The sequence below is a fragment of the Numenius arquata genome, chromosome 5 (assembly GCF_964106895.1).
Source record: "Numenius arquata chromosome 5, bNumArq3.hap1.1, whole genome shotgun sequence".
Classification (NCBI taxonomy): Eukaryota; Metazoa; Chordata; class Aves; order Charadriiformes; family Scolopacidae; genus Numenius; species Numenius arquata.
In genome coordinates, this window is record NC_133580.1 from 22,016,869 (window position 1) to 22,122,229 (window position 105,361).

General features: G+C 58.3%; 2 protein-coding genes across 9 annotated transcripts; both read left to right on the forward strand.

Moving 5' to 3' along the window:
• Positions 1 to 4,542: 4,542 nt before the first annotated feature.
• On the forward strand, positions 4,543 to 12,515 carry GDPD2 (glycerophosphodiester phosphodiesterase domain containing 2). The gene is made up of 15 exons (XM_074147895.1): positions 4,543 to 4,650; positions 5,766 to 5,869; positions 5,943 to 6,036; positions 6,234 to 6,293; positions 6,664 to 6,762; positions 7,150 to 7,243; positions 7,692 to 7,837; positions 8,352 to 8,434; positions 8,978 to 9,128; positions 9,657 to 9,872; positions 10,689 to 10,840; positions 11,216 to 11,363; positions 11,599 to 11,681; positions 12,137 to 12,165; positions 12,463 to 12,515. Exons 1-15 carry the CDS (start codon positions 4,543 to 4,545, stop codon positions 12,513 to 12,515), a joined length of 1,620 nt encoding a protein of 539 aa, XP_074003996.1.
• A 1,278-nt stretch (positions 12,516 to 13,793) lies between these two features.
• DLG3 (discs large MAGUK scaffold protein 3) lies at positions 13,794 to 93,717 on the forward strand. 8 transcript variants are annotated; one of them, XM_074147755.1, is made up of 24 exons: positions 13,794 to 13,809; positions 15,863 to 15,994; positions 23,146 to 23,294; positions 24,949 to 25,104; positions 54,338 to 54,391; positions 62,820 to 62,870; positions 65,889 to 66,013; positions 66,458 to 66,627; positions 67,009 to 67,145; positions 67,448 to 67,592; positions 67,745 to 67,904; positions 72,452 to 72,608; positions 73,024 to 73,126; positions 78,553 to 78,667; positions 83,124 to 83,300; positions 83,982 to 84,057; positions 84,655 to 84,754; positions 87,680 to 87,721; positions 88,359 to 88,409; positions 89,345 to 89,446; positions 89,632 to 89,804; positions 90,697 to 90,806; positions 91,772 to 91,863; positions 93,611 to 93,717. In XM_074147755.1, the coding sequence occupies exons 1-24, from the start codon at positions 13,794 to 13,796 to the stop codon at positions 93,715 to 93,717; spliced, it is 2,700 nt and encodes an 899-aa protein (XP_074003856.1). The 8 variants fall into 8 exon arrangements, with proteins under 8 accessions (XP_074003856.1, XP_074003857.1, XP_074003858.1 ...); XM_074147756.1 differs by lacking the exons at positions 13,794 to 13,809; positions 15,863 to 15,994; positions 23,146 to 23,294; positions 24,949 to 25,104; positions 84,655 to 84,754 and adding exons at positions 39,688 to 40,014; positions 86,482 to 86,527; XM_074147757.1 differs by lacking the exons at positions 13,794 to 13,809; positions 15,863 to 15,994; positions 23,146 to 23,294; ... (1 more) ...; positions 84,655 to 84,754; positions 87,680 to 87,721 and adding exons at positions 39,688 to 40,014; positions 86,482 to 86,527.
• Positions 93,718 to 105,361: the final 11,644 nt, after the last annotated feature.

The following is a 105,361-nucleotide window of genomic DNA, read 5'->3' on the forward strand; positions in this document are numbered from 1 at the left end:
GGAGCAGAGCGGCCCCGCCGCCGCTCCCCTTCTTTGCAGCGGCCCGTGTGCGGGCGCCGGCGGGCAGGGCCGGGAGCCGGCGGCGAGGCGGGAGGGGCAGCGGCGCCACAGAGTGCGGGGCGGCAGCGCCCTCTGCGGGGCAGGGGCGGCCGCCGCAGGCCCCGCTCCCTCCGCAGCGGCGGGGCCGTCACAGTTCGGCCTGGGAGAGGACAGGGGACGCCCGCCCGGGGGGGGTCGGACGGCGGCCGGTAGCCGGGGGGATCCCCGCCGGTCCCGCTGCTGCGCCTGGCCGTGGCCGAGGGGCTCCTCTCCTGTCAGCTGTGCCTCGCGCCCCAGAAACCCACAGCGCTGGGGTCTGCAGGAGCTCCGCTGCAGCCTCCCCTCCTCCAGGATCTCCTCTGTCTCTATTCACGCTCGGTTTTCCCTTCTCAGCTGCTTCTAGACTTCGGTGGTCCTTCACCCCTCCCCGCTGCTCACTTCTCCATCCCCCCATAATCCGCAGCCCTGTCCCGGGCAAAACGGACTCTTTGTGTCCTGGGGGTCTCGGTGGGCAGACCCCTGCCTGCGGGTTCACTCTGCCCCATGGCACCGCGGTGGGTCTGTGCCGGAGGTGAGCATCCCTGGGAGCTGCTCGCGGCTGGCCAAACGTGGGGCGCAGAGCTGCCTGCTCGTCCCGGGGCCCTCCTGGCCATTGCAATGCTTTCAGCTTACTGCTTGGGGTGCGGGGCGATGGGTGTCTCTACACAATCCCTTCTGCAGTGCTCCAGACCCTCCGCTGGTCAGGCCTCGCAGATGGGCCTGATCAGCACATTTTACGGAGTCATTCAATGATTTGTGCCAAGGCCATTAATAACAGTGTGGAATAGCATCAGCTGCAAGGTTGAGCGCTGAGGCTTCTGCCTAGTCTGGCAGTCACTGCAGGATGCCATCAGCTTTCTCAGGTCCTTTGCAAGTGGCAGGAGATCAGAGGTCCCCTGAAATACCTGGCAATGATGGAGCCAGTTGCTGATAGGGAAAGGTCTGGGCGATCATCCTGCACACTGGCTCACCAGGGGCTGGGCCTCTGCCGAGACCTGGAGCGGAGGGAGAGGGCTAGGGAGAAGGAGGGCATCGCCCCATCCATCTGCAGGTGGCATCAGGGCCCTGCCTCGGAGCCTCCTTTCATCTGCTGCTTTAGCAAAGTTCGGATGTGTTGGCTCTGAAGCATTTCTCTTGGCTCGAGACACGAAACCACTTTTGCCTCTGTGCTCCCACCTTCAAAGCATGTCCCAGCGAGTGTCAGCTGGGCCAGCTGCGGTGGCCCTGGATGTGTCTGTCCCAGGCTTCCTCTGCAAGGAAGGGAAAAGCTGCCCTTTGACAGAGGGGCTCCCAGAGCCCCTTGCTTGAAGGCCCGGTGATGCATGAAGCTCTGCCTCCATCTGCCTCCCCTGATCCCAGAGCTCTCCCCGGAGCCTTAATCCGCCTGGAGCGTGGGCTGCCTGCAAACTCCTCTTCTGCGGCGCGTGACGCCCCCCTGGGCCCCTTCTCCGCTTTCCCAGCGGCCACGGAGCAGAGGCTGCGCCAGGGTCGGCGGGGCACAAAGCCACTGGCGGGGCCCCCCCTGACCCCGTCCCTCCCTGCTGCGGGCAGCCCGCCTCTGCCAGCCTGTGCAGACCTGCAGGCGGCATTGGCAGCCCTGCCGGGCCACAAACACACCCAGGAGGGTGTGAGCAGGCAGCAGAGCAGGGATCAGCTGCACAGGGACGCCCAGCTGAGAGCCCAGCCCCAGCACTCACCTGGCCTGCCGGCGTCCCAGCTGCGGGAACTGACATCTGCAGGGAGCAGGTATTTTGTCCGCTTGGCTCGCTGCCCCGAGGTGGCAGCCCGTGCCATAGGGAAGCTGTCCGCTGCTGCCACGGGAGCTGTGGGAGAGCTGGTAGAGCGTCACGGGGGGTGATCGTCCTGGCCGTGTCTGCAGCTGAGGTGGGAAAGGAAAGGGACTGCCCGTGCTGTGCCCGTGCTCCGGAGAGAGGAGACGGGGAGCCCAGGGCTGACTGCGTGGGGCAGGTGTGGGACATGAGGCTGGGAGCAGGGGGTCTGAGCCAGACTGTGCTACTCTTGCTGTCTTGGGGTCACCCTGTTTCCCACGCTGATCCAGGATCTCTGTTCTCCCTCCTGTGAGGTCAGGGGACAGCGGGGCTGGATGTCACCTCCAGCTGACCTGCTTGGTGGCATGCAGCCTGGACTGGCTCACCTCCATGAGGGCGAGGGGCTCTTGCCCTGCCTGTGGCCACCTGGTTGTCCTGTGCCAGCACCCCTGGGGCACAAAGGTCTCTGCGGGACTGTGAGTGCACGCTGCTGTGTCAGTGACTGTAGCAACGGGTTTGTCACACCTTCAAGCTCCCTGTGCCTCCCACATTAGGGCTGGGGGTGTGCTGTGGGGGTTGTTTGGTGGGAGCTGAAGGAGGGCTCCTTCCAGCCCTGATGGACCTTCAGCCCCCACCTTGGAGCTGGAGCAGAAGCTGAGCAGGGTCTGCTGTGTGCCCAGTCCAGCTCTGTTTGGGACTGGTGCCCTGTGCAGGTGTGTTGCACAATAACTACTGGTGCTGCTGCTGCAGTCCTGCTCTGAGCTGGGGAACAGGGTGACATTTTCCCTCCAAACCCTCTAGATAGCACCACTGGCATGGATTTGTGGCTAGTCCCGTGCCGCTGCTCTGCCAAGCTCCAGTCCTGGCAGCTGCAGCCTCTCAGAGCAGCTGGGTGCTGAAGTTTGCCTTATGCCCGCAACCTCTCCTACTGTACTTTGCACGCTGCGTGGGAGCCAGGCAGGGTTTCCCTCAGCAGCTGCTGGTACCGGTACTCTGCCCATGTGAGCGGGGACAGGGCGAGTCCTTGGGGATGCTGGCTGAGCCCTCTGCTCCCTGGTGGAAGTGGTGTCTCTGCTTCTGGTGACAGTAGGGGTATGAGCCTGCAGCCAGAGCCCCTGGGCATCAGGAAGGGAAACTGTCTGGTCCCATGGCTTCCCATTCTTGTGTTAGGGCTGGCTCCTTCAGTGCCATCACTGAGCAGATCACAGCTGCTGATCTCATCCCTAGAAGACAGAGGGGGCAGCAGATGTGGGCACCGCTGTGCTGCTTAGCATCCCCTGTGTCTTGGCTGTCTGAACCTGCTGATGGCAGCCCCCAGCCTGCAAAAGCCAGCTGGGCAGGTTAGGGGTCCCGCTCTTGGGTTGGTACCTGGCTGTTTGTGCCCCGGTGGCCACTGTGTGGGTCCTGGAGGACACGCTGCACACTACCCCTGAAGACCAATATACTGGTGGGATTTAAGAGCGAGGTGCCATGCTGGGCTGTGCCATGTCACAGGGGAACACCAGGCTGACCTTGGCAGTAGCCAGGGCGTGACAGAGCCGCTCTGGTGTGGCTGGCTGGAACTGGGAGGGCCTGGGCTAGCTCTGTTCCCCCTCTCCAGGGCCCAGGTTAGGATGGAATGCGGTCCTGCTAGGCACACCCTTGCCCCCAACATTGGAGAGGATGTGGCTTGGAGGATGTGGTCGGCTGGCTCCTGTGCCTGGTGCAGTGGTCACAGTGAAATGAGTCTGGTTTAATCTGCGGGGTGATAGCGTTGGGTGGGGTGCCTGGCCTGTTGGGGAGGTTGGGATGAGGAGAAGGAGCAGCTCGGCAGCAGGGCAAGCAGTAATAAACATGGGGGGAGTTTCTCAGGGTGGATAAAGGGATGCCTTGTTTGGGGCTCCCTGCTTCCTCCAGCCGAGCACCAGGAATCTGGGGACCGCAGTAAAGGGTCCTGGCCCTCTCCCCTTCCCAGTGCCTGGGGGCGAGACCCAGTGGTAGCCCTGCACCCAGCCTGGGTGCCTGCGACTGTGGCAGTGGGTTTCCCCCCGAACTGCCGTTCTCCCCCCCTGCCCCCATAGTGCTTGGACCAACAGCCATCCAGCGCCCGTTCAACTGCAGCTCCTCCAGCCCCCTGGGTACCCGTTGCTGTGTGAGCTGAGCTGGAGGGCTGCCAGGATGGTGCCGCCTTTGTGGGGACCTGGGCTGAGGGAGGAGGACAGGGACTTCCCAGGCTGTTGCATGTACCCCCAGCTGCGCAGTGGGAACCCTGGGCTGCAGCATGGTCCTTGCAGCTGGGCTGCTCCCAGGGAGCCTGGGTGCAAGGTTGAGTCAAGCTGGCTGGTGACGCTGACATCCCCTGGAGCCTGCACGATGCTCCTGGCTCCCAGGAGCACCAAACCCTGGGCTGGGGAGCAGGCCCTGCTCCCAGCCAACTCCAGGCTTGCTCCAGCTTGTTGCAGTCCCAGGGGAGCCTGCAGAACAGGTTGGGCAGCACCCTGTGCTCCCGCTTTCCCTGGCACCACACCTTGCCTGGGGACATGGCCAGCAGGCCCGCTATGTCCCAGGGCTCTGGGGTAGCTGCTTGCCAGGTACCTGGACCCAGGGTGGTGCAGTGCCCCATCCCCATGGGGCGGTGGGTTGGGAGGTCTGTGCCAACATGCTGTGTGCATCCCCTGCAGGACGCCTGACCGTTGGCCTGGGACAGCTCGGCGCTATGGCGCATTCTCCTGGCTGCTGCCATCCCTGTGCCACCTGCCTGCTCTGCCTCTACAGCTGCCGCTGGGTCACTGCCAAGAAGGGGAAGGGCCTGAAAACCAGCAAGGTGATACCACGGGTGATGCTGAGCTGGGGCTGGCCAGCCCCTGCATGGGTGGCTGGGGTAGGAAAGGGCTCCGTGCGGGGGGTTCAGCCCAGACATTGGGCTGCTGACCCCTTGTTACCGGTCCTGAGCCCCAAGAGATCTGGGGTGCTACCTGGCACCCTTTCTGTCCAAGGACTGCCCTAGCATGGAGCAGTGAGAGGGTGAGTTTTCTGTTCACTCTGGGTGATGAGAAGAGTAGAGCAGCACACCAGCCGCAGCGAGGCTGAGCCGTGGCTGTCCCCTGCCCGGCCGAGCAGGCGTCTGCGGCATGGCTCACGCGTGCCTGGAGCCCAGCGCTGCACTCCCCGAGGGCTGAGTGTGGCGGGCAAGCCCTGGGTCTCTGAGTGCCTGGCAAGGCACGTGGGAGGCACGGTTCCTGGCGATGGGGTGCTGGAAGGGGGTGTCCCCGGCAATTTGTAACCTGGGAGAGGTGGGGCCCTGGGATCCTCTGAGGTCTTCAACTCCCATGGGAGCGGCTGTGCCACTGCTTGTCCCGTCTTGCCTGGAATGTGCAAGCTGCTCCAGGCTGCTGGGTGTCCCGCTTAGCATTTGTGGCACCCCTCACCTCCCTGTGTATGCGGGGCTGGGGGCTGGTGACCCTGAAGCTGGACCTGGCTTTGGCTGGGCAAGCAGGAGCAGTCTGCAGGCTCAGTGCTGTAATGGCAGCTCTGGGGCACAGCACCCCTCTCTGCCCAGCTGACAGATCACCCAGCTAGGAGGGAACAGGACCTGTTTCCCTGCCCCTTCCCATGTCCAAAGTCCCCAGCCTGCTCCCAGGGGCTTCTGCATGGGAAAGGAGGGTGTCCTGTCACAGGGGCTATCCTCCCCATTCTGGCATAGGCAGCTTTGTAGGAGATGCTGGTCCATCTTCCTGTAGCATGGGTCCAGCCAAAAGAGCTCTCCTGGGGAGCTCTGTTCCCTCTCCATGGGGCAGCTCAGTGCCTGGACCCATGAGGCTAGTGCCTGCCCTCCCGTGCACCTTGCTGCAGGCTGGGTGCTCCCCAGGAGTCTCAGCAACCTGGCCAGGGGCTACATGCCCTGCAGGTGTGTGCATAACTGTCATTTCTGGCTTTCAGTGCGACTGCAGCTGGTTCCTTTTCCTCTTCTGCGTCTTCCTCTTCATGCTGGTGTGGCTCTACTTTGCCATCATCATCCTCAATGATTTCCACAACTTCAATGAGTGAGTAGGATCCCACATCCAGCCTTGCTCCCCATGTGCCCCCTGCCCCTCTGACCATCCCCTTTGCTGGCAGGTTCATCTTCAAGCAGAGGAAGTTGTGGCTAGACTGGTCCCTGGTCCTGCTCATAGCTACGGCCGTGCTGATCACCTACTCGGCTGCGCTGCTGGTGAGCCCCACCGCTCCCGCCTGGGCTAGTGGGGGTGCGGAGCTGTGATGAGCACAGGCTGGCTGCCGTGGAGTCAGCAGCATTCGGCCTGCATCAGCCTGAGCACGGCCAGAGAGCCTGTGGCTGAGTCTTGTGCCCCTGTAGGGCTGAGGTGTGGGGTACAGCCCAGCTCTGACATCTCCTTGTTCTTCTCATAGGTCCTTGCTTTGTGCTTGCAGCTCTGTGGCCAGCCCTTGAAGCTACACTGGCTGCACAAGGTGAGAGACTTGGGGTGCAGGGAGATGGTGCCTGACCTGGCTGCCCTTGCACCTCGGGAAGCTGTGACCCACCTACTGGGGCTGCATATGGCTGCTGTGTCCCCCCTGTGAGTGGCTGTGTGTCCCCGCTGAGCTGGGCTGCAGCTGCTAGTCCCCCAGCCACACGTCTCTGTGATGGAATATTTCCCCTGCTCAAAGCATGGGGTGCAGAGCTCAGCTGCAACCCCAAATGGGGAAAGTGGGGTCTCGGGACTTGGAGGGGCTCAGGAGGAAGAGATGAGGAGGACTCTGCCTGCCCTGCCAGGGCAGAGCCCAGCTGGCCTGCAGGATGCTGTGTGCTCCCCTAACTGCCCTGTGCCCTGCCCCACAGACCCTGCTGATCTTATCGGCCCTGGTGGTGGCTGCAGCCTTCACAGGGCTGGGAATAAAGTGGGCGGAGGAGTGGAGAAGCGCGCGTATCTCCCTGCAGGTGAGTCACCTCGATACCAGGGACTCCCCCGCTGTACCCAGTACCTGGCCTGTGGGGGTGAGCTGAAGGGTGGTGACTGGAGCCCCCAGCATGGCTGTGTGCCATGGCGGTTAACGCCCTGCCCTTGACTTCTGCTGCCTGGCTGGGCAAGGTGCTCCTCCTGCTCTCGCAGCCCTGCCTGGAGCAGCTGCAGTGAGAGTGATGAATGGTGGCTGGACCAGAGTGGGGAGTCTGTTCAGTACCCTCAGTACCCTGTCTTTCCCTCCCTGGCACTGTGGCTCTTCCAGCGGTTCTGGCTGCAGTGGCAGATCCTGGCATGGGAGCACGTGGCTTTTGGGGACAGGGGCTGGGCTGGTGCTGGCTGACACCCTGCTTCTGCCTCTCCAGGCAACAGGTCCCTTCCTGCACATTGGAATCGTGGGGGGAATGACGCTCCTTGCCTGGCCCCTGGCCAGCTTCATCTACCGCACCCGCAACACAGGTAATCCCCCTCCAAGGTCTCCATCTCCACCCTTGGCTGGAGCCCTGCTTCCTACCACTCAGCTGATTGGCACTGGTGGCAGAGTGGTGCACAGAGAGCATTGGTGCAGTGGGAACAGGTCCCCAGGACTCAGTCTGGTATCAATGCCCGGTCTTGGTTGCTGCTTCTCATACCCAGCCCTTGATGCAGCTTCAGCCCTCCCTGCTTTGCAGTGGATGGTAGGACTATGGATGGAAGACTGAGTCCTGCAGAAGTGTTAGGTTCGGGATGCAAGGACATGGAGTGGGCCAAGAATAAACCTGCAGTGTTCCTGAGGCTGGGGATGCAATGCCTGACCCAGGGCAACCATAAGTTAATGCCAGGTGAAGAAGCCTTGGCTTATTCCTAACAGCCTGCAAAATACTTCCTCTGTACCTCACCCCTCTATCTTCTCTGTCTCTGCCTGCAGGTCTCAAGGTGTTTCTGCTGCTTGTGTACTGCGCGGTGATGATCGCACTGTATCTGGCTCCCCTGGGAATCACCTCCCCTTGCATCATGGAGGAGAACCAGCTGCCCCCCAAGCCAGCCCTGGTTGGCCACCGAGGAGCTCCCATGGTGAGTGACCAGCACCAGCAGCATCCTGGTACAGTGGTCAGGGTGGATGGGGCAGGCTGTTCCATCAGTGAAAGCCAGGCTGTGCCTGCTGGTGAGGCACTGACATCTCAGACCCTCGTGGCTACAGGCCTGGGCGAGCTCTGGCCAGCCCAGTATTGAGGGGTCCCCACAGCAGCCAGGGCAGCACAGGGTGAGGAGGGAGGGTGAGCCCAGGGTGAGGAGGGTGGATGAGCAGGATGGGTAAGCACAGGGCAGAGCTGCTTGCTGGGTGCTGCTGGACCAGGAGCAGGCAACTCTCAGCAGAAAGCCTGGCTGCGTAGTGTGGGCTGAGAAGCAGGACTAGGCAGGCTCTGGCTGTCTGCACCCAGCCCTTTTCTATCCCAGACCCTACCAGGGTCACCCATCTCATTGTGGTTGTCCCAGAGCCTAGCCAAGCTGCTGGGTGCAGCCAGACAGGGTGAGTGCCTGCCCCTTCCTGCCTGTGCCCTCTGCACTAACGCTGTTCCTTTTCCAGCTGGCCCCCGAGAACACCCTCATGTCGCTGCACAAGGCGGTGGACTGTGATGTGCAAGTCTTTGAGACAGACGTCATGGTGAGGTAAAGGGGCAGTAGGGACTTGGAGGGAGGAAGGGGTCTGTGTATCCTGGGATGTCACCTCCCACATGGGGCATTCTGGAACACACCTGAAGGATTGGCATAGCCTGAATTTGAAGGCAGCTCGGTTCAAAGGGCTCTGCCATTCCTGCCTTCCCAGTATGGGACTGGCTCCAGCTTGGTGTCCCAATGATCTGGGAGAGGTTCTGGGTTTCTGTCCTCCCCACGCAGGTTGCCTTCCAGGGCATGAGGGGAGAGGCACTGCTTGGAAAAGATCCTGGCTCTCGTTCATCTCATGCAATCCTGCTAATGGGGACAGCTATTGCAGCGAGCAAGGGGCTATTTGGTTCCTGGCTTGGTCTCTAGGTGCTCTGTGCTTTCCAGACACTCACTGTGTCACCCCTACACTTTTTGTGTAGGGGACCACAAGTAGGCACAAGGGTGGGGATTACCCTAGCAGGGTGCCTGGGATGGGGCAGAAATGCCAGGGCAGGCATAGAAGACAAATAGCTTGCAATAGAGCTTCCCTCTCTGCTCCTTTGCCAGTGCTGACGGGGTTCCGTTCCTCATGCATGACGAGGAGCTCACCAGGACCACCAATGTGCAGGCTGTGTTCCCCGAGAGGGCTGCCCTGAACAGCACCGCCTTCAACTGGACAGACCTCCAGCAGCTGGATGCTGGCAGCTGGTTCCTGGAGGTCAGGATGCCCCTGGAGTGGCTGGACGGGGATGGATGCATTTGTGAACTTCCCTGGGGAAAGTTCCCTCTGCAGCGCTGGTCCTGGCAGACACCTGGACAGGGTGCAGAAGCACTTTCACGCCTGCACGAGTCCCTTGGGTGCGGTTATGCCCCAAGCTGGAGTTTGTTCTGACTCCTCGGCTGAGTCACGGGGGAGGCTGGTTTGAGGGGAGATGTCTCACGCGTTTGCTCCTGCCTGGGCTTGGAGGCAGCTGTGGCAGGGCTCTGCCCAAAAGGTGACGAACCAACTGCTGAGCTGCTCTGAATGCCCACAGGAGTTGGGGCTGCTTGAACTGTGCTGTTAGTGGGGAGAAGGGTAGAGGTGCCCCGTGGATGTGCAGGGGAAGGATCCCTGTGCCTGTCTGCACTGGAGAGCGTGCAGAGAGGCCAGTGTAGGAAACTGAGAGCCAGAGACGGGCACCAGTTTGGGAGATGGAAGCTTACGGGTTGTCTGCCTATGACTACTGACTCTCCCTTGCCCTTGCAGCGGAGGCCTTTTCCCACTGTGCAGAGTCTTTCTGCTGGCGATCGCTACCAGGTGACTAAACAGAGGATCCCATCCCTGGAACAGGCACTAGAGGCAGCCAAACAGAGTAATATCTCCATCATGTTTGACCTCCGGCCTGAGAACCACAGTGACTACCAGAGTTTTGTCAATGCCACCCTGGAAGTGATCTTACAGTCAGGCATCCCACTACAGCAGGTGAGCTGGGCATCGCCCCACCACTGCCGGGCCCTGCTGTCACAGCCCTGCCATGCCGGGAGGTGCCCCACCAACCCCCCTGAGCATCCCTGCCACTCCCCACATCTGATCCCTGCTGGGGAACCCGGTCCAGGTGTGGGTTGCCAATAATCAGGGGTTAATGCCTGCAGCTTCAGACCCCTCCAAATACTCTGGTTCCCCAGCACTGGCCACCCTGGTGTGTAAACACTGACTCAGTCTAGGGAGGGGACCAGCAGCGCGAGCAAGAGCAGGAAAACAATGCTTGGGCTTCCACCTCCCTGCGCTGTACCACACCTCTCCCTGCAGCTCTGGAACTCCTGCTGCAACCGCCTGTGTTGCCTTTGCACTTCATCCAACCTCCGCGGCACAGGACACGTGCTGCCCTGAGGGGATGAATTACCCCCCAAATCACTTTCCCTTCTTGACTTTTTGGGAGGGCTAAGACTTGTACTGTAGTGCTGATACAAGGTGTATTCTTTCTGCTGACTTGGGGCCAAAAGGATGGACTGCTTGATCCTTTCAAGGACCCAGAAAGGACATAACTGCTGCAGCTTTCTTAGGCTGGAACTGCTTTCTCCCCTCAGTGGGGTCTGTTGTGTTTAAATTCTTGGCTGGGACAAGCTGTTAGGGGACTGTCCTGGCCGAGATCCTCATGGAGGAGCTGAGCATGGAGAGGGGGGCAGGAAGCAGCTGCCTGAGCGGGCCATGTGGGTCTGGACCTGCAAGGAAATGTTGGACGGGAGCAAGCTCTCTGGAGCACCTCTCCTCTGCATGTGCTCTCTGGCTCTTGCCTAGGTGCTCTGGCTGCCGGATGGTTTCAGGGAACAGGTCAAACAACGAGCCCCAGGTGTTCAGCAAATCTATGGCCGGAAGAGACTCCAGAATGAGAAGGAGCCACTGCTGCACGTCAACCTGCCCTACCAGGACATGAGTCCTGAGGAGATCAGGTGAGAGCCCTGTGCCCAGGACCCTGGGAGCTGTAGGGTCTGAGCACTGTCCCAGGTGTGCCGCAGGGACCAGCAGAGGTGTGGGCCAGCCGAGGCCGAGTGCTGGCACAGTGCTGGGAAGGGCAGGGTGTGTGCTCCAGCCTTGCGGACAAACATGCCTTATCAGGCAGGGCTGGTGCAGGGGATGGAGCTGGCTGCAGTCCTCTGCCTTGCCAGCAAATCTGCCCTGGGTCTGGCTCTCCAGACAGTTGCTCCATGTGGCTGTAAATGCTGGAACACATCCCAGATATGCAGATATGCGGTCCTCTCTGGCTGTACGCTGAGTGTGCCGGCACCCTGCTGTCTGCTGCTCTGACCACGGCTGTCCCTGTGCAGGCAGTACCGCCAGGACAACATCTCTGTCAACTTGTACGTGGTGAACCAGCCCTGGCTCTTCTCCGTGCTGTGGTGCTCGGGGGTGAGCTCTGTCACCACCAACGCCTGCCAAGTGCTGAAGGAGATGAAACACCCCATCTGGCTGCTTGTGAGTAACCCCTCCGTCCTTCACCCTGCCCCACAGCCCTGTGCCCCAGGCACTTGTGGGTCCCTTTCTGCAGCAGCCCTGGGAAGCCAGCTGCCTGGAGGGTGGCTTTTGCCCAGTGCTGTGCTGGTGTGGGAACGTGGGACCTGCAGAAGGGACTGCTGGCACAGCAGGCTGGGCTGTGCCACCAGCACACCACCCCTGGCTGGTGTTCATGGCTCGTCTTGTTGCCTTCCAGCCCAGCAGTACGTACCTCATGATCTGGATTGTTGTAGACTGCACTTCTCTTCTTGCCATCCTCTGGGCCTTCCTCTTGCTGAAGTACGTTTGATGCCTTTCCCCTTCCCGGGGTGGGTCTGTTGGGGGAGGCCGTAGTGTGCCCTTGGTGGCTGGGACATACCCAAACCTGGTCGTACCTGCTGCCACCCACCTCTAGACTCAGATTTTTGGGGGTCCTCTCCTGTCTGGTCAAGTGAGACAGCAGTGTGTGGAGGCAGCTTTTATCACCAGGCTGCAGCTAAAAATTTGGCGTGACCCTTCTTGGAGGTGCTGCCTGCCTTCGCTCACATTTACTACCTTGCTCTGCACCCCAGGGCTCGGTGGGCTGAGGCTGGGGGACCTCGTCCCCGCTCCTTTCCCAGTACAGCCGGCACGGAGAGCAGGTCCCTGTGGGACTGTGTGTCCTGAGGGGCCCCACAGTCTCCAGTCAGGAGCTTGGGGGAGGGAAGGGGGAGGCCAGGCTGACATGCTAACATCGATCCTGTTCCATCTCCTAGGAAATGCTCCCAGAGAAGACAGGCAGCGGGTGAGTGTGCACGGATGTGAGCTCCCCTCCCTCAGAGCCAGGCTCTGCCTGCAGGACACTCCCTGGCAGGCAGCTTTCTCCAGCCAAAAATGACAGGGCGATTTGGGATGGCTGGGGGAGGGAAGGGAATCCCAGCCCGGGAGTTCCTGTCCTTCCCTTAGCAAACAGCCCTGTGGGACAGCACTGGGGAATCCCACATTCCCCAGCTCTCCTCAAACCTGCTTTTCAGGTCGCTCTGCAGGTCGTTGTGGGATGGTGGCTGCCTGCAATGACTGTTTTTATTCTCTTTCTTCCCAGAGTCCGAGACGGACGTGCTGCTCACAAAGATCAACAGCTTGATGCAAGAGTGACTGACCCCTCTGGCCTGCGTCAGCCAGGGGAGGGGCAGCCAGAGCCCCGCACAGCTCAAGTGGGGAGCGATCCTCAGGCCAGCTTCAAGGCTCCTTTCCTTTGCAGACTCCCTCCTGAGCTTCCCGTCTCCCTGTAGCCTTCCTGGCTCCTTGTGTGGTGCACAACTGCCCTCGGCTGAGAAGACCCAGAACTGGGTTCCCAGTTGTCACTGACAGCGAGGAACTGGAGACTTTGCCGGGGTTTCCTGGGGCTGGCTGGTGCCTGGGTCCTGAGTACTAATCCAGCGGTGCCGGGGCCAAGGCCTCTGCCCTGGGGTTTGGACACCGGTGGGGGATTTGAGTTGCTGTTTGGTGCAGGGGACAGGCAGCCTCTGCAGCCAGTGATGGGAAACCTTGTTTAAAGTGCTGCTGCCCTGCCCCGTGGCTCGAGGAATAGGAAAGGGGGTTGAGGGGGTGGCTTTTCACAACACGGAGGGGGAGCTGAGCTCTTCCCACCCCCATGCTGGACACAGGTCCTGCCCCCCTGCTGCTGCTGGCTTCGTGCTTGTGGGGCTGGGTGCTGGCACCCCATGCGGCAGTGACTGCCTGTTGCTCTGGGGGGAAAAAAGGGAGCTGGGGGGTGGGTGGGTGAAGGGTGTCTGGGGCTGGCAGGACCATGGTCCCACTCCTGCTGCTGCGAGGCTGCGGAGGGGTGCGAGGGAGGGGAGCGGTGGGACTCGGCGTCGGTCACTTTGCAGCAGGGCCTTGAACTTGGGAAGGGGGGGGGGGGGGGGTGTCAGGTCCGTTTTACTTGTCCCTACCTATTTATGTCAATAAATCAGCGGAGCGGTAGACGGAGCCTGAAGGCGCGTTGGGCAGAACCGCTTCCTCCCGTTCCCCTACACCCCCCCGCCTTCACCCGCCGGTCCTGGGGCGCTCCGGCCCCGGGGCAGCCGCAGCGCGGCCGGTACCGGGGCGGGCGGGGACCGCGGCGCGTCCGTGCCATCTAGTGACAGCGCGGGGAAGCGGTGCGGGGCCGGGCGGCTCCGGCGGGCCGGGCCCTCTGCAGCGGGAAGGGCCGGGCGGAGGTTCCCGGGGAGGGAACCGTGGAACCGTGGCTGGGTGCGCAGGCCCAGCCGTCCCGGGAGCCCCGCGGGGTAGAGCGGCGGGAGGCGACGGGGGGCCGGGGCGCTCCCGGAGGCGGTGCCGGCGGGAGGGGGCGGCTCCTCGGCCGGTTCCCCGGGGCGGGGCGGGCGGCGGCTCGGCCGGTCGCGGGCTGGCACCGAGCGGAGCGGAGCGATGATCCGCCGGGAAGGTAAGGAGCGCCCTGTCCTGCCCTGCCCTGCCCTGCCCGCACCGCCGCGCTCAACAAGTGGCTGCCCTGCCGGTACCGGCACCGCCATCGCGCCCGGTGCCCCGGGCTCCTTCCCTGCCTCCTTTCCTCCCTCCTTCCCCGCCACGGACCGGGCCCCCCCGGCCCGCTGCACCCCCTGGGGTTGAGACCTGAGGACCGGGAGCCCCGGCTGCCCGCTCTCCCCGGGCTGTGGGACACCTCCTGGTGCCACCGTGGCTCGGAGCGGGCGGGCGCAGGATGCTGTGCTTGCAGCACCCTTGGGTGCAGTGGGGAGGGCAGGTGTGGGGGTGTTGGCCCTGTGAGGAAGGACCTCCTGCGAGTGAGATTTGTACCTCGGTACGGGCCCTGGACATCACATGCTCCTTCCTGGGTGCTGTAGGAAGGGCGCTCCACTCTCTACCCTGTGCTGAGGGCACAGCACTTCCCTGCGTTTGGTGGTCCAGGGCCAGAGCTCCCCTGTCACCTGGTGCTGGTGGCCCATCAGCGCAGGGTGTATGCCGCTCTTTCTGTGCAGCCTGGACTGGGGTGGGATGTTCTCACCAGGTTCACAGTCTTTGTGTCCTGGTGTGGTGGCCCCAGTTGCCCACCTGCTTCTTTAGCTTCTGCTGATAAGGTCAGGAATGACCAGGCGAAGATGACTCAACCCTGCTGGGCAGTGTCTGAAGCCACCGTCTGATCTTGCAGAAAAGGAAGCCCTTAGCGACAACACAGGGCTGGGATTCCCATAAAGCCCAATAAATCCGGAGCTTGGGGATGTCCCTGTTTTTTTTCTGGAGCCAGTGTGGAGCCCAGCTCTGAAGCAGGAGCTATTCGCGTTTCCCCAGGCTCCTTTCTCTGTTCTGCTCCCACGATGAGTCAGTGTGGGCCAGCGACACAGGCAGGACCCCCTTCCCCTTTTGGCTGAGGAAGAGCTGGGAGGGGAGCTGGCTGTGCGGGCTGGGACAGCAGATGGCACGCACCCGAGCAGACACAGGACCCCTTGTTCGATGACCTGAATTCCCTGCCGAGAGCCCTGGGATGAGCAGGGTCATCCTTTCTGCATGAGTTCCTGGGTTAAAAGATGCGTCCCCAACAGTGGTGGGACGGCTCCCTCGCCTCCTCACACAGATGCTCTTTGTCTGCGGGCCGCCTGGGTGACAAAGGGAAATATTCCATGATAGGGCTGGGACAGGCTCAAGGTCCACGGGCACTCCCCACCCGCCTGAGAGATGGGTCACATCTGGGACTGGAGCTGGACTGGCAGGTCCGGTTATCTGCCCAGAGAAGCACAGAGAGATCACAGCTCCACTATTTTAGGTCCAAGGTTGTCTCACAGCTATGGCAAGCCCAGTCTTTAACCAAAGCATTGCTTCATGACAGCCTCCAGCTCTGCCCCCGGCCAGCATCCCTCCTTCCCTCACCCCAAGGCATCACGTTCCTTTCCCGCTGTGTCTCCTGCTTGATGCGTGGAGCAATTCTTGTGCTTCACCCTGTAGAAACCTACATTTTGCCACTCATGTAGCTGAGCTGTCTGTGATATCTTGCGCTACGTGAGTGGGGCTACACGCAGCTTTGCTGCAGCCATCTGGCCCCGCGTGGGAGACTGCAACTCCTGCACTAGTACTCGCAGCCCTGTGCAACTGGGACATGTCCAGCTCCTGGACAGACTCTCTGCCTGGGAGGTGGCAGAGGCACTCAAGCTGCTGTGGGGTTCGGAGGTGAGTCAGCCTGGGTTTAGCCCCTGATTTTCAGGGTTGAGGAGGGCCAACAGGCAGAACCACTTCCCCTCCAGCCCCTGCCTGGCTCTCCACTGTGGCCTCTCTGCACCTCGCGGCAGGGTTCGTTCTTCCAGGTGTGTGCAAGGAGGCTACTTTTGTGGCTGTTTGACTCTTAAAAATCCAGAGCTGGAAGGTAACTTGAGGCATTATCCAGGTGAGCCCTTTGCACTGCTCCAAGACTGCACTCCAGCCTTCCCTGAAGATGTCTGTCCATCCTTCGGTGTTAATGCGTTGTTACTCCTGTGTTGTCTCTGCAGACACTGAACGGGCAGTGGAAATTCTAACCAGATACCAAAGCACCCTGCAGTCCCCGGAGGAGCAGGAGCTGAAAGCCTCCATTGGAAAAGTCTCGCACATCTTTCAAAGTGAACTCTTCCAGGCTCTGCTGGGTAAGCCCCTGCCTTGCGGTGCCTGGGGCTTTGCGGTTGGTGGGCTCTCCAGGGGGGCTTGATCCTGCACCAGTGTGCACTGACCAGGCTGGTGCTCCCTGTGCAAACACGTGGGTGCCTGTAGCACCAGGGAGCCGGGCTGTCTGTCCCCTCCAGGGCTAGGGCAGGAGATACCGGGGGTCGGGGCTGCGGTCGCTGGATGTTTGTGACGTGAACGGGATTCCTCAGTCGGGTGATTGTGGGTGAGGGGTAAAACCTTCTTCATCAGCCCATGCCAGATCTATCCAGCGCCCGCTAAAGGACGCTGCGCTGCCGTGAGCACCCTCTGCGCAGTGCGGGCCCGGGGTGGCCGCAGCCACCTCTGGGTTTCCAGCTCTGCTGCCGTACCAAGGACACCCCACCACGGCCCCTCTCCTCCCTGCGCCCCTCGGGCTCATCACAACCTGCTGCTTCCCATTCCTGCTGCCAGCCTGGAAGGAAACTAAGTTTTTCTGCCTTTGAGAGAGAACCCGTGTGAACCCAGCTCCTTTTGGGGTATTCTGACCTAGACCCACGAGTGCTTGCGGGTAACGCACTGTGCAAGCGGCTCATTTCACACCAGGAACAGACTCGACAGCGAGGCTCATCTTGGAGCTGGGCCCCAGAAAACACCGTTTTGAGCGCGGGGTAAAGTTCTGCGTGTGGATTTAGACAAACACAGCTGGAGTCTCGCCAGACTGCACAGGTTCTCCGTGCAAGGTGCACGGCTATCTCGCTGAACAAGGTCATTTGAAAAAGCACTTTCTGTGCAAAATATTTTTTTAGAAAAACCAAACTTGATGGTTTTGGACTCTGAAGTTGCTTGGCTCCATTCTCTGCCAGAGCAGACCAGGTCCTGACAGTGTGGGTTCACTTAGGGCACTAATTTTGGAGGTAATCCCAAAGAACCACTTGCAGAAGCTGTAGTGTGCCGAGAGGGACAGAGGCTCCTGCCCAGCTCCTCTCCTCAAGTCCCACTCACTGTGGGCCTCAGGGAAGGGTGCACAGCCCTGGCCTTTCTGTTGCCGGGTCTCCCTGGAAAGAAGCTGAGTTTCCCTGGTGGGAAGGAAGGGAAAGCATCCCAGAAGCGCTGCACCCCAGAGGAGGACCCGGGCCCCGGGGTTGCAGAGCTCCCCGTGTGTTCTGCGCCTCATTCTCAGTATGTTTTGACCCAAGGCTCTCTCAGCCCTGGCTCTCCCCCTCTCCATCGCCCTTCTTTCCTGGCAGCTCTCACCTTCTCTTCACACCTCTGCAGCCAGAGACCCATTTCTGTTCCCGCAGAGCCCTGAGTTGCCAGCAGCTCCTCTGTGCTTTAGGTTATCCATTGAAAATGAAATACAATCATGGGACGAGAGGTGTGTCCTGTGCTATTTTATTCTCTCCTTTCCTTGTTCTTGCTGTTGGAGCATCACCTGGAGGCTTCCATCCCCAGCATGTCCTTGTGCAGGGCTTATGCTGGGATGTCTGTGCCACTGGCAGCAGAGACGCAGGGCAAGGAAGGGCTCCGCGGGGCTGTGGGCACAAGGCACCAGCATGCATCTCCTTTCTTGCCTCTTCATTTATACCACTCACTCTCAAAATGGTCCCCAGCCCACCATTAGCCCCACGCTGGAGTCCCTCGCGGGGCTGCGATCGCCTTGGCAAACCTGACGTGAGCCCAATGCACCTGGTTGCGTTTGTGTGCTCCCCCAGCCCTCCCCGGGGCCCTGTGAAGGCAGCCAAGCAGCTTTCCCAGAGCCCAGGGCTGTTTGTTTTAATGCAGAAGTGTTGTGGGGGGAGTGTGGCCGGAGAGAGCCCAGCCGCGCATGCCGAGCTGGCCACGGTTCACACGCTGGCACGCCGACACTGCACAGACCCCCCAGCTCCCTGCTTGAAGCCGTCTGTCTTGGTGTCCTGTCAACGCTGGCACAAGGGAGTGCCACTTGATTGCTGGTGACCTTTTCAACTGGTTTAACAGGATATTAGTTCCCCGTGCCAGAGTGAGCTTGCTCTAGATCTGTTTACCTAACTAGGAATTTGCATTCATTACTTCCGCCCCCGCCGCCCCCGGAGCGTGGGTTTGTGAATTCCTCCGTCCCTGCGTGGACACGTGTGATGCTGCGTGCTCGTTGTGCCCGCACACAGCTGACACACACCGGGGTCGCTCGGTGTCCAGGGTCCAGACCCGCTGGAGTGTGGTGACGGCTCTAGGAGGCTGGTGGAGCGTTTGTGCTTTATTTACTTTTCACACACACCCCCTTTTCCCAGTGGGCTGCTGTGTGTCTGTCTGAAGTTTGCCGGGAGTCATGGAGCTGGTTCAGAGTTTATCCGAGGGAGGAGGATCTGCAGGAGCGCCGTGGGTACACCTCCCAGCGCAGAGGCTCCCATCGCGCTGCCCCCTCACCGTGCCAGATGCTTCTGGCTCTGGAGAGGCCTCAGCCCGCAGAGGTCCCTCCTTTTGCAGCTTTCAGTACCGTGGGCCTGCTTCTTTTCAATCCCTGGGGAACACGAATGCGTGAGTGTGGTACCTCCCTGTCCTCAGCTCTCACGCTCCTGCAGGTGATGCTCTCCTGAGACAGGCATCGGCTGCCTTGAGTTTGAACACCAACCTCCATTGTGCCGTAGTAGCTACCAGAAGCGCCAAACATCATGGAATTTTCCAAGTTGGTCCACATGAAAAATGCCAGGGATATGGCTTTCTCTATGCTTTTTTTTTTTTTTTTTTTCTTCAAAGCAAGCTGTTTTGTGGACTCCAGAACCTGTTTGCCCAGGGCCAGGGGAGGATCTGCTTTATCCCAGATAAAGCGGTGTCCCAGCTGTGTGGTGTCCAGGGCTGGATGTATCTGTCGCTGTCAACGTGCCCAGTGTTGCTGCGCATGTGCGCTGTTTTCTGCCAGACCCCTGAGCACGGCACAGCCCCTCAAATCCTTGTGACCCCCACACCAGACTCAACTCCCTCTCCCAGGAGCTGCCCCTGCCCCGGGGCACGCTGACCCTGCCAGGAGGGCTGCTGGCCCGGCACAGCACAGCCATGCGGGAGCTGCTCCACGCTGGAATGCGCCAGCCCCTGCTCTGTCCGCACAAATGAAATTCCTTGGCGGCGCAGAGGGAAAACAGACTGTGCTGGCTCCCTCCTCCTGGCCCCTCTCTCCCTGCATCTGAGGCCGCGGAGCCAAGCGTGTGACTCGCAGGGAAACAGCCCAGCGAAAGGAGCCTGGGCTCGGGGACACTGGGGCGATGGTGGCCCTGCTTTCCCTCTGCTCCTCGGAGCCCCGTGGGGAGATGCTTGGCATGGTCTTGTGCTGCCGGGGTGGACGGGGCTCGCACGCAGAAGCGGCTCCCTGACCTTTCCTTCCCGGAGCCAGGACTGAAAGGGGCCGTTGTGCCCGCTGGGGACAGGCAGGGTTTGTGCGCACTGGGTCACCCCGGCTGCCAGCAGCCCTGAGAGCAGCATCCTCCCGACAGCCCGCGGGGGCTCGGCTCCTCTCCTGTGCCCGAGCCGTGGCTGGCAGACCCCAATGAGGTCTTGTTGGCTGCTTGGGCCCCCAACCCTTCCCTACAGCCCCTTTCACCACCAAAAAGGTTCCTCCCAGAGAGCGCTGCTGCTGCGGAGGCAGGAGGAGAGGCAGGTTGCTGCCGACCCACAGTGCTGCCCTGCGGGCAAAGCTCCAGCCGGGAACTCGGCTCACCAGGGGGATGGCAGCGGTGGCAGCCAGGGTGGAAAAGTGGAGGAACCTGGAGTATTCCCAGCCCAACCCTCCTGGTTTTGTAAATTAGCCAATAGCCAAGGATGGAAACTTGTGGCTCGCTTGAAAGCTCTGCTGTGGCAGCGCCGGGAGCGAATCCTCCCTACAGCAGCGGGAGCGGGGCTGGAGCCTGGTGTGAGGCTGGAGCTTCTGCTTGGGGTAAATCTGCAGGGACGCAGCTGATGACAGTGCATGTGTCAGGGAAGAAATGTCATTTTCTGGAAGTGCACGTGCTGGCTGGCACAAGGGCACTGCATTAGCCCTCGGATGCTGGTGCTGTAGAAATATTTAATGACACTTACTTGACGTATTGACCCCTGGAGGAAATTGTTAGACAAATTCTAATCTCTGTAAATCTTGAGTTACTCTTCCTTATTAGATCCAGAGCAGATTTACACTGTCATAAAACAGAAATTCAGCTGTAAAACAGAACATGCAGCAGCATCTTTTGCTACCACACCGTCCTCTTACTGAGGCTTTTCAGGTAGCGCTGCTCTTAAACTGTGCAGGTGAGGCAGACTGGTGTGCAGCTTGTGATGCCCATAAGAAACGAGGGAAACCAGCATATATTTAAATTATCTTTAAGGCCACGTGTGTGTATGTCCTGAAATGTATTCCTGTCACGGCCGCACCCTTCACTGCGTGAACCCTGTCCCCCAATCGTGAAACTCCCCTAATCCCTGGTGCCAGCAATTAGTCCCCGTCGTTGCAAGCGTCTAAAATGGGCTGAGGGTTTTGGAGGTGGAGAGCGGCTGCTTCAGAGGACAAGCTCCCCGCTCTGCAGGCACCTTGCCATCTTGGCTGCCCCAGGCTGTGTTCCTGCAGCAGATGGGTGACAAAGCGGGACGCTGGCAGCGGTGCACCCCCGCGACGGGGCTGTTCAAGTCCTGCTTTCACTTTGTGCGAAGTTTTGTGCGTTCCAAGTGTAATCCGCGCAGCCGGGAGCCCTGCTCTCCCCTTACGCAATGACTATTTTTATAACCAGAGGGAGAGATGGTTTTGCACGAAAACAAAGTCCCGTTTGTCTGGCTGTGTGATGACTGCTTGCGGTGACCTCATGTCTGATTTGGGAGGGCTTCGGGGGCTGCCGGCAGCGGGCTCGGCACCTGGGGGGCTGCGGAGGGGATGCCCCAGGTGCGGTGGCTGGATTGGGAGACTCCCACTCCTCCTGTCATTGCCGGCTGCCCCGTTTCTCCCAGGGCACAGGACGGAGCCTGACAATGATGCGGTGCGAAGCAACAGCTCCAAAAGTGGCATCAGGGCCGGGCGGTGGCAGGATGCTCCCCGTGCTTGGGTGGCTGCGCTGTCTGGGCTCCCCGTGGGCACAAAGCCGTTCTGCCGGCTGCCGAAATTGACGGCAGCTTTTTCCCTGCAGCTGGGAGGTCACCAGGCAGCCCCTGGATGGTGGGGGTCGATGCTACTCCCCCTCCCGTCTGCAACATGGGTGTGCTGCTGCAGTGCATGGGCATGGGGTTAAGCACAGGGAGAAGATGGGGAATTACGTCTGGGGGCTCGATCCTGCTTCGTGAAAACCTCCCTGGGAAATAGCCTCGGGCAGCGCTGAGCATGTCCCTGCTCACACTGCCCAGCGCTCACCAGATTCGCTTTGGAAATCTTGATAAAGTGGGCATTTAATACCCCGTGGTGCCTTGGTGTGGCAGAGTTTCAGGTAAGAAATCGCACGTTGAAGGGCTGGTGCAGCCGCTTCATCCCTGAGCTCCCAGGGAGCGCCGGGGGAACGGCCACAGCCCCTGGAGCTGAGACCCCCCGCTTGCCCTGGGGGTTGCTCACAGAAGAGGGGCTCTCCAGCAGCAGACGCAGGTACAGAAAATGAACTTGGGCTCCTGCTGCAGCCTTCCCCGCTCCAAGTGCTTATTTATGCTGTCGTGACTTTTCAGCCCAGCCGACTCCACCAGGCTTCCTGTTTCCCAGGTGCTTGAAGGGATTTATTACTTTTTTATGCCTTTTGCAAGGCGTTTACCAAACTCTTTTGGCCGACCTTTTGGAGCTTTACCTTTAACCTGGCAGCATTTACCACCCTTTCTGGTTTTCTCATTTGGACACAGCTTCAGCTTTTTAGATGAATGTCTTCTCGCTTTTAATAGCCTCCCTCCCCCTGCAGTCCAGCCTTGCTTTCCTCCCTCTTCCCTTTACAGTATCCTCCGGCCAGGCACCCTGCATTTGCTCTGATGTCCCAGTGGGGTCTCTCGAAATAGGCTCAGTGCCTCCCACAAATGTTTTACCCTCTTTGTTACCCCTTTCAGTTTCTTTGTAAAAAAGCTTCTCGCTTTTGATGTAGTTCCCTTTCTGAAACGAAACGCTTCTGCAATGGGTATATTGGCTTTCACTGCTCCTGTAGAGGTACTGGATCTGGAGGCGTATGTCTGCCCTGGCTCTGGAGATGAGCTGGGGGCTGCTGGGGGCCGGCAGCTGCCTGAATGCGCAGCAGTGGGGGCTTCCTTAGGGAGGAGCAAAGCCCACTGCAGCCCTGCTGCTCCCTGCAATCTTCCGTGCGTGACCGGGAGAGGGTAGAATGCTCCTGGTAGGGGTAGGAGAGATTCTGGGCTCCCACGGCCCCTCTGGGGATGCACCCGAGCAGCAGCTGCTGTCAGGTCCCACTGTCACCCTGTATCTGCCTCTGGAGCAGCGAGGGCTGGGACACCCCATTCTCACACCTCTCTCCAGAGCCACTGGGACTGACAGCAGCAGACCCAGGTCCTCAGAGCCCAGAGTGAAGTTACCTGGCATCTGCTTGTGGCAGTGCACACGTAGTATCGTGCCAGGTGGGAAGAGGGAATTTATCATGGAAGGAGCTGGAGGTTACATAGCTGTAGCCATCAGCTTTAGGGCTTGCATGCTGTGAGCCTGCTGTCCTGGTGCTCCGCGCCCTCTCTGCCTGTCCCCATGGGAAGGGAGCCCCTCCGCAGGCCAGGGGCGATGGGGAGCAGCAATAGGGAGGGAAAAGCCTGGCAGCATCAGGGCAGGCAGGGACTGCCTGGCACAGGAGGCTTCTCCAAGCAGAACGGATATGGGACCACTTAATGGGGCTGGCTCAGCCTGCAGGAGAGTGGGATGGGGTGGGTTTATGACTGATATTGCTGAGGACAGTTTGCTCTTGGTCCCCATGAAGCATGTGGTCATTGCTTCATGGAAATGCCCGTGGGTGGCACCGTGTGCTGAGCCAGGCACCCTGTTGCACCTCTTGCCTTGCAAGGGGGGCACGGTGGGCAGCGCGGCAGGGTCAGGCAGCCAGCAGAGCCCTGCCCCAGCCCATTGCCTTGGGACAACACAGAGGGCTTGGACCTAGGATGGGGCAGAGCAGGTGGGCATGGGTGGTGCACCCCATGCGGGATGCTGGCATCGGGCTGCCTCCCTGGTCCTGTGGATATTTCTCATCCTGTTTTGCAGATATTCATGAATTCTACGATTTCACGCTGCGTTCCGCACCCCTGCAGCCTCCCAGCCCGGACGCACGTCGCGGCACAGCCAGGCAGCAGCGTGGGACCAGCGAGCCCAGCTCCACGGTCGCACCCAGAGAGCCCCAAAACCTCCCCGAGGTAAGAGCCGCTCTGGCACCATGCTGTGGGGCCAGACCCTGCACCAAGCGGGAGGCAAGGAGCACGGGAGGCTGCTGGCCACCGCGGCCCGGCCAGCTCACATCCAGAGCGTTTCTACACCGCCCCTGTCACAGCTTGTCTCATTAATGAGGCAACTTCTCTGGTTCACAAGTGTTAATTGAATTACTCCTAATGCAAATAGCTGCTGCTTCAGCTCTGGTTCCTGCTCTGCCGTTGCAGCTGGATTAGTTGCTCCGTCTGATGCTGTCTCCCACAGAGACGTTTCGGCTCTCTGATCTAGCCACCTCGCAGGCTGCTTTTGATAAGTGAAGTAGGTTGAGTCTTTTAAGTTTCCCTATTCAGGATTTTTTTCCAGCTCTCAGATAATTTCTGTCTCTCTCTCATTTGCATTCTTCTTAATTTTCAACATCCTTTTAAAAGATATGGCACCAGGTGGGGAGGCAGCAATTGAGCAGTAGGGTCTCAGTTATTTCAAAGGCACCAAGGTAAATAAAATTGCCTTGTGCCTTTGCAGGCCCTCTTCCCGTCCCCCTCTCGCTGCCTCGTGCCCTGCCAAGGGATGCTGTGGGATGCCCTGAACTGGGGGTACGGAAACATTTGTGCAGAAATGCAGATATTCGGGGATTCCTCCTTTCAGTGAAATAATCCTATCAGTTAAACACCGTATTTCTGCCTCATGGACTGAACTGGCTTCCCATCATATACCTGCACGGACACCAAATTTGACTGGCACATGGGGACGATGGAGCTGAACGATGTCACCTAAGGAGGAACACTTCAAAGGAGTTTGATGATCAAGAACAGGGGGGACAAAACTGCCCACAATCAGTGCGGGAGAGAGCTCTGTCCCTCTGACTCAGGAACCATTTTAGTCCCATTTTTTCTTGAGCCCCTTCACACTGACAGTCCCTCTATTTCGAGGCAAACCTGCACATCTAGTCTGTGTTTATGAACATATTTTTAGTGATGTTATACCACAGGCAGTGGGATCCCACTTTAGTTTTTTGGGTCTCCTGTAGCTTTGATCCACCCGCTGGCGAGCTCTGCTGACAGCAGTGACTGGTCTCTGCGGCCAGGTCGGTCTGTGGGCCCCTAAGGAGATGTGACAGTCAATAAGGATGTTTAAAAATCAATGTGGAAGCAAGTTGGGAAGCAGCCGTGGGCCTGGTGCTGCTGGCATGAGAGGTGCTCCTGCTCCCCCCGCAGTGCCCTGCTCCCAGGGGGGACGAGCAAAGCAGCCGGTCTTGGGGCTTCCCTGCACCGAACACAGCCCAAGCCCATCGACCCTATCAAATCCCTCCTTTCTCCAAAAAATGTGTTTTGGGCATCTTGTGTTGCTGAAAGGTGAAATGCAACAGGGAGATGCCCCCAGCTGGCAGTGGGGCAGTCCTGGCGTCCCCTGCCTGGGGCATCCCCGGAGTCCCCCGCCTGCAAGCCTCCACCGTCCCCTGCCGTGACCCTGCTGTCCATGGGCCGGTGGCAGGCCAGGCTGTCAGGGGCAGTGCGATGCTCCCCAAAGGCTGTATGAGCCCCCTGCATGGGGCAAAGCTCATTTTGGCCCTTCCAGAAGCAGTCGGGAGGCCTGGAGGCAGCTTGCCTGCCCTGCCCACACGTACCCCCTGTCTCGTTTCAGGATCCGTCCCGGGATGGTGAGCGGAGGCTCGGCACAGGGGCTGGGGACGGCGCGCCGGGGACGCCGCCGCGGCTGGTGAGGGTGACGGCCCGCAGGACGGAGGCACCGGCCAGCGTCTGCAGCCTGGTGCTCGGCTCTCGCAGCGCCCTGCCCCAGGTGAGCCTCCGTGCGCCCCACGCCACGTCCCACCCTGCCAGCCCGGCCGGCGGCTGGCACTGAGGGGACAGCACCGGGGCCCTGTGCCCCTGGCACCGCGGGGATGGTGCCGGGGAGGCATTTTCCTCCCCTGGGGCTGGCGGTGTTTCCTCATGGCTAGTCGGGGGATGCGCAGGCTAAGAAATCTAGCAGTCACCTGTGCCAGAGGCTGGATGACACCCAAATCGTCCCCTCGCTTTAGCATTTATCATGGCCCAGTGTCAGCCCTCGGGGCTGGGAGGGCAGGTGAATATGGCGCAGGAACAAAGAGGCTGCGTGGAGTTGGAAATCCTCCCAGCCTCATCCCTCTCGCCCCCAGCACTGGCACACTCCCACGTTGCAGATTTCCGTATTTTTTTCTCTGAGCTCTTAAATGGCAGGTCCATTCCTCAGCTTAACCGGGAGCTTTTCTCTGCTGTCTTATTTACCTGGAAACGCCGTTTGTTTGGATGTGCATCATAAATCTCAGCTTCCTCCTGGTGCGAGTGCATCGTTTGGGCTATGCATTTGAGGGGTGTTTTAGGAACGAGCGAAGGGCAAAATGCACTTTTGGGAGGGATGAAGTGGCCAGGATGGATGGAGGTCACCGCAGATTTAAGATTATATGAAAATGTTGCTTTCCTTGGCATAGTTTGAAATAATGCTTCTTTGCTAAGTCAAAGTCTTCTTTCAAAATATTTTAAATATGAAAATTGCTCTGCTTCTTTTCTCTCCTTTTTAAATGTTTCCCTTCTTACCCTGGACTGCAATAAAAAATGGGTAACGCCCCATTTTTTTCCCCTTACTGTTTAATTTCTCCTTTTCTTCTTGCTACTCTCTCTGTTTTCAAACATTCACCAAATCTCTACCAGTTTTGGAAGGGTGGGATGGTGGTTTTCTGAACACAACAGGAGGATGAGCTTGGCTGGATGTCTCTGTTTGCCGGTAGGAGGGAACTGTGACCACAGATGGGGAAGTCATGGGGCAAAACCCACGAGGGGTGAGAGCCTGATCAGTCAGGAAGAGTCAGATTTTAAGGGATTTTCTTCCAAACTGTCCCAGGCTGTGGAGCGTAGCGGCTCTTGCATCCAGCCCCAATTGTCTGGCTGAGGGCTGAGTTGTGATGGCTCCTTTAGCAGCAGCCACCCAGCTTTGATTTTCAGACTTCATGTGATGGGGAATCTGCTGTGTCCCTGCCCTGATGGTTATTTATCCTTCCCATTAAAAATCTGCACTTTGCTGTTAGCCTGGATTTCTCTCACTTTAGCTCCCAGCCCCAGGAAATTTTGCTGCCTTTGTTTGCTAGGATAAAGGACCGTAGCAATCAGAAATGTTCCCAACATGTAGGTATTTATAGATGCGTCTAAGTTCCCTCTTAACTTTCCCTTAGATAAACTAAACAGATTGGCTTCTTCACTCGCTCAGTGTGAGGCAGGTTGTTCCAGCCCTGAAATAATTCCTGTCATTCTTTTCTGAAGCTTTTTTTATTCTCAGCCTCCTCCTTTCCTGGCCTGTGTCGGTACGGGTCCCGAGCTGGTCCTCGGTGCCGGGCGCTGGTGCTTTGGGGGTTGCCCGTCCCCGGGGAGCGCAGCTGCCAGCCCAGAGCCGGGGGTCACTGCCCCGAGAGGGAGGAGTGGTGGGGACCCGGGTGGGGAGGACAGGGCCCTGGGGGGGCCGGGCTCTGGCAGGGCTCTCTCATCTGCAGCTGCTTTCATCCCAGAGGATGGCCACTTCACAGCCTGGCTGCAGGCAGAGCAGGGACCTGGAGGGGAAAAGCCATCGGGATGGTAGTGCTCAGTGCTGGGCTCAGCGATGCCCGTAGTCTTGCCTGAAGCTTTCTGTGGAGACCCAGCAGCTTTCCTGGAAACTGGGACCAAGCAGTGCTGGGGTGCTGCAGGCTCCTCTGCGGCAGCAGCACTGGGATATGGGATAAAAGCTGGGATTTGGGGGCCTTTGACACGGTGGTGAGCCTGTTCCCCAAGACGTCATCTTCATGGCTGAACACAGGCTTTGCCCTGGCAGAGCGGGAGCATTTCCAGCAGTCCCCCGTGGCAGCGCTCTGGACCATGACACAGAATTGGCCGTGCCTGGGGGCATCCCTCACTCCTGCATGAAGGCACTGAGGACACCTCATCTCCTGCCCAGCATCACCTTCCGAGTCGGTTCTCAGCAGCCCCAGCGCGCAGGAGAGCATCCAGGCTGGATAACACCTACATGCCCAGCTCCTGGCCACCTCCATGGTGACTGCTTGCTCCCCAGCCTTCGGCGTGTGCTTTTTGCCACAGGCATTTCCAAAGTGGGTTTCAGGAAAACATTTGAGATGGCAAACGTGACTTGGAAGAACCGGGGGAGTTTCTACAATAGGTGATATTTAATGCTAGGGCAGGAGGGCACCAGCTGCAGGGCAGAGCTTCTGCCCCCCAGTGCTATCAGCCCAGAACAAGAGCTGTAGTGGACACCCTGCCACTGATAAAAAGCAAGATGATGAACTGGCTTGTCCTGCCTGAAGTAAGTGTAATTCTCTTATCACGTCCGTCAATGTGAGTAAGTTTTCTGTTGTCCTGGCTTTGTCCTCCCCGCTGCCTGCAGCTCTCCCTGGCAGTCAGAGCTCAGCAAAAGCCACCATAACCTGCTTTAGCCAGGAAGACACATGAGAAATAAATTGCCTCTCCGCACAAATGCTTCCAGGAACAGGAAATTTTCTGTCTGCTGGCAAGGATACGTGTGCACTCCGAATAGCCCTGCAGCGTGCAAATGGCTGCTGCAAAGGAAGTGGGACCGGTAACTACAGCAGCAACATGTGCTTCCTGACGGCGAGGCTTAGTGGGCTGAAACCATCCCTCCCTGGGAAAGTGGATATTCAGCCCTCAACAGGGTAAGAGCAAAGGGGCTCGGACAGCTGAAACGCCCCGTTGAGGAGCTCAGAGGCACAATCCTGCCTGAGGTCTGGGGTTTCTGGGGTTTTATCTGCCGAGTCCTCCATGTCAACCTTTCCCCAAGCCCCACAGTTGCCCCAGCAGGGCTGCTCAGGGCTTGTGTGCATCTGCAGCAGGAAGACCCACGAGGATGCTCCCGTGGCCGGTGCCGCTCGCCTGTGCCCACAGGCTGGCAGGAAGGCTGCTTCTCTCAGTAACTGCCGTTCTCATCCTCCGTGCGGGGAGCGGGGAGCAGAGAGCAGCCAGCTGTAAAGATAAATGGAAGAGGAACAATGCCGCTGATGAGCAGAAACTCTGCGCCTGCGAGGAAGCGCTGCTCTTCCCCTGCCACCCTCTCCTGCCTCCCAGCACGGCCCTGCAGCCCCTCTGACTTCATCCCTGTCATCGCGCCAGTGCCGTGCCACCGCTCCCGCGGCCGCCTGCCTCCTGCATCCCTCCCTGCCTCCTGCATCCCTCCCTGCCTCCTGCCTGCCAAGGGTTTCGTGGGTTCGCTGCCCGATGCCAGTGCCAAGGGCTCTGTCCCTGCTCAGCCCGGCAGCTGACAGGGAGCAAGAGCAGGTCTCAACCTGATGGAGAGAGCGCGCGGGGCCGCTTTCGGAGGACAGACATTCTGTGCGTGCTCTGAACTCGCTGGTGAATAGCAAACCTCGCTGGCAGAGGGTGCTGCCGCTCTTGCAGGCGGTGGGTGTGTGGGATGGCGCTGAGCATGCCCGCAGCGTGCCAGGCGCAGGCTGTGCTTTAGCCCAGCTGGACTGAGGCCAAAAATGTCCCCGGCCCAGGGGGGACCCGGCCCAGCTCTACAGAAGCACCCTGGCGGGATGTTAGGAGCCCTCCCTGCTGCACCTGCCACTGAAAAAGATGGGTCCGTCTGTCCTATAACCTGCAGCTCAAGTGCCAAAAAGGTTCGCAGAGCTCCCCGGGGGATCTGGCAGAGAAAGGCAGGCTGTGCCGCCGGTGTGGCGACCGGCTGTCTGCTTCGCTCATCCTTCTCTCGAGTGCTTTTTCCTCTCTCCTGATCTGCCTTTGACCAAAGAGAAGGGCGTTCCCGTGCTGCACGCCTTTGCCTGGCTCTGGGCACCTGCAGCGGCTCGGGGTGAGACTGGTGTGTGGCGGATGCTGCAGCTGCAGAAACCCCCGCTGTGAGCTCCCCGCTCCCCCCCTGCCCTGCCTGCAGCCCCCCAGCTCTGCCTTTTCTCTGCAAGGTGTGTGAGAGGGGGAAGTACCAAGTAGCTGTTTGCTATTGCAAGGAGCATCAGGGAAATGAAGCGGGTCCCTGAGGTGGGCGAACGTCTGACAATGAATGCAGCCTCCCTAAGAAGCCCCCCCCATGAAGTTACTTGGTTGCACATGCCCTGCTGTCCCCACCACCCTGTGTTCTCTCTGTGGGCTGGCAGGGCAGGCAGCCAAAGCCATCGCTGCAGGCCAAACTAGCCACTGCTTTATCTCAGCTTGAGCCCGGCAGCACCAGCCCTGTGACCCCAAAATCCTGGGAAGCAGCTAATGCTCAAGCAATAGGAGCAGAGGAGAACCAGCTCCCAGAGGGACCCCCTCTCCCCACTGCACCCCCGTGCACCTTTGAGAGCATGTTTAATTTTAGGTGAAGCGGGGAAGAAGCAACCCACAGCCCAGAGGCCCTGGCTGCTGCCCCAGTGTCACTTGAGTCACTCGGTGCCTGGAGGTCACTTCAGGGCTCTGCCTTCAGCCACTCTCCAGCAGTTTTGTGTTTCAACATTGCAGACACAGGCTTGAGAGCCCAAGCGCTGAAGCCAGGAGGGCGTCTGCAGCCACACGCTCAGACTGAAGCGTACATCAGCCCTGCACAGCAGGGACAGCCGGCTGGGCAGCCAGCTGCCTGTGTCCCAAGGATGCTGCTGCTCAAAAGGGGGTCAGCACGGGCTGTGTCAATAAGAGCTGTCACTTCAGTGGACGTTTTGGGGTTGAACGGCCTCAGCTTTACTAGAGGCTCTTGCTATTCCTGCTACGGAGGTGAACGAGGAGATGCTTAGACCTCAGTTCTCCCATCTCAATATACAGCTTCAGCAAAGGATGGAGAAGTCAGTAGAGCCACCAGGCTGTCAAACCAAAGGCTCATGCATGGCCACCTGTTCCTGCTTTATTTCTGTCTAAAACCAGTGGCAAAAGTAAGATCCTTTGCAGACCCCAAGGCTTTTCTGGCTGTGCAGCATAGGAAAGCCCTGCCAGACATAGGGCCGTTGGTCCATCTGTTCATCCAAGTCATCGTCACTGTTTTGAAGTTATTTCGTGATGGTACGAGTGCATGCAATGCTCCCCGTGCAGTGGCAGAAAAGGGGGTGGTGAGGAGGAGGCTTTGGGGAGAGAGAGTCCTGCAGTCGGTCACGCTCCAGAGTCATCCAGTCAAGCCTGGATTCCATTCATCCTCCCTCTGGATTCATGCTTCGGCTTCATTTGCCTCCACCTAGTGCAGGTGCCTGCCCATCCCCAGGGGAGCAGAGCTGCTGGGGTGACTGGCACACTGAGATTCACACGGATGGGTTTCACGCCTAGCTCTGAAAGCAAGAACTGAGCCCGCTCACAGGCATCTCAGCAGGACGGGGACCGAGCAGGGGCCATCCCCACCAGTGCCTTGGCCAGGAGCACCATCAGCCACCACACTGACCTGCGGGGTCTCTGCTTTGCTCAAGTTCCCCAAATGAGCTGGTGCAGCACCCCCACAGCAGCATCCAGGTCCCCCCCCCCGTCCTGCTTTGCCTGACTGGGTGACTGACCACATTCCTGCTGCAACCCAAGTGAAGCGTTGGAGTCCATTTTCCATAGCACCAACCAACCAAGGGCTCTCCAAGTGCCTTCGTGCCCATAGCACGGGACTTGCTGCCCTGACCTCCACCCATCCACGCTCCGCTGCCCCTCGCAGCCCCCCCCAGCATCTCAGGAGGCTGAGCACAAATCTCCTGGGTGCGTTGCTGCAAAACAAACAGGCTCTCCTTGCCATTTTTTAAAGGAACAAACCAAGCTTGAAGGCAGAGCCTGGCAGGCCAGCTGCTTTCGATCTGGAGCGCTGGAGCTGGAGGAACATCGCTGCATCTTAATGGCATTGGGCTGGACAGAAATCAGGATTCTAGTGGCAGAGGCAATACCGGCACTGTTATAAATAGAGCAGCCACAATAACTGCTCACGAAGGTTTTTTGTCTTTAGGATTTGGAGGATCAGTATCAAACTACGCTGAGAGATCCATTATCCTCAGCGTTGGTAGGAGTGGGAGGAATTGCAGGGGAAGGAGGACAGTGGATGAGTGCGGGTTTGGGAATAATCCCTCTTGTGGATCCAAGCGTGAGCCCTTTGAAAGGTGCTCTCTGCTGCGTGCTGCCTCCTCCTGCTTTGCTCTGCCTCTCTGGGAGGTTAGACCGCGCGTGGCTGCAGCAGGGCAAGCATTTCCAGCCGACCCCGTGCCCTGCTGCAGGAGGCGAGGGTTTGCTCCAGGGCAGCGCCCGCTGGAGCCCTGCAGCCCGCAGGTACAAAGCACCTTGCAGGAGCCTGGCTGGAGCACCGCACCTAGAAATTATTCCAAGTGCTGAGACTCAGGCAAAGGCGTCCTGCGGTTTGTGGCCTAGATAGCTCTCGGGGCTGGCACCGCTCAGGCACGCCAGCGTCTGTGCCCAAAGCGCTGGCGTGGAGAGCATCATGCCTGGCCGGCATCGCTTCCTCAGCCTCACCACCAGCTTCGCGCCTGCACGTGTACAGGAAACGCAGTGATGTCCTGCCAGGCTATCCCCCCCTCCCCGCCCCCCCGCTTAAGGGGCATTTTTAGACCAAATCATTTCACAGCCCTGCTCCAGCAGACTGCAGGAGGAGCTGAGGAAGAGCAAGCGAGGGGTCACTGCGCTGCAGTGCATGGGGGAGACCCGGGCTGGGTCTGGATTCATCGCTGAAGCCAGGGGCAAGCTCAGCCCCCTGCTTCGCGGGCACATTGGGGTCCCATTGCCGCATGGTTCATTCCTGCTCCCTCGGCGTGTCCCGCGCAGCGCTTTCCCCTCTGCGCAGCGGTAGATGTCGCAGAGCTGAGTCTCAGGGGGTGTTTCTGCAGGGAGGTTTGTAGGCTTCGGGGCTTTGCTGCTGTGGGAGTTCTCCCGTGTTACTGCTTTGGTTCGGAGCCAGAGCACGCTGATGGAACCGCTCTCCCGGCCGCCTGCTTGCACCGCACGGTGGCTCGGTGGCAGAGCTCATGGCCTGCCTTCCTGTGGGGTGGAACTCAACCCCGTTGTGCACTCTCTGGCCCCTGTGGATGCCCCGGTCCCTGGCACCCGGCCATCCCTTGTCCAAACCAAGCCCTGAAGCCAGGGTGAGGGAAGCGGCGCATCATCTCTCCGTGTCACCCATCACCCGGGGGCCTGGGTTGCTGGTGTGTCACTCCTGAGGAGCACGTGTGTACGGGTGTGCCTGTGCTTCGGCGACACCCCTGCACCCCGCGCCTGGGACCCGGTTTGAAGGTCAACTCGGGGCTTCCGAAACGGTCGGGTCTTCTCCAGGCGTGCAGGCGGCGGAGGGGCCGGGCGGGTGGCGACACTGCTCCTTTAAGAGAAGCCCGTGCGCCGGCTCCGGCCCTGCGGCACGCGCGCTGATTGGCCGAGCGGGCGGTGGGCGGGGCGGGGGCGGGGACAGCCATTCAGAAATTTCCGAGCTGCACTGTCTCCCTTAAAGGGGACAGGCCAGTGGCGGCAGAGGGGGCAAGGGCCATCCGGGCGCCCACGCCCCGTCCACCGCGGATGCCCGGGGCTCTCAGGGACACCAGCATTATGTTTTCTCCCCGAGATTGGGCAGGTTCCCACGCCGGAAAGCGTGTCCAGGGGTAGCACAGCCCGGACAAGGCACCAGTATCCCTGCAAGCTGCTGGGTGGGAGCAGTGGGAGCTGCTGAATGGGCTTTGCTCCATCTGGAAGGGACAGATTGGAGCAGGGCTGGCCAAGCAAAAGAGAGGAAGCGTGGACCCACAGAGTTCCCCTTCTCATCCACCACATAGTGTAAGAATAATCAAGGAGAGGGCATCCCTGAGCCCTGGATGTGGCAAAAGGTCCCTCTGGGCAGGTCTGTGCTGCCCAGGGCAGTCCCAGATTTGAGCAGAACTGTGGGGAGCCCTTGCAGCACTTTCAGAACCACGTGTTGACCCACTCCAAGGATGGGACTGGTTCCTGTAGGGGTGGCTCCTGGTGGGGAGCTTGCAAGAGGTGACTTGTGGGGCTCTGTGGCCCCAAGGACACAATGGCATAGGTAGGGCTGGCCAGGAGACCTCCAACAGCCTTGTACAGCACAAGTGGGGTGCGTTCAGCTGCTGCTAAGTCTGAGTGTGTAAGCACACCCAGGGACAGCTTGGGACTAGCAAAAGATGCAGGGAAACAGGGTGTCTAGCGGGGTCGCACTAGCACAACCGGCTGGAGATCAAGGTATAGTACCAAATAAAACATCAACCGATTCTCTTAAAAAATGGAGGACTTCGAAATACCTCACTTTGACTCTGGCTTGGAGTGGTGATGTTGTGCCCCGCTCACATTTTCAAACCTTGCCTCTGCTCCATCAGGCTGAAAATGTGCTTCATTCTAAAGGAAATGAGGCACACACAAAGGGCTGGGCAGCCACAGACCACAAGACACAGCAGTGCTGTAATTGCCATGCCCGCGCAGCAGCAAAGCTCCCCCCTCACGCCCAGGGAGGTGCCGCGGGAAGGCAGCCCATGGCCAGCCCATGCTTCAAGTGCTCCAGCACAAGGCAGGAGTCTCTCTGCTGGGTGATGGGGAGAGTGGCTGTGGGCGTTGTGAGGCTGTCAGGAAATCCATAAAGCCTGCTGCAGTTGATTGCTGTTAAATAGAGCCTCCGGGCTCTCCTTTACAGGGAGGGAGCTCGGGCTCTGCTGCAGGAACCTGCCGCAGGTCTCCGTCACTCCTCTCCCCCACCAGCGCAGCCATGGAAGACATTTAGTTGGCTGTAATTTCAATTGCAGAAAGCAGCCGGTGTTGTTTATTGAAGACTCTCGCGCCATTGCTGCCACACGTGAGGATACGGGAACTGTGCGGTGGCACTGGGCAATGTATCAGGGATCATTAATAGAATGAAAATGGGTTTGCCCTGGAGGAGAATAATTTCTTTGGCAACTGCCCTGAGAGCGCTGAGATCTATCGGTCCCTCGGTATGCCTGGCTATTATTATCCCAGCTGCACATCTCCTGGCGTGAATCGCTGCCGGTGGCAGGGAGGAACAGTCTCAGTGCAAGGTGTTCGTTATCCTGCCCCTTCCCACTCACCCATGACTGTGCAAACCCTCCAACACTCACGGGAGCCGCCGGCCCTGTTTACCCACTAGCTGCGCAGCTGGCTCTGCCTGTTCAAGTTGCATTTGACAAGCTCCAGACACAGCAAATTGCAAATCCCTGCTGGCTGGGGGTCTGCAGTAATGCTAAGGAACCGACTGCCGGACTGAGCTGAGTTCAGTTAGTTCCTCCCTTTGCTGCTCATCTCCCCGTGGCCTGCTCCCCCCTCCACACTTACCTCCCAGTGCTCCTCACCCCCCATACTCAGCTGGGTGGCTGCAGACTCTGCTGCTTCCCCTGCGCTTCAGACGGAGGGGAAGCCTTTTGCAGGCGATTGCAGTCAAGGAAGGTACCTCTCCCATACAAAAGTGCCTCCCACCTCCTCCCCCAACATTACAAAGATGACCCCTTCCCCACTTGCCCCCAGGCTCAGAGCTAGCATGGCTTCGGTTCTCCTGGCAGGACCTAGCTCCCGCTTGGGTTAAAGGAGCAGTGTGACGGTGCTCGTGTCACCGTCATCTCCTCAAGGAGCTGGCTGCCTTCAGCCTGCCCCGTCTTCTGCTCCTAGCAAGGCTGTAGGTGCAACAAACCCCTAGCTCCTGGTCCCTCACACTTGCCTTCCTCTTCCTGCAGGACTTCATGTGAGAGGAAGGAAGAGACAACAGGGGCTGAAATGCCGGCAACGCCAGATAAAACCTAGCTCCGTGCCGCCTTTGTGCCATGTAAATAGCACCATCTCCGGGGATTTCTTGACACTTTGCTGAAATTAGCACCTGTAAAAAGAGCAGCTGCCAAAGCTGAATTTAAATAAGACGGGCAAGCTTCTGGTAGGAAGAGGGTAGAGAGAGCTCTTGGTTTCCTTGAATTGCTTCTCTCCATGGAGGTACCTGCCTGGAAAGCATCTCCCAGCTCCTTTAGCCCTGCTCAATGCCCGTATCACTGGGGCGAGATACCCACAGCTGCCGGAAGGTGCTGGGCACTGCGCCTGCCCTGCCAGACCCTGGTCTGGGCACCCCAGTGCTGGTGCCCATGCTGTTTGGGCTCAGCGGTGCTACCCCCAGTAGCCAAAATGCCGCTACTCACTGAGGCAAGCTGGAGAAGCACAGGAGGTGGATGGCCCTGGCCTCTTCTTGAGCTCAAAAACGCATCCCGAGCCCCACACAGTGTTAGGGAGCATCGCAAGCAGGTGGCAGCCACCAGGGGTTATGGTTTTTTTCCTTTTAATTGGAGCTAACAGGCGGCACACGGAGTTCACTGCAAACGAGGAGGAATTAAACAACTCTCGTGGCAGCTGAAATGGGATGTATGGGTTTTCAGGAGGGGAGCTGCAAGCAGGTAGGGAAGGACTCCGTCAGAGCTGCTGCAGCCGAGGCTCAAGGCCCCTGTGTTTGCAGGTGGCGGTGAGGCACTAGCAGATAAGAGAGCTGGGGGAAGCAGCAGAAGGTTTGAGATGGTGGAGCCCTCCCTGAGTTTGCAAGCTGGCAAGTGGAGTGGGGTGGAGGCAGCGATCCCGGCACTCCAGGGCTGGCAGTGAGGGTGTTTCCCATGTGGGGATGCCCACTGCATGCACGGCTGCCCCATCTGCGGGGCTGCTGGAGACCAAGCAGGGAGAGGATCAGAGACCTTCCTCGTGGAGGACGCACTCCAGTCTGCCATGTTGTGGGAGGGAGGTATCAAGTGCTTCTCTTAATTGTTCACTCAGCTCCTTATTAAAGTGCTTTTCCCTAACGGGTCTTGTCCTTCGCTGTTGCACTTCCCCTATAAGTGAGTGCCCACATCCCCGCCTGCCCCTGCCTCAGGACTTGGTGAAAGGAGGAGACGTGTCTGGAGCAGGGAGGGTGCAAGCAACTGGAGTTACAAATTCTGCATGTGCCCTTTCCCAGCGCTCTCCTCCCACCCAAGTCAGCCTCTTCCAGACATGGGTCTCCTGCCTGACCTTGGCCCAAAGATGGCCTTGGTGGAGGTTCGTGTAGTGGAGAGGCCCTCACTGGGTGGCCAGTGGGGCCCTGCACTGCAGGGGCCCTGCACTGCATGGTCCCTGCAGCCGAACTGTGCCATCCTGGAGTGGGGACTGCGATGGGAGGGAGGTTTGCAGGTGGACTGGAGCAAGCATTAGTTGTGGTTTTGTTACGGGTTCTGGGCACATCTTGATGATGAAGTGACTCAGATCTCAGAGGTGCCACGGGGTGGGAGACAGTGGGTGGCCAAGATGGACTTCATGTCCTTTTACTCTCATGCAGGAGACGCTGGCCGCTACAAAGGCTGTTTCTGCAAGGCTGATTGCTCTGCTTCAGTGCAGCAACCCCCTACTTCAGCTTCATCCCTGCCCCAGTCCTTCCCCTCCTTCCCACCTCTGCCCTCACTGCTGCAAGATGCCCTCTCCCCACGGATGATATCCCCCAGCCTCCTGGTCCACCCTGGCTGTCGAGGAGGTACAGCATCTCCCCGGAGCACAGGGCCCGTCAGCCCAGCATCCTCCTGCAGGGCCAGCACCGTGTGCTCTGGGAGCATCTGGGAGCATATAAGGAGTAGCGGAAGATGTGGAGATGATCTTAATTTCCTAAAGCCTGAAGTGTAAAGTTCCCTGTTAATGCCAACACTGCACGCTTTCCTTCCATGCACACAAACACAAGTTTTTCGTTGACTACGATAACTCTGAACAAGCTTGCTTTGCATGCAGGCATCCAGTCCTTCCTTGCCTTAGCTCCTGGGGTCTGCAGTGTCCTGTGGCACTGAGCTCTGCAGGGTAGAAGCATTTTCTCTACACGCAGCCGTTGGCTTCGTCTTGTGGCATCTGTGGGCCAGTGCCACCCGGGCCCCACCAGTGGCTGTTGGTCGGTGAGAGCCCTGAGAGCAGCAGGGTGAGGTTCACCTGCGGAGCTGTTTCCGAGGGCTCAGCAGCAGTGCGGTGCTCAGCCGCTCGAGGCCGGTGTGATGGGGACAAGCTCTCCAGACTTGCTTGCCCAGGAACATTGTGGCTGCAGCTGGGGGAATTTCAGTGTAGTGTATCTGCCTGAGCCGCAGCACCGTCCCACGGCATTAAGCACGGAGCAGCACACGATCCTGTGACAGAGGGAACCTGGGCAGCCCAGAGACGATGAAGCTGGGACTGTTTAGTTTGAGGAAGAGGAGGCTGAGGGGAGACCTCATCACTCTCTACAGCTACTTGAAAGGACATTGTAGAGAGGTTGGTGCTGGTCTCTTCTCAGAGGTAATTAGCGAGAGAACGAGAGGGAATGGCTTCAAGCTGCAACAGGGTAGGTTTAGACTGAACATTAGGAAAAAATTCTTCACAGAAAGAGTGGTCGGGCATTGGAATAGGCTGCCCAGGGAGGTGGTTGAGTCACCATCCCTGGATGAGTTTAAGAGACATTTAGATGTGGTGTTGGGGGATATGGTGTAGGGGAGAACTTTGTAGAGTGGGGTAGATGGTTGGACTCGATGATCCCAAGGGTCTTTCCCAACCTGAATGATTCTATGATTCTATGAATGATTCTAAGCGCAGGCGGGGCTGGAAAGGACGGGCTCTGCACTGCGCGGTGGGGACTGTGGGGCTTGGGGACAATACAGATCCTGACTGGGGGTGGGGTGGGGGGTGTCTTCTGCTCCCTCCCCTTTGCCCAGAAGCAACTATTTCACTTGACCACTTGGGAGCCAATGCTGCAGGAGCAGTTGGTGGTGGTGAAGTGCGGAAATAATTTTGTTCTGCGGTTTAAAGGTCTAAAGAAACAAGGAGCGGGCAGGGGCACTGGTCTGACCGGCCGTCACGTGCTGCCTCTTCCCACAGCCCCGCTTGTGAGCAGGGCCGTGTCACGCCGGCTGCAGGAGGCCAGCAGGAGCTTACAGATCTTGTAGCCTGAACCGGGGTGTTGAGCCACCACGTCTTGTGGCTCAGTTTGTGGCCCCCTCCTGCTTCTGTCTCATTCCCGTACCCGTATCCAGCCGGAGCCCTGCTGCACACCTTTCACTGCTCTTCTACGTATTTATGTACCGTTTCTTCAAATAATTCTTCACCCACCCTAGTGTTTATTACAACCCTTAGGCATTAGGAGGCCGGGTTCAGGTTCTAACTGGTCAGATGTAGGGTTTTGTAAGGTTTTTTTTTCTTTCTACCCTTCAATTTGTCTGGGTGACTTTGTTCTGAACTTCTTCCAGTCTGACACTCCTGCACAAGATGTGAGGGACTGCCTGAGCTGCACTGGGAGCAGCGCCCTTGCCCCGCTGCAGCAGCAGGCATCTCTGCTCTGCTTCTACCCTCCATCCCCTGACGGCAGCAGGTGTAAGGGCCAGCAAAGGCCCTTGGGGTTTCTATGTCAATGCACTCGTGGCTCACAGGGCAATGGCAGCAACCCCAGGGTGCTGTGCTGGAGCGCACGGTCGTATTTCACCGAATTATAGAATCACAGAATGGTTTGGGTTGGACGGGATGTTAAAGCCCATCCAGTTCCACCTCCCCTGCCCTGGGCAGGGACACCTCCCACCCGACCAGGTTGCTCCAAGCCCCATCCAACCTGGCCTCGAACCCCTCCAGGGATGGGGCAGCCACAGCTTCTCTGGGCAACCTGGGGAAGCGAAGCAGGGTGAGAGCTGACGTGGGGATGCACCAGAGATGCTGCTGCCGGGCTAGTGACCACGGCTCAGGTCTGGAAAAAATGATTCCGTACCCCAGCGTGGCTCACAGCTGATGCCAAGTGAACACCCCTTGGTGCCCACCACAAAGCTGGCAGGGCCGCCCGCCGTCGTGCTGGGGCCAGAGGAGCGGAGCTGCCCGGGGCTGGGGTGGGGTGAGAGCGGCCGCAGGTGGCGGCGGGAGCTCCCGGGGACCCGCTGCCCGGGAAGGGCCTCTGCGGGCGGGGGCAGGCGCGGCCGCGGCGGGGCGGGGCGCGGAGGCTCCGCCGGCGCGGATTGGCCGCGGGGGGGGAGAAGGAAGGAGACGGGGGGATACTTCGCGCCGCCGCAGGTGCCGCGCTCCGCGCTCCCGAGCCGGGCCGAACCGAACCATGCACCGGAGCCGGGCGGAGCCGCTGCCCCGCGCCCCGCGCCGGGAGCGACCCCGGGAGTGAGCGGCGCTGCGGGCGATGCCGCGGCGCAACCCCGCAGAGATCACCGCGCTGTAAACCCGCCCCCCCGTCCCCCCTTCTCCTTCTTCTTCCTCCTTCCTCCTCCTCCTCCTCCTCCTCCTCCCGGGGGCGCCGGGCGGGCGAGGAGGCGGCGGCGGGCGCGCCTTGCGCGGGGCGGGGGCCACTGCCGCCCCTCGAGCATCCTTCCCTCCCTCCCTCCGCGCCGCCCCCCTCCCTCCCTCCTTCCCTCCCTCCCTCCCTCCCTGCCGGCTCTATGGTGTGAGGGCAGCGATGCACAAGCACCACCACTGCTGCAAGTGCCCCGAGTGCTACGAGGTGACGCGGATGGCGGCCCTGCGGCGCATGGAGCCCCCCTCCTACGGCGAGTGGCAGCACGAGCAGTACGGGTACGGAGGGTACGGCTCCCAGACCCTGCCTGCCCCCGGGGGGGCCGCGCCCGCCGCCCGCGGCAAGGCCAAGCTGGGGCCCCCCGCCCGCGACCCCGCCGCGCTGAAGCCGCCGCCGCCGCCGGCGGGGAAGAACGCGCCCAAGGTGAACGGGAGCGGCCCGGGCTGGTGGCCCGAGTGCACGTGTTCGAGCCGCGACTGGTACGAGCAGGTACGGGCCAGCCCCGGGCGGCGGCTCCCCGGTGATGGGACGGGGCGGGCAGCTGATGGGGGGGTCACCCGGGGAGAGCGGCGGGGTCGTGGCGGGGTGCGGCATCACCCTTGGGGCGTCGCGGGCGGCCGGGATGGATGCCGGCGTTGCCGGGGCTGGATGCCGGCGTTGGGGCGGTTGGCCGTCATCGTCGCTTGTGCTGGCCACCGGCGTCGCTCAGGTTGGCATCGCCGTTGCTGAGGCTGGCCGCCGCGTTCCTGCCCAGGGTAGGAGCTCAGCATCAGGGCAGCTTCCCCGGGGCCGAGCTGGGCCGGCTGGGTCTCGCTCCGCACAAAGCGGGTGTCGCGCGTGATGTTTTTTGGACACCCCACCCGAGGTCCTCGCCGCTTACGATGCCGTTGCCTGGAGCCCCGGCAGGGTCGAGGGCGTCCCGTCAGACTGTGTTTAGCAGGCGTGGGGCGTGCTGCCTGCCGGGCAGCCTCGTGGGCTCGCCGTGCCGCTTGCCAGCGCTCCCAAACTGGCACCCGCTTTCCATCGAGTTGTGGTTTCCTCGCTCCGCTGCTACGTCCCTGCTCCCCGAGATCATTACGTAACCCTGCTGTGGTCGCTGGCATGCTCTGTGCTTTCTGCCCCATTTCACTGCCTCCATTTCTTCCCACACGCATTTGTTTTATTAGTGTTCTCCTCCAGGACCCATTCTCAGGCTGTATCTCTCTTTCTCCCCTAAATGGAGAGACCAGTCTTGTTTTGAACCCACAAGCCAGCTTAGAAAATGGTTGGAGCTGCTTGCAAAGCATTAAAATGGAGGCTAGACCCTGCCTGAAAAATAATTTACCCTGCTTTGGAGAAAGGCATTTCAATTTGCTGCTTCTGCCTTTTTCATTCATTATCTTCAAACCTCACATTATTTCTTATTGATCCTTCTAATTATTATTTCAAGATGCTGTAGCAGGCAGACAGACGGGAATCAATGGGAATTCTCTCCTCCTTTCCCCTCGGAAAACACAACCCTCTTCTTCCCTTCCCCTGATTTTTCTTCATTACTGTCTCAGTCTGTAACTCTGGTTGAAATAATTAGATTAAAAGCTGCTATGCTCAGATGATGTTTACAGAAAGCACCCAAAAACCCAGCCACCTTCCTATCAGCCTGGTCTTGCTTTCTGTCTCTTTCTCTGCCACTCTTTGCATCAAAATCAGCCTTGGCTCTCTCTTGCCTGCTGATTCCTGGCAAGCATTCTTCCATCTTTCCTTCGCTATCTCTTTCCTTTCCTCCATCCAGAGTAGCAAGCAGGAGCAGGGAATTGAAGCATGTCTGCTCCCTCCTTTCCGCTCCTGCTTGCAGGAAAGGTCCGGCCCAGGGTTCCTGGTGAGACAATTGCAAGCAGGCTGGGAAGGAAGCGATGCTAGCTGCATTGCTGCCGTGGCAGGCTGGGCAGGGGAGCCTTTCATATTTTTGCAATGGTGGAAGAGAAATCATTGTCTCTTTGTGGTGCTGCCACGGAGCCCTGGGGCTTGGGATGCTCTGAAAGCCCACGTTGGGAATCTCTGCTCGGCCTTAGCCTGTCTGAAGGTGGATAAAAAAAATAAAAAAAATTAAAAAAAATAAAAAAATCAAAAGCTCCTCGCGGCATTGCAAGCGACAGAGGATGCCAGTGTGTGAGGCTACGTGAGCATAGCGGGGTCTGCATGTAGAATATGACGCGTGTGGTATGTGTGCTGCCTGTATCAGAGCAGCCTGGATTGCTCCCTGGTGTGTAGCAAATGTATGCAATGAGTAAAGCTTTGCAGCAAATACCTCAGCAATGCTCCCCTTCTGATCCGAGGGTGCAAACTGCCTGAACCATCAGAAATCCCTGTTCTTCCCGGTCTGGTGATGGGCAAAGGGACAAAAGGTGGTAAAATGGACACGGCTGGGCACGGCTTGCACCCGGGTAGATGGGTTTGGCTCTGGGAGGCCGGGAGCTGTCGGGTTCTGGGTAGATTTGGCTGGATGCTGAGGATTCAAAGCTGGTCTCCTTCTCAGGAGCTGAGGAGGAGCATCCTAGAGAGCCTCGGCTAGAGGCAGGGCTGCCATTTTTCAGGGCTACCCCTTTAAATGAGCTCCTTATCCCTGGAAGCACTTCCAGCGGCAGAGGTGGGAAAGGGTGTGCAGGCCAGGAGGCTTCCCCGGGAAAGCAGGGATCTGTTCACCTCCCGGGGAGCTTCACTGCCTCTCATGTCAGCCTTTTTTTTCCTCCCCTTGCTTCTTCACGCAAGCAGAGGAGCGTGCGCACCGCCTGCGCGCACGGATGCTCTGACATCGGAAACGTGCTTGCGGTTGCATATGGTGGTGTATGTTCTCTGACATCATGCGTACTCGCAGACCCTGTGCACAGCTCCGCAGCATGGGAGATGTGCCCACACGTGCTGCCCAACACACGGCGCAGTCCCAACGTCAACCCGCACCTCCTCCCACCTCCGGTGCCCTGTCGTTTCTCTCCTGCTGCCTCTCCCCTTCTCTACAACACAAAGTAGCTTGCTCAGGCAATGCCAGTAACTGAGAACCCCTAATCCTGACCGGAGGGAGGGAGGAAATCTCTGAGCTCTGGGTTTCTCATTTCTTTTTGCTTTGCTTTTCTTCTCCCCTCTGAGATCTCTCCCGTTTCTTCTCCCTTTTCTATCCACATCCCCTGCTCATTATTCCCCGCTCCCCGTGCTTGCTGTCGTGTCTGTCCTCCATTGTTCCCACTGCCGTCCCTCCAGCTGGCCCTGCGCCCTCCTTGTCCCCCCCCTTGCTTGCTGGCGGGGGATGCAAGACCTCCCCTGCCCGAGTGGGGTGAGAGGAGGACTCCCGGCTTTGGGGGAGGAATGGCAGCGCGATCCAGGGAAGCATCCCTGATGCGCAGCGCTAGAGGAGCAGAACGCTCAAACCCCTCCTCTCCCTGCACACTGACGCCCACGGACTCTCAGGAGAGGAGCGCTGAGCTGCCCGGCCATGCCCGAACCCCTTCGCTGCCGCCGCTCCCTGCGCTGGGGGCCTGGCACCCGCTGGCACCTTGCCCTCCCAAAAGGGAAGGTCCAGCCCCGTGGCTTAGCTCACCCCGAGGTCCCTGGAGCTGGGCACGGGGGCCAAAGCAGGGCCCCCCCGTGAGGTTCCCAACGGTCTCAGCAGTGTTTTCATGCGCGTTTGGGGTGGCTGGGGCACGGGCAGCTCCTCTCCTGGCTGGGGAAGGGGCGCGGGGCAGTGCAGTTCCCCAGGTTTCCCAGCATGAGGTTGGGAAGTGAACCCCTCCACCCCCGGGGCTGCCCCAGGTTTGCTGGCCTTGCTTGGCCAGAAATGCCATGTCCTGCTGTCCCCCCTGCTGCCTGCAGCCCCTTTCTCCCTCTTGGGGGGTCAATGGGGTGCAGAGGGAGGTTAGAGCAGCATCAGAATGAGTCCTCGCCCACCTGCAAGTGCCCAGAGCATGCCAGGCTTGGGTGGGCTCCCCCAGCAGAGGCGTTTCGTGGCCAGGCAGGGGGAGCAGGGGGACAGGTCCTCCCTGCCTGTCTCTGGCAGCAAGCGTTTCGCTGAAGGCGGTGTTTTTCCATGGACAAACGTTGCTTGTTGTAATTCCTCCCGGGCACTGGGGAATTACCTGGAGCAGGTGAGCACAGGGTGGCACATTTTGGCAGAAGCACCAGCCTTCGCTGAGCTGCTGGATTTGGGGCTCCTGACTCTTGGGGCAGGGATGGCAGGGGGAGGAAAGAGCCCTGGGGAGGCCGTGGGGGTCCGGACTGGGTTTCTGAGCGAGGGGCTGGCACGGCTGGAGGGAAGAAAGGAGAGCACCGAGGGGGCAGGTGAGAAGCCAAACCCAGGTTGCTTGGTGGGAAATGGCTGAAGCCCCAGATGTTCCCTGGGGAGGTGCGAGGGAGGGTGAGAGGAACGGGGTGCCGGGGACACGGAGGCAGTGGAGGTGGTGAGGTTGGCAGGGTGATGTTGCTATGGCTACTCCTGTGCTATTCATAGAAGAAATTAGCTAAATCTTTGCACTGGAAGGTGGAGGAGGAGAGAGGAGGAAGGCGCTCTCCGCGTTTGGATGGAAGGAGAGAAGCCAAAACAGGAAGGGGGTGAAGTTTTCCTCCTTTGCTCTGCTCCTGTGCTGTGGAAGGGCATTTGGGGGAAGCACCGCAGCCTGACCTGCCCAGTGCTGCCAGGGGACGCAGGCAGAGAGGAGCCGCTCCGTGGGAAAGCCCTCCCCCCTCCCCCCCCCCCCCGCAGAGTGTCCCCACAGAGCCCCGCGTGGCAGGACGAGCTCTGCATCGTGCCAGGAGCACAGGAGACATCCTTTTAATTAAAGACAGCCAATCTGTGAAAGGTATTTTTGGCAACCTAAATGTAGATACAACTGTAGTGAAACTCGCCCTTCGCGTCTGGCTCCATCACTGAACGTGGTGCTTGTCTGTTCCTGACCCTGTCCCTCTGCTTGGCCCCTTGCTCTGCGATCGCTGGTGGTCCCCCTGCCCCCCCCCCCACCTCCAGCATCTCTTCCAGCATGTCCTCCCACCAGCTGGAGTCCCGGAAGGGTCTTCCCTCTCCACCATTCCTCATCTCACTCCACTCCCTCGTTGTGAGAGTTTGATTCCCATCCCACAGACCTGTTTGTCACCTCCTCACTCACGATGTGTAAATCTGCGTGTCTGTTCCGAATATATCTCCCTCCATCTGATTTCACCTCTCAGCTTGTTTCTTGGGCACCTCCGTCTGGTGATCCTGCCGTCATCACCCAGTTGAGTTGCTATAACCAGGCGCTGAGCTGCTCTCCTCCCCCCACCCCCAGCCTCACGCCTGCTCTCGGCCCCTTGCCCCACGGACATGGGAGGCAGTCGTGTTTCTGACGGTCCTGGCTTTTCTTTCCTGCCGCCCAGCTGGAACCAGGGCCCAGTTAATGCTTTATAAAGTAATTCCCCCCCTTCCCTGTGCGTCTTCTGGGGAAACTTATGCTTTAACACCCAGATGCCGGGTGAGCTGGTTCCCCTCACCCACCCCGGAGCGTTCCATGTCCTGCTGTCACCCAGCCCCTGGACCAGGCGGAGGAAAGTCAGACATTCTCAGTGCTCCTTCCCAAAACATATCGAGTACATTTAGGAGTGGACAGCTAAGGACATTTGTCTCCTTGGTTTCCTTATTCACCTGTAAGACTTTTCCCCCTTCCCTTGAGCACGAGTCCCTGGAACAGGGGCTGTGCGCTTGTGCTTGCTGACCTTTCTGACACATCCCATTAATTGAGGAAGGGATAATGTTGGCATTAGAGGAGTTAGGGGAGTTGAAGGACTGAGCTGAGCTCCTCTCCGGCCAGCTTTCCAACTGCTGCCTGCCAGCCAGCTCAGATGCACAGACCGCAGCCCCGGAGCTGCACCCCACTGCTGTTTTGGGGGTGTCAAGCTGCTAGAGGGACCCCTGGAGCAGCATAGGGAAGAGGTGCTGGGGCTGGTGTCCGAACTGGCCATAGCAGAGATGTAGCTGCTGCTGTAAAGGCAGCATCTGAAACCACATAGGTGGGAGAGACCCCAACGGTGCAACATGTAGAAGAAGAGGGGGAGTACCCACTAAAACCAGGAGGACATGGCCCTGCCACGTGTCCAGAGAAAGAGGAGAGTGCATTGGGGATGCAGGAAGGGCCGTGCACAGGCAGGTTTCAGTGGGGATGTAGCCAACTGTGAAGAACCTGGGGGTGGTAGGAAGACCTTCAGCCTCTCACCCCTGCCAGAGGGATGCTCCCCGTGCCCCCATGGCTGTGCTTTCCTCCTGGCTCTTTCACCACCCCCCTCCTCCCCCCATGGTTTTGGGTGTTACATGGCTGGGACCTGCCTGAGCCCAGTCCTCACCAGTGCCGGGATCTGCCTGCCATCCTCAGGGTGTGCTCAAGGGAGGGGGGGTCCCACGGGGGGTTGCACGAGAGAGAAACCCAGGGGTCGGCCATACCAGAGATCCCATCCGGGTGCGGAGGTGGGCGGGAGGTGGAAGCGAAGCAGAAGCCGTCGCCATCTCTGGTGAGCTGCCTTGTTCGGGTAAGCTCCTCGGCGTGTCGTGTGCCGCGATGGGAGGAGAGGAGCTTCTGCTTCTTCCTTAGCTGCGGATGCTCATTTAGAGAGAGGAAGTAATTAAGACTAATCAGGCCATAATCAGCTGCGGCCACGGCAACGTGCTGGGCGCCTGTGGCACACGGCCCCATGCAGGATGCTCTTGGAGGGGAGTGTGGTCTCTGGGTCCTGGGGGAGAGCAGGTCCAGCTCTGGTCCTCACGGGGGCACAAGGAGCTTGGTGTGGTTGGGGTGCTGGCGGGAGGAACGGTGCCTCCCTGGCTCGGCATCACAGCTGCCATTCGGGAATGGGCATAACCCTCGCTGTAAGGTCATGCCAGCGCCGTGGGTGCAATGGGCTGTGCTAATGCTCGCAGTTGGTTTTAACACATGCAAAGATGGGATGATACAGGGATCCCTCAAGGGTCCTCATTGCAAATCCAACAATATGCTGTGAACACGCACCAGGGACTTGGAGACAAAAACTTTTTATATAGCATTTAACAAGTTCGGAATACCTGAATTTGAAATGAAGTTCACAGTTTAGTCTGCAGAAGCTCACTTGGATGGGGCTTGCTGAAGGAGTGCTCAGAGGGTGTAATTATTCTGGGGGGGCATGTGGTGCTTCAGAGCACACTGGACTAGCCCCTAAATACCCTCTTGTCACCTTGGTATTAACTGGAATTTGGTTTGAGGCTCTGTTGATGCATCTTGGTTTGCTTTTGTCCCACAGAAACGTGTTTCTTAACAGTTTGTGACTAGGTGTGTGCTGGAACTCGCTGAAGAGAAGAAAACAGGATATTTGAATCCCAGGGACCAAAGAAGTCTTTATTTTAACACTGACCCTTATTCACTCTTTTTTTTCCCCTCTATACATATGGACTTGTCTAAGGCGGGGGGGGGAAGCACGTGAGTCTTTCAGATGATAATAACTCTTCCTGTGAAAAAAGGAATTGAGTCAATTTTATTTGGTACCACCAGGTCAGATGGAAGCTACCGGAGCGCAGCACCTCTGCGAATTGGGTCACTTATTTTAGCGGGCTGAGCCTGGAACAGGATGTCTAACTTTCAAGTATGAACACATTGGCCTTAATGGTTTCTAAATGGAAACTTAGACTCCACAGAGCTTCTGTTTGGGGAAGCTTTCTTCCTTCCCTGCTGAGTGAAGGCTTTTTTCAGTCCCCATTAAAGCTTACTCTTTAAAGAAATAGGCACCAAAACAAAGATTAAACCCTCAGTAGCTGCTTGTGTTCGCATTACACTTTGGGCACTTCAGCAGCTTTGCCAAAGATCCTTGTGACCAGGGACCTTTCAAGTCCCGCGTTCCCCGTTTCCGGATGGCCGTGGTGCTTTGAGCCGGTGCCGAGGTGCAGCCGCGGGGCAGGGGCTCTGCCGCCGCAGCCCCGGAGCCTGCTCACGCCACCGAAACGGCCCAGAGGAGCAGCCTGGAGAGGAGGGCTGGCTCTCGCCCATGGGCCACCACGCCGGCTGGGAGCCGAGCACGGGGGCTCGGGCAGCAGCTGGTGCCTGGCTGGCCGGGACTGACACAGGGAGCCTGGGCACCCGCCGCAAGCTCCATAGTTGGCCCTGGCATCATTTCCTATGTCGTTTATGCCACATTTCGAGCTGTGCAGGAGGAAGGCGGGGGGTCAGGCTCAGCCTGTCGCTCCCCTTCATGCTGGCACGCTCTCGGGTTGGTGAGTGCCTCCCCTTGCCCAAACGGTGCCAGCCAACAGTCTCTCTTGCAGTGGGTGATGAAAACGTGCAAAGAGAGTTATTTTGTCCAGCCCAGTTAAAGGGAAGGGAGACTCACCTCTGGCCATGAAATTCTTCAGCCTCCAGAAGTTTCCAGCCTCCATTTTCTTTTGCTCCCTCTCCCCGTCCCAGCCCGTGGGAGCCCTGGGGGAGGCAGCTCTCCCTCAGGGCTCTGCAGCCCTCTGATGGTCCCAAACACTCTTGGCTCTGGCCACCATGTGAAGAACTCACAAAGGCAAAAAGAGGTGAGCACAGGGAGCTGTGAAAAGGGGACCAGCCTCTGGCAGCAGTGTGGTACCTCCCCCCTGGAGAGGGGAAGGGATAGGAAAGCCAAAGCATGGATTTGGTGTTGAGATGTAGGAAAACCCCTCCATCTCGTGGGCCAGCTGGAGCCAGGCTTTGGTCTGGGAAGGGATGTGCAATGCATCATTTCTTTGATGGGTGGTCTGTGAGGTGGCTTCCCTGGGCACAGCCAGATGAAAGCTGAGGGGCATGCAGGCATCCGGGGGGGCTCAGAGCAGCGTGGAGGAAGGGTGCCAGCACCTCTCTGCTCCACACTCTGCTCCTGCGGCAGGCGCAGAGCTCGTCTTGTCCCTCACCTCGGGCACCGGAGCCTCAGGAGTGGGTTCCTGTCCTGCCTCGCCCTCAGAAGTGCCCACAGGTTGCTGTGGAGGAGCCGTGTCATCTCAGGTGCTTTAGGAGGTGATGTTTTTGGCAGCTGTGTGTTGGACTCTGGGTCGGTACAGGAGACAGCCCCAGCGTTGGGAAACCTGGTGTCTGTGCGAAGGGCAGGGCAGTCTGGCGCGAAGCAGATGAGCATGTCGGTGCCTATCAGGGTGAGCGGTGCCGAGTGCGGGCTCGCCGTGTGTGCTGCGCCGGCTCGATCCTGTGAAATTAATTCATTAGCTCAGTGCAAGCCCTCTCCCCCGGCAGTGGGAACCTGCCGGTGTCCGGGCATCCCGCAGCCGACACCGCTGCCACGGCAGCATCGCACCATTCCTCGGCGTCCCCGAGCCGGTACCTGTGTCTTCACAGCTAGCACCTGGCGCTGTGGGGTCCTGCCACAGAGCAGCTGCTTTCATAGCTGTAAATGCACAGCCTTCTCTGTGGTTTAACACCCTTAAAAAAAAAAAAAAAGCGGATGGAGCTGGGCTACGAGCAGCCCAGTGTGTCCACCCTGTTCAGATTCTTCTGTTGGGCATCTCCTCGCTTGGCCTCTGCCCCTGACAGCTTTTAAAGGGATGTAAATTTTGCTTATCTCCAGAGCCATTTCCTTTCGAGTGTTACTATTACACCTCAGGTGGTATGAAGCGAAAGATATTAAAAGGCAGATTGACTTTTCACTCTGCTCCTATCAGGGAGAGTTGCAGAAATAAAGGAGTTAAGTTAGTACTTTGTTTCTCACGCGTTAGCCCCCTGTCACAAATAGTCACCCTGTCTTGCACATCCCTCAGTGCATGGCCCACGGGGCACACCAGCCTCCTGCGGAGACCAGCTCTGTGCATTAGGTTTGGTATTTGTCACCTCTGGAGGCTCCTGTTGCTCGTTAAAATGGAAATGGGTTTATATGTGGGCACAATCCACTTGCTGTCGGCCTGGGACGTCTGCAGCGCATTTATTTTGTGTGGGGGAGGTACATACTTCCCGACCCCTGTGGGCTGGCCCCTGTGCCGGCTCTGTGGAGGATGGGAAGCTCTTGCAAAGCTTCAAGATTTCAGTTCTGGAGAGAATATCTTGAACTTTCCATTCAGAGTCTCCCCACTCGGCTCCCATGTGCCAGCCCTGGGAGCAGTCCTTGGGGAAATGCCGCAGGGCAAAACTCAGCCCTCGGAAGCAAGCTAACGAGCCTCCTCCATTTAATCACAGCTTTTCTTTCGGGGGCAACTTTTGGAAAATCATCATGTTTTGCAATTCCTACCTCTGCCCCAGCAGATGACAGCAATTGAAACAGAGGGGAAGGGTGATACCTATAGATGTTTGGGGCTTGGCTGCCCCCAGGTGACTGTGTTGGTGCCCCTGGGCTGCCAAGGGCAGTCACCCATCGGAAATACAGCCCCAACAGCAGCGGTCCCTCTCAATGACTGCCCAGAGGTGATATCTAAAGGTGTTTCTGGAAGGCCGAATCCTGCCTCTGAGGTGTATCTGGGCACTGCCGGCTCTCCTGCTGCTCCCTGCACACGCTGCAGTGAAATTGCTCCAGCCTGGGGCAGGGGGTGTGGGCTGCCAGGGAAGAGACGTCCCTCCAGCCCAGCACGCAGATCTACAGCCTCCTCCTGGCTTTAGCCACGGAGGCAGCTGCCCCCAGATGGGCTCTGGGCTCTCCCAGGGCCTCTGCAGGGAGCCAGCCCCTGGCTGGGGGCTGCACAGGGCAGGTGGCTGCTCCCTCTGTTAGCACTTGGGCTGTGGCTGCCACCGGAACCCTCGTGCAGTGCTCGAGTGCTGGTGCCTCGACACAGGTGAATGCAAGGCTCTGCTTCTCTGAGTCCCCGTGAGACCAGAGAACTCTTGAATCGTGACCTTCAAACCTCATCCCCCTTCACCGCTGTTCCCTTCATCTCCTGTTGCTGCCCAGATTTTCCCAACAGCTGTCCTCTGCCTCGCTGGCTTTGCGCCTAGCTCAGTCTCTCTGCATCTGTGCAGTGACCTCCCTCGCTCCCCAAGGTCCTCCTTGAATCCCACCTGCCCTGCAGCCTCCAGCCCCCGAGCCCAAGGATCTGAGGAGCCCCCTGCAACTCTGCCTGATGGAGAGAGTTCAGGGCACCTCCAGCTCCACTGGGCTTTGGTGGTCCTGCTGCCATGGGGTGAGCACCAAAGGGGCTCGGACCTCTTCTCTTTCCATTTGTAAATCCCCCAAGCACAAACAGGCCTTGGTAAATAATAATGGTGTGATGAAGCAGTTTAGATGGAAGAGATCTGACAGCCCCCATTGAATGTGACCTGAATGCACAGCCCTGCTCCCTCTCCTCCCTGCATGCAGCAACCCCCTGCTCCTTAGGGCATAAATTACTTACCGTTCCCTATAGAATTAAGGGCATGGTTAATTCACCAGCATGTTCCTGCTGCCCAGCAAAAAATGATGTTCTCTCTCCTCCCTTGGCTAGCAGAGGGATCGGCACATGTACCTGCCTGACAGAGGGAGGCAGAGGCTTTTCATTTTCAGGCCCTCTGCTTATTTCTGAGTCTTAGGTCTTGTCTGACTCTACAGTAGAACAAGCGAGACGCAAATGTTGCAATATTTGCAAGTGGAAGTCACAGCTAATGTCCAAACACCTTTCTTGTAGTAGCTGAAATAGCTGGCCACAGGAGGCAAGCGGGGATTTCCTGGTCTGAATTCCTCCTGACCGTGTGTGACTTTGTTTTAAGCATCCACTCACATTCGACATCTCCTGGGTCCCATCTGGAGCCTGAGTGGGAAATTGTGCTCCTAGCAGTATTTTGAGATGTAAAAATCACTAGTGTGGAATGGCTGCGAAGGATGCTCAGTGCGCAGTGAGCATGCTAGACAAAATATGTCCTTAGGGCTCACCAGTGTGTGAGCGAGGCAATGCGATGTGTGATTTGTGGGCTATTAGTAATTCTACAAAGAGAGCGATTGGAGTGGGGCTCAGTGGAGGACTCAGGCTGGACCTGCAAAAGCCTCTACAACATTATCATACAGAGCACTTCTCCCTGGGAGGGATCCAAAGCATCATTTGTGGAGTTGAATTCATGTCATAAATCATGGGGCACGTGACAGGCTACATTCACTGAGGCTGCCACTTCTGCATCCTTCCTGGAAACTTTATTAGATAAGAGCTGACCTCTGGCACATCAAGGTTCAGACATCCATCGTTTGTTAATTGCTGGCAGTAGAAGTGCTTCTTTTTTGCCTTGAAATGTGGAATCCCTTCCTAGAATTTCACTGGGGACTAATAAAAGCCAGTGCCAGGTTTAATATATGCTATCTCACAAATTATCTGGATTAAATACAAGGACTGTGTACTGCCAGAGGGGGGATATTCCCAGCTTAACATTGCTTCTGGGCCATGGAGATCCCAAGACATTGGACCTGAAAATTGTGATTCTCTTATGTGTGTGGGAGGGGTTTGGCAGGAGTGCTTGTAAGTGGTCATATTTGCCTGAGCTAGAGAATTAATTGCCATAAAAACTACGGTTTTGTAACCAATAGTTACAGCTGCAGGAAAGATCAGAAAGCATCTGAATAAACCAAATTAACTACCTCCTGCTCCATCCGTATGAGAGCAGAACCTTTCGGAGCAAGGTTTAAACCACAATCGGATTGATCCCTAACTCTTCCACCTATGAAATAAGGAGAGCGAAAAGTCCAGAAATACGATCAGCTAAAACAGGAGATGGTGGGGACTGCCGTGCTGGGTTATGTGAAGATGTTGGTCTCTATCGAGGGCTTATAAACCCAGAGGAGGACAATGAAGAGGTAGCCTGCTCCTCTGAAAATATCAGACTCACAGAGACCATTGGGCTGTGCAGTCCAACCCCCCACGTTACTGGACAGACAGTGGTTCCTGTTAATTGCTGCACTAGCCCACACCTTGACCTGCTTGTTGCTAACCTTGAGTCTGATGTTTCTGATGCCCTAAAGCAGAGGGCTCACCTCCCCTTATAGTTCATGTCTCTTAGCATTTCCCCGTCACACTGTGGCTGATGTCTTCCATAGGAGCCTTGGAACGATGACATGAATCCTGACTAAGAATCATAGAATCATCTAGGTTGGAAGGTTCCTTTAAGATCATCGAGTCCAACCATCAAGCTAACACTGCCAAAACCACCACTAAACCATGTCCCTCAGCACCACATCTACACATCTTAGATATCTCCAGGGATGGCAACTCCACCATTTCCCCAGGTAGCCTGTTCCAATGTTTGATAACCCTTTCAGTGAAGTATTTTTCCTAATATCCAAACTAAACCTCCCCTGGTGCAACTAGAGGCCGTTTCCTCTTGTCCTATCGCTTGTTCCTTGGAAGAAGTGACCAACCCCCACCTTGCTACCCCATCCTTTCAGGGAGTTGTAGAGAGCAAGAAGGTCTCCCCTCAGCCTCCTTTTCTCCAGGCTGAACAACCCCCAGCTCCCTCAGCTGCTCCTCACAAGACTTGTGCTCCAGACCCCTCACCAGCTCCGTTGCCCTTCTCTGGACACGCTCAAGAACCTCAAGGTCCTTCCTGTAATGAGAGGCCCAAAACTAAACACAGTCTTCTGATGCAAATGCTCCTAGAGAAAACAACCAACTCGCTGTCCCAGCTTCCCTCCCTCTAGTCACTCCATCTAAAAAACCCACATCTAACAGACACAACACAAGGAAAGAAGAGCACAGTTAAAGCTGGAGGACTTAAGAGACTATGTTTTTTTGCTTTATCCCCCCGCCCCATTCCATCTCACCTTCCCCCCTACCCACTCGCCATGTTTCTTCACATTCTGCCGTAGTTTCAGGCTCCTCCTCATAAAAACGATCCCCCTAACTTACCCCCAGACTTACCAGACCTTCCAGGCTCTGCACCACTTGCTGTTGCGTGCCGGCCAGGAGCATCGGCCTTGTAATTAACCTTAAATTTCTCTCTTTGTGCCGCTTCTCCCTCCCGCTACCGCTCAGACACATCCCTCCCCTGCTGCCTGCCCCAGCAGCCGCCCGGGACGGGGCGCGGCGCGGCGCCTTCAGGAGGTTGCGGCGCTGGACAGCTCCGGGCTGCGGGACCCCGCGGGCGGGGGGGGCCGGTCCGCCTCTTCCCCCCCCCCCGTCCGGCTCCAGCCACCGGCGCTGCGGCTCCCCCGGGCCCCTCTCTCGGGAGAACCCTCCTCCCGTAGGGCCTCCTCCCTGCCTGCTCCCGCCTGAGCTTGCCCTCTGCGTCCCTGTCTCCCTCCCCTGCGGCGTGCAACGAGCTAACGGGCAGCCCCGGCAGGAGAGGGACCCGGGAGGAGGTTTGTGGGGAGCCTTGCAAAAGAGGGGGGATGCAGGTAGTGTTGGGGGGGGTGAGCCGAGCCTGCCGAGCAGAGGGCTTCCCCTGGGGTACCAAGGATGAGGGACCAAACGCTGCCACTTCCTCTCCCAGGGCATGGTGGCCCTGTGCTTAGGTGGGGCAGCAGCAGCTGCTGGAAGGTGCGTGCAGGCTCCAGGGCTGGTCTGCTGGATATACATCCTTCCCTAGAGAGACTTCCTTCCCTGCTCCTATTTCCTAACCCCTCAGGAATGTGGATTCCAAGTAACTTTGGGTGCTGGTGGGATTCTGGCTTGAAGCTGGGAGAGTTTCCAGTCTTTCCTGTCTCCTTCTCAACAGCCAAGGCCATGAGGTGTTGGGGACACACCAGGCCTGAGGAGAGAACCAGTGCCCAGAGCAATGCTGTGGCCCTGCTTCTGTCTCAGGGCTGTTGGGCACCTGGAGGAGGCACAAGAGCAAAGTCCTTCCTGAATTGGTCTCTTCTGCCTGCGGTGGCACAGCCAGGGAAGAGGCAGTGCACCGCGAAGGGCTGGGTTCATCGCTCAGCTCAGTGACATCCCGCTTTTGTCTTCTCACAGGCCAACCCTGCTCCCATTATCGTGAACACAGACTCGCTGGAACAAGGGCTCTCTGTAAGTCTCCTGGTTTTGTTTCACTTTCTTTGAGCAATTGGTGTGCTTTCCCTGCTCAGCGGCACAGGGAAGGCTCCTCCAGCCCAAGGAGGCCCCAATGAGGTGGCAGAGGAGCCTTTGCCACATCGCTCCAGCACATCCCACCCGCAAACATTGCTGGGGCTGGGTGACGCTGAGCAGAGCCAAGGCTAGCAGCAAGTGATGCTGGGGACTCCAGGACAGGGAGGGTACAAAGCAGGAGGCACTCAGAGGAGCAGGGGGAACTGGACTGCCGGTGTTCAGGGTGACCCACAGAGCCATTTCCTCCGCTTCCCATGCAGGGTGGCTGCAAGGCTCTGATGAGGCATCCCTTACCTTTCTGCACTGCCTCAGCCCCCTCCAGCAGCCTGGCCCCTCAGGAGGGAGGCAGGGCTCTCTGGGCGCTTGCTGGCATTGCAGCCACTGGTCCTCAGGGCCGCAGGACCCATCAGATGCTGCTTCTCTCCCAGCAAAGGCTGCCAGCAGCTGAGCAGTGCTTGGTGACTGTGTTTGCAGCCACAGTGCATTTGGCGCTCCTGACATGGTATAAAGACAATCCTCCTCGGTTTGTTGCAGAGAGGGTTTGTGTGCTGCTGCATCCCTTCCCAGAACATTTGCGAATGATTCCTGCCACGGGGATGGATGGAGCAGGGTGGCCAGTATGATAAGCTGATAAACCAATGCTTACAAATACTTAAAGGGTGGGTGTCAGGAGGATGGGGCCAGTCTTCTTTCAGTGGTGCCCAGTGACAGGACAAGAGGAAATGGGCACACACTTGAACAGAAGAAGTTCCATCTAAACATGAGGAGGAACTTCTTTCCTGTGAGGGTGGCAGAGCCCTGGAAGAGGCTGCCCAGAGAGGTGGTGGAGTCTCCTTCTCTGGAGACATTCAAACCCCGCCTGGACACGTTCCTGGGCAACCTGCTCTGGGGGGACCTCCTCTGGCAGGGGGTTGGACTAGATGATCTCCAGAGGTCCCTTCCAACCCCATATTGTTCTGTGATTCATTCTGTGATTCTGTAATTTCTGCAGCACTGGCTCCATGCTCATGGGATGCTCCCCTTTTTTTTCCCAAAGGGAGCTCACTTGACAGCTTGCCAGGGCTGGGTGCTTTGCACCTGGTTTTCTTCTGATGCAGCAAATTTCAGCTGCCTTCCACATTAATGAAGCGGCACCAGAACTGGGAGCTGGGGTTGGTTTGTCTTTGGAGTCATGGTAGAGCGCTGCAGGTGACTTCTGGTGGTTGAACCTTGCTTGTGAAGAACTGCAGACCTCAGCCCACAGCCTGTGGTGGGGTCAGTGTGCATCAAAGCTGTGCTGGGCTGGTTGGGCAGGGCTACAAAAAGGAAGGGAAGCCCAGATGAGACCTCTGCAACCCTGGCTGTATGGTTTAATTATGCCTCGAGTGCTTAACTGAAGCCACCTGGCATTGGGGAGGAAGGTGATGGTGCCTCTCTCAGCATGGTGGTCCTGGGTTCAGCAGCCTTGTATGAATGTGGCAGAAGAGAGTTGCTGTCCCCATTGGTTTCCTTCTCCAAACACACGGCATGGCAAGGCGTTTGTGGGGTTGGAGGCTCCTCGCAGCATGCTGGGCACCCCGGCTGCAGAGCAGTGCTGTGCTGCAGTCCGCTCTCTGTCCTCACCCAGCTGGTGCCGTTCTACAGGGAAGTGGAAAAAGGGCAATGTCTCCTGGAGAGGAAGGACACACCGCAAGGTTGGACTGGGGTGAGTGAGGGATGTCCTGTGGGCAGGGCAGGGAGGTATTCCCGGGTGGAAAGTCAGCTTTCATATCTGTTTTGTACCCTCTCTCCTTTTGGGGGTCATTGCCTGCTCGCCATTGCAGCCACCAGCGCCACATCCTTCGCCAGGCTCCAGCTGTGCCTGTCCCTCCTCCCTGCCTGTGTGCCCAAGGGCAGCGAGAGGTGAGCCCGAGGGCCAAGGACAGGCTCTGTCGCTCCAGGCGGGGCCCCGAGCCCTGCAGAAGCCAGCAGCAGGGAGCCCACCCCTGGGACCAGCAGCCGCCTCCTCCCACCGCAGTGCATTCCACTTTCCTGCCCTCCTGGCTGCCTCCCGCCACTCTGTCTCATTAACTCCATATCCCTCCCACGCCCTCTCCCTCCACCTCGTTAGCTCCATGTCACTGTCCACCCCTTCTCCCTGCATCTCTGCCGCAGCTTCTTCTTGCCGTGCTGGATGGGAGCTCCCTTCTCGCAGCCCCTGGGGTGGGTTTGGCTGGGATGCGGGTGCTGGCTCTGCACCCCTGGCAGGCACCAGCATCCCCCTGGGGATGGCAGTCACCTACCCCATCCATCCAACCCCAGCAGTACGTGCCAAGGGCGGGGAAAACTGCCCTGCGGTGATCAAAAGGAAGGGAGAGGTCATGGCTGTGTGGAGCGGGGACGACCAGCCCTGTGCCCAGGGCAGGGGAGACACCTCACTTTGATTCCTCTCAACCTCCTGCCTGAAAACCCTCTCGCCTTCTACTTCATGTCACACCAGCGCAGAAACGAGCCCTGCTCCATCCTTTCCTTCTTCGGGGACCTGGGCTCCTCAGGCTCCGGGGAAAACACCCCCCCAAGCCCTCCCGTTGGGTAGTTTCCCGGGTCAGCAAAGGAGCCACACCGGGGGCTTGCTGCAGACGAGCACACCGAAATGGCAAATCTGGAAGCATGTTTTTTCACAAACCCAAAAGCTGAAGCCTGTTGGTACAGTATGTATTTGGAAGGGTTAAAGTCACATCTTCCAGTCTTTAATTACTTAACTATTCCATGCTTTCCTTAATGATAAACAGATGGATGTAGTCTAGTTCCTTCCTGTTCTAGCTCCATTGATTGCATTGGACTAGCTGATGGGCTGAATTTGGCCCCGGCTGTTTATCAAGAAGTCTGCTCCACATTTCAATCTCTCTGTCCACCCACCTCCATCCCCAAGAGCATGTGGCACCAGCAGCACCGTAAGGCATGAGCTGCAGCACCAGGTCCCACTCACCGCCGGGGCTCAGCTCTGCTGCCTGCAGCTTGTGTGAAGCCCAGCACCCCCAGGGTGTAAAACCCCAAATAAATCATTATAAAATTCATAGAATCATAGAATCACAGAATGGTTAGAGTTGGAAGGGACCTTAAAGATCATCGACTTCCAACCCCCCTGCCATGGGCAGGGACACCTCCCACCAGACCAGGTTGCTCAAAGCCCCATCCAGCCTGGCCTTGAACCCCTCCAGGGATGGGGCAGCCACAGCTTCCCTGGGCAACCTGTTCCAGTGCTTCACCACCCTCACAGCAAAGAATTTCCTCCTAATATCTAATTTAAATCTCCCCTCTTCCAATTTAAAACCATTACCCCTTGTCCTGTCACTACATCTCCTGACAAAGAGTCCCTCTCCGGCTCTCCTGTAGGCTCCCTTCAGATATTGGAAGGCTGCTATGAGGTCTCCCTGGAGCCTTCTCTTCTCCAGGCTGAACAACCCCAGCTCTCTCAGCCTGTCTTCATAGGGGAGGTGCTCCATCCCTCTGATCATCTTCGTGGCCCTCCGCTGGACCCATTCCAACAGGTCCATGTCCTTCCTGTGTTGAGGACTCCAAAGCTGCACACAGTACTCCAGGTGGGGTCTCACGAGGGCAGAGTAGAGGGGCAGAATCACCTCCCGTGACCTGCTGGCCATGCTAATTCCTGTTGTATTAAAAGCATCCCTTGAAGGGTAAGGAGGGGTGCCAGGGGGGATCACCCATGCCAGCTCCAGGTCGTTGCTCAGGGTTTCACCCCTTGGTGTATTTCGCCCAGCAGGTCCATAGCGGGGAGTTGAAGCATCAGAAGCCCAGTTCCCATGGTGGATGGGGTCTCTGCATTTCCAAGCTGCCTCTCTGAAGCTGAAACAACTTCTTGCTGCCTAGGGTGCGTGGCAACTGCTGCCAGGCAGTCCCAAAGTGAACAGGGAAGGTCACTCCAAAGCCATTGAGGAGCTGAAGGTTTCATAGCCTGGGTCCTTGGAGCCCTCCTTTGGTGCCCCACGGCCCAGCAGCGAGGTGCCACCGCCTCCTTGCTCTCTAAAAGCGAGGTGTAAGGAAGCCAGGGGCTTCCCAGGCCTAATCCTGGGCAGCCAGCACCATGGGAGCCCCAGGTTCTGCCACTGGTGAGCACAGAGGCAACCTCCTTGAGCAGCACTGACTGCTACCAGCGTCGCCAGCCGCTGTCACTGCAGAGTCGGGGGCAGCAGAGATGACCACCACGGTCCAGTGCCTTTGAGCAGGGCAAAACGTACTTGTAAGCCTGAAAAACCAGGAAAAAAAAAAAAAAAATCAAAATTAAACTGCCACCCTCACACTTTGGTCCCAAGCGCTGGTGGTGGCACATCCCACTGCCAGTGCCTGCGGAGCCCTCCCAGCTGCGTGCTGGGGCTGTCAGCCCTCATGCCCCTTCCTCTGCCCGAGCCCTCTGGCAAAAGGCTGACCAGAAATACAGCGTTTATTTACTCTGTGCGCATGGCCAACACCGTGGGCAACGCAGGCAAGGGGGTTGAGGCCAGGGGTCAGCTGGAAGCGAGTCAGTAGGTCTCAGTGCTGTGACAGGACACGTGGATGCCGGGGGGAGCGGGGGGTGGGTGAAGGGAGGGAGCTCTTGACCTATTTTCTCTGGGCCCCCTGCCATGTGCAGGCAGGGAGAGCTCTCCCTCGCCAGCGCTGCCGGTGCCTGCGCCAGCTCAGACGTGCCCATGGCTCCTGCTGCCCCGGCACCGGGCTGCTCTCCCTTCCTCGCCCCGGGGGAGGCGTGGGGCATCGCCAGGCACCCTCCACCCCCTGGGCCGGCTGGCACCACCGAGGGCTGACCCTCCAGCCTTCACACTCTTCATTATGTCTCTACACGGCTGCTCCACCACCAGATCCCTCTGCCTGTCCCCATCGTGTCCTAACCACAAGACACGGGCTAGATCCTGCTCTGAAAGTGGCTGTGGGCAGTGTTATCCCTCCTGCAGCCTGACAGGCTGTAAGGGTTGAGTTTGAGGAACCCCATCTTAGTCTTCTAAATCTGGCCTCCTTTTTTTATTAAAACCAACCCAAATCCGGACTCTCTAGCAAATTGTGAAGTGCGTTCCACGTGCGCCGGTGCGGTGTTGGCCAGCAGAGCCTGCAGACAGCTTGCAGTAGCTCTGGAAGGTGTGTGCTCTTCTGTTTATCAAACGAGTGTTAACTCTGCAGCCTTCTGTTGATGATTTAAATGTCATCATCGCTAACTGTTTCCCTGCTGCTCAACACATGAAAGGGAAGCGAAGGCCGGCGAAGGGAGCCTCTTCTTAAGCCCTCAGGTGGGCTTGCTGCCTGGGAAAGGCTTGGAAAAAAAATACCCTTACTCTCTTCCATGAGGAATCGGACAGTGCTCAGGATCGGGATACGCTGGGAACAGCTAATGAGCCCCTAACACCCCTGTCGGCTCTGCAGGCGTTATGTGGGGAGACGGGAGGAGGGTGGGGTGTGCTCTCCCTGCCCGGGGCCGTGGAGCCGGGCATCTCCCCACAGAGCCCAGGGCACTGAGGTGGCCCCAAAGGGGAGCTGGGGAGGAGCACAGGGCAGCGGCAGAGGAGAGGGGGAACAGCCTGCGGCAGAGCCGGGTCGCGGCAGCGCCGGTGGGTGACACGGGGAGGTTTTGCCGTCAGTGAGTGACTGGTATTCAATTTTCCGACGCTGGAACGTTTGCTTTGTTGGCTCGTTCCCTTGGTTACGTGGTATATATTAAGTTCTCCATTTGGCTTCCTTATGCAATTAACTGGCGTTCTGTTACATGGATTTTGGAAACACAATCAGAGCTAAAACTTCGTGGCCAGGCCTGGCTGACCCCGGGGTGCCCGGCCGGAGCAGGCACCGGCACCTGGAAGAGCTGGGAGAGCACCGACTCCACTGGCTTTCAGGACATGATGCAAAGCATCCCACAGCATTGGCAGCCCTGAGATTTGGGGAGCAGGGGTCCCCCAAACCCACCTGGCCGGCAGAAGGGTGTCTGACGGGGCTGCGTGCCGGGGTGTCTCTGCACCCCGGGCTCTTGCCGGCAGCGGCCGCTCGCTTGGTGGGGCTCGCGCGCTGCTGGCTCTCTCCGCGGCTCACAGATTGTCAAAGTTTTCTGCACATCCCCATCCTGTAGGTATGTATGTGCTGTTCCTCTGCGGCCGTGGGTGTGCATATGGCTGGCTGTGTGGCAACTGTGTTGAATGCCAAAGCAGAGAGGACAATGTGTGTAGTAGCGAAGGGTGCCAGGAATGCGCGTTGCTGGAAAGCCGGGGGGAGGCGACGCCGCGCCCCACGCACCGGGCTACCAACTGCGGAGATGAGATGAGCCCAGAGGCTGGAGCGAGGGTGGCTGTGAGGGTGGCGCGGGCCAGAGAGCCGGCTCCACTTGGGATTAGTCAGTACGGTAGGATGCCAGGAGGGAAAAGCAACCCCTGACAGCCTGTGGTGAGGGAAGCAATGCTCCCCCCCCGCCCACAGGAGCATGGCCCAAGGCGGTGCTGTGGCAGGAGGTGTCCCTGTCTCTCTGAGGCTGTCAGGGATCCTGCTGCGGGTGAATCCCACCACTCCCGGTGCTTTTCTACAGAGGGGTCCTGTTCAAGAGCTGACCAAAGCCTTTCCCAATGTGCTGGGAGGATCAGAGCATCCTAATATAGGAGCATCTGGATGTCCTGACCCTGAACCGTGCCCTGAAATCTTCCTGTGGCTAAGAGGCATCAGGCACGGAGCACATCCGAGGAGGGACAACCCTCTCAGCCCATGTTCCCTGGAGCCTCTGTTCTGTCCCTCCACCCTGGACTGTCCCCAGCTTCGTCCTTGAAGCGCGGTACCCACAACAGGGTGTGGGGTTGCTTTGGTCTCACCAAGGCTGAACCAGGCAGGGGATGAGGGCACATGTCGCAGGTGGCACAGCCCCATCCCAGATCCTGGCATGCAGAACTGCTTTTCCACCTGGGCACCTGATTATTCCCACCTAGAGAACCTCCTGCTTGCTCTTCCTACCTATAAATAGGACCCCACTGCCGCCTCGCTGAGTTTCCTTCCACGGTGTCAGATGATGGCTGTAGCATAAATGAGGTTTGTTGTCCCCTCCATCTAATGGCCCAGTACTGTGAGGTTTTGGAGGATGGCTGGGCTGTGCCTCCATGGATAGCAGGGAGCTGGGCAAGTGGGACACAATCACGTGCTGGTGCCGGATAAGGGGATCTGTGTCCTAACAAAGCCACAGCAGCTCCGGTTTGGGATATGGAGTGCGTACAGAAAGTGGCTCCAGGTGATCTACAAGCCATCAATTAGCGGGGGATGGAAAATCCACGTGAGGAACCCTGCACGTTGTCCAGGGGCAGCAGGCAGAGGTAGGGCTGCAGGATGGGAGAGGCATTTGCCCACTGAGCCCCTGGCCCCGCTGCCGCGCCATGCAGACCCCTCCCGTGCCATGCAGACCCCTCGCACATCTCCCAGAGTGACCCAAACTGTGAGGTTGAGTCCAGTCCCCTCCAAAACTGTTGCTGCTGAGTGTAACAGCTCTGGATATTCCAACAGCCAGTTGCTTTGCAATTCTTGCTAAATTTTAGACCTTGGCAGCTGTTTGTGGCCTGATGACTTGGAGTGAAACTGCCACCTTATTTTTCTGTGCATTGTTGCTTATGGGGAAAATGGAAGTTTTTGACCTGTACATTTACCATTTCTTACTTTAGAGCCTACAGTTGCACCCCTTTTGTTTCAAGCCATTACATTTCCCAGAGTCCTGCTTTGGCACCCTGGGTGTGGGAGATCTTTAAGCCTGGGGATCTGAATGGCGTACAGCATTGAGACGGGCTGCACCATTTTTTTTTATACAAGGGCATCGCAATGTTTTCCCCTCTTACTGTTCCCCACACTCGCATCTCCTTTCCTTTGCACCCAGCTAATTCTGTAGAATGAATTATTCTGAATTCCCTGATAACACCGTCATGCTACTAAAAGATCTAAAAGATATAACCTGCTAAAGGTGTTTATGATGTTATTATGTACAGACATTATTTTTTTCCTTTAAATGGACCGACCCCCTTTCTTCCCTTCCTGCAGCAGTGAATTCCGGAGGTTAATTACATGCTGCGTAACAAAGGCGTTATTCCTTTTTGTGCCTTCGGTTGTGTTCCTTTTCATGGCTGGAGAAATGAGCTGGGAGAATAAAGGCTTTGCGCTGAAGTGCATTAAAGTCAGTGGGCTTTGGCTCATGCCCAGAAAGAAAAGCAGCGCACAGTTTAATTCCAGGGCAGGCTCGAGCGATTGCGTTTAAGGTTTGGTTGGGTTTTTTTTCGGCAGTGATGGTGCAGCTTTTAGGTTGGATTCTTGATATTCAGCTATCGGAGGGGAAAAATAAATCCCCGTGGAACCGGCACAGAGCTGTAACGTGCTGTCTCCCTCTCCCCAGGTGAACGGCAGCGATGGGATGTTCAAATACGAGGAGATCGTCTTGGAAAGGGTAAGTGTTCTTCACTCGCCCGCTGGCAGCCTCTGCTGCCTCTTCCCACTCGCCCTCCCACCAGCGCAGCCGGCACCCCCTGCGTCCCCGCGCCAGCTGACGGGGAGAGATCGGTCTCTGCTCCTCGCTCTCCCCGCAGGTTTTTGGGGGTGTCGTGCTTGCCTTCCCCGCACGGCCCCCGCAGCACGGGGAGAGGTGGGCTCACTGCTCCCCTCTCCGCAGACCCCTCCAGAAGGGAGGGAGGGATGAAGGCTTCTCCCTCACCTCCCTCGTTCACACCCTCGCCCCCACAAACCCGCCAGCACGGAGCTGGGGGGAGGCTCTTTGTCACCGCCTTTGCCAGAGAATGAGGGTGCTCGTGCAGGCACGCGGGCGGGCGCACCCCGCAGCCGGGCACAGGGGACTGATGCCTCCCCGCCACCGGGCTCCCCATGGCTCCAGGGCACACAGCCCGGGGATGCTAAGCACCAAGGATGTGTTTTCTAGTAAACCAGACCGCAACGGGGGGAGTTTCTGCTCGAGCCTTTTCTTGTCCATCGGCAACGCGGAGCTGATGGCATGCACCACGCCGACCCTGGCTACAATTAGCCGGGGCACCAGCCGGCACCACACAGGGCAGGGAGGGCTTTCTCCTGGCACCCTGGGAGTGGCAGGGATGGAGGGATGGAGAGGGAGCAGGGATGGAGGGCTGGGCACAGTCCTGCAGAGTGGGGATGGCCGGGGTGGGAGGCTGCTCCATGGCACACCTTGCCTCCTCCTGGCTGCCGCGCCGGCTGGCTCAGCCTTGCTGCGTGGCCGGCGTCGCAGGGGAAGACGCATCACTCGTTATTCTGTTCCTCTCTGCCTTTAGTCATCTCCCTCCTCCCCTTGGCTCTGCATCATGGAGGTGGGTGGACGGAAGGTTATCTGGGGCTGCCGCCTCACCCACCGCTTCCCCAGCGTGCCTGACGAAACCAGCCCAGAGGATGCTTCCTTTTTGGGCTGAGTGCTTCTTGCTCTGGGCCCAATTTAGAGGCAAAAGCCTTGCTTTCAGGGATTCTTCAGAGCTTCCTCTGTCCTTAGCCCTCAGCAGGAGTAAGTGGGGAGCTGGCAGGGTCACACTGAGAGGCGGCACTCATTGCTGCCCCCATTCCTAAGCCCCAGGTGGAGATTCCCTCACCAGCAGCACGAAACCATGAGAGAATTTCAGTGCTTAGCAGCCAGGGCCAGCATGGACTTCCCCCAGGTCCTTCCCCTTCACCTGGTCCCCAGTGGGATCCTACAGCCCTGTCTTACGGCAGGAGGAGCACCCTGGTGCGTGAGGTGAGGCTGTCCCCCTGCTGGGGTGTTTGGCTCCCAGAGATGACCTCAGCGTACTCCAAAGTTGCTGAACTGTCACTGTCTTTATTGTAAAGACAAGGGCAAATGCAGCAGTGTTTTGGGGGCAATAACTGAGGAAACGCCGTCCACAGAGGGACATGGCTTTGGGTTTACCCACCGTACACGTGTCCACAGCAGGAGCTGCCCCTGCGTCTGCATCAACCCCGATGCCAGCTAAGAAATCCCTCAAACTCCATTGCATGGCTTATCAAAATGCAAATAAACACCTCTGGGATCACTTCCAGGTTTTGTAACTAGCACCAGAGCACACCCTTCCGAAGACAGGCACAGCGAATGGCTGGAGACCATTTTGCAGAGTCTCACCTGCCTCGCTGGGTCCCTGGTGACAGCAAGCTTTTTTGAGCTGGGCACGGGGTAACCAGAATCCAGCTTAAAAAAAGGAGAGAGGCCTGAGACCTTTCATCGTTGAGTGGCTCCCCATCACGTGCCGGCCAAATCCCAGCCGGCAGGAGAGCCTCCGGCAGCACTGCATAGTGAGAGTGGCTCCCAGATGCCACATGCTGTGTTATGAGCGGCGTAAAATCAGAGCGGACACCTCTACATCGCGGCAAGAGCTGATGCTGAGCCCAAACTGCTGGGGAGAAGCATGATCCCCAGCCCGCTGCTGGTGCTAGGTTACCCCGGGGAGCCTGAGCTACGGTGTGGCCCTCCTGGCCACAGGTCCCCCGGGAAGGGCAGAGCTCCCCATCGGCCGACGCTGAGCGCTGGGGACGTGGGCAGCCGGGAGAGTGCTTGGCCCGAGCCCATTTGTGTACAAGAGAGGCGGGCACAATAGGATGTGACTAAGTGTCAGCTCTTCCGCATGAGAAAACAAGGCGAGGAGCCATCTGATTTTCAAGGCAGAGCAGAAAAAGCAGGAATTGTCGACTTGCATCAAGCCCAGAGCTGGAAGCAGCGCCTGTGAGTGTGTCACTGCTGGGGATCCTGTAAATGGGAGAGGTGGCGCAGGGCCATGGCCGCTCATCCTGGGATGCTGCCGGGATAGAGGTGGAGACGCAGCACGGTCCTGCACTCTCCCTGGGCAGACTTCAGCAGGGTGAAGCTCAGGTGATGCTCCAAGCATGTCCGGGAGGAAGAGGAGGCAGAACTGGAGACCACACTTCATCCTGACAGCCCCCTCCACCCAATCCTGCAAATTTTGGCATCAGCACTGCTGGTTCCTGGGTTGGCTCCCTGCTGGGGCTGCATCCCAGTGGGCAGGGGACAGGGATGGGATGGTGGTGGCGGCATAAGCCCCGCTGCTCCGTGCAGGCTGCACCATCAGTGTCTCCTCCTGGGGAGCAGCCAGCAAGGGGAGGTTTTCTCCGCCAAGGACCACCCCCTCTTCCCCCAGCTCGCCGCCTGCCTCAGAGTCTCTTGGTGGAGACGCGGTGGTGAGGGAGGTCCTCAGCGGCTCCCACTCTCCCACTCCATCTGGTTGGTGCTCCGCGCTGCCGCACCGAGCCCCTCGGCTGATGAGTGCCGGCCTCCCCTCTGGCCGCGCATCCCTCTGTCCCCTCAGCCGGGCACCCTGGGGAGCAACAGATGCTGTAAGGGCTCCTGCGCCCTGGGCAGCCCTGCTGGGGGAGAAACGCTTTGAGAGGGCTGGCAGCAAGCAGTTTTCCGCCGGGGAAAGACGCGGTGTTTGATTTCCCACAGGGTAACTCCGGCCTCGGCTTCAGCATAGCAGGAGGAATCGACAACCCCCACATTCCAGATGACCCGGGAATCTTCATCACGAAAATCATCCCCGGGGGAGCGGCAGCTATGGACGGCCGTCTGGGGTGAGTGTACGGGGCTGGGGGAGCAGCCCCATCAGGGTGTCACCTGGGATCTCCCCAGAGACCCTCTAGGCAGCTCCTGCCCCCCTCCACTGCCATGGTCCCCAGTTCCCCACCACCAGGTCTTCTCAGCGTAGGGATGCCCATGGTCCCCTGCCGCCAGCCACCCCTCCTCCCCTCCCTGTGCCAGGCTCTGGTGCCCATCCTTCCCCCTGCAGCCCAGGGTAGGGTTCAGCCTTTCCCTTCATCTCCCATCTCCACCAGCATCGCAGCATGGGGACCAGCCCTGCTGCCTCCCCCTTCGAGAGGGATCCTACTGTCACCACGGCAGGGCAGGATCTGGCCATCTTGAGCAGCTCTCCCTAGCACAAGGGTCTGCGCGGCCAGAGGAGGGTGGCAGAAGCTGGTGGTTGCCCAGGGGAGCTCAGGGCCACCCTTTCCTTGCAGGGTGAACGACTGTGTGCTGCGGGTGAACGATGTAGACGTCTCCGAGGTGGTGCACAGCAAAGCCGTGGAGGCCCTGAAGGAAGCGGGCCCCGTGGTGCGACTCGTGGTGCGTCGCCGGCAGCCCCCGCCAGAGACCATCATGGAGGTCAACCTGATGAAGGGTCCCAAAGGTGAACCCCTCACTCTGCTCGCAGGACTGGGGTACCCTACTGCCCCACAGGACAGTGTGGGTTGTCCCCTCGGTGTGGGATGCCACAGGGTGCAAGACAGCATGACAGGGGATGTGGGATGCGAGGTGGCACCACCACAGTGCGGGATGCCACAGGGTGGCCCAGCAGCGTGGGTTGCTATGGGGCACAGGGTGTGGGACAGCCCCACGGCGCAGCGTGTGGTGGCTGGGCTGCCCCGCACAGCAGCAGGGTGGCCCATTGCCTGCTGGATTTGGGGCAGGGTGGGAAGCCCAGTGAATGCAGAGGGGCCGTGGTGCCAGCCCAGGGCTCCATCCATCTGTCTGTCCCTCACCTCTCACCTGCCCTCTCACTCCCCCTCAGGCTTGGGGTTCAGCATCGCGGGGGGCATTGGGAACCAGCACATCCCCGGGGACAACAGCATCTACATCACCAAGATCATCGAGGGAGGTGCTGCCCAGAAGGACGGGCGCCTGCAGATCGGGGACCGGCTGCTCGCGGTAAGCCCCATGCTTGCAGAGAGACACAGGGCGAAGCCGGGCAGTCCCCGTGGTGCCGATCCTGAACCTCAGCACCCCTCCCTCCAGCAGCCCCATGCCCCCATCCCTGGGGTCCCCGCGGGGACGGTGCTGTGGGAGGGGCAGGTGCAGCACCGGCTGCAGGCGGGATGGCCAAACCTATGGAGACAAGACCCTCTCTCTGGCACCAACTGCGGCACCTACCCCGCGGGAAACGGCTCCGCTCCTGCAGAGCTGCATCAGCCCCTGCCCTCCGGCCAAGTCACCCCCCTTCCCTCCCGCAGGTGAATAACACAAACCTGCAGGACGTGCGGCATGAGGAGGCGGTGGCCGCCCTGAAGAACACCTCCGACATGGTGTACCTGAAAGTGGCCAAGCCCGGCAACATCCACCTCAACGACATGTACGCGCCCCCCGACTACGCCAGCAGTACGTACACCGCCAGCCGCTGGCGCCGCAGCCCGGGCACCACAGGGCAGAGGGGGACGGAGCATGCTGGGGCGGCGGGCAACATGGGGCTGGTCTCCACATCCACATTGTGGATGGATTTCTGCTCCTGATGCCCTTCTCCTTCCCTGCAGCCTTCTCAGCCTTGGCTGACAACCACATAAGCCATAACTCCAGTCTGGGCTACCTGGGCAGCGTTGAGAGCAAGCCTGCCTACCCCGTCCCTCCCCAGGTGACTCCATCCCGGTACTCGCCCATCCCTCGGCACATGATCGGGGACGAGGACTTCACAAGGTGAGTACTGGGCATGAGCATCCCTAATCCCTGCTCCTTCTCCTTCCCTCTCTCCCTGCCTGGCCGCTTGACCTCATCCCTGCTGCCGGTGCAGAGCCTCGGCTGAAAGCCCCTTTAGGGGTACATGGTGCAAAGGTTGGGGCGCCCACAGTGAGCTCCATGCTCACTCCCCCTGAGACCAGCCCTGCCGTGTTGCCCCCTGGCTTGCTGCGTCCCCCATTCCCCGTTCCCCATCCTGCTCCTCCCTGAGCCTTATGTGTCTGCATTTCAGCTTCATTCTCTTTCTTGTTTTACAATATCTGGTGTTCCCTGCCCTTGCGGTGCCATCCAGTGCCAGGCTGCCAGCGGGCTGTCCCTGAGCAGAGCTGTACGGGGGGTGAGGGGCTGGGGGGTGGCACAGGTCTGGGTACAAGTCAGGGTCCTCCTCCCTCGCTCCCCGAGCCCAGTATCCCACACCACCTGCACCTGGGTGCCATTTCACGGGCTGCCAGCCCCGGGCTTGCCAGCCTCCTGCTCAGCCCTGGCACAGCCCCCTTTTCCCCACTAGCATCATTTACGCTGCACGAGCAGGTTTGTTTCCTGAACCCAGGAAATAAAGAGGAGCACAAAGAAGATGTTGCTCTGAGCCTAAACGCAGTGTAAAACTTCTCCAGAGCTTCATACTGAGGACGGGAGAGCGAGACCTGGCTTTCCTGCTCTGCTTGTCCGAGCTCACAGATTTCTCTCTGCTTGCCACAGCCTCGGGGCCAATGCGGAGCCTGCTCTGGGTTTGGTATCCCCAGGGCCGGGGCTGTAGGGCTCAGGCTGCATTCTTAGACTTAGGGCTGGATCTGCGGTTAGGAGCGAGGTCGCAGACTGATTTTGGGGTTGCGTTTGCAGTGGAAGATGGGGTAGCCTCACTGGGCTTGTCCCGTGCTGGGGGGGCAGCGGCAGGTGCCGCAGCAGGAGACCTTGACTTGCCATCCAGCGTCAGGTCCGCTGTTCTCCCAGAGAGTGGCTGCACTCATCTTCGTCACGAGGATTTCTCGCGTCTTCGTGCCCGAGTGCTGCTGTGCGCCGTGACCTGTGCGCCACTGGCCTCCGTCCGTGCCCCGGCTCTCCTCACTGGTCTTGGCACCAGCGATGCCGACTCCACAGCCTGTTCCCGGCACAGCATCCTTGCCGGCTGCAGCAACTCGTGTGCCACCAGGGCACCGGGGGATGATGCCACATGCAGGAGCAGTGCTTTCTGCCATTACATTGCACCACAGAAGGGACTGAGTCCCAGCGCTGAAGAAACGCACCATCTGTCGCTCGCCAGGGACCCTGGTCCCACCAGGGTGGCCCTTCCTACACATACCGACCTCCTTATTTGTGGGCCAGAGCGTGGAGAGAGCAGCCCAGCCCAGGCTGGACACGGCCCAGTGGCAATGGCACAGAGATGGCTCCGTGGTAGCTGGGTGGTGGCTCGGCAGTGGCCCTGGTGCAGCACATGCTGGTGGCCACTAGAGGATGGTGCTGCCTTACGGAGGGCCCCGCCGCAGACAGGCTGGCACGGCTCGGTCACTGTCCCCAGCCACAGCCCCCCCCCGCTCCCCACCAGATTCGCAGCCTGCAGTGGGCTCAGCACCTCCCGCATCCATCACAGGACAGCCCTGAAAACCTCCTGTGCACCACCGACCTTCCCAGGACAGCTTCACCGCCATCGGTCTGATGGCTCATGCATCGCCAAGACTGTGCACTGGGACCAGTGTCGTGCAAATGCATCTAACTGGTGTGGGGAAAGGCAGCCACTCCCCTGAAGAAGCAGCTATCTCCCAGGAGGCTCCTGAGAGCCATTTCCCAAGAGAAGCAGAGGTCCTGGCCTGGATCTAGCATCAAGCCTCTTCCCTTCCTGCAGGCACAAGTGCTGCTGCAGCTGTGGACATGGGTCCAATGACCCTTGTGTCCTGCAGCATCCGGGGCTGGGGACCAAAGCATCTGTTTTCCAATGAGTTCCACCACAGCAGCCCAGACCCGGCACAGCACCACAGGATCCCACAGTCGCTCTGTGCTGAGGTGCCAGTGCTAATGCCGCAACGTCCAGCATGGGATCTGCATGCAGCATCCACGTCCTGCCTCCCAGGATGAGGATGGAAGTGGAGAGTGCGTGTCATGACCAAGACCTGAGATGTACCTCACTGGGGCTTCATTCTCTCTCCTTGGTTCCTGTAGTGTCTCTCTACCTTCCACCAACCCATCTGGTCCTCCTAGGTGCTGAGGATGCTTCCCACCGTGCCGATTTGGGGAGACAGTTCCTGCACTCTGCTTGGGCAGCAGCAAAACCCAAGGGGCAGAGCAAGTTCATCAGCTGGTTGGAGACAGGATTTACAGACCAGAAATCTAGCTCTTTTCTCCTGTGAGAGCTCTAGCCCCAGGCATAGCTTTGCTGTAGAGAGACTGATGGCTGCAGCCCTCCCTGCTGCCTTCCAGCCCTCACAGCTGCCCCTGAGGCAAGGGCTGGTGGCATCTTGAGGACTTGGGGTTGGGGTTCCTTTGACCCCAATGGCCTTTCTGTGGTGTTTCCCTGGTCTCTTCCTGGTCCTGGTGCATCCCAGCCCCGTGCTACAGCTCCGCGTGGCTCAGAGCTCGAACGAATCTGAAGGCCAGAAGGACAAAACAGGTATTTTCTGGAGGTCAAAAGGTAGATTCAGCCTCTGCCCCATCAGAAATGTGTATCTGGAGTTACCAGTTGCCATACCTCTGCACTCGAAGGCAAGGGGCGGTGGCGGTGCACGGTGCGCATGGAGCTGCAGGCACAGGGCTCTGGGCTGCGAATCTGTCCTTGCGTGGGTGCTCCCCCCAGTCGGGGCTGTGCTGTCCGTGCCTGCAAGGGTAGGAAGGAGTTAAGTCTGTAGGGTCGAGCAGAGCGAAGCCTGCGTCCTTTCATCGCTTCCATAAAAAACCCTGCCTGTGGGTCGAGGAAGCCGCTGGCCCCGCAGCCGGCGAGAGGCAGAGACAGGCAGCACGGGGTGGCCACGGCACAGAGCATTCAGAACATTCCTGCCCCTCGCGCCTCCCGGCTGCCATCGCGCCGCAATGTTCACCGTCAATGTCTCCTCATCTATGTCCTACAGGGGACAGTCGTCCCTGTCCCCTTCCAGGCAGCGGCAAGGCCACAGAAACAAGTGTGCCCAGAGGTAGGGGACCAGGATGCTGCTGTGCCTGGTGGGAGGCGCGGGGACGGGGAGAGGAGCGGCTGGGGGAGCCAGGCGGGTCGGGCTGTGCTGAGCCTGGGGTCTGGGCAGGGCAGGAGCACACTAAGACCTTCTTGCCAGGCCTCCTGCATTTCTGTCTGTCCGTCTCCTGCTCCCGTTGCTCCTTATACGGTGGTTGCCTGGAGCTAAGTGATATTCAGCCCATCAGGACCCCTCCACGGGGAAGGATAGTGGGAGACTTTTCCTGGGGTGCTGGCACCTGTCCATGGAGGTAAATCCTGCTGCCTGCATCTGTGAAAGCACCAAAACATTCCCCCACCTGCCCTGGTGACAGCAGCAATACCCAGGGGGCTGAAAGAGATGTTTTCTTGCAAGAGTGGCCTGGGAGCACGCTGCCAGGCTGCAGGGCTTTGTGCTGCTCGTGCCGCCTGAGCCCCCCTCCTTCCCTGGCTATTGGCAGCAGCCATGGCGGGGGGGGGGGGGCTGGGATGGCCACCCCGGTGTCCCAGGCTCCCCTTGGCACAAGTCTGCCAGTATTTTAGGGTCCACCACAGGTGCCATTGGCCAGTGCTGTGCCTGGGGCTCCAGCATCTCTCCGACCGCATCCCAGAGATCTCCCGCTGCTGGGCAGGGGGTTGATCAGGCTGCTGAGCTGACTGGCAGGTCCTAAGACCTTGTGGTACCCACCAGAGCACCCAGGATCCACTGGTCACCGCAGTGGATGTGCCGATGGTCCCCAGTGTAGTGTTGGCTTACAGTCACCACTAGCCTGTGCTAATTGTCTAGTGCCATTTAGTCCTTCTAATTTTAATCCAGCGCTTGAGCTGGGAGTTGCCATTGTTCCCATCAGGCTTGGGTTTTTTTTTTTTTCCCAGCTGAAAATTGACGCAGGATTTTTGCGATGCCAGGCAGTCTTTCTGCCTTTGCCTGCCTATTGTTTGAGCTGCGAAAGAATTAAGTCATCATCGAAAAATCCAGGACTTCTGTTGAGCCGTGCAGGGCCTGTGGTGTGGGGGTGCCTGGGGTTGCGGGCACCGAGGGGCTTCATCCCCCTCTCCCGGCACGGCCACGCCGTCCTCAGTGCCCAGGCTCGCAGCAGCCAGTGCTGCCTCACAGGCCAATATTTCCGTGCGTGATTTCACAGCAGACGCTCTGTCTCCATCCGCGCTCCGTCTCATGTCACTCATGCAACTGCCCTCATCTCTCCCGGTTTATCAGCCTCCTCAGTGGCAAGGTCTAAGTCGTGCCAGGTAGCACCTGGGGGGACTCTAGCCCCACCGGTGTGCCAGGACGCCCAGGCACAGCCAACCCTGTCACCAGCTTTGCTGTTCCTTGCCCTGATGTCTCCCTGTCCCGTGTCTGTCCTTCCAGGGAGCCCCGGAAAATCATCCTGCACAAAGGCTCGACTGGGCTGGGCTTCAACATCGTTGGGGGGGAAGATGGCGAGGGGATCTTTGTGTCCTTCATCCTGGCTGGAGGCCCTGCCGACCTCAGCGGGGAGCTGCGGCGGGGAGACCGCATCCTTTCGGTGAGTCGGGGGGGGGTCTCCTGCAGCCCCAGGCGGGTGCCCGCAGGACATCTGTCCCCTGCTACCCCAGACACGCTGGGGCTGGGTCCCCCCAGCGATGGTGTGGATGTGGCCCCTGGGTGTGCAGGATCGGAGCAGCCTCTCGGGATCTGTCCTGCGTTGGAGCAGGGGCTGGCCGGGTACCTGCTCCCGGTGCCCGGGCCGGCCGGGGGCAGGTACCGGGGATGCCAGTACTAGAGATGGCGGTACCGGGGGTGATACTGGGGGCACAGGGGGCCTGGGTGACGAGGCACTGAGGGTGTGGGTACTCCGATACCGGGGCGGGGCAGCGTTGCCGAGGGCCGGGCCGCAGGGCAGACCCGGTGGGTGCGAGCCCCGGTGGGTCCGGTCCAGCGGAGCCGCTCTCTCCCGGCAGGTGAACGGTGTGAACCTCCGCAACGCCACCCACGAGCAGGCGGCGGCAGCGCTGAAGCGGGCGGGGCAGACGGTGACCATCATCGCGCAGTACCGGCCCGAAGGTACCGACACCGGGAACCGGGAACCGCCGCCAGTAACCGGCAGCGGGGGAGGGAGGCGGGGGGCGGGGCGCCGCATGCAGATGAGGTGGGCGGGGCGTTGTCGGGCGCGCGGGCGGGGCGCGGCGGGAGGCCGGGGCGGGAGGGGGGGGGCGGCGGGCGAGGCGCCGATTGGCGCGGGGCGGGGCGCGGGGGGGAGACGCGGGCGCCGATTGGTCCGGACGGCTGGAGGGGGCGGGGCGGCGGCGTCCCGCCGGCGGTGCCTGCGCGGCTTTGTGTGCGGGCCGGGGCCGCTGCCGGGGCCCGCCGCCCCCTCCGGCCTGCAGGTGAGCGGGGCTCCGCCGGGCCCCCGAGGCTGGGCCGACGGGGGGGGCCTCGCTGGGAGCGGGGTCGTCTACGGGGGGGGGGGGGGGTCGGGGGTCTGTTTGCCGGAGGGCGTCGACTCGAGGCCCCGCTCCGTGGGGGTCCCCGCTCCGTGGGGGTCCCCGCTGGCCATGCTGGGGGGGTCTCCGGCGGGGCTCACGGGTGCGGCGACCGCCCCTCGTTCTGGGGGGCGGCTCCCTTCACCCCCAACTCCCCAGCGCGGTGGGGTCCCGAGCCTCCACCCCCCCCTGCGGCCACCTGGCCTGTGCGCCTGGAAGCGGGGCCTCGGTACCGGGTGGGGGCTCGACCCCGACTCTGAGCATCCCGCCTGCCGCGCTGCCCCAGCGACCGCCTCTCCTTAGCGCCGGTCTTTAATTCCTTCGGCAAAGGTGTCGGGGCCAGTGGTCCCGCGGGGATGGGGGGGGCAGTCCTGCGGGGGGCAGCCGGTGGCTGGCGGCGGCGGGAGGGGGGCCGGTAGCTGCCTACCGAGACCCTCCCCGGGCTGGCAGGGCGAGAACCGGGGAGGGCATCCCAGCGGCGAGTGAGGGGCCGGGAGCTGCTCCCGGGGCTGCTGCCGAACTGTGACCCTGTCCCGAGCGGCACCGGCCGGGACGCAGCAGCTCGTGTCCCCTGCTAGAGGTGTCTCTCCTGGGCCCCGCTGCATTTCTCCCCCAGCAGCTCTGGTCCTCTCCCCCGAGGCCAGCCTGCTACCCTTTGCCTTGTGCCACATCGGTGGCATCAACAGGCAGTGCCCTGCAGATCATTGTCCCTGCTGTTCCTCCTCTGTCCAGTGACAGAAGCCATCGGAGCCGTTAGTGCCACTCAGGGGTGTTCTGTGAGTTTGTTTGGTTTGGCTTTTTCTTTTCTTTTTTTTTTTTTTTTTTTTTTTTTGTTATTTCTTTCTTTCCAGGAAGCGCTTAATGTTCTCGTATTTCTGGCTCCCTTTGCCACTTGAGATTTGGCAAAGACGCCAAACCAGAGTGGTTCCTAAATGTCAAACAGGACAAAATGTTTTGAAACCTCATTAGACCGAGGCTGAAATGTCAGTGCTTCGTAGCCGGTGGCTTTCCAGGTCCGCGATGGCCCCTGGCACGTGTGGGCAGCAGCTGGCAGGGGCCACAGCCATCCTGGGAGGCAGCATAGCTGCCGTGAAACACCAACTGGGGCATACTGGGGGTTGACTGGAGGCTTAAAGGCCTGGGAGCCAAGGAGAAAGGTCTCCCCAGTGTGGGTGAGGATGGGTGTGCATCGTGGCTGTGGAAAAAGCGGGAGAGCTGGGTTGTAGGATGCCCAAAGGAGGAGATGCTGGTGGAAAGGGGCTTTGGGAAGTTACTTCCCGCTAGCAGAGGTGGAGGATGGCACCTCTCTGTCGTACGTGAGCGCGGGCAGGGCTTGCCCGTGGGGTGCTGGATGAGCACATGTGTGCGCTGCATCTGACCTCGCTGGGGCTCCGAGGGAGCAGAGAGGCTGCTTGCCCAGGTCGTGGGGGACGAGGTGCCCTCCCTGTGGGGTCCTGCCAGGCACTCGGAGTGGAAAGAAGCAAAGGCAAAACCAGGGAAGGATAGAAAGAGGAGCTGCCCTCCTTCCTTTCTTCTCCACACCTGCGCCTGGTGCAGCACCTCTGGCCACTGCTGCGTGTCCTCAGGGAGGAGGCGGCTGCTCCCTGTGACGGCGCCTCTGAGCACTTCTCTCCCTGACCTTTGCCGGCTGCTATCACCAACGCTTGGCTTTGGTAATTCCCCTTCATCATGCCCCACGCGACAAAACCTTGGTATTCCTCACCTGAAAATACAAAAAAACTTGTGTGACGGCATTTCTCTGAGCTGGCCACTCCAAGGGAAGTGCAAGGGCTGCTTTTCAAAGCCTCCAGCCTTTCCCCATGGCCATCCTTCCCTCTCACGTGTGCCTGTGCAGGGAGGTGGCTGTACTTTAACCCCGGGGCTGGAAGGAAGCTCAGAGCTGGGGGTAATGGCTGGGCTGGAGCCCGTGGCTGAGCATCCCTGGGCTCTGCTGATGGCCTGGCAGAGCCGGCCTGGCCCTAGGCAGGTGGGTTTGCGTGCCAGAGAGGGCAGGGCACACGCAGGACACTTTGTGCATGCTTGGGGGTTGCTTTCCGATGCAGCTCCGCGCTCTGCCAGTGCTTTCTCCCCCTGCACTGTTTCCTGGTGCCCAGAAATCAACTGCAGACCCGCCGTCCCGTTGGCTCCGCTGGTTGTATTTGCAGCCGTGCCACAGGAGCGTGTGCCAGTGCTGGGCATCCCCGGTGCAAGCAGGATCCCCGCCTGATCTTGACGGGCTGTGACTGGGCCGTGCAGGGCTGTATCCTGCTCCTGGCACCGCGCTCGGAGCAGCGTAAGGAGGTTGGAGTCGCGTGTTTATCAAGCTGCTGAATGGGAACAGCAAATGTCCTGCCCCTCCTGCACGGTGGTGGCACTCGTGGCAAGAGGCCCCGGTCACCTGTTGCATATTTCAGTCTTGATAAGCGTGTCCTGAATGCATCCGGCACCTGGGTCCCATGGGAATGCCAGGGAGGTGAGGATCAGCTATGGCTCACCTCCTTGCAGACTTCCTGGGCGAGTTTTGGCTGTGTGGGAGGTCTGCTTTCAGGATGGAGAAGCAAGGGGACTGTGAGCTGGGGAGCAAAGGCAGGAGTGCTGCTTGCTGGGGGTTATCTGCCGGTAATGGTCTCAGAGGCTGCTCCAGCATGCAGATAAAGGGGGGCCGGTGGCAGCTAGGAGCATCCCGTGCTCGGTCCTGGGGTAACCTTGCCTCCCATGCGCTGGGAGGGAAGTGGTGGGTTTGCTTTTGGGTCTGGCTGCTCCTTGGCCCTGCGCCTTCCCACAGGCAGAGCGAGCACGTGTCGGTGGCTCCTTAAGGACCCTTCCTAGGACGGGATTGCACTTACTTTCTGGAGGATAAAGCCGGAGCAGCCTCTGAGGCCTCCTTCAGTTTGCTGAATCCAGCCTGGCTTGTGCTTCTTGTCATGCTGGCGGGCTTTTCCCAGCTCCTCCAAGCTGCACGGATGCTCCAGCAAAATTTGGAAAGTCCCTTTCCATGGAGTGCTCCGGCTGAGACGGGGGCGATTGAGAGCTCTGCCCTTGGGTTGCATGCAGGGGACACGATGGCTGGCAGGGTGGTGGCACCCAAAGGTTGCCCTCCTGACATCCCTGCCCTGATGCCACTGGCGGCTAAACCTGCTTTTGCCCTTTGCCTGCCCGGACCCAGGTGGTGCATCCTCCATACCAGCCTTCTTGGGGAGAAGGGTGTCACGGGAGGGATGTGAGCCCACATGATGGGGAGCAGCGGTCCTCTCGGTGTGGGGTGTGCAGAGAGTCTGTGCCTCCCTGCCCCGGTGGGGTTTGGGACTACTCAGCTGGGGATGGGGGCTGTAGCACCCAGCTGAGCAGCTTTCTGGGGGAAATAGCCCTTCCGTACCAAAGAGGGTCTGTTGGGTGGCTGTACCCACTCCTGATGGATGCTCCTCTGGGATATGAGAGCTCCTGGGCATCCTGGGGCAGAAGGAGCTGCACTGCAGATGCTGTGGTCCATCCCCGTGTGGGGTAAGAGGTGCGGAGCGGGAAGAAGCTCACCTCCCTCTTCCGGGAGCTCCACAAAACCCCAGTGCGGGTCAGCGAGTGCAAAAGTACTGCTTTGGTGTCATAATTCAGCTTTCTTCTGAAACAAGCCTTGCCCGTGCCTGGCTGCTGCTGCCTTTCCCTCTGCTAGATGGAAGGCAGGCGGGGGCAGCGGCTGCCCCTCGGCGTGGAGCCAGGGGGCCGGGGACCTCCACATTAAGCAGCCGATACTGCCTGGCACCCCTTGACGTCCCGCGGCAAGGGAAGGGGCTTCACATGGAGTTCCTGTGTGCCGCTTGGCGGTTTTTGCCACGGATCACCTTCTTTTCAGTCTTTTAAGTAAAAACGCGTCTGTGGCAGCTGGGTGCAGGAGGGGGATGCCAAGGCGGGTCCGGCTGCAGAGCGAGGGGCTGGAGAGTCGGGGAAACGCCGAGCTGCAGAACCCCGTAAGCCCAGCCCTGCCTGAGTCCCCACGGAGAGTCGCCTCTCCCCGTGCGCGGCGAGGGGCTGGCTCGTAAAGCCCCCACACACAGACACCCCTTGCCCTGCAACACGTGCCTTCACAGCGTGGTGTTCCCCGCGTGGCGTTCCCGGGGCTCCGCTCTGCAGCCTGCGCTGGCCCCTGCTGCCGCTTCACCCGCACCACATCTAAACTGCTGGGTTGTGGAGAAGGCTTTCTAGACAAGTCTTACAGCAGAGATGAGACACCCCCCCCTCCCCTGTTGCCAGGGTTGGGGGGGGGGGGAGGGGGGGCAGGTTGGTTCTAACTGCAGGGTGTGCCCAGGGGGACAAAATCAAGGGTTCTGGCTGGGCTGTGGTGGTGCCAGCACCTTCCCCGGTGCCACGGCGCCGGGGTTGTTCGCCAACCAGCAAACCTTCCTCGGTGCCTCCACCCTCTGCTTGCCGGCTCGACCTTTACACCCAGCTGAAGGTCGGGCCTGCGCTGTGGCCGGCGCCGGGCTGGTGGCTGCTCCTGTCCCACCGCCCGGCAGGGAGGTGGCGGCGGCTTCTGGAGGGTCCCCTGGCTCCTAGTGCGGGTCTCTGCCGCCGGGATGTAGGAGCAAAAGGTGAATTCCTCCTCCTTGCTCCCCTTCCGTGGGTGGGGGCCGTGCTGTGCCTGCTGGGGAGAGGGGCTGGGGACCCCCCCAATGGCGCCGGTCTCCTGGAGCGCTCTTTCTCTTTCTTTGCACGTTTTGAAGGGCTCTCGGCTTGCGGAGCCCTGCCCAGCCATTCCCTCTCCGGGCTGTGGCTCGGGAGCGGTGATCTCGCAGCCCTTGCCCGAGCTGCCTGCGCGGGGGCTTCGGGGTGGGTTTGGGAGCAGCCGGTGCCCTGCCTGGACTCTTGCAGGGCGCTGCAGCCTCTTTGGCTTTGTCCTCCCTCCCTCGTGTTGCAGGGACGGGCGGGCTCATGGGCAAGATGCCCCCATGGACGGGCTGTTGTTGCCTCTCTCAGCGCTGACTTTGGTGGGGCTGACCACCTCTCTCCCCGCAGAGTACAGCCGCTTCGAGTCCAAGATCCACGACCTGAGAGAGCAGATGATGAACAGCAGCATGAGCTCCGGTTCCGGCTCGCTCCGGACAAGCGAGAAGAGATCTCTCTATGTCCGGTAAGGGCAGCCTCAAGCGCCCCAGGAGGGTGGGATGGCTGTGGGTGGGATGGGTATATCCCGGCAGGGTGGGATGATGCCGCCTGGGCCATGCGGCACCTCTGCGGACGGGTGGTTTGGAGGCCAGAGGAGTGAGCGCAATCGATGCATCCTGAAGCCCGGAGGGTGCAGCAGGGAGAGCGGTGCTTTTGGGCTGGTTCCCCAGGGCTGGGTGCTTTGCCCTCGAGTGCCTCTTGCAAGGCCCACTCCGCTTTGGGAAGCGCTGGTGTCTCTACAGAGCCCTGGGTGGCTGCTGGCCAGGATGACCCGCTGGGGACCACTGGGAAATGGGGAAATGCCAGGCATCCAGTGCAGCTTCTGCCCTGGTCAGATCGGGGCAGCGTTCAGGGCGCTCTTCTCGAACCATTCCCTGCTAACAGGCTCTCCCCATCTCCTCCTGCTGTCCCTGCACCAGGATCTGCCTGGAGGGGAGATGAGCTCTTAGGAGGATTATTGCTCTGAGCCCTCGATGCGCTTTTGGTCCAGAGCCAGGCGTGGGGCAGGCAGGGGTTAAGCAGCCGTGCAGCTCTGTGGGCTGCAAGTCCTGTCTCGCCGGGGCAGCCCCTGCTTGCTGCCTGCCTCCTGCCACCTCCTGCCTGCCACAGCGCAAGTGGGGTGACAGCTAATGAGTAATTTTAACTTGGTAATTAAAATAATCCTGTAAATCCTTGCTCTGCACAGCCTGTTGCGGGTGAGGGCTGGCAGGAGCAGAGGGTGCTTCTCCTTCCCAGTGGGAAGGGTGGCAAGGGCTGCATCGGCCTCAGCCTGCATCTCCTCCTGCATGGCTGCTCTGTGCAGAGGGGCTTCAGGCTGTTGCTGGACCCGATGCAAGCCTGGCCTGGCAGGAATGGAGAGCCGCAGCCCTGGGTTCCCCCGATTCACGCCTTCCCATGAGGCTCTGTAGGCATCTCGCTTGATTTTGCATCTCGGGGCTCTGTGCTGGGGGTGTGCAGCGAGCTGGAGGCCGTGTTGAATAAACATCCTCTTGCTAGTTCTGTCCTCGCTCCCTTGCTGTCCCATGGACACCCTTGTGAGTGGGACAGGGTTTAGGCTGGGTCCAGCTTGAGTTGAGCCTGTGAGCCTCCTCTTCCCTGCCTGGATAGGTGCTGCAGATACTGGGACATTCCCGCGAGCCAGAGAGCTCCAGGCAGCTTGTAGCATCTTGCATCTCTTGATGCATCCCTCCATGTGGCTTTGGTGGCCTCCGAAGTGCCGTGTCCCCTCGCGCACGCCCAGGTGGCTCCAGGTGGGAGCGGAGAGGGTGATCCCAGGGGAGAGCTTTCCCCCATCCGACACGCCCCGGCTCTGGCGACCGTGCACCCCGCAAACGTGCTGGGGAGAGCCGCCCGGGCTGCCCCAGCCCTGCTGGGTGGGGTAGTTTCGAGCACAGTTTACTCGAAACCAGCCGAGCTGCTGCGCTGCGGACAGGACATCAATTACAGGACTTGCTACCCAACTGTTTGAGTCAGCCCCGTCAGGCTGCCTTGCACCCCGCGTGCTGTCCACGGGGCCGGAGCCGGGCACCCGAGCGCCTGCCGGAGCCCATCCGGGGGTGCCGGTGCCTGCCCACGTATTTCGGAGCCGCAGTGTGCAGCACGGGCAGGGCCCGGGCAGGCTCGCACGCTGCCACGGGGCAAAGTCCACCGGTGCTGGGGCCGTGCCGGGAGGCGATGGGGCTCGGGCGGGTGTTGTGCCTGGGCGCTGGGAGGATGCTGTGCCGCGCCCCCTGGCACCGCTCCGCTGCCCTCCAGCCAAACCACCTGCTCTCCTGGCTTTGTGTGCCGGGGCAGAGCGGAGTGACCATGCTGCTGGCTGTTCCCTGCACCCTCTGCACCCTGGGGACCACCCGGCCGTGTGGAGGGTCCAGGGTGCCGATGTGGCCAGGGGTTAGTCTGCAGGAGCATCACCCCTTAGGGAAGCAAATGCCTCATGCCTCTGCTTTGCAGGTGTCTGCCCCTTGCACAGATAGAATCATAGAATGGTTAGAGTTGGAAGGGACCTTAAAGATCACCCAGTTCCAACCCCCCTGCCATGGGCAGGGACACCTCCCACCAGACCAGGTTGCTCAAAGCCCCATCCAGCCTGGCCTTAAACACTTCCAGGGATGGGGCATCCACAGCTTCCCTGGGCAACCTGTTCCAGTGCCTCACCACCCTCACAGCAAAGAACTTCCTCCTAATATCTAATCTAAATCTCCCCTCTTCCAATTTAAAACCATTACCCCTTGTCCTGTCACTACACTTCCTGACAAAGAGTTCCTCTCCAGCTCTCCTGTAGGCTCCCTTCAGATATTGGAAGGCTGCTATGAGGTCTCCCCGGAGCCTTCTCTTCTCCAGGCTGAACAACCCCAGCTCTCTCAGCCTGTCTTCATAGGGGAGGTGCTCCATCCCTCTGATCATCTTCGTGGCCCTCCGCTGGACCCGTTCCAACAGGTCCATGTCCTTCCTGTGTTGAGGACTCCAAAGCTGGACACAGTATTCCAGGTGGGGTCTCACGAGCCCAGAGCAGAGGGGTAGAATCACCTCCCGCAACCTGCTGGCCACACTTCTCTTGATGCAGCCCAGGATGGGGTTGGCTTTCTGGGCTGCCAGTGCACATTGCCTGTGGCTCATGTTGAGTTTCTCATCCACCAACACCCCCAAGTCCTTCTCCTCAGGGCTGCTCTCCAGCCATTCTCCTCCCAACCTGTATTTGTGCCTGGGATTGCCACATCCCAGGTGCAGGACCCTGCACTTGGCCCCAGATCCTGCTGTGGGATGGCGGTGGCTGCTGCCGGAGGAGGCAGGGAGCCAACGCAGGGCCAGCGCTGCTCTGCAGGGCAGGGTGCAGGTGTGGGCAGGGCACCCCGCACCCGCCTGGGCTCGGGAACCGGCCTGACCAGTTCCTGGGGCCTTGACTCCGGCTCTGCTCCTGACCAGGGCCCTGCCAGCCGCGAACAGCCTTATCTTTTGGCCGGGAGCTGCCTGCCGGGGTTGCTTGCCTCCGGCCAAAGCGCCCTGCGGTGCTCTGCTGCTGCTCAGCATGCTGGAGGTCACGCTGTGGGGTGCAGAGGGACCCAGCACTGTGCGAGCTGGGAACGGGGAGCAACCTGGTGGCTGGGGTTACTGGGATGCGTAGGGCTGCACTAGGTCTTGTCCCAAAGAGCCCTCCACGAGCCCGTTTGAGATGGGCGGCCTGAACCCATTCCCAAGGGACTTGAAAGGTGTCATGGCTCCCCCGGCAGGGCTGAAGCAGGGATGTGGCTGAAGAAGTGCCCTCCCGGCTCTGCTGCCCCACGGGGACCTGCCACACGCTCCCTTAGTCCTCCCGTTTCGCACCACGCGCTTTCAGACCCCCCTCCGGCGTCCCTGCAAGCGCAAGGGGGTAATGAGCAGGGCAGAGGGTGTCTCCTGCTCGAGGAAAGCTCGTTAGTGCCAGGATTAAACTAGTGTTTGTGGTGCCTGGGCTTGTGTCGGGCTGGGGGGGGGCGGGGGGAAGCAGGGCCCGCGTCCCAGGAGCAAACACAGGGGTTGTGCTGCCAGCAGGGGTGCTTTTAGTGACCGTCCCCTTGGGTTGGTTTGTCACAAAGCGGATATATCGGAGCAGACGCGGTTTGAGATGTGGCTTTAGTAGAGTGAGTTGCACACAAAGCCCCTGAGAGCAGCTTGTGGGTGCGGGCTGCGGTGCTGCCTGCGATAACGTGTGTGCAGGAAGGGCTCTAGTGCTCCTCTAGTTTAAAAAATAAATAAATAAATAAATAAATAATCTTTCCTCTAGATGGTTGGTTTAATATTGAAGATAATTTTAAATTAAATAAACTATTCTCAGCGGAATTATTTAGGAGTCTGAAAAGGATCACTTGTGGAAGCAGAGATAGATAGATATATAGAGATAGAGATAGATAGATATATATATATACACACCCTCAGATGTGTCCCTAATTCAGGGGCTCTGGACTGATGTACCCGTGTAGGTAAATACGCCCCGTGCTCTCTGCCTGCGCGGCTGCCACCACCGGGGGCTGATGTTCCCCATCCCACTCCTGGGCCCCACAGCCGCCGGGGAGGGATGGTGGGGGGCAGCCCCCACCCCGGTTCGCCGCTGCTACTTTCTTGGGGCTGCCTGAGCTTCTCCTGCTCGCTAACCACAGCCGCCTTCAGTGCGTCTGTGGTTCGTGTGTCTCTCGCAGCTGAGGTCAGGAGCGAGTCATTTTGGTCCAGCACTCTTATTCCTGCGTTGCACGCTCTGGGGCTCATGCTGAGCCCACCAGCTGGGGGGATGTGCTGGTGGCTGCGCTCGCCTCGGCAGGAGGCTTCCCCAAAGTTTAAAACCTTTAAGGTATGAAGGTGGCAGTGCCCTGGGAGGCCAGCAGGGCTGCTGCCCCCGCTGCCTGGCTGTGCGTGGGGAAGGCATCACTCCTCTCTCTGCTTCTCCACAGAGCCCTCTTTGACTATGACCGGACCCGGGACAGTTGCTTGCCCAGCCAGGGGCTCAGTTTCTCCTACGGGGACATCCTGCATGTCATCAACGCCTCTGATGACGAGTGGTGGCAAGCCAGGCTTGTCACGCCCCACGGCGAGAGCGAGCAGATCGGGGTCATCCCCAGCAAGAAAAGGTGAGTGTCTGTCAGCAGGAGCTGTCACGCGTGGAGCCTCCTGGAGCTCCCCAGCCTCCGTCAGCCCTGCAGCCCTTGGGGGTCTTGATCAGGGTGGGATCTGCTTGTGGTGCCAGCCCACCCGCCCCTCTGTGGTTGTGCAGCATGCAGGGCACCCCGGTTGGAAGCTGGAGCTGCATGCGGGTCTCCCTAGGGAGATGTTCTCCAAAGCTGGGTGAGACTCCAGGTGAGGAGGGGAGTGCTCAGCCCCTTCTGTGGTCCCCTGTGGGGTGGAGTCCTTGTGGCTCCAAGTGAGAGCAGAGTCACAGCAGTGACTGTGGGCTGCTCCTTCTGTCCTCTGACAACCTGCCCAGCTCTGTGAGCCAGGTCCCATGAGATGGGAAGTCACGGGGAGCAGAGGAGCTGGCTGCCACTGTCTTTCAGGTCTGCAGGGCCAGCCCCATCCACCTCTGTCCTCCATCCTCCCCTCCTGGGAAGGCTGGTTGGTCCCCTCTTCTGCCCCTGCAGACACTGGCCTTGGCCAAACCCTGGGTAGGCAGCTCCACTTCCATCCTACTCTGGGAAGGAGCTGCCCTTTGCCAATGAGGCCACCACCCAAGGGTGCCTGAGAAGCCGAGTGGGCAGCACGGAGGGCACACATACAGGACTAGCAGCTCTTTCTCCCATTTAACTTCCAATCAGGGTGGAAAAGAAGGAGAGAGCACGGTTGAAAACAGTGAAGTTCCACGCCAGGACTGGCATGATTGAGTCCAACAGGGTAAGTGCCGAGGTGGGGCTCAGCGGGGTGCCTGGAGGCGGTAGCTCAGGGCAGGGGTGGGATGAGCCCAGCAGCCAGAGGTCCCGGTGGGGCAGCTGGAGCAATCCCAGAGCAAACAACAGCGCAACTGGACCTCCCCAGGCCCTCATCTGCTCGACACAAATCCTGTGTGACTCTGCTGGGGGTGAGCAGAGGAGCCCGGGATGGTGTGAAAGTGCTGGGGAAGGACCAGGAGTGGTGGGGGAGCAGAGCCTGTCCCACCGCAGCCCGTGGCTGGGAGCTGACTGCAGGCAGCTTGTGCAGGTGAAGGTAGCTGCCCTCACCCGAAGCACTTAGCAAGCGGACAAGGAAGGGAGAACAGCCTGGCTACCCCTGCAGAGCTGCTGATTGCCCCATCAGCTTCCCAGCATCCCTGCCACATGTTTTTCTCCATGCTTAATTTTTTTCCTGCATTACAGTTTTCATGTAATCTCCATGATTTCATTTGAGGGTAACTGCCCTGACACAGCTCCTCATTGTCTCTTCATTTTAATTTTTCCCACATGCATTAAACACCATTGTTTTTTCTGTCCTCCCTTCCATCTCCATGTTCTTCAGTCGATCAAAACGAAACGTAAAAAGAGTTTCCGCCTCTCTCGAAAGTTTCCATTTTACAAGAGCAAAGAGAACCTGGCCCAGGAGAACAGCGGACAGGAACGTAAGTAGCAGCTGGCCAGAGAGGGCGAGCGTGCCATCCTCAGGTCCCCTTCCTCTGGGGGAGACATTCGGCACGTTTCCGTAGGCAGAGGTCCTGGCATCTGCCCGTGTTTGGGTCCGTGCTCCAGTCGTGCCAGCAGCTAGGGAGAAACCGGAGCTTGAAACGAAAGCAGCGGCTGTGGGCTGGTGCTCTTTTTCTCTCTCTCATGTTCAGTGTCTTCATCCTTTCATCCAACTGTACACCCGCCTGACCCCCTGCTCTGCCTCCCCCTGCTCTCCCCGCTCTGCTGCGGGCTCTGCTCCCTCCCTCCGCCTGCCAAGGGCTGCTCCCCTCTAAGCAAGGGGCTGCCACCTCCTGCAGAGTTTCTCCTGTCCCCGTCAGGGCTGAGGGGTTGGGGTGGTCCCAGCCGCACTCCCCATCTCCCCTAGAAGTGACTCGCAGCTACGTATTCCCATGGGTGCCCTTCCTGTGGGTTAAACCCATGGGGAAGCCGTGCCCTTGCTGGTGGAGGAGCTGCCCACCCGTGACTGAGGCACATCTTTGGTAGCTGGCTGCACCAGCTGGCTTGGGGGCTCCCCAGCTCTCGCTTGGCAGCACCCCGGGGCTCCCAGCAAAGGCAGGGGGGCATTCAGCTTGTTGCCCCGTATCCTGACATGTCCAGCACTGGAGCTGCTCACCGAACCCCCAGATGATAAACTGCATCCGCTTCTTTGGGGAAATGTCCAGACAGCGCTGCGGTCCTCACACCTCGGGGAAGAGGAGGCGGGCAAGGCAGAGCCCTGTCTCTGCCCGGTGCCAGCGCAGTGAGCACATCCCCTCCCCTGCCGTGGCTCTCCCGGGCACGATGCAGAGGAAGGAGGCTGACGCTGGGCTGCTCTGGGGGCTGCCCTTGTCCCTCTGCTGCCCGTGCCAGGCTGGCGCCAGCTTCCAGTGAGCTTAGCAGCCAGCGCCAGCCTCTGCCCTCCAGTGACAGTGGAGTCTGTGTGTCCGGGTATCTTCTCGTAGTGCTGGGACGCAGCTGGGCTCCAGTCAGCCCCGTGCTGGTGCTGAGGGCTCGCTGCTCCCGGCCAGCCCTGCAGTGCAGTGACCTACGGCACGAGGATGGGGCAGGCAACGCTCCTTGCTAGCCCATGTCCCGGTCCTGCAGCTAGCTCCCTCCCCACGCTCTGCCACCGTCACCCCAGCTCGCAGTGGGGGGGTCCTTCCCCCGTGTTTCCACAGCCCGTGCGAGCACTGGGGTGTGGGCAGGCGGGGAAAGACGTGCCCTCCTGCCGCGTGTTCGAGGGCTGGCTGTGCTGTGTCTGCCCCCAGCACGGCCGGGCTGTGGCAGGGCTGCACCCGGCCAGTGCACCCCCACCCCACCCCCCCCGGCATCACTGGGAAACGGCCTTGGCCCCACTTGCCGGCAGCTTGGGGGTGCAGTCGCTCGGTGCCAGCAGATGCTGCTGTGGCCACCTTCCCCAGACCCAGAGTGGCCTTTGGGGGCTCTTTGGCAGAGAGGATGAGCTCGGTGGGGGGAGGTCTGGCCGCGCAAGGCGAGACGTTGGCAATGGGCTGATGGCGTCAGCTCTGAAAACGTTTAACCTCACTTGCAGTTGCAGCTCTGGGCCATTCTGCACTCCTGTCACTAATGCTGGTCTGGCTCTGTCTCCCCCCACCCCTCTGACTGCCCTCTCCCGCGCTCTCTTCTCTTCCCTTTTCCCCCTTCTCGCTCTCTGTGAAATCAGGACTTCCCTGGGTTAAGTGACGATTATTATGGAGCAAAGAACCTGAGTAAGTTGAATTTCAATGCACATCGTTCACTTTCCGTCGCTGGCATGCCTGGTGGTGCCTGGGGAACGGCCGGGCTCCGGCCGGGGCAGCTGTGCTTCTCTGGGTGTGGGAAAGGAGGAGCCCCCCCCCTCCCCCCCGTCCCCTCCCTGGGCGCTGCCCCTCTGCTGGGAAGCGGATGCCGCATCTGCTGGGGGATGCCGCGTCTGCCGGGGGATGCCGCGGGGCTTGAGGAGGTGCCGCTGCTGCTGCTGCACGCAGGGTGGACGGGGGAGTTTGCTTGGGGAGGTTGGCCGTGCCCGACGCGCGCCCACCTGAGGGCTGCCCCCCAACACCCAGGGCGAGCTGTGCCGCCTCATCCTCTTCTTCCTCCTGCTTCTCGCTGGGCTGGCTGCCGGTTTAGCGCTCGGAGACTTGGAGCCGCTGCCAGTGCGGGTGGGAGGTGGCTGTGACCGTGACGGGTCTCCTCTGAGCGGGGCGCGACAGCATTTTGAAGTGTTGCCACCTCCCTCTGGGGCACCACATAGCCAGAGCTGCAAAATATCACTGGTGGGAGCCCCTCAGCCCTCCCAGCTGGGCACGAGTCCCCCGCCGAGCCCTGCACCCCCCACTGCGTGGGGCAGACCGGGGCAGGCAGTGGCCAGCAAGCCTCTGTGGGGCAGTCGCAGCACTGGGATCAGCCTGAGCAAGCAAAGCCCCGGACTCTGTCCTATCCTGTCGCTGTCTTGTCTCTGTGAGTCCCAGTCCCATCCCCAGAGGTAGGCTCCCCCGTGCCAGCGTGGAGCTGTGCCCTCCCCTGCCCCCCGTGTGCATGCTGCACCCGCTCCCCCCACCAGCACCCCCCTCCCCATGCACTCCACCTTCCCTCCCTCGGCATGGGGAGCCCGGCACCTGCCTGGCAGCCCCCTCCCAGCATCCCTGCCTTCTCCTGGAGGAGCCGAGCATCCCCTTCCACGTCCCCGGTCTCCCAGCGAAGGGCAGGAGATGCCACCCTGCCCATCCGGCGCAGGCTCGTCCCAGCGGGTGCTGGGGTGTGGGTTTTTTGGGAGGCTGGTGCTGCCCTGCCAGGGGTCAGCAGCGCTTGGTGACAGCCGGGTTGTCTCTGTGCCCTCTGCCCACGCTCCTTCTGAAGGGGTCTCTCTGGTTGCTTTTCAGAGGGCGTGACATCAAACACCAGTGACAGCGAGAGCAGTTCCAGTAAGTGCCTCTCGCCTGCTCTCCCACCCCTGTGCACGTGTGTGTGTGTGTGTGTATATGTGTGCACACGTTTTGGCACTTCCATCTTGTCTTGTCCCGGTGGTGGTTCTGTTCGGAGGCTGGTCCTTCCTGCTGGTGATGCCGAGATGCTGCGGCCAGCTTCCCCCTCGGGGCTGGGGGGCAGGAGCGAGCCTGCCTGCTCCCCTGCCCTCTCCAGGCTGCAGGGCTCAGCTCCGAGGCTGGGTGGTAGGTTCCCAGTCCATGGTGGTCCCCCATCCTTGATGCCGTGCTGCGGGAAGTGATGGGTCTGTAGCATAGGTAGCTCCTGGAGCCCAAGCCTGTACGAGAGCATGGGGGTCCAGCTGCAACCCGTGCTCCCTTTATCCCCGGCAAGTGTTCTAAATACCTGCAGCACGTCCCTGAGCCCGCAGCGGCAGGGGGGAGGGAGAGAGAAGGCTTGACCTAGAGCTGGGATGTGAATAATTAACGTGGATCAAGGGCTGGTAACCGCATGCCCGTCGCGCTCCACATCCCCGGGAGCCTGGAGGCGTCCCCAGGGCTGCAGGAAGCTGGCGGGCGCAGAGGGGCTGGGAAGCTGCTGCGAGCGCTCACCTGCCTCTCCCTGGCTCTCTTGCAGAAGGACAAGAGGACACCATCCTGTCGTACGAGCCGGTGACGCGGCAAGAAAGTAAGTCCTGGTGCTGAGCTGCCCCGTACCCGCTCCAGCTTGGGCACCTGTGTCCCCGGCACAGCCAGGGCCACCAGTGCCACCTCCTCCCTTCCTCTGCCGAACCAGCAGCACGCCAGGTGAACGCGAGCGGAGTTTCTTGTCTGCTGCGTGCAACAGGGAGCCAAGTGCTCACGGAGCCTCCCGGGGCTCTCCCTGCCCTCCATCACCCCTTTTTAATCAACAGAAAAGACTTGTGACCTGGTCTGTAAGACCAAGGGAGAGATCTAGAGCTAAAAGTGAGCTGGGCTTTAGTCCCCGGCTGAGGACGGGATTATCCCTCCCTGTCTCGGGCCAGATCCCTGCTGCAGGCAGAGCAGTCCCCCTGGCCCTCAGCATTTAGCCCTGCTTGATGCTCAGTCATAGAACCATAGTTTGGGTTGGAAGGGACCTTAAAGCCCATCCAGTGCCACCCCCTGCCCTGGGCAGGGACACCTCCCACCAGACCAGGTTGCTCCAAGCCCCGTCCAACCTGGCCTTGAACCCCTCCAGGGATGGGGCTCAGTCCCTGCAGACCCTTTCACAGGCTGAATAGTCCCAGCCTTGGTGCTCTCTCCTTGCCAGGAGCTGAATCAGACTTTAAGGTTCCCGTGGCTCCTGCGGCTCGGTGGCACCCTTGCCCAGCTGTCCCACTTGTCTGGCTCCTGCCCCGAGCAAGGGAGCAGCTTTGCTGATCTGTGACCCCGGGGCCGCGCAGATGGTTTGGGTCAGATGGGAAGGAGATGTTGACCATGACTGGGAGGAGATAAGCTTGTAGGGAGGCGGCACCTTTGGGTGCCCGTGTGAGCAGGAGCACCCGCTGCCAGCAGGGAAGGGGCAAGTTGATGCTAAAAGTGGCAGTGGGGTCAGCTGCCCGCAGCACGGACGCAGCCTCAGGTGGTGGCTCTTGTTCGCAGTTCACTATGCGAGGCCGGTGATCATCCTGGGACCAACAAAGGACCGAATTAACGACGATCTCATCTCCGAATTCCCGCACAAGTTTGGTTCCTGCGTGCCACGTAAGTCCCAGCTGGCGCCCGGTGCCTTTGCTGGAGGGAGGGAGGGGGGCAGCGGGGGCCCTGTACTCGCGTGGTCTGGCTCACAGTGTGGGGAGGGGGCTGGGAGCATGGGTGGGTTTTCTGCCCCCCCAAGAGGTTTGGGGTGCATCACGCCGGGTTTGCTTGTGATGCCTGCTCTCCTCCAGACACCACCAGGCCCCGGCGTGAGAACGAGGTGGACGGACAGGACTACCACTTCGTGGTATCCCGCGAGCAGATGGAGAAAGACATCCAGGACAACAAGTTCATAGAGGCTGGGCAGTTCAACGACAATCTCTACGGCACCAGCATTCAGTCGGTGCGGGCAGTGGCAGAGAGGGTGAGTGCCGGGTGGCATTCCTGGGACCGGGACGCATCCAGCCAGAGCCCGGATGCATTCGGCAGTTCCCCTCCTCGCCCCATGTCGTTAATGAAGGGTTGTAACCACATTAAGCAAGTATGACAAGTTTACAGGTACCTAAAGGGTGGGTTGAAGGATGATGGAGCCGGACTCTTCTCAGTGGTTCCCAGTGACAGGACGAGGGGCAACGGGCACAAGCTGGAACATGGGAAGTTCCATTCAAATATGAGGAGAAACTTCTTTCCGGTGAGGGTGCCAGAGCCCTGGAACAGGCTGCCCAGGGAGGTCGTGGAGTCCCCTTCTCTGGAGACCTTTAAGACCCACCTGGATGCAGTCCTGAGTGATGTGCTCTGGGCAACCCTGCTTCAGCAGGGGAGTTGGACTAGATGATCTCTAGAGGTCCCTTCCAACTCTGACAATTCCGTGATTCCGTGACTCGGGCCTCTCCTCCCTCCGGAGTCCTGCCATGCCACGTGGCTGCTGTTCTCAGCCACGTTACTCCAGTGTCGCTCCTCTGTCATCCAAACTCCACCCGAGAGCCCGGCGTTGGTGGCACCAGCCTCGTGCTTAGGAGCTGGCAGGGCAGAGGTGCCCTCCTCGAGGCAGCGGCGGTTCCTCCACTGGAGCACTGGAACGTCCTGAGGGCTCCAAAATTGTTTCAGGTGTTCAGAGAAAGATGCGGTCCCTTTGCACTGCTACTGTCCTGCCCTAAGCGGGAGGGAACATAAGGCCACTAGGAGTTGGTTTGTGTCTCAGAGGGGTGTTTCATCTCTCTGGCTCCTCTCTTTTGTCAGTACATCTGTATGAACAAGCTGTTTCCCACGTGGGTGGACTGTGTGGGTAGGTCTGATCCCGGTTGTCTCTTTTCCAGGGGAAACACTGCATCCTGGACGTGTCTGGCAATGCTATCAAGAGGTTGCAGCAAGCACAGCTTTACCCCATTGCCATTTTCATCAAACCAAAATCCATTGAAGCTCTCATGTAAGTGCAATGCCGTGTTCTATGCCTCTCCAGGGCGAGCAGCTCTGGCGTGTCGGGGGTTTGTCCGTCAGCTGCCTCTGCCCTTTAGAAAGCAGGGGAAGTTGCTGCTGATGCTGAACTTGTCCCTTGTTAAGAGGAGCTGGGCCCAGTGCTGTCCCTCCACATCCACTGCCATGGTGCATCTGGGCTCCATGGACTGCTCTTGGAGCCCTTCCTTTGCCCCAAAGAGGATTATCCATGGTGAATCTGAAAACACACCCAAATGTGCCTGATGTCCCCTCCTCACCTGGGCCCTGCATCCAGCCGGGCTTGTTGCCGACCGCCCGCAGTGGTGGATGGCAGCTGGGTGGTGGCTGAGCCAGGCCAGCCCTGGGGAGGAGAGAGGGGACGTCTCCTGTGTGCTCCAGGGGGACCTTCTGCTCGTCCTGCTGCTCCCAGCCCTGGGCAGCTCAGGCTGGAAAGGACATTAAAGCTGAGCTTGCAATTTTTCGAAGCAGCAGCAGAGAATATGATCTGTGAGGAGATCTGGTAGCTAGAGATGGACTCTCAGATCAGAGAAGACTCTGCTGGCACCGAGGGGACTGGGAAAACCCCTTCTCAAGCCAGAAGGGGTGGAACTGCTTATCTGGGAGGGAACCTAGGCAAGGAGGGTGGTGACAGGCTCTGGAAAAGCAGGGAGACTTCTGCAGTGGTCTTGCAAATTCCGGGGATTGCCTGGATGCGAGTCCCCTGCTGTGCTGTGGTGGGAGGGGTGGGGGGGTGGCGATGGGAACCGTTGGAAGTTGAGATGAAGTGTCCCGGCAGCAAAGAGCGAGCGGGGAAGGGTCCTGCCTTTGAGAGCTGGGTCCTGCACAGCTTCCATTCCTGGTGTGCAGAGGCTTCCCAGGCACCCTGGCTCTGTGGGCTATTTCTGCTTCTGTTCATTGCTAAAAGAGCCGAGTTCCTATTTTTTTTGTACATGGCAGGGAGATGAACCGGAGGCAAACGTACGAACAGGCCAACAAGGTCTTTGACAAAGCCATGAAACTCGAGCAAGAGTTTGGAGAGTATTTTACAGGTGAGTGTTCTGAGCAGGCTTGTATCTGATTTATTTTATTTATCCGGCTGGCAGCTGTGACCTCTCTACCAGCACTGTCTTACTGCAGGGTCATGGGAAAATGTCCGGCTTCATCAAAGCAAAAAAGAAAGGGCGCTTTGCCAGCAGGGCTCTGCAAAGGGACTGCTCCAAGATCGGTGGATAAGAGTAAACCGGCTCTAGAGAAGGAGACAAGTTGTCAGGCAGGATTTTTCGAGTTTGTGAAAGCTTATCACCAACTTTAATAATAATAAAAAAAAAAAAAGAAAAAAAAAAAAAAGAAAAATCCCCAGGCAGGGTAAGCGCAGCACGGATTAGGGGTGCTACCAGGCTACAGGAAATAAAACTCCCTGCAGAGGGGAAAGGTGAACGTTTTCAAAAAGAGAAGAGAGTGATTTTAAAGAGGGAAGATAAAATATTAGTGACCTAAATGGTGGAGACTGTCCTGAGTTATTACAAAACATCTCCCAAAAAAAGACTGGAAGTTTGGCTGGCTTCCTAAGTAGTCTTTGCTGACGAGCCAGTCAGGGGCTGCTGGCACTTTGTGCCTGCAGAGATGAGCTGCTCATGACACAGGCATCCTTGTGCGTTAAGGAACTAACGTTTGTAACATGATTAATTCTGGAAAAGCACAGGCAGGTGAAGAGGCAGAGAAACTGGTCTTCCATCTTTCCTCCAGTGCAGTAACTGTTTCTTCTAAAGCTGAGGAGTGATAAACCTCCCAAACTCTGTATTACCACCCAACAGCTACCGGGGAAAATCCCAAACGTTTTCCAGAAAGGAAGCTCAGCTGAGCAAATGTATGGGTGCAAACAGGGTAAAAGCTTTCCCCAGAGCTCCTGTCCCTGGCAGCAGTCCCAGAGCTGCCGGCTGCTCTTGCAGGAAGAGCCCAAAGGACGCGTGCTGTGGTTTCGCTGGACCCTCGGCACGCCGTCGTGCGCTTGGAACGGCGGGTTTGCAGTCGACCTGGGGAAGGAATGCTCTTGGCTGAAACCCGTTGTTGAAAGAAATGGGTAACGGGCAAAGAGATGGTCGCTGTAGCAAGTTCTGTGCCAGGAACTTACAATGAGGGAAGAGAGATGCTGGAGGGTGGGCCTGGCTGGGCCCAGGCTGAATTACCAGAAAGCTTTGGCCCTCCATGTGCGACATCCCCCTCTGATGTAGGATGCTGGTGAAGCGCTGCGTGCTGTGTCCTTACTAAGCAGGGAGACCGTCGCTGGGCGAGAGTTACAGCTGGCGGTGCCGGCCGTAAGCTGCCCTTTTTGAGGCTGACAGTGCTGAGATTCCCACCCCGCAGCAGGGGAAGCGGCAAACTCGAGGAGCCCTCGGTGGCCGACCGGAGGGGACAGACGGAGGTGGCACCTCGGGGCAGGCGCTCGGTGCACGCCGGCTCGGCCGCCTGCCGCCTCCCGTTGGCGGCGGTGGAGCCAGGGCCGGCTGCCCGCGGCCGTGCCAGCGTGACACAGCTTGCAAAGCTGATTAGCTGTGCAGAACCCAACCGGCACCTCACGAGGAGCTCTGCCAGCCCTTGATAATCCCCTTGGACACGCTGGGTTAACCCTCTGTGTCACCGCGCGCCCGCTACGGCTCCCGTGACACGGGTTGTCTTGTTCATTAATTGCTGGCCCCTTCGGTGCAGAGTGAAGGCCTTTCTTGTAGCTCCTGGCGGGGAAGGCGCCCTCCATGCCTGCCTGATGCTCAAGGTCTGGCTTGTTCTCTCCTCTTCCAGCCATCGTACAAGGAGATTCTCTTGAAGAGATTTACAGCAAAATCAAACAGATCATTGAGGACCAGTCCGGGCACTACATCTGGGTCCCGTCCCCAGAGAAACTCTGAAGATGTCCCCCACCTGCTTCCCTGTGAGCAGAAGATCTCCGAAGTCCCACCCCACCCAAGCCCTCTGCCCCAAGGAGGGGGGATATGAAAACTATTCCTGCCCCCTTTTTTTAGATCGTCGCAAAATTGAGTTTTCTAGTCCTGTTTCTTTTGTTGGGATGAACTCATTCATCACGTGACTGTTCCCACCGTTCCTGCATGGACCTTCCCACTGCTTCATTAGAGACAGATGAGAACCCATTCAAGGTCGTTTTTTATTATTAATTATTATTATTATTATTATTATTATTAACTAAACCAAGAATCAAGATGGGAGGAGGCGGCTAAGGACTAACGTAAGAAACAAGCGAGACAATGGACTCTGAGCACACGAGCTCCTATCAGAGCTCCAGGGGCATTTTTCCAAGTGTGACTGTCTGGCAGCTCTGAACAGTGCGACAGAAAGGCAGCAGAAAGCTTTTTATTTATCTGTATATGTAATTTATATATAATATAGAGAGAGATATTATATATATATTATATATATATATATGTACGTGGACTAGGAAACCTGAGGGACCTCTCTTAAAAGGTATTGTGTTATTGCAAGGATCTTTCAGTTTCTCTGTCCCAACCGCTGGGCGTAGGGAGTCCACTTGGGCATGAAGAGCTCAAAACGGTACCGGGTGCTTGGGAAGCGTCTCCCGTGGGGGCAGCCTCCTGCCAGGCAGAGCAGGAACTGGTACACTGCCTGCGCCGGGAGGGACCACAGGTCCAGAGGAACATGGCAGCGAGCGGCAGCCATGAGTGAGGCTGGGAGACGGAGGCTGAGCAGGAGGCTGCAGAGCCAGAGAATGGATGATACTACATATTAAATTGCACATTGTTTTACATACCACCTTACGTGTTTGCATGAGAGGTTTCCTTTTGGTTCTATTTTTTTAAGCTGATTTTAAACCAAAACCATATTGTGTCACTGTGTTGTTTTGTTTTCTTTTTTTTTTTTTTTATCCCCATTATTCCATTTTTCTCTTGTTAATAATGAACTGAATGGGTATAAAATCCAGGTTTTTTAACTTATTTTTTAAGCTGGCTTAATTGTAAATAGAATCTAGATCTGTGGTGTTTAGTTAGGAAATACTCTACCGGCCACATGGAACAAATGTACTCGCTGTCCTGTGTTGCTGTGGAACACCTGGGATGCTGGGCTGGCCCTGTACCCACGGGCGCAGGTGAAATGACCCATTCTGGCTCGCTGGCATTCCCTCTGCGTCAGCCACGGGCAGGAGAAGCCCCCAGCTGTGCCTTGGATGGACGCTCACGTTTTTCCAAATCAGTAATAGAATTGAAACACTTCCTCCCTCTCTTCCCTGCTCGAAACTCCCGGCTCTGCTGCGTGCAGGAGGTGGTGATGGTGGTGGTGGTGGTGGCCGTCCCAGCACAGCGGGGACCTCGCCTGCTGCTCTGGGTACTGGGGCTTGGGGTGGCTGCCTCCCCAGGTTCTGCCTCTGACATCTCTGCATCCGTCCTCTCTCTGAAATGGGGCTCTGCTCTCTCTCAAGGTCACCCTAGAACGTGGCACCGGGTGCCCTGTGCTTGCAGGGGCAGGGGGGATGCCGAGCTGCCCCCGTCGGCCATGCACGGGGTGACAGTTGGCCTTAAGCTGAGACGTTTCTGTCCCTGAGGACACTTTGGCTTCCGTGCTTGAATGGGGCTCCTTCGTAGGACCGGAGCCTCCTGTGGAGCTGGGGGGGGGGGGGCGGGGGGGGGGAAGTTGTGCAGCCTCTGGAAGGAGCCGTGTGGCTGGGTGTGCACAGCACGGGTACAAGAGCACTCCCGCCTCCCAAAGAGCTGCCCAACGCCGTTTCTCAGACACAGTGCCAAGCACCAGCACAAAGAAGGTCACCGTACGAGCACCAGCAGGTAAGTCTTGGCCCAGTCTCCCTCGCCCTATTTTATAGGGATAAGTGGAGGCACGGGGCACCGCTCCCCTTTCCTGAGTGTCACGGTTCTCAGCGTGTCAGCCGGTGCACGGGCCACGGCTTTCAGTGTGAAGGACAACAGCTGTGAGACTGTACAAGTACCCTCCGGTGAGAAGCTGTCTTCACTCGTCCTGCATCACACGGAGCCCTGCAGGGACCGAGCCGCCTCCTGGGACAGACAGCAGTGGGGGACAGTGCCGCAGGAGAGAGGCGGCCGCCGGCGCCGTGGATCCTGCTGCTGGTGGGACTGACCCTGAAGGAGCGGACTTTGGCAACGGGTTCCTGTTGGGCAGCCAGCCCCCTGGTCCTGCTCCAGCTGCTTAGAAACTGTCCCTGGAGAAGTGGAGTAAGTGAAAGAAAAGTCCTAAAAGTCCTTAAGATGCTACTCACACCATCCCTGTCTTTTTTTTCTTTTTTTCCTTCTTTTTTTTTTTTTTGGTGTTTTTGTTGTTTTTTTTTTTTTTTCTCCTAATGGCCTGTCTCCCTCTTATCAAGTCACATGGAGAAAAAGATGATGTACTCCATGGCATAGCTGACAGTATCGAATCGATCATGACAACACTAGTTGGTTACCAGTGTTTCTTCCAAGGAGACATATATTTTTAATAAACAGAGAGTTGCAAAGAACCCTGTCTGTGAGACCTTCTTGTCGAGTCCTTCGTTGTGTGCCAGGCTTTTTGGTGCTGATCTTGGCAACCGGTGATAGAGTCGCTCCAGGACAAACTTAAATGTTGACGGTGGTTTAAAAAAAAAAACAAACAAAAAATTGCCTTTTTTTTTTTTTAGTATAAGGTGGTCACTGAGAACTTGCCTAAAAGGAAAAGGAATTTAAAAAAAAACAAAGAAAAGAAAGGAAGTGGGCTTATTTACAGCTGTAACCAGGCCACTTGAAGAGCTCTCTTTGTTGGGTTGTTGTACCACAGGTTGACACTGGCCTGATGACACCATAAACGTGTTGTGGGCCATGACTTGAATTGTGGGGAGTTTGCTTTACAAACGCAGATGGAATAATAGGCTTTATAGACTGTTGCATAATTGTTCCCGTATTGGCTAGAAAGCAAATGTCTATTCCAGCTAATATAGGGCATCTTTTTACAGCTTAATGTGCTCTTTAAACAGCAGAGAGAAGAAGAAAGAGGTTGTAAAGACAACTAGTGTCTTTCTCTGGTACCTTTAAGTGCAGAGAACAGAAGGGTTCACTGGAAGACAGATGTGGTTAATGGTGCATCATTAACATTGCTGTCTGGATTTACCTAATTGAAAGGTGAGAGGGTTTTGTTTTTTAAATCTTCAATGTCTTTTTTCCTTTCAAACTGCACACAAGAGAAGTAAAGTGAGGTTTCAAGGGCATGGGGTGTTGTAGGGAGTGTGGTCAGTCTGCAGATGGGTCACAGTTTATGAAGCTCATTGGACAAATAAAACGGTTTAGAAACTTCTTCAACTGACAAGAGCCAGGCTCTGGTGGTGGTCGCCCATAGAACGCTGGAAGATTAAACAGGCCCTAAGCAGACCTGTTGGTAGTGTGACCGCTCCCAGAAATCAAACTGTGACAGCTTTGGAGCGATGGAGTTGTTGATGTAAAGCACCAGAAGAACATTGGCCGCTCATGGATGCCACGGCACCTACCAGCCTTCCCTGTCCTGTCCCGTACCCCCGCAGCCAGAGCTCCAGTGGCTCCATGGCTCTGCAGACACCCCTCCCCAGACAACCCAGGATGTGCCATCATCATCTGCTCCCACAGGGAGAGGTGAAGGTTCAACTGGGGACCGGGACACGGAGTTATGGTCTCAAATCACGCCACTCCTGGAAGGGGGAGACAACCACTGGAAGAGTAACCCTCCTGCGTGGGTGGCGTGAAGGGAAAAGAAAAACTTCCTCTTGTGAAGCTTTTTTAAGGAGCTATTTGTCTCGCTAAGGACAAACTGCTCTGCCTACCCAGACCTTGGCAAAATTCTTCTGGACCACACCAGAGCAGAGCACGGTCCTGTTAACGGTCCTGTCTCACTGTGAAGTGTAGGGGAGGGGAGTATTCCCCCCCCCCCCCCCATGTCCTGCTACAGGCATGAAACCAATCCGCCCTAAGACACTTCTAGAAAATGAGACCATAAGCTGCTTGTGCTGTAGAGAAACATGTCTCTGCTCCAGCCTGCAGCTCTGGTTAATTAACTGTCTTGGCCCTCGTTAAGCAGAGGAGCACAGGATCTGCGAGGCTACTGGAAGAGGGGTTTTAAAGGAATTTAGTAAGAGTTTTCTCAAAAATTTTCTCCCTGTTGGTGCCTGATTTGAAGGCACCTGGACGGCTGCCTCAGACACGGCTTTTTTTGCTGAGGATGCTTGGCAGCATCAGGCTGCTTTCCTCAGGCTGTCATCGTGGCACTAAAGCATCTCCTGTGAAGCAGGTGAAGTTATCATCATGTTAAGGATTCTTCAAGGAAAGACACACCTTTAGGTACCCCCTGACCTTTAGTGTTTATTTACATCTCTTGCCTTCAAAATGAGGGTCGTGTTTGACTTCAGGGGTTTTTTTAACCCTAAGGAAAAAAACATTAAGTTGTTTGGGTCAGTCAGTGCAGCAGCTGTTAATGGTGCAGGGACACAGGAGCACAGTGGGACCAGCAGTGCCTTGTTGGGGCCGTGCTCGGGTCACCACAGGGGTGATGGGGGAACTTCCTCCATTAGTTCCAGTGCAGCACTTCATGGAATGGTTTGGGTGGGAAGGGACCTTAAAGCCCACCCAGTGCCACCCCCTGCCCTGGGCAGGGACACCTCCCACCAGACCAGGTTGCTCAAAGCCCCATCCAACCTGGCCTTGAACCCCTCCAGGGATGGGGCAGCCACAGCTTCTCTGGGCACCCTGGGCCAGGCTCTCACCACCCTCACAGCAAAGAAGTTCTTCCCCAGATCTCACCTAAATCTTCCCTCTTTCTGTGTCAAACCCTTCCCCCTCGTCCTGTCCCTCCCCTCCCTGATCAAGAGTCCCTCCCCATCTCTCCTGGAGCCCCTTTAGGGACTGGAAGGGGCTCTAAGGTCACCCCAGAGCCTTCTCTTCTCCAGGCTGAACCCCCCAACTCTCCCAGCCTGTCCTCACAGCAGAGGGGCTCCAGCCCTCCCAGCATCTCCGTGGCCTCCTCTGGCCCCACTCCAACAGGTCCATGTCCTTCTGATATTGGTGGCCCAAGAGCTGGAGGCAGCACTGGAGGGGGGGGTTCTCCCCAGAGGGGCAGAATCCCCCCCCTCTCCCTGCTGGCCAGGTCAGCTGCCGGCTACTTGACAAAAGCTTCTGCCCAATCCTCTAATGAGCTTCAGCCCTCTTCCGATTACCTTAATTTCTAATTACTGTGATCACTTCAATTCTAAGTGCTGGTGGCCAGACCAACCTCTCTTCCTTCCTGCCTCTGCAGAACACTTAGTGCAGCTACCGCGCTAACGGGGAGGAAGCTCTTCTCAGGCTGCGGGGTGGGAGGTGGCCCGAGGTGCACCCCAAGCGCAAAGCTGCTGGAGAGCCACTGCTCCTGCTGCAGGTGCCCCCGGGTGAGAGGTGGCAGAAGGGGCTCCAGGGCGCAGCGGCTCTGGCTCCATCGTCTCTGCCCGGCCCCACGTCCATTCTCTTCTCAGCAAGGACTTTTTTTGGTTTTCCTGGGCAAGTTCCCTGCAGCCGTATTCTTAGTGGCTCGGTGGCAAAAATACCCTCTCCCTGGACCCATTCTCCAAGTCCCATTGTGTTTCCCTTGTGCCTCCGGACAGTTGCTGCTTCCCAGGCAGTTAAGAAATTCTCAGCTTAGGCAAAAAGACAAGGCATAAAATACAGGCTAGGGGGGAAATTTGTGAACTACTGCCCTAGAAGATGCGTTTGCACTCTGGGAAGGGGGAAACTCTGCAGTTACAGAGCAAGTGTCCAGCACACCCTGCAGCTTCCACCACGGTGTACATCGGGACGTTCTGCTGCGATGCCACCCTCTGGAGCAACCTGTCAACAGCTCAGGGAGAGTGCCCAGACCCAGCCAACACGATGCTGCAACAAACCAGTGATCGATTAAAAAAAGGAGACTGGGTGAGGAATGCGCAGCACTGATTTTTTTTTTTTTTTTCTTTTTTTTTTTTTTCCCCCCAGGTCAGCTGTTGCTGGCTTAAAAAGATTTAAATCCCACAGTCACCCTTCGCTGGGCTACTGAGCTATAAAGCAACATTCAGCCCAGTGAAACGACCACCGGACCAGCCTGCGCCCACCCTTGCAAACTCAGTGCACAAACACCTGCGGAGCAGAGCGACCGCGCACAAACTACCTTTGGGACCGGTCACTGGAGATCCAGCTAATTAAGGTCTGGTTCAACCGGGAGAGGAATTCTCGCCCTACATAAAACCTATGGTCGATGCCAAGCCTGGAATAAAATGTACAACGCAAAAATGTGCAGAGAAGAGGCGAGAAGCACTATCAGCGGAGTCTGTAGCGCATCTGATCCGGACTCCTTGAGTGAAGTCTGTAGCATAAAAGAAATCAAACTGAGAATCTCCAAGGAAAAAAATTCAAACAATTCCGGCTGTAAGCAAAAACACGTTCAGTGCTTGTTGCCTCCTATGGCGGTATGTAACCACCTGCTACACCTCCTGGGCAAACACGACCTTCTCCTCCGGTAGAGTGCGACGCCTCTACCTGTTGTGTTTGTGCACGTCGGAGCTGAGAACAATAATTAAAGCCGGCCCGGCAGGCACCAGGGAGGTACCACAGGCAGCAATGGATACCCCTGAATCTGGCACCGGTTACAGCCCTGGGGTGGTGTGAGCCAGCACACAGCTCCAAAACCGACCCCAAAAGAATGTGATGTGGCATTTAAGGCCTGGCTTTTTATGGGTCCACAGGTGTCCCTTGGTTAGACAGACAGCCCATTGTGCGCTACAGATCTGAAAGCAGCGGCTCACAGAGATCCCAACTGCACCTGAGCACGCCAAGGGGAGAACTGATTCTAAGCAGCGCCATCCTCCTCCCTGTGTCTCACAGGAGCCCTCTGCAGCCACCAGCCCAGGTGATGCGCCTGGGTACCAGCAGGGAAAGCCACTGAGGGTCGGTGGGAGTAGCTCACCCCGATACCACCACAGCCTGGCAAACGCAGGCCCTGTGGCAGCCCCCAGGAGCAAGAACACGTGCGTAACCTCCAGGGCAACACAATTATTTTTGCTTTCATCTTTGCATCCTGCTGGACTGTTTCCACAAAGGCACTTTCCTGTTCCTGAGGGAGAGCAGCCAGACACTACACAGCAACCAGGGCATGGCTCGGGCAGTGCCCAATGCAGCACCCAGTGCCCACCACAGCACCCAGCACCCTGCCATCACACCCAGCGCCCATCAGAGCACCCAGCACCCTGCCATCACACCCAGCACCCTGCCATCGCACCCAGTGCCCACCACAGCACCCAACACCCTGCCATCACACCCAGCACCCTGCCATCGCACCCAGTGCCCACCACAGCACCCAACACCCTGCCATCACACCCAGCACCCTGCCATCGCACCCAGTGCCCACCACAGCACCCAACACCCTGCCATCACACCCAGCACCCTGCCATCGCACCCAGTGCCCACCACAGCACCCAACACCCTGCCATCGCACCCAGCACCCTGCCATCGCACCCAAAACCCTGCCATCACACTCAGCGCCCATCACAGCACCCAACACTCTGCCATCACACCCAGCACCCTGCCATCACACCCAGCGCCCGCCACAGCACCCAGCGCCCTGCCATCACACCCAGCGCCCATCACAGCACCCAACACCCTGCCATCACACCCAGCACCCTGCCATCACACCCAGCGCCCACCACAGCACCCAACACCCTGCCATCACACCCAACACCTGCCACAGCACCCAGCACTCTGCCATCACACCCAGAGCCCTGCCATCACACCCAGCACCATGTCATCACACCCAGCGCCCATCACAGCACCCAGCACCCTGCCATCACACCCAACACCCAGCACCCTGCCATCACACCCAGAGCCCTGACATCACACCCAGCGCCGTGTCATCACACCCAGCACCCTGCCATCGCTGGCACTGAGCCTGTCACCTCCCAACACTTCCCTGGCTGCCACTTTCAATGCAGTTCCCTCCTTCAGGGAGCCCCCTCCTCTCACCTGCTGTGGGGTGGGCGAGCATCGAGTACAGAATGTCCCCATTTAACGTTGCTGAAATGCCACCTGTGTCTGCGTGCGCCGTCTGTCTGGAGCCAGCCCCGTGCCCATGGACACACAGAGGGGGCAGAGATGCCCAGGGCTGCTCTCCAGCTTCAGCCGGGGGACGCAAAGTGTTGCCTGGTGCACACAATAAAGCAGAAATCATAAATACCTGGTTCACTCAGACTATGAAAAAAGACAGACGTGGAGCATTGACAGGGACTGCACTGCGGCTGACTTCTTTAATTACTGCTTGGTCCCGACCACAGCACTGAGCACGCTACCAAGTTCTCCTTCCAGAGCACGTCAGGCTTTCAGAATGGACAACAGCTAATGCAATTTCTTCTTTTCTATAGTCATAGTCCTGCTGTTTCAGTGGCCCCGTCCTCTTCTGAATTGGCTTTAATAATCTGGTTCTAAGTAAAATACATAGTTTTAAGTTTTAAAAACAAAATTAAGTAAATCTTAATCTCAAACCCGATGATCTTATAGCTGAAAGATACTGCTGTCCACCAGCCCTGCCTTCTGTGTGTAAAGAATAAGCAGCAGAACACTTTTAGCTCTCTGGTAAGCAAACCAGAGGACCTCAAATGACTGTTAGTGTTCCTCAGGGCGCTTGAATAGAGAATCTTAGATTCATGGAATGGTTTGGGTTGGAAGGGACCTTAAAGTTCATCTTGTTCCCAGCCATTCTCCGCCCAACCTGTATTTGTGCATGGGATTGCCATGTTCCAGGTGCAGGACCCTGATGAAATTCTAATTCTGTACATTCTGAAATGTACAGAAAAACTGCATTTAAAAACCCATATTCAGCATAAGAATTTAGAAAGCACGAGGAGCAAAGATGGATTTTCTAGCTCAATATGTTTCTAAAGTAGGCACTTAAAATTTGGCCTTAAATGTCTCTAAAAATGCCTTTGCAAAATCCAGGAAAATTCATAATTCAGTCATAAATATCTTTTATGTATCTGTGGGAAAGTAACAGAAGATCGGTGAGAAGGACTGTAAACACACTCGAGTGACTCGCACGTGGGGTGCTGTTAAACACATGTATCACACTGTTGTTTAGTCTTATGTGCTCAACAAATTGAACACCCACACTTAGATAAACACAGGCCTGGGGCGGACTCAGGGACACCTTATCAAACATGCCGAGACTCCTGCCCTGCTGTTGAAGATCAAAGCACAGCAGAAAACTGCCTGCCTGAATCCTTGAAATACAGGGCAGAACAGCAAGTGGGAGCTCTTGCTCTATCATTCCCTTGCTAACAAGGACTCTCTCACTAATAAGAACTCTCTCTTGCTCCCCAGGTGCCTGCATCCTCTGCTCCCACACCTCTGCCCAGGTGCTGCTTTGGAGATTCCCCGATCCATGAGCCATCAGGATTAAATTTGTTCTTTGCCTTTCATCCGTGGTTTTGTGGTTGTTCCTGCATCCTACCTGCATCGGCTCACACAGTATCTTTTACTGAATAAGTCTTAGCTGCTCCAAATATAACACTATATAATGTTCACTCTACTAATTATTCTCAGTCTGATGAGAATTTTTTTTAAATGTACTTGGGACCATCTCCCAATCTCTTGTTTTCCTGTTCAACTTACTGTGCTGCTGACTACGCTCAGAGCATCTTCAAAGTAGTCCCACACCTCCCGCAGTACACAGGCATCCAAATCCGTTAATCCAGTTGGCAAAGAAAGATTAATCAAACTGTGTAAGCATTTGCTGAGAACTGAAACACAGCAGAAGAGGAAATATTAAATACCGGGTGCACAACCAGCTACTTTTTAGTATCAGCAGCACATTAACTTACGTCCCTGTGATTGTCAGCCGTGTCCACCTTGGTGCTTACTACACTCATATTCTTATAGCAGAAACATACATTTTCCTAGCATCACATCTCATTCATACAAACTATGCAAAAAGAGAGCCAAGAGCAACAAGCACTTCATTACTTTCATTGCCGGGCTCTAAAGTAACACAGAAGAAAAGACATAATAATTTCTAGGGTGCTACACATGACAGTAAGGAAAAAATACCTTTTCTAACTTCACCAACAAGAAAGAAGCAGTCAGCATCCTCGGAAAATTAGTAACAAAGGAACAAACACATGCTTTCTGAAAACAGGTCTTTCTTCCTCAGTGTGCAGTGAGAAAGGTGATATTAACAGTTGCTTTTGCCCAGTGGCTACTGCAATGAACTCGGAAAGAAGGGAAAAAATCCTTTTTTGGGTTCAAATGAGAGAGGAGGACACACGCCAGGTCGTATTTAAGATTCCATAAGTTAAAGATGTTAGAGTGCCAGTTACCCAGCACAATAAATCACATATGTACTATGGCATCATATGACTAACTTATAACTCATGGCTTTCTTCTCAGCCCTTAATTTCCCTTCACTTCATTGTCTTTGAAAAAATCCTAGTTTGCTACTGCAGGATGACGTTTGAAATGAACACCTTCCTCACAAGAAACATCCAGACCTCTTCTGGATCCGATCCTTCCTCAATAGAATCATTGATTGGAAAGAGGACTGTTTCAGAAAATACGCCAACTGAACAAATTGCCGCTAACACATCCATTAGACAGTCATACTTGAGAGGTACACTAGTTGGCCAGCAAGAAGAGGAACCTCGCACATAAGGTAAAATCCACTTTTTTCAAATTGCAGGCTTTATTGCCTGGCAGTATTTCCAGTCACAGGCTCACGGCAAAGCTACATGATGACACTAACCTAAGTCTCGCAGCATCAATGACACTCTGCTTTCTGTGAAGGTTTAGTGCACCCTTGAGAGCTTTCTTACACAGTACAGGATACCGAGCTGGAGATTCCATTGCTAATGCTTAAAAGCAAAAGAAAATAGAGAAGAAAGAAATGACTGGAGCCAGACTTTAATCTCATCGGTCACAAAATAAACTATAGCGTGTTGCCAGATCCCTTGTGATAAACAACTGAAAAGAGATTTGCTTAAAGCCTGGGTGCCTGGGCTGGTCACACACTAGTGCTTGGCTACTGCTTTCTCACTGTGCACCTCATCACTGAGGACTACAAGGCAGAAGCACAGCGGATTTCATCATTTACAAGTACTCTCACTGCTGTTTGCTTCTGCTGCAATAACCCAAAAACATTGGGCAGGGGGAGGTGGGTGTCTAAAGTAAAGAGCGTTGTTTTGTCTCCTTGAACATGAACATTTGGATGGAAAAATAGGCAGGAGTGGGATGTCAGTATGGTGCCTCCAAGCCCAGGTGTGTGAGGCCCTCAAGACAAGGGAGGGAGGGAGGTGTTTACACAATCCTACAGAATCCTCTCCAAAGATTTGCCACGGTACCTTCTAAATTTTACTCACCTTCCTTGGAGCCTCCTCTAGATTCTCAAGGAGGCATGACTAGAACTTTGTGATGAAAGTATGGTACAGTATCCCTCAGCCTTTCCTCATAAGAGAGATGCTCCAGGCCCCTCATCATCTTTGTAGCCCTTTGCTGGACCCTCTCCAGCGGTTCCCTGTCCTTCTGGAACTGG

Coding starts and splice junctions, on each gene's coding strand:
- GDPD2 (XM_074147895.1), top strand. CDS start 4,543: ATGGCGCATTCTCCTGGCTGCTGCCATCCCTGTGCCACCTGCCTGCTC. Junction 4,651..5,765: donor AGGGCCTGAAAACCAGCAAG/GTGATACCACGG, acceptor TCTGGCTTTCAG/TGCGACTGCAGCTGGTTCCT. Junction 9,873..10,688: donor CAGGCATCCCACTACAGCAG/GTGAGCTGGGCA, acceptor GCTCTTGCCTAG/GTGCTCTGGCTGCCGGATGG.
- DLG3 (XM_074147755.1), top strand. Junction 15,995..23,145: donor ACTCTTCCAGGCTCTGCTGG/GTAAGCCCCTGC, acceptor CCTGTTTTGCAG/ATATTCATGAATTCTACGAT. Junction 67,146..67,447: donor TCGGGGACCGGCTGCTCGCG/GTAAGCCCCATG, acceptor TCCCTCCCGCAG/GTGAATAACACAAACCTGCA.